The following is a 144,179-nucleotide window of genomic DNA, read 5'->3' on the forward strand; positions in this document are numbered from 1 at the left end:
GACCTGCTGATGAGGTGGCATTAGAATTCAGCTTTCGAAAACCGAATCCTGACCACATTCTCCCCTCAGCAACAGTCAGATTTTGACAGCATCGACACCTCGCTGTCATTTCAGGACAAAATCTGTAATCTCTTCCATACCAAAAGACCTGTCAAAACCCATGCCTGTCATTTCATTGGTCTGATTAAAGAGCGTTTACAGAAACCCAGCGTAAACCTGCTGCTGGCCATGGGTTTCTTCACTCTCATTAAAAAGGCTTGAAAGTTCCGGAAAATTCAAAGAATCACAGTCTGGGCCCCTGTTAACAAGCACAGGCCATGAAAACAAACCTTTTCTTTATTATCTCGGACAGTCAGCGCTCAGCACTGATGAACAGTCATTTAAAAGGTGCACAGAAATGTGTCTCCAATACAGTCTGCATTTTATGCAAAGAATCTTTCAGGAGTAATTATTTTCATCAGTGCACAGCATTCAGGACCTTTCTTCCTCTTCCTCTGTTTATTTAAATATTGTTGCTTCGTCTAGTAATACAGTAAAGGTCAGTTATCTTTGTCTCACACATACGATATGACTGAATGCCGTTTTTTTTGTCCCGACCAAACCCGTCGTCTGGGACGGTCCTTCGCTCACAGTTCAGTTTTGATCTTGTGCATGAGATCTTTCTGGTCGATCATCTCCAGCTGCCTACTCCAGCGATGGTACGCCAGCAGGGCGATGTTTTTCGCCGCCACCGAGCTCATCTCCATGGCGCTGCCCGCCCACTCTATGCCGTTGAGGTAGTAGAGATTGTCATGTAAGACGACGGGGGGAAGCCCCTGGGCGCTGCCGTAGTGCGGGTACGCCTGCCAGTCCGTCACCTGCACCGAGTAGTACGACCTGAAGAGGGTTTTCAGTTCGGGCTTCTCCAGAGGCCGCGGGGAGAAGACTTTGTAGACGCCGGCCTCTTGCGGAGGTTTTCGGCGAAAGCCGGCACTGATGTTGACCGGGCAGACGCTAGCCACGCTGTTGAAGAAGAGCCCCTGTGTGTCCGTGGTGAGGATGCTGGAAAACGGGAAGAGCTTGGGGTCTGGAAAGCCGAAATAGGAGCAGTTGAGGTAACCGTGGACGATAGAGGCGGTGGTCTGGTGGTACGAGCCGGGCATTTCCGTAAATTGGGGATCGAAGTCCTGGAAGGAGATCCCTGATCTGACATTCTGCTGAAGGGGCGTGGCCACCACCACAATGTCATAGACCTCAGACACTTGCTCATTTTGACTGGAGTATCCGAGCCTGTATTGGTGGGATTCTCCTGAAGAGTGAGTGGATGGGAATTCAAATAAAAATTGTTGTGAAAATATTAAGTTTTCAACAAAAATATATTATTAGCATTCCCACATGCGTGCCACGTTGCTTTGGACATTATCATCTGTTCTGTTCCGTTCAGGAAAATAACCAAACAAAAACTCAGTTGTAGCAGTTAGAGCAATTTTTCTGAAATGCTAGAAGGATATTTGTGTATAACTACACTTATGTCTATGTCTATGATAAGGGCACATGAATCCAATCCTATTTCTAAATAGGTAATATTGTTGATTACATGATTCGCACAGTTTATTCAATATACAGCTTTATACCGGCTTCTACTGGCTTCTACTGGCTTCTACTGGCTGCTACGTGATTAGGCAGATAGTTAAAAGTTCCTCAGAAACATGACGCAATATGTGTGACACATAACAGAATAACGAGATATCAAAATAACTTGATAAAGTACCTGCAGTCTGGAGAGATACGGCGGTGACTTGGGCAGGGATTAAGTTAGCCTTGGCTAACTTCAGCAGCCCAGAACAAACCAGTTTATTTCCCCCTTCAACCGCCCAGAGGTTAGCCTGTGCACCGGCCAATGACACGGCACCTATGACACAGCAAAAAAACAAAAAAAAAACAAAAAACAAAAAACAAACCACAAAAACAGGAAATGTAAAAACAGTAAAGTCCTCACACTTCCGATCCTCAAGGACCAGAACTATGCTGATTCTTGCTCTTTCTTTTGAAGTAGACGGTTACTTATTTTTACGTCAGGAAGGGACTTGTGCATATTTCAGCCATTCGCAGGTATGCGTTACAGTTAATGGTTCACAGGAAAAAACGCAAAGAGTTTTTGCGATCACGTAAAGCTAGAGTTCTGAAAACCCTGGTCTGTAATAAACAGTCTCAAACTCAAGTTAAGAGCCAGAGGGAAACTACAGGTCAGGAAAAAATACTAGTGCACTTGCTAAAATATTTTGTATGGGTCTATTCTGGTATATTTCGAAATGGTTTCACTCCCTAACACAAGTACAAACATTTCCGAGAGTCTGATAAGTGAGCTACCAAAGCTGTGACCCAAAAACAAGTTTATTTTTCAGTAGAATTCTTGAATGATCACGGTTCATTTTTAATACAGTCCAAGGGGCACTTTGAGGACTGCATTAACAGTGAGTAATGCTTGTTTATTACTACTTAACTCAGGCTTCTAGGCAGAAACCAGATTAAAGCCGAAGGTAGTTTTACTTAGAATTTATTCCACTGGTCTCTTCCATCTGTCAAACCTCAAGTATCACAATTATAAAAATGTGACAAAAGGTTAAGGTAGCAGACCGGTTCTAATTTTGGGGGGGATTTTTTTTTTTTGATTATCAGTAAAGGTGACGCCTTCTGGTGTCAGGCTACAGAGAGCCGAGAGCAGCCGTGCGTTGGTGCAAGACGAACAGGGACGGTGAGGACTCTTACCGACGAACGCCGGAATGCTGATATTCTGACCGTAGTTGACCCTCATGATGGGGGAGATGACCTCATCGATGAAACGCTGGGACACGCCCAGTTCCAGCAAAGACTCGGACAGAGACCGACGGGTCATGTTGAGAAACCCGGAGCCGCCCAGAGAGTTCAGCAGCTCCTCCACAGAACTAAAGGCGTAACCATGCGCCTGGTATTTATAGATCCTGAGCCCAAAGAGAGAGAGAGAGAAAGAGAGAGAAACACAGCAGATTCAGTGAAATGTATATGATAATATACATATTTTCTGAGAGAATATAACCATCGAGGGTCGAGGCTTGAAAAGAGAACGCAGTTGATTCACCTTCTGCGCAGGACCTTCAAACAAACAAAAAACTCAGGGAAAGGATTAAATGCCCTTTACGCAAAATTTGTAGTTAACTGTTCTCTCAATTTAGCTGATTAGGGAACAACACTTAATCATTTATTTCTTAAACTGTCCCTCGTTCTCTGTTTGCAGTGAGCACCTCCCTGTTTCTCACTGAACCAAAACAGGACCGATTAACCTTTGACCCTCGATTCTGAGGGAGTCACTCCCCACCTCATGAACTTCTCCATGATCTCCTCCACCCACATCTGCATGCGGATGAAGCTGATGCCGTAACGCCACCACAGACGGAACAGGTCCAGTAAGTACCAGTCTGTCTCTTCCAGAATGATCTCTTCTCCGTTAAAGACGGCCATCTTCCCCGCCACGCTCTTCCGATACTTCAAGCCTGTGACCCAAAAAAACCATTCAAGCTAAGACACGTAGTAAAGCAACTCATTCCGCACTGAACGAAGTCAAGTTAACTGATTTTGTGCAGAAACCATAGATGTACGAATTTTTGATGATTCAGTAACTGTTCAGATAATATCGTGTAGACTTTTGAGAACAGAGATTATCGTGGGGACGTCTTGTGCCGTGGTTTCTTTAAGAATTTCTGTTAAAGCGTTGTTTACATTTCAGTTCAGAAAACTGGCCTGTATGTAAGAATCAGGAACTGACAATTCTTCAGAGTAAACTGCTGACTGAGGACCTGAGAGAAACCACAGTTCCACAGACCGATTCTGAAGACATCGTCAATAATGCGCTACTGCAGATATGGTGAGCTGCATCTTTATTTGACATGTGGGTGTGTGAAAGCAGCGTATGTGCGAGTTACACGTCACATTACTGTTATAAAAAAAAAAAAGGAACAGGGCCATGGAACCATAGAACCTTGTGATTAATGATCAAAACATTTGTTGACACAATCAGCAAAAAGTCATAACCACTCACTCTGCTGTGTGTAATGGTTCTTACTCCAACACTGCATTACCACTTTCAACATTACTGTTCACTTGCTCATGGTAAACTTTGATCAACCCAGTGAGGTTTATTAAAGTAGAGTTGGATGAAGAACCTGCAGACTACAGCTCTACAGAATAGGGTTAACTGTTCCGCTGAAAGTCGGGTATTGTTAAAGCCAAAATGGATAATTCAGAACACAGTTAATTTTGAAAAGAACCAACCAAGTTGTTTCACAAAGTCTTGCATGTGTAGGTTGAGGGAGTGAATGATGGAGCCTCCAGACTCGTAGTCTTGGTTGTTGACAGTGACTGTGGCCAGTCGACCTCCCACCGTCCCCTTTTCAAACACATCGATACGCACTTCTGGTCCGAAATGTTGACGCAAGAAATAGGCTGTCGCACTCCCGCCGATTCCTGCGCCAACGACGGCTGGGAACACCACACAAGTGAGTTTACGTTTGTCTGACTGAAATGATATTTGTATTACAGCAACAATAATTCTCACCCACAGACACCGCCTAAAGAAACGCAGACATGCAATGAAACGTTGTTGTCAACGATAGAATGCAACAATAAAAGCTCGTTTTAACTGCACTTTGATGTCACTGAAATGGAACTGTTATCCGTTTGGCCTACTGGGTTTCTAAGCGCCCATTATCCTACATAATGGCCTGTTTGAAACGAAAGTGCAGTGTTACCTATTTTAGATGGTGGTGCTCCGTCAAGCTGTACAAATCCCGCATTTCCTAGCTCGGACGAGAATGGTATTAAAATAAGAAAACCGCTCAGTAACAGACGTGACAGCATCCTGAGCAACGTTAAATGAATGAACCGCACGAGCACAGAGGGCTGAGCATCAGTGAGATGAAAATTTATCGACGGCTGCCTTAGTTCGTGTTTCAGTCCCTCAGTAGATACATAATCCTACTCCTACTCGCATAGACAGCATATTTAGATGTTCTGAATTAAGTTCGTCTTGCTGTATCGTAAGAAATAACGATACACGTATTCCAGCTTGCCTGTGGTCGACCATTATCCGGCAACAAAACCACGGCGAAGGCAGACGTTGCCTCGACCAATCAGGTCATAGTAAAAAGTCCATTTCCGGGAAGTCAACGTCCACCATCAATTGAACTAAACACGTAAAATGAATTAAGTGTTTCAGTGAGATTCAAATTTCCACAACAGTGAGTTTTTCTGATGCCATTTTAATCCTCAGTCTGTAGTACCCTCGTTATTACCCGTGTACTGTTCATTGTTTGCATATTTACTTATGGTTTGGTAAAAAAAAAAACGAAAAAAACAAGCAAGTGAAATGAAATGACGTCATCGTCTTGAAGTTACTGGCTTGAAAGCGACGTTCTAAAATCATTTTCACACTTCGTTTTGGCGAACACCTCATCCTTTGTGTGATAAAAAGTAACAGCTAAAGTCTACGTACAACGACCAGTGAGAATCATGACAAGGAGAGGACAAAGGACAAGTAGGCTGCAGGATACTTCTGTTATTTACCAAATAATGTCCTCAATACTGAGGACTTCATTTTAAGTTTGGACAGACAGAGCTGATGATCAATTGATTGTATGAAGGAAAATGAATATACTACCCATTAACTGCTCTGTCGACAGAGTGACAACGCAATAACTATTAGTCCACAAAATTAGGCTATTATCATAGTGAAAACATTATGACTTTTTGAGTATAGTTCATTTGACATACGTATGGACTATAAAGAGGACCTCAGCTCATTATACAGTGGTGAGCCTAACGAGTGTGTTGTCAGAAATCTTGAGGTTTATATTCGTGTTATGAATTGGCTGAGTTATTAATAAAGTCATCATGGAGTTAAATATTTGCACAGACTTACATGGCCTAAATAGCATAATCTTTAATGACGCTGTGGTGTTTCCAGGAATTAGTTTACTACCATTTTCTCGACATTGCCTTTTGATGTTATGAACTGATTGGAGCATGTGATTGGAGCATGAATGTTTGTAACACTGGGATCCCCATTACAGTGATGTCGGTCATTGATATAGGGCTGGAGTTCTAGAATATTCCGGAAGTCCGAAATAGTCCGGAAGAGTATTCCAATACGTGCTATTAAAATGTCTGACACTTATAAAAGAAAAAAAAAACAGAACAAATATTGAGAAAATTTCACACTATTCTTTATTTGCCTTTGAGCTGACAAATGCAAAAAAAAAAAAAAAAAACCCATCACGTAGTCTTTAATATGTATGTGTGTGTATATACATATATATATATATATATATTTTTTTTTTTTTAATTTATAATTTATTTATACTATTTATTTAAATATACCAATCATCCATGTCAGATCTCATGATCTTTTCTGCTCATCTCTGTTCGTCAAAGGTCAGTTTTGTAGTGACACAGAATTCTGGGTACTCATAAATCATACAGGTCACCTGAAGCATGGATCACTTCCTCTGTCATGTGATTTCAGTGTGTGAGAGAGTGTGGGACAAGCTTAGATCACACACACACACACACCACGCACACACACAAACACACAACAGACACACACATACACGTACACACTTGTTCCCATGTGGGATGTGTGAGAAAGAAGATTAAAAACCTGAAACTCGATGATTCACTCACTCATTCACTCACTCACTCGCTCACACACACACAGATGCAAAAACGGAGAGGTTTACACACATACGCACAGACGTGTTTCATGTTTCATCCTGATTGTTTTATGACATTCTCTGATATTGTGCGAGTAATTTTCATTCTTAACATTGATTTTCCATTATTGTGGCCCCAATTTTGTGTAATGCTCACATTTGGAAACATATCACTCACAGACACACAGGCGCGAGCGAGCGCGCGCAAAGTATGTAAGCAGTTGAATTTGCATATCGGCTGTATGCATGCAGCATTTAGATTTTAACAAGCGTCATTATTTACTTACAGTTCAAACTTTTCCAAAAATACTTTTACTGCCACTCATTTTGCAGCCAACGAGAGACTTTTAAAGATATAAGTGCGTTGCGACCGAGATTAAATAATCTTTGACCCTAAACTTGCGCGCCTTCACTGGAACGTCGTCCGTCTGCCAGTTACATAGGATCAGATTTAACACATTTATCGGCACACTGTTGGCCTCTGCTAGGTTCAGGACTTCCCCGTCGCAACCCACGGAGTTTACAGAGCGGAAATGGTGCATCGAACACTTAACCAATGTTTCCTCCTGCCCTGGCGGTTGGGGTTTTCTCAGTAAAGTCGGTTGACACCGCGTCGTTTGCTTATTATGTGCAACCACCCAAAATTGGAAAAAAAATAATTAAGTTGTTTGTCGACTGACGTCTTCATTTGTTTTAACTGGCGTATATTTGCAACATTGTCTTTTGGTGATGTTGTTACGTGGTTTATTATCATGTCTCTTTTGCAATTAGGCCACGGCTTCTTTGAGACAAGGGATAGTGCGGGGACTTTCCATTACTAAATGTGTACACTGTCTGTAAAATGGAATATACGCCTATGCAAATGAGCCGTAATCGGCTCATTTAAATAGCTTGCTCTCAGGGCCCTTATGAGGCGTTGTGAAGTCGAGTAGGCGTCCAAACGTGCTGTCCATAGTCATCACAGGTACTCGAGCGGGGTGATTCAGCAAATGCGCGCGGTACTGGTACCAGAATGACTCACCAGCTGACGATGCGGACTTAAAGAAAATGAAAGAAAAACACAAGGTAGGTTAGAGATCTTCAGTCATGAGGTATGTCTGAAGTTGTAACCATTCAGTGACGTTAAGGCTGAAAATGAAATGCTATGATAAACGCATTTGTTCTTGTATTTTCTTGAGACAGCTAAACTGTTGACTGTAATTATTTACATGATCAGTTTCTTGTGAGAGTTGTTGAACGAAATTCGTTTTAAAAAGTGAATGTCTAAGGTAAATTAAATAATGTTGACTGTTTTGTTTTTATAGAATTTTAAAAGTTAACTTGTACACGCATTCGACTATATGTGAATCATCATAACAGGGAGGATTAATGTTACGGAAAATTGTTCCCACTGTTTTCCAGTCTATTTCCAGTCTGATTCCTTCGTGGTCATAATCGCACCATGTGTGTCTTACTAGCGTGGACTGCGTAACGTGGTCCTTCTGTGGGGTTTTTTTTTTAAATCTTTTTTTATTTACTTATTTATTTTTTAACAGCTAGGCTATGTAGGCTGTAAGATCACGTAATGTTATGCTGGACTTTGTACCATTTTCTTGATCAAAAGCCTTGCGCTTTGTACATCTACATTTCTTACATATCAGTAGTTTCATTATAACTGTTGTAATACCTTTAACAAGAAGTAATCACAGAAGGCAAATATTGCGTGTGTGTTTATTTTTGGGGCGGGGGGGAGGGGGGTATGTGAGAGTGATTTTAATGGCTGATATAAGCACAGCTGTGACTTTTCTAAACAACCAATACCTTCCAACGACTCATATCCACATTTTGTGTATTGGCCTCCTCATTCAAAAAAAAAAATTCTAGAGAGAGTCACTAATTTTGCTTAAACAGTACAATGTCTTTCTTTTTTATATACTTTTTTTTATCATTTAGGCAGAAACAAATTATATTAACAAAAACATGTACAAGACTGTGAAAGGATCTTATCGTACAAGATCCAGTCAGTGAGAAGAGAATACACGTGATACACGGTGACACCACCCCAGCAGACGGTATTTTCTCAGGACTGGAAAAAAAGCATTGAGTGAGATGTATGGGCTCTCACTCCGCAGCTTAGCACATCAGGAACAAGGAAATCAGAAGAGCAAGAACACATTCACACACAGAGAGAGAGAGAGAGACAGAGAGAGAGAGACAGAGAGAGAGAGACAGAGAGAGAGAGAGAGAGAGAGAGAGAGAGGTGAAAACGGTGAAAACGTAGCACGGCCTATGTAACCCAGAGATGTCGATACATTCATTTCTCGTTTAAATGTGTTGTGTTAAATACTTGCTTTTTTGTTGTTGTTGTTGTTCTCAGATAACTGGACGCGCGCCGCCCGTGTTTCGGAATCTGGACCAGCGAACAAATTGAGGTCTTGGCTTTGAGAACTGAACTCCAAGGGTGTCAGATTATAGCTCAGCCCACGGAGCTCAGTTCTTAAGCTTGGATTCTTGTTATGCTCACGCTACGTTACTGGGTACTGAATTTCTCCAGTGACACAGATGTAGGTATAGCTTTTATAGAAATGTATCTGTATATTTTTTTTTCTGCTCGTCAGTCAATGAGTGAGCAACGCCAAACCACTGGATTTTGACTCAAGTCTTTTTTTAAAAATTTGTTTGGACAGTTTGACTGCCAGGAAAAATATAGACACATTTCTAACTTGGTTCAATGTTTGTTTGTTTGTTTGTTTTTAGTTTGTTTGATTACATGATGGTCAAAAGAAATAAAATCTATTTCAGTAGTCTGTAATCAATTTATTCATACAAAATTGTTGCCTCATGGTTACACAGTGATTCATTTTCAGTTTCTTGGGTGGAAGATGCAAAATTTTTTTTACTAGTTTATGTCCTTTCTCTTACATGCGACAGTATCAAATTTATGATTGAACACCAAATTTGGCTTGTAAATTCATACGTAAGAACAGAAGTAGTTTCTTTGCAAATTATGCCACTCTCTCACAGAGTCTGCTGACGGCGCCATTACAGAAAAAGATTACATTACGGAATCTGTTTACCCTGGAGGATTTCTGCTCTAGATGCTGAAACTGGAGTCTGGCACAGATGGTTTTAAATATATGGGATACAAAATGCACTTTTTTTTCTTGCTATTTAACCGAACCATCAGTAGGAGCAGACCAATTATCTGTAATCGTTTTGAACTGTATGCACAGTCCAGCAGAGGTCTGTAGGATTTGAAAGTAACAGCAAATTATCTGTGATAACCATAACAATAAGTTCAATGTGCATAAATACATAAGGGAGAACCGTGTCATTCACTGATAGATGCATATACCTGTGGAGGAGACAGAGACTAAGTGTGCGCTAGTTATTTGTTTTTTTTTTCATGTTTTAGAGCCTCAGTGACAACATTCAGATGTTTAGGGGAAAGAATTGTCAGTACCGGTAAACTGGTGACAGATACTCTTTCTGAGAATGCAGGCGTAAGAGTAAATCAATTTGTAATTGATCTTTTTAGGTTTTTCGATACTTTAAACAAGAGGAGTTTCTTTCATATTTCTTGTCTTTATGTTTCCATTCAGTTTTTGAAAAGTGTTTTTTTTTAAGTAAAAATAATGGCATAATCTCTCTCTCTCTCTCTCTCTCTCTCTCTCTCTCTCCCTTTTAAGAATTGTTTTGCTCCTGAGAGAAAAGAGTTGAATGTTATTCCCTTTGTTGTCTGAGAGTGCTGTAAGTTTACACAGTTTTCACAACTTTAATGTGGATATAATACTTAAGACATTATTGGGTTCATTGTACTGAAAAGCAAAGGAAGATTTAAGATGAAGATTTGCACACATTTCACACACACACCCACACACCCACGCACAATGAGAGAGGGTGAGAGAGAGAGAGAGAGAGAGAGAGAGAAGATTTTTAGACAAATGTGCAGATATGGAACAATATTGAGGTTAACCCACATTCATTACCCCAAAAAGTTTTGTGTCCATGTAAAAAATATCTGTCTTGATTGATAAAGAAACTGATAAGCTTTCGCACTAAAGTTACAGAATAAATGAAGATGATTGTCTTCACAATCATCCAGTTTGCAAAGAGTTTTCTTTCACAGTAGGCCACCTCTTTTCAAAATAGTGTTGTTGTTTTTTTTCCTATGCTGACCTACCATAAACTGGATAAACAACATCACACCCTCTACTGATTTTAACCACACATTACAAGTTATACAATAAAACAGATTCAATAACAAAACATATAGTGTGTCCAACATGATTTCATTTTAACGTCTTGATGAAAATTACTAGTTTGATTAAAAAAAAAGCACTCAAAACAAATTCTATGCACAAAATCACAGTTAACACTTTGGACTAAATCACAGGTTCTCTCGGGGCTGTTTACAAAACCTGAGCGAACTGTTAGGCTCTGAATGTGTTCCATGTGAGTCATTTCCTTCATGAGATGTAGGCCTGGTAAGCGCAGCCTGAGGACCTAACCTACAGGTAAGTGAATACAAGCCTGTGTGACTGTTTTTTTGGGGGTTTTTTTTAGCTGGTGGGTATGGAAGAAGAGATAATACGGTGAGTAAATGTAGGGTGGTTCAGAGATGGAAAACTCCACAGAAAACATTAGCTGTGAAAAAAAAAACCAAAACAGTGAAGAAGGCCTGTGGTAATCGCTCCCTGACGAGCTAAAAGCATTACTCACACGCTAAAAACTGGAGCTGAAGTCTCTCTCTCTTTCACTCACTCATACACACAGACACACACACACATGCACACACACACACGCACACACACACAAACATAATCTGTAGATGCACCATACTCCCAAACACAGTTTCACAGACACTTGCACGCAAACAGAGCACATACAATTTGCATAATATACACCCACTAGCGTACGCGCGCGCACACACACACACATACACTGTTTCAGAGCGTGCTGAAGGAAGAATAAATCTATCTGTTGAGCTCATTATGTTCTCATGGCACGGGGTGGGCATTGGCTGACTGGGGGGTGTTAACGTCAGGACTTTAATATGCTGATAGTCTACGCTACAGAAATGAACAGATGGTAACTCCAAACCCAAGGGACTGCTATTGATTCTGCTTTTGACACTGGGGACTAAAACTCCAGATTAAATGAGATTCAATATCAGTCAGTGAGAAAAACTAACATAAAAACGTCCAAATGTTTCCAGTGATTTCCAGACAAGTAACGGTCTGTTATTTGAACGCTCGAGAGAGCTGCTGACTTTTTGCATGAGTGAGCAGGTGGGCTCCCCCTGGTTTCGGAGGAACCTCAGGGTATCCTGTCATCAAGCGAAAACGACGTAAAAAAACAGATGTGTCTAAGCGATGACCTCATCAGAAAAAACACTCCTCACTGATTGTGTTGCCCAATCGTGTGAAAGCAATGTTTGTTAATACACTTGAATGGAGATCCCCATACCTACTGAACTATTTTCTGCATCACCGTCTTCACCACAAACTTTAAGCCGCATAGGCTATATCTTTCCCTCACTTTACCCAAATGGGCATGTTCCTAAGAGACATGCTCACAGTGAATCCAGAACGAACTGAGATTACCCAATAATCTTTATTTGCACGAATACAGGAATGAATTTATACCACAAGCTGCGATTACATACCATGCCCCGGTGACCTATATATTACGTCACCCACTCATATGGGATCTTTAGGAGACATCGAGGATAAGTTGCTTCTGAAGCAACATTCGCAAATAACAGCCAGTAACTGGTGGTTTTAATTTAGTGAACTGTTTGAATCATTGTTACCTTATAACCTAAATTATCATAATATTCCTTATTCGCCAGGTTTTTGAAGCCTTGAGAACCATTCAAGGCTTCAAACTTTCCACGTATCACCCGAATAGCCGTTAATTCGAGACCTTTGAAGCGGGTGGACAGAGGCGAAGTGTTACTATCGGATTCCCCGCTCTCATCAGACCGTAATATCTTCCCTACTGACTTCAGCAAAATAACACGCATCATTTCGTCTGGCAGGCGGCTGGGGAGGGAACAGCATGTCGCTAGCAGAGGGCTGCGTGGAGATATCCCCACTCCTCCGACCGAGGGCACTCTGTGAGGGAGGTTTCGCGTTTATGTAAGCCACCGAAAAGGGATGAGACCCTGAGCTGGCTCGGAATCGCAACCACTTCTCACGGCGTTCATAGGTTAGCTACGTGATTCGCGCACAGTGCGATGCGGACGAAGGACCGATTAAAAAGATGAAATGCTTCTCCCGTTACCTGCCTTACCTCTTTAGACCTCCGAGCACTATCCTGTCTTCGAGCTGTCACACAGAAGGTAAGCACTTACGGTTGTGTGGTTGTTTACAAGACGGGAGAGCGACTCTCATTCTGGGGTGCTTGGGTGCAGTTGACAATTCGAATAGGAAGCCAATCGGGGGTCTGTCTGGCACACACACACACACACACACACACACACACACAAGATGAGTTCGCTGTGCCACTGGCTACCTCATACTCGTGTTTAGTTCACTTGCGGGCAGTGGGATCTTTAGGCTGGCGTTCGAGATTCCGATCGCACCGGGTGTGTGGAGGATCTGACCGGGTTCTTCCACTGTGTTGCATTATTAATGTCCCTTCATCTGGCGTTGCACTATAGAAAGACCGATCATAGTTATAGGACTACCACTGTGTTTATCTGCTGAAACACTCTGTCTGTTTGGTTGTGTTTGTTTGTGTGTATGTGTGTGTGTGTGTGTGTGTGTGTGTGAGAGAGAGAGAGAGTGTGTGCGCGTGCGTGTGTGCGTGCGCGTTTGCTCTTTAGGTTTGACAGACACTAAAATAATACCAAATAAATAAATAAATAAATAAATAAATAGGTCAGTGCTATAGCATGACAATATGATGGACATGTAGCAGCCTACTTAAGCGGAACTTGGTAAATAATTTATACTCCTTCAACTGAGTGTATAAAACGGAATCTCTCACTCATTCATAATTGTCAGTAGCCCCTAGTGTGTTTCACATCATGGGTGTACCTGCTGCAGTTCCTACGTTTTTCATGGCATTTGATGAGGTTATGAGAGTATCCTAGTATAGAACGGTTTACAGGATTTAAACACTGAAAAGAACCGTAGTCGTTTAATACTAGAAATCTATTAAAGCAGCACTGTCGCGGAAGCAATAAGAATGTTTTGCCATGGAGCGTTTTGTGTTCCGGACAGATTTTCGTATCTGACCTGAATGACCGGCCCACGACAATACCAGTCCCTTTGCCAGAAATGCGTCGTTTGTTGTTTGGCCTGCACGTGCTATGGCTTGACCAAGGTCCAAACGGTGAAGGTTTGAAAGACTGATAGACCTAAACATCCTCAGCCATGAGCAAATGTTTTTGGAGTTGTAGAGAAGAACGGGCTGGCGGCTGCACCGTAAATTTAACCGGCGCCTCTGTTAACTGTTCCGTAAGCAAGGGGGGAGGATTCAATCCACGGCCTCGTAAAATAAAGACAAGCTGGTGATTTAGCACCAGCTAGCCTAAATGAAACGCATTTAAATGAGGCGGGGGAGAAACCCTGTTGGTTTTGTGTATGTGTGTGTGTGCGTGTGTGCACGTGCGGGCGTGCGCGTGTATCCAAGTGTTCATACTGATCTACTGTGCATGTTACGTCATTAATATAGAACCAATATAACTTAGTGGAAGTGATTTTAGTAAACTTTCCTCTCTGGAAATTAGAGGCCTAATTGACTTCTGTCCTGTTTCATCATAAGTCCTTCTGCCAGATTGAGCATACCTGCATAGTTTTGGAAAATATGATGACTGCACAACACTTTCACATCTTTAAGAGAAAATAAGTTTTAGTCCAGACCATATTTATTAGGGGAACAGAGCTGTAATCACAGGATAATTTAAAAAAAAAAAAAAGATCCACTGCACAGCGGCCAACCACTGAAATCACCACAAAACTGAAATGTTATTTTTCACTGTCTTTTATGCGGCTAGTTTATTCTTTTATGAACCTCACCTTTCAGTTCTCTGAATTATGAGAGAAAGAAAGAGAGAGAGAGAGAAAGAGAGAGAGAGAGAGAGCACTAAGGAGTTAGATAGTGAGTCACACACACACACACACACACACACAGACAATAAAAAAGAAAGCATTTGAATCTCTTATTTGTTCTTATGGTCCATTACGAAGATCCAGCTCCATGAGAGGAAAGACCTCGTCATCACATGCCGATGAGGACAATGGACACAGATCCCCCTTCAGGGAGGGACGTCAATAAGACCTGACTTCCTGCCAGGACTGGAGTCTGCCTGCCAGACAGCCAGCTCCAATATCCTCTTACTTTGGCGAACATATTGGACATGTAATAGGATGTAGCACCTGCAGCTGGAAAACCTTTGTCCAGTGCTAATGCTCATTCTTGCTCTTCCGTTTGCTCATTCTGTCTCTATCCATTCCTGTCTCACTTTCTCTCTCTCTCTCTCTCTCCTTTTATCCTCTTTCCCTTTCTCCTGCTTTTGCAGAATACCAAACAAAAACAGAACAGATAACATTTACGATGGTCCTTAACATGAGGGAAAGGTCAGACTTGCACCAAAGATATAGAATAGAAGTTATTTCCACTGCTCTTCGTTAGCCTGTGTACTGGCAATGTCACAACCAGATCTTTTCTTTTTATGCCAGTCAGTCTTATGTGTTCTCACTCTCTCTCTCTCTCTCTCTCTCTCTCTCTCTCTCTCTATCTCTCTCTCTCTCTCTCTCTCTGTGTCTGCCTGTCTGTCTCTCTGTTCAGATATCTGTCACAATTTTCAGTTATTTTGCACAGAGGCTTCAAAGCTGGGTGGATATTTAATGTTAAAAACGCGTCCAATCCCAGAGGCCTTTGAGTGAATTCCGCTCCTTTCAACACGCTGTCATTTTCTTTTGTTACATCCCCTTTTCCCCTTCGCTTCCTCTGTGTCACCCCTCCGCTACTCTGCAGCTGTCTCTTGCTCCAATCAATTGACCCTTTAAAGGACTACAAATCCCTTTAATGATGGTTTGTTGGATTTCGAATGCCATTTGGGTGTCTGAGTTAGCTTGGAACACTGGGGTTTGTAGGCAGAGTGGTTTGTTTTGCTGGCAGCTCAGCTGGAACACTGAATGTCAGGGGAACATAATAGTGATAGAAAAGCATTGCCAGGAGACTGGTGTGAGGGATTGATGTCTACTGGGATTTGTCTGCAGGAGAGAGAGAGAGAGAGAGAGAGAGAGAGTGTTACTATGGAACACTGCACACAATGGCTTAGATTGAGAGCTGCAGAAAGAGCCTGACATTTTGGGTATTTTTTTTTCTATATTCATGGTGATCTTCGTGTGAAAAATCCTGTGTTTCTACGAAAAAAAAATGGATTAATTGATAGCATGCTTTAAAATGCTGACTGGTAGCCCTTTTGAAACAAATATGTGAACACACACACACACAGACACACACACAGACACACACACACACTGAGCACAAAAAGAATTAAATAAATGATGAATGAAGATTGATCTTCATTCATAAAACAAAGTGTAAAATGCAGTAGCAGACTGATGTAGAGTTGAGAGGAGGGGCTATACGGATCTTTAAATCATCTCCGTTTATTTATCATGGAGTTTACAGAGGGACGTCCACCTTGCCAGTGTGATGTCACAGTTGCTGACAGAAAGGTCACCAAAGGACAAAGCCTGGTCCAGAGAATGCACATGCAGCCGATGGATCCGACTGATTCTTAGATGCGCATGTGTATGTACATAAAGTGTATAATACTGTAATAATGCTTTTTTTTGTCGTTGTTTTTTTCTCTCGCGTGTAAATAATTGATCTTTTAACTCTGAAGTCTTAACTCAGTAGGAGTCTAATGTGGCCCTTGATTCCTGAGAGGCCGTTGTGTGCAGTTCTAAAATAAGGTGGGGGGGTTACATTTTAAGACCTTCTGGAGGGGAAAAAGGGAAAGACCAAATTCACACTTGCATATTGTTCTGCTGCGTAAGCCGCGCTGGGGGTGGCAGGTATGAGAATAAAATGGGTTGAGAGAGAGAGAGAGAGAGAGAGAGAAGAAAAATGAATCAATGCAAAGAACGTAATAAGAATTTTTAGAGCAAGATAGAGAGATGGGAAGAGAAAGAGAGTGAAGGAGTGAAGGAGATGTCAGGAGCTGAGAATGAGAAGAGAGGAAAGAAAGAAAAAGCGAAATTTCTGAATTACGAGAAGACGGAGAGAGAGAGAGGAAAAGAGAGAGAAGATAAATTATGGTATCAGACTGAGGGCATAGACAAACTGATGAGAGATTGTGAAAGTGATAGCAAAAAAAAAGAAAAGAAAAAAGAGAAAAAGAAGAGAAGACTGGGAGGAGGCAGGTAGTAGTGAGGAGGTTAAAGGGGGAAAAAAAAGTCTTCTTTGTGTGACACTTAATGCTGGTGTTACTGGTATACCACACAGAACTAATATAATCCTGGTTTTGTCTTCTCCGTCTGTTTACTTGTTAATCGGCAATCTGACAAGTTTATTCCATTTTTATTCCATCATAACACCGAACATGTCGCGTATCCTTTCTCTCTGACTGCGGTCGACTTTGCCTCGAGTTCTGAAGTTATTTTCACCCGCCGCCCTGAAGAATTCTCGAGTATAAGCAATAACAAACACATCCTCATATCCCCTGGTGAATATGAAAAATATTGACTGTGCTATGATCAGACGATGTCTGACTTGAGCTATTGTTTGACGGTGGGGTTTTTTTTTTCCTCAGACTGTTTTGCTGAGGCAGGGTAATCTCAGTGGTATACACTTTTCAGGGGTAAGAGGAGACAGACGGAGACAATTCATGTCTGGTATTAAGCATCTCTCAAACCTCAGACTTCTTTTTTTTTTTACTCTTGTTTGTTTTCCCAGTATAGTTTTGCTTTTGCACTTTTCTGCCTTGTTTTTTTTTTGGTCTTCTTAAAATGATCTGTGAGATTTGAGACTAAGACGTTTGAAATAGAGGAAGCTCCCCTTTGTCTGTTTTCACAATATATCGTGATATAAATTTCAAGGCATTCTGTGTAATCTTCATACAGTGAAGCGATTAGACTCACAAACCAAGGCTGAAGTACTTCTGTAAGATGCCTTGAATTTCTCTATGACGGCCTTTACAATAACCTGAATTCGCCACTGGGCATTCTGGCCATTGGCTTTTCATATTCACTGTCTTTAACATCCAAATCACTGGCCTGTAACATATCAGGGCTCTGCAGTTCTCAAAGCCTACCGATACACAGAAATGGGCCACATATACTGCGTTAGTAGAACATGAAATCTACGGAGTTTCTCTTTCATTTTGCTTTGTTAGTTATCAGAGAAGAGGTCAGGGAGATCGTAATGGAATTCACTCAACAGCCAAATGACTCCACAGTCGACAGAGTATCACGGTTGGTCTGTGTGTTTGCTCCGCGGGCCAGTCTCATTTCTAGCATCACATACCCGTGTGAGGCGCCTTTAAATGCCCCAAACCATTCACGTTCCCGTAATGACAAAAAGCAGGCAAATTAGCAGCGAATATCGAAACGCGTGTCACTCTCAGTTCATCGCGTTAGCTACTGTTAAAATACCAAATACAACGAGTCTCTGTTTGCTGGTGAAATCGAAATAATTTGCTATGTAAATTCATAACCATCATCATCTCGTTAGGTTCGTTACTTCGTCAGGTCGTATATTAGGCTGTTAGTAATCAAAGTTCGAGTTCGAGATCCTCTGTTTATTTGCTAACATGTTGTTTTTTTGAAATGTTGTCTCCGCACGAGTTCGCAAACGAGACTGACCCTCAGTACAGAGAGATTGTGCAGAGGAGCCGACGTGTGGTAAGAAAAAAAAAAAGTTTTAGAGGACACTATCAAAGAGAGCGATTTGCTCGCACGGTGGTCTGCAGAAGTACTGATGTCAAACGCTGCGTGTAATCGGAGAGGATTCAGTTGAAATCTAACTCTGATGCAGGGGTTTTTTACAGTCACGTGACTAATCTCTTTACCACACGCTGTAACAGAGTCCAATATCTCTGTTTACATTTGTGCCAACTCCAGGATGAATTTCTCCACTTCCTCTTTTTTTTTTCCTGAGGGTCCTTTCTCCACTGTAATGGAAAAAAACGTGTCTGAGTTTGGGAATTGCTTTTTCCCTGAGTAGGGCCCCTGATAGCCACAGAAAACCATTACTACATATTAGACCATTCAGCTTATAAGGTCACGTATCTTTGAGGTCCCAAAGGTCAAACCGTCAGGGAACAGTATCATGGGACCAGCACAGATTGACTGGACGTATGGGAACACTAAACATTCAACTAGGTTCCTTTTCCCAGGGCTTGGTCTCTACCACTGAGCTCTCAGTGTGTTGAAATGTCCATGGAGCAGACGATCGCAGTATGGCAGAGCGCTGTCGAATCGAGAAGGAGAAGTCAAGGGCCCCAGGGTTCAAACAGGGGTCCCACGACACAAGACACTCATGACGTCCAGCGTCTGTGAGGAACCCATTCACTAATTGAATGGTTGGGAACAAAGAGCTTTGTCTTCTGATGTCAGCTATTATTAGAACTCTGGACCAGAATCTAATTAGCCCTGGGTGACCAGAGTTCGGTTCAAGATCCTCCAAAATGTTCCAGTGTCCGAACAGAACGAGAAGTAGTTGAACGGTTTTTTGTTTTCCTGCTTTACTCTTTCGACAGACCTCTGTCTGAATCCGAACTCTGTTTAATGAGAAGTGTGTCAAATCAGTTCACTCGTAAGCCAAGAGCATATCTCAGCCATCCAAAAAAAAAAGAACAAAAAAAAAAAAAAACAGCGTTTCAGTACTGTTTGTACCGGAGTGTGTTTGGGTCTCAGTCCTTTTTTTATTACTTTGAAAGCTTTTGCTGTCTGCTTCATCTTTTTGGACTGAAACAAAAGCACAGTCATTCTTTGTTTTCTGAAAGAAAGCATCTGGATCAAGTTATTGCTGTGATCACTAGAGAGGACATATGGAGGAGGAGGGGCGGTAGAAAGAGAGAGAGAGAGAGAGAGAGAGAGAGGGAGAGAGAGAGAGAGAGAGAAAGGGAAGAGAGAGGGAGAGAGAGAGAGAGAGAGAGAGAGAGAGAGAAAGGGAAGAGAGAGGGAGACTTGTAAAAGAGATGATTCACAAGTAAAACATAAATATATAAATATAGACCCTTACCCATTTGCTGCCCACAGACACGGCCCTATCAAACCACGGAAAGAGCAGAGAACCGTTTGATGAGTCACCGCTGTGAGGAGCGGCGTTTGTTTTGGCCGTTTAAATGACAGATATCCAGCTCATCTGCGAAACGTTATCATGGAGAATACAGTGAGGCATACTCTCTCATGCTAACCTTTCTGGAGAATATGAGGTTCGCGATCAACGCTAACACAAGAAGATGAATATTTCTTAAAACGCGGCATCGTTGTCAGAATGCTGTATGTGTGTAATTACCCAACAGCGCCATTCTCCGCCAATGCATCTTTTTCAGAGGGTTGCATTGCGCAAATGTTAAATGTGATATTTTTGTTTAAACAATAAGAAGTAATAAAAGCACCTCAAATTCTTCTCGGAGTGGGAACGAAATATTTCCTTTCTCCAATTTAATTAAACCCACCAATCAAGGCGTGCCGCACTTCTCTCCATCTTATTCTCTCTCTCTTCTTAAAACAGCCGAGATGAGAGATTAAGATAAGAGATGAAACAGGAGATGCAGGCTGAAGGGTGGCGTCTGGTTTTCTGGGAGCACTGGCTCACTGCTTCCCTCACAGAATGACATGAGCTTTCTCTACTCAGCACCTATTTGTGGAGTTAGTGGTGCACTAATGGACAGACAGCATAAAACCTTATTGTGTCCAAAGGGAGGTATTTGTTTGGGAGTTGAAATGCCTTCTTAATGGCAGTTCGGTTCAGTTAATTCTGATGTAAATGTTGCTCTTTCTATCTCTCTCTCTTTCTCTCTTTGTCTGTCTCTGTCTGTCTGTCTGCCGGTCTGTCTGTCTGTCTGTCTCTCTCTTTGTCTCTGTCTGTCTGTCTGTCTGTCTGTGTGTCTCTCTCTCTCCCTCTCTCTCTCTCTGCATGGTATGACTCACTTTTGAACTACATTACATAAGAGGTCTTAATTTCCGGACAGGTGCGCTGAAATACAGAAATAGCCCAGAAATCAAGAGGTGATCCATTAATCATTCATAACCTTCCAACGTATGATGACACGTCGCAATCTCTTTTCCCTCCCCTCATCCACACTTTAAATCCACATTTATCGTGATTGGTACCGACAAGCTTAAAAATCCAAAACACTCCTCAGAGTTCGCCCCATAGAGCACACTGGGCTATCACTTTGTTTCCTGTGAACATTAATATCACAAACAGCATTCATAAAATAAAGAGTCAGTCACTGATTCGTTTTTGAACTTGTCTCATCTTGTTACATCCTAACTTGTAATCATCTGGATGGAAGTTCTCTTGTCTCTCTCTCTTTCTCTCTCTCTTTCATGCTTTTTTGCTCTTTTTGGATGAGATTAAGTACGGAGGATTAGCCTCGTATGGTAGAGGAGGAATCTGAGGGGTGGGAGCATTCGTAAGGATCTGGGACAGCTCTGTCCAGCGTAACACTGTGGAACATAATGGATCACCGAGCCTGTGGCTAAAATCAGGACACGTGTCAGAACCAGTACTCAGCTCGCTGTGTCCAGGGCCTCACCCTGTCATCTCACAGGATGTCTGAAAGGCCCAGGTATTAGGTTTCTGTAATACAGTAATAAGTCCAGGTTGCAGCCTGATTGGCTAAATGCTGTGTCATTCAGATAGTTTAAGCCTATTAGATGTGCTAGAAAAGGGCTTCAGAAAAAGATAGCTTTGTGTTTAGATAAGTGCCACGGTTTGAATTAGTGGAATGTTTTTTTTGTTTTTTTTTTGAGGACTTTTAAACGGGCATTAGACCCGTGCACACTCATTCACACACACACACGCGCGCACACACACACACAGTCGAGTTCATTTTGCAGTGCAGATTTCCGTGGTAACAGATATGCAGAGAGATTTAAGAGTCCTGAGCAAAGTAAGTTTGCAAGTGTCCAATGAATGAATTTATGATAAATACTGACTAGGTTTTGCTGATTTAATTATAATGGTGTGTGTATGTGTGTGTGTGTGTGTGTGTGTGTGTTTGTGTACGAGAGCACAGAATAACACTTCACTGGAAGTGTCTAATGATGAAATTGCAAACATGAGTCAGTAACAAGCCACCATACTCATATGTTCCCACCCTGTACAATCACGACAGATTCAATTCAGTTAATAAATTGCCAGGGAATAACAGAGAGAGAGAGAGAAAGCGAGAAAATGAGAGAGAGAGAGAGAGAGAGAGAGAGAGAGAGAGAAAATGAGAGAGAGAGAGAGAGAGAGGTGGAAGTCATTCGGTATAAATCTGCCACCTCCTCTTGAGTTACTGTGAACAAAGTAGCATTTGCCCCCTCTCTCTCTCTTTCTCTCTCTCTCTTTCTCCCTCTCTCTCTTTCTCTCTCTCTCTTTCTTTCTCTCTCTCTCATATTTTCTCTCTCTTTTAATGCTGGGACCTTTTTAGTACAGACTCAGATCACGCCTGTTCCTACCAGCCGTGGAGCTGCGCGAGGGGGGGGGGGGGGGCGGTAAACATCTCAGACACCTCTGGGGCTCTGAGCAGCACTAAAAACCCAATGATCGCGGTGACTCTGTGTTTCCAGACCTTCCCAAACGTGTTTTACGGCATTCTGGGCGGCACCGTTCTCCTGGGTAGAGGCTATCGATTGTTGGTCCTCCTAACAGAGTCCTTTTTTAGCAGGAGATTTATAAGTACAGGACTCTGCTGTTGTGCTGTGGTGAAGCATCATTTAACTTCGATGGATCTCGCAGGAAACATCAGGAATCGATGATGCTTGGAGCATCTTTGTACCATTAATCTTTACTTTCTTTTATTATTCATATTATTATAGAAATATTATTAAACTCTGTCATTTAGCAAATGGCAGTTTCCTATTCGTTTTAATTTTCTGTGTTGTGAAAGTCTAGTTTTTTTTTTTTTTAGACCTAAATTAATTCAGCTGCCACTGGACTGCTGTGTAATGACCACATGAAATTTTTGACACTAAACACTGATGAGGAAGTGTGCTATTGACCAGGGTTCTGATTGGCTGTTTCACTCTGTGGTCTTTTCACTGCAGTCTTGACGTGCTTCTGCATCAGAATGTGTGCCATTATAGTGTATAATCCATTCTGTTTGACTTTTATGAAACATCTTAATTCTCAAGCCCTCTTTGACTCACTTGAATGCAGACCAGTGTTACTCTATGTCTCAGGCCCCCTTTGTGCAAACACTCGTTGTATGTCAAGCGGTGTAACCTAACTCTAATGTCATGCAGCCACGGTGGAACCACATGGACTTGCCTGATTTTGTCTGTAGGTGTGCAGCAGTGAGAGTATGAGAAAAGATTGTACTGGTTATTTTTGATCTCTTGAAACAAACACTTGAGAGAAATTTTGAAACATGTCCCTTTCTTGAATGATATGCTTTTTTTTTTTTTAAAGGTTAAAGATTTACATGATTTAGCAGATACTTAGGCATACTTACATGGGCTCTGTGGCGCAATGGATAGCGCATTGGACTTCTAGCTAAATGGTGAAGCCATTCAAAGGTTGTGGGTTCGAGTCCCACCAGAGTCGTAGGTTTTGCCTACGGTAGCGCATTGGGTAATGTTGCTGCCTCACGGCAAGAAGGTTTCGGGTTCGATTCTTGGCTGTGTGCCCAATTCTTTGGGGCAGCTGTGGTCTAAAGGTTCCCAGGACCAACATCCATGGCTGTGTGCCCTTGAGCAAGGCACTTAACCCTAATGCTCCCCGGGCGCAAGGAATGCTGCCCACTGCTCCTGCGTCTGTTGTGTGTGTTCACTACTGGTGTGTTGGATGGGTTAAATGCAGAGGACAAATTCACTGCTCACTGTTCACGGTGTGTGTGTACGATCACAGAGATTTACGTTTACATTACATGCATGTACGTATTATGTATGTATGCATTTATTAATTTTCATTTCATTTTATTATTTTCTTTTTCTCTTCTTTTTTAACCTTAAAACTAACCATGAGATTTATTTACATAGACAGAAAGGGAAGTTACAGTGTAACATAGTAACACACAGTGCCATGGGCAGTTCTGCTGGGTGTCATGTGGTTTTTTTGACTCACGCCAAACTGAGGAATGAACTCTTCAGACTGTCCATGCGTCGCTTATGGACTGTGCTAACAGACAAGATAATAACGGTGAAACATCTGGATTCTGAGGGAATTCCGTGTGTAGTGTACGTAGTCAGTATCGAAGGGCTTAAATAATAAAAAAAAAAAGAATTTGGTTTTGTTCCTTCACATAGCACCACGAATCTTACACTCTTCGGGCATTGAGACTGAGTATGGAGCAATGGATGATTAACCCCTTTCGACGGAAAATATGTTCTGTAAACAGCTAACGAAAAAATCTATATAAGTATATGAGGTTTGTGGTGGGGGAACTAAGGAATTGGAGCAACGGATAAATAGTGATATTCGTTAATTGGGAGGGAAAATAGCTCCAGTGATACAAATCCAAAGCCTCGTTCATCAGTACCTTTGTGTCTGGCGTTCCTGGACACCGTATAGCACCAGTTTGTTTCATTTTGCGTGTGCACGTCGATGTAGTCTTGTTTATGTCTGTTGACGCGCGGTCCAGTGCTCTAGCGGCTGACCTGCTTTTTTTCCTGTAACGTCGTTCGTTTGCGGCATCTCATCAATTCCGGGCCATTTCTAGAGCTCAACGCTCGGTCGATACCCGCCGGTCGTCACAGCTCATCCATACTAAATGTAGGATTTACACAAGGGCGGCGGCAGCGGCTAACGCCGGCAGCAAACACAGCTGGGCCAGTGCTCTCGTTTGGGGATAAATCATCTCCACCACAGAAAGGGTGAGAATATGGGTCAGGAGAAAACAGCAGGGTGGCAGGGGAGGGGTTGGGAGGTGTGTGTGTGTGTGTGTGTGTGTGTATGTGTGTATGTGTGTTTTGTCAGGGGATTTGATGCGAACGTTTACTGACAGATGTGCATTTGCAAAAATGTGACACATAAATGTTTGAGGAGTTCTTTGATGCCTGACAGAAATGTTGGCATGCGCAGCCACGTATGGTTAAATGAACTCGCATAATCTCCACCCATTGCGCCTTTTTTATTCCTTTCTTTTTGTCCATTAGGGAAAGTCAACACTCTTGTCTCGTACCTCACAGTATACAGGAAGTGTGGGTCAATACTTTTGCTAAGTATAGCAGTACACTTTTCTCCCCCTCAGTTCCTCTCTCTGCCTGCACATTTGACCAGTCCTTCACTCTGTGTCCTGTCCAGAAGACCCTAAGATCAAGACCAGATAACACAGATCTGTCTTACGACACCACACGCTTCTCTTTACAGGTCAAACAGAGAAAGATGTGATCCAAATCCCTTCCTCCTTACGCATATATAACCGTTCTCACTCTGAACAGCCCAAAATACCACCCATTATGAATAAACACTTCTTTCCTAAATACCAGTGTAGGCACTCTGGTGCCACTGGAACCAGTCAACACAGTTCTCCTCATCATGAGCAGTGGAGTAGTATGATTGACTCCCCTGATGAATTGTTTGGTATATTGGAGTGACATGGTGTGTATTCAGGGGGTGACTGTTTGATGGTAATATGTCCCTTGGGCAGCTCCTGACAGGTATTAGAGATGTTCTAAGGCTAGAATAGTAAAGTTATCGTACTGACAGTTTATACCTCATGAAAATGGTCTGTGTTTAAGTCCTCTGTGGACGATTATTGTAGTTTAATTGGTCTGTGGACGATGATTACTGGAAGACTGTGATTACGCCTGTGGAGAGCTTGGGTATAGCGTGTGTGTGTGTGTGTATGTGTGTATTTGTGTGAGTGTGAGTGTGTGTGTGTGTGTGTGTGTGTGTATGTGTGTGTATGTGTGTGTATGTGTGTATTTGTGTGAGTGTGAGTGTGTGTGTTTTTGTGTGTGTGTGTATGTGTGTATTTGTGTGAGTGTGTGTGTGTGTGGGGGGGGGGGGGGGGTGTACCTTGGGATCTTGTTGTTCATGCCCTGAATCTTCATAAAACCCCCACCTGGAATATGAACAGTTCCCTCAGCTTTCGGTTCAACCACAGAAAGAAGTCTCAATTAGTCAACATTAGCCCAGTTAATTGCCAAGCCTCCAAGCTGATCCTGTCCATGATGCATTTCTGGCATGGTATTTATGAATACCTCAAAAAAAAAACCCCCAAAAAACAGTGGTATGTAAGCCACTAGCTCAAGTCAAACTTCCTCTTTTCCCACGATTCAGTGCTGGCATGAAAGTTCCCCTCTGGGCAGGAGTCAATGATGCTAATCATCCATGTAGCATATTAAAGAGAGAAAGTCTGTGTTTGGAACAGTTTGTGCTTTCAGATAATGGTGGATCCGTGGTTTCGATTCATTAGAGTGGCACAAACAAAATTCCATCTGATGTCGCTGCTATTGCTATCATCATTTTTTTGTTTGTTTGTTTGTTTGTTTGTTTTTGTGTCATGTTTGCTGAGAAACTGATTTGTTAAGCAGCTGTAGATGACTGATCTTGAATACTGGTCAGTGTCCACACTGTTTTTACCTAAATGCTCACATATGTTATATATTTGAAAAAAGACCCTCAGTAGAAGTTAATAAACTGGCTGGAGTGAACCTACTTTGTTGAAATAGCTCTTTAGACAATGAAAGACAGCGCTAGTTTAGAGTTTAGGTCACGTAGACATTTGGTTGAAATTTGCATGAACTGCAGGACATGAAATACGGAACGTTAGCTGAGTCAGTGTGGTCTGTCTTTTTCACTGGCTTTATCATTAGTTATGCTTGTGTCATCATAAAAATGTTTAAAGGACTGTTTTAGCTCCTGAAAGCAAACTGCTCAGGTGGAGAAGTATCCCCAGAGCCTGGTTTAGCACTGGCCAGTCAGCTAAGTTCAGACTGTTCTCCATAGCTCCCCTCAAACACATGAGAGAGAGAGAGCGAGAGAAAGAGAGAAAGAGAGAGAGACGGCACGAGAGACAGAGAGAGTTATAGAGAGAAAGAGAGAGAGCAAGAGAGAGAATCGGAGAGAGACAGACAGAGAGAAAGCTTATTATTTTGTAAATGATGCATGCAGTTTTATAGACTGAAACAGGGAACATTTTTCAGGTAACAGCCTGAAAAAAAACAACCTGGCAGCGTCCAGGCTAATTAAAATGAAAGTAAAAGAGGGGGAAAAAATGGCATAAATTTGAAAAATGAACCACAGTGACGCCTGCCATGATTAAAGTTTTACTGTGTGGATTTTCATAATGGCTCTTATTAAGATCACAGGGTTATGGTGACAGTGATTGTCTGGGTGATTGAGGAGAAGGGTTTGGTGTTGCCGTGAAAGGAATTTGACCTCATCGTGGCTCTTACAAAACCACTCCCCCGTTTCCCCGGTAATACACAAAGGGACATTTCTATGTAAGAATATCATAACCTATTTAGGAAACAATATTCATATTCTCAGGGGTACCTGGATTGTCTAGAATGGCTTCATGTTCTTTGCCTGTAACTTTATTGTTCAGAGTCTTAATAATCCAACTCAGTGACTCCTATACAATGGGAAGGTTTCCACTGGATATCTCCAAACACAAACCCATTTGGACATATGAAAACCAGTAAAGAATCACCCATCACACTGTGATCACTCCACCGCCCAGAGGGGTTTTTTTTGTCGTTGTTGTTTATGGCCTTTTTTTTTTTTTTTTTTTTACTTTCTTTTTTTTTTCTCATCACATGATATCACATGTTGTTACATACACTCCTTTATGGCAAGTGGTTTCCAGATGACAGTCAGTCCTGCCATAAATAGCCTTTGTTAGGTCACTGAAGGTCCAGGGTTTATGTAGACTGGGTCACTGAAGGTCCAGGGTTTATGTAGACTGGGTCACTGAGTGTTCAGGGTTGATGTAGACCGGATCACTGAATGCTCAGGGTTTATGTAGACTGGATCACTGAGTGTTCAGGGTTGATGTAGACTGGGTCACTGAGTGTTCAGGGTTGATGTAGACTGGGTCACTGAGTGTTCAGGGTTGATGTAGACTGGATCACTGAATGTTCAGGGTTGATGTAGACTGGGTCACTGAGTGTTCAGGGTTGGTGTAGACTGGGTCACTGAGTGTTCAGGGTTGATGTAGACCGGATCACTGAATGTTCAGGTTTTATGTAGACTTGGTCACTGAGTGTTCAGGGTTGATGTAGACTGGATCACTGAATGTTCAGGGTTGATGTAGACTGGGTCACTGAATGTTCAGGGTTGATGTAGACTGGATCACTGAGTGTTCAGGGTTGATGTAGACCAGATCACTGAGTGTTCAGGGTTTATGTAGACTGGGTCACTGAATGTTCAGGGTTGATGTAGACTGGGTCACTGAATGTTCAGGGTTGATGTAGACTGGGTCACTGAATGTTCAGGGTTGATGTAGACTGGATCACTGAGTGTTCAGGGTTGATGTAGACCAGATCACTGAGTGTTCAGGGTTTATGTAGACTGGGTCACTGAATGTTCAGGGTTGATGTAGACTGGGTCACTGAATGTTCAGGGTTGATGTAGACTGGGTCACTGAATGTTCAGGGTTGATGTAGACCAGATCACTGAATGTTCAGGGTTTATGTAGACTGGATCACTGAATGCTCAGGGTTGATGTAGACTGGGTCACTGAAGCTCCAGGGTTGATGTAGACCAGTTTGTGAGTTTTGACTCACTTTTTCTCTTGCCTTATTTCATTTTTTTTTCGTATTCGTATTTGCATGTGTTTTTATTAATCTGTTGAAATTAAAGATTAAATAATTTTCTGTGGTTTAAATAGCTTTGATGGATTCTGAAGCTAGTGATCTGACATCTTTTAAAATCTGTTTTTTGAAAGCAGATTATTTTTGTTTTGTGTTTTTGAAAACCATATCAGTTTACTATAGAAATTCACGTATCATCGCTTATCAGTGTTGATTTGGATTTTTTTTTTTATATCAGAGGTGTTTTAGTAATATGTATTGAAATTTTAGATTCAAGATTCAGAAAACTTTGTTGTCTATCACATAATGCTAGAAAATTGTCTTGGGTTAGTGGCTCACAGACAACATAAAACATACACCAATGAAAGGCTCACATAAAATCACATCAAAGCACAAACAATTCCATAAATAAGTAAATATATAAAAGACTGTGTGTAAACCTGCAGTAAAAGGTATTGACAGTCTATTTGAGCCTGTTTAAAATGGATATTGCAGTGGGAATGAAAGAGTTTTCGTAGGTTCCCTTTTTGGCCAGAGGTGCTGTGAAGTGTGTGCCTGATGGGAGTAACTGAAAGGAATGGTGACAAGGGTGGTGAAGGGTCCTTAGTGATGGAGTCTGTCTGTCTTTTCACTGCCTGACTGGAAAGGTCTGAGAGTTGGGTCTGAGTGGAGCCGGTTATTTTGGTGCACGCTCGATGATTCTTGTCGAGTTTTTTTTTTTTTCGTGCTTTTCTCTGTGAGGAAGTTGTACCAGGATGCAATGTTGAATGCGAAGACTGATTCGACGGGTGACCAGACCAGCTGCTGTCTAACATTAAAACCTTTCGGCCTCTTCAGATGAAACGTGTGCCGCTGGGACTTTTTTGCAGACCCCGTCCGCATGTTGCCTGAAGGACAGGTGGTGGTCGATCTCATTGCGCAGGCACTTAAAAATCTCGACCTGTTCCGGCCTGAGTGGTCCGGGGAGAGGGTGTGGGGCGTCAGGTTCCTGGTGCCCCCCTGCAACACACCTCTTTGGTCTCACTGATGTTCAGCTCCAGGGAGCTCTCCTGGAACCAGAGGACCATGGTGACAGGAATCGCTTGTCTGTTAGGCGGCCCACCCAGGCCATCTCGTCGGCGTATTGAAAAAGTGACAGTCCGCTGCTATTGCAGGTGATTTTATTTGTGTATATGGAGAAGAGGATGGATGACAAGACACAGCCCCCGTGGGACCCTGGGATTTAAAACGGCGCAGCTGGATTTAAAACCATTCATTCTGACATGTTGGGATCCGTCCTTTAAAAAATTTTTAATCCATAAAGCCAGCGTTGTGTTGACTTTAGGGGCGGTGCAGAAGTGTATTTGTGTTTAACGCGTTAAAAGCAGATGAAAAGTCCGTGAATAAAATCCTGACACGCGAGTTTGTAGAGTCGAGGGGCCTAGCCTCTGAATTTGGAACGTTTATTTGGAACATTGGTGTGGAGTCCTTTTAAACTGCCATTCATTTAAATTTGGTTTTTTTTTTTCTTTTTCATTGCTATTCATGAAAATATATGAGTAGCAAATTGAGTCATGAGTATTAGCAATACCTGGCATTGCAGAGGAGGTCAGTGGATATTTTCATTATGTAGAGGGTGTAATACTTTGAACTGTCCAGTAGGTGGAAGTGAATGTCAACTATTGTAGGAGTTGACATAGAGACTTGAGTGTAGGCATGAATGTGTGTGTGTGTGTGTGTGTGTGTGTGTGTGTGTGTGTGTGCTGGCACTGCATGATAAAATCTAGGGCTTTTGTTTTGTTTTGTTTTTTTATTTCCACAATTCACTATGGACCAAGCAGCCAAAACATTAGCCCACGTACCGTACGAGAAAAACAAAAGAGGGGCTCTTTAAGACTGTGAATGAACTCTCGGAGCTTTAAACCACTCACTGAGTGGAGTAAACTCACATCTCCCGTTCCACCCAAATCTGAAGGTCAGAGGTCATTTGGGCTCTGGTGGGACCAAATGACGACAAAGATCCAATGCGTGTGTCTCTTGTGTAATTATTTGCGAGGTCAGAGAAGAGCAGGAGGTTTAGGGTTGTTAAACTGGTGTGCTTCAATCCTTAAGGGACTCGTTCGCACAGTAGAATGATGAGGAATGAAGAGAGAGAGTGCATGTTTCTGTTAACAGGCGGAGATGAGGAGAGAGAGAGAGAGAGAGAGAGAGAGGCTTTGCTGACTCCTGCTGTGCGCTGCCTGCCGGATCCCTGGGTAACGCTGAACAATAAATCACCATTTAGTAGCAGGAGCTGAACTGAGGAAGGAGGTGGTGTTCCTCTCTCCCTGTCTGAGGTTTAATCCACTGAGACTGGAACAAAGTCAGCTTCAACCACATTGATAAGACTGGGTCTCATGGAGCAGGAGTAGAAGTCTACCACACCCTGGGTCATGACACGCTGCACCAGTGAACCTCACTGTTAAGATATGACCCAGTGGAACTTCACAGAGTTTTATTCAGTCTTTGAGCCCTAGGGAATTTTACCCGACTCATCGTCCTCTCACAAGTCAAGGGTCATGAGGGAGGTGTTGAATCTCAACCTCGTTTTTTAAGATTCTGTTGGATTCCATTGCATTTTATTTAAAGATTCCATTGGATTACCAGAACCTTAAAGTAGTGCTCTCTGTTATCAAACATCAGGAGATGATTCATCTCGATTAAATCAAGCATTTAGCTTCTATGCACGTTTATTTATACAGTAATGCTTGTCGCCAAGCAACAGAGTCTCTTTCCATGGGATCTTAAAGAAAGCAGTTCTGATTAACTCACAGGAGACCTCGATCAATGTAAATACAAGCCTAAATTGTCTAATTGTTTTGGATGAATTGTCTTATGAAATGTATTCATTTGCAGTAATATGGAGAGTAGAGTAGGCCTATTCAAATTTCAAACAAAAATTATTGAATGAAAAAGAGAGATGAATGAATGGTAATTAAACGGAAAACATGACATTCACTACAGGAATACGTTCAGCACGCGTTTTCCATCGAAAATCGGAGAATTTTATTAGCGTTGCCGCCGGAACGTCACGTGGGTTCCTGTCAACTAAAGTGTGGAACTGTCCGTGGTACTGAAAGAGGACGCTTTTTCATTGCGCTCAGGATGCGTTCTCGTCCTTTAGAGTTGTACATTTCGACTGAACTAAAAAGAGGAGGCAGTATGATTCTACAATTGTACGCATAGTACACGTCTACAAAACATGCGACGTGTATTAGTCGTGGTTCCATTGCTTATTTGGTAAAGCAACGCAACGTGTAGAGCTTTACAGAATTAGTCCGTAGTTTATCGACCCACTTATGTATAAGAAATGGATGGGCCTGGCAAACTTTAATTAAAGCTGAGAGATGAACTGATCATTCGATCTGTGTCTCCCAGCGAGGAATGTATTGATAGCAGGCCGCAGCTGGTGCGCGCCGGACAGGACGATTTCTCTGGATTAGCGATACTTTGAATAAACGGGTCACTCCATCATTAGAGTCACCCCATCGCTTCTAAAACGGTGGCAGCCTATCGCTCAAACTGAAGTACCCATAGCGATTTACAGAAGGTTACCCTGGTTTAATGAGAAAAACACTGAAACAGCGGAAATAAGTTCAGTCACTTGATGAGAATGCGATAAAAACATAAACGCTTGTTGGACAGAAAAGAATTTTATCCGTGGCTTCCTCTGGTTCCAGGTGTTAATCGCCAGTCTCTGTTCGGAATTCTCATAAATATTGCGTAAAAACCTTCTTCAACAAATCGCTCTACTTGTTAGCGTTTAACATTACTTTGCAGAAATTTGGGGGTGGGGGTGGGGACTGTCGTAGTCATCATCATTTCAAAGGGACTATTAGATTATCTCGGAGCAGACTGCTTTTAATCCGCTCCACTGAAGCCCTGCCTTTATCCCGTTAGCTCATTTCTCTCTCTCTCTCTCTCTCTCTCTCTCTCTCTCTCTTCCTCTCTCTGTCTCTCTGTCTCTGTCTGTCTGTCTGTCTCTCTCTCTCTCTGTGACTCTCTGTCTCTGTCTCTCTCTCTGTCTGGCTCTCTCTCTCTCCCTCCCTCTCTCTGCCTCTGCTTTGTCTTCTGTACATACGCCCAGGCCTTCTCTCTCTCTCTCTCTCTCTCTCTCACACACACACACACACACACACACACACACACATAATTTCATGTGTCATCATTCCTCTGCAATGAATCTTTCACTCCACCAAAACATTGCTTGGCTTTCTCCCCATTTGTGGTTTATGAATAATAGGTCTGTCTGAGATCAGGAAAGTTTGGTTTCTGTTCTATTTGCATACTGAGAGATTCATGATCAGATGAAAAATGTAGTCAGTCCATCTGATCTGCTCGGCTAGTGATGATAAAAATAGCATAGAATCATATTATACTCCAAAAGAATAGTTTTGTGTAAATGTATTAGATACGGGACTGTGCAGTGGAATATTCCTGTGTGCAGGAGGTAAAAAAAAAAATGAAATGAAATGATTGTTTTATGTGTTTATGTGTTTTGCTTTTGGCTGGTTTTTAACTCCCACACATACACTAGACATAACCATTTGGTTGAAGATTAGCACATTCTCATAGAGTGAGAATAACAGGTAAGGAATGAATGAGTTATTTAACTGGTGTGAAATGAGTGTGTAACACGCTTGCTGTGTGGCACTGCATACAGATTCAGGGCACCAGACCGTTCAGAGAAACTTAATATCTCTCACTCTGCATGTACTTACATTTATAATATGATTCATTTTTTCCCAGGGCACGTCACCCATCAACTGCTTACTGTACAGTACAGTTGTTGTATATTCTTACACATTTTAAAGAGTGTAATTAAACACCACATCAGCCAGTTTATAAAGGACATCTCTGATTGTCGTTCATATGTCTATGAGGTAGGCTATGCACAAATTATCCTTAAATTCGTAGGTGAAATCATGTGTTCGTGTTTACTATGGTTCACCTGCAACTAACCCATCAAAGGACAGTGCACGGAGCATGGCTTTAACTATTGCAGTCAGTCTAGACTGATCTGAGATCAGTTTAGCGAACATGGTTAGATGTAGAAGATCCAACACGTGCTCAGTCTCTCCTTGTCCAGACTGCTCCACAGCGTGGCATCTGTCCAGCTTGACTCTGTACACAATCCTATTTACTGTCAACGAAATTAGGCCATCAGGTCTAGCAAATGCCCTTGCCTATTCGGTTCTACTGTGTGCGTACATGTTTGAGATCAGTATTAACACTATGTAGAACACGCCTCGGGAGGAGAAAAAAGACTGAAAAACCAAAACACTGAAGGGCTTTGATCGTAATCTCGTTTTGCTTTGAGGTTAAAAAAAGGGCCCGCTATTTTCCTTCTCCGTTGACACACCGATGAGTCACTGTGTATAGATCAAGTCAATAGAGGAATGTGGGTCGTAACCATGGCACCGACTGAGAAAGTTACCTGGGCACGAAGATAGGAAGCAGCTGACTGAGAGCTAGAGGGTTGTGACTGGGATGGGGGGGGGGGGGCGCTGGGGGGTGAGAAGAAGTGGGAGATGGTGGACGGAATGTTCTGGAACATTCTCACTCATGACTTGGAGTGAGTCTGATACAATGGAATAGAAGTGATATGAGCATTTTTGACTCGAGATTCAGGATTCATGATTCATGATTCACTTTATTGTCTCACACTGTAGGACATTTGGTTCGGGCTTCCCCTCAAATGATTTATGTACGATATAGACGAAAGTTTGTGTTTATGTTATAATTTTTACATTCAATGTGCAGTATCTTAATGTTGAGTAGAGCTATTAACTCAGTATCACACAGGTTTGGCTTATGTGCATCTGCTTAACACGAGCAGTCAGGAGGTTTAGCCGGCTGGACCGTCCTGTTCCCAGTGGATGTCATGTCTGGGGAGACAGCTATTCAGGCCAGCTCAATAGCGGCTTACAGAACTACACTATGCTAACGTCATCGTGTGAGATATCCAAACAAGCAATTGGTGCCTGTTCTCATTATACTGTTCATACACATCCACTGGTTTAGACTCAAAGTCCTATTTTCACCTCTCCGTTAATGGAAATCATATCTGAGGTGCTGCTTTTTGTTTCTTTTCAGTTTAGCACCAGTAAAAACAGCCTGTAAAACACACATTGATGACATCTGATTGTGTACAGTGTTCCATACAGAGTCCTCTTAAAAGGCTAATAAGTCCTCTTTTTTCATGCAACATTAAATGGAAATTGTCTTCAGAATGACATGGCAGGCCCTGAGTGAAATCTCTCTGAATTCTTCATTGCCTGTTCACACACTCATTAATAAAACAATAATCAGTTGTAAAGACGCCCTGTGTTCACATTATGCAAAATGAAGAAAGAGCGGAATAAAAAATATATAAAATCAGATATAATATCCCATACAAACACAGTGGTCCAAACATGCGGTATAAAATCGAAGATAAAGTTTGGTTACAAGCTAGCGTGTTGGCATGACAACGTCAAGTTTGTAACAGTTACGATAGTCTCTCAGATTTCTCATCTGAAAGTTTCACAGAAAGAGTCACAGACATGTTGGAGATCAAATTAGAGAAGGAATGTGTAGCAGGTCTTACCAAGGGGCCAGAATGAAAACGTTCGGTTAGAGACTCATAGCTTTGCTTTAGGTTTTTTGGACTAAAGCAAAAAGCTTAGGTTTTTTGGGCATCGTCACAGTACTTTTAAGAGAATAATTTCATATTTTTTGTGCAACCAATTTTCTTCCCAGCCGAGCCATAAAATATCCTCATTCATTCAGGCCTTTTGTGTTAACGTTGAGGCCACGCCATTCTGGTGAGTCTTGGTATGAAAATGCAAATCGTCTTTACCATCCTCTCCTTTTACTCGATGTACGACACGCAAGTTCAGTAACTGGGGTTGAAGCTTTGTGCTCTGTCGACGAAAGCAAAAAAAAAAAAGAGGAAAAAGCTTTAATATTTCAGCCCAGAATGTTCATTAACCATAATCCAGTCAGGCTGGTAGAAACTACCTCATGGTAGGAAGTGGATTTTGAATGGAAAGAATTTCATTTGTCACGGAATGCTAAGCAACGAGATGGTAATCTGTAATGGTTCAACTGGTGAAAAGACAGGGGTGGGAACTCCGGTTCGCAGACACCAGTACCCTGCATTATTGAAGGATATAGTTAATGAGTTTGATTAATTCCAGACATTGCACAGCTTAGGGGCAGTGATGTGTTAAATAACTTGCTTCATACAAGGATAGTTCAAGTCATAGAGGTAGAAGTGGTGCTGTTTCATTTCATATCTCTCTCTCTCTCTCTCTCTCTCTCTCTCTCTCTCTCACTCACTGTCTAACACATCAACAAACCTCACAAACACACACACACACACTGTGTACTCTATAACTCTCTCCCTTAGTGTTGTTATTCAGTCGTTTGAAGTGGTTTAAATATAGAAGCACACCATTAACGCATGCTGTATGACTCATCCTTCTGCGTACTGCATAAACACAAATCCACTGCGCTCTTTAAACGGCCTGTGGTCAAAACACAGGTGTATCATAAAAAAAGGGGTTCAGCAATGCGCTGCCCCCGCATGTGCGCACGCAGTCGAGTGATGCTGACGCAGGTCGTCAGAGGCAAGCTGTCTGGGAGGAGTCAGTAATGCAGTGCGCGATTCTCACTGCAGCGGCGCCAGTCTCCTAGTAGCGCCGGTGAGGCGAGGCGAACGTGCTACCTTTCTAACCAATAATACGGTGATACGGGGCGACAACAGGACAGCAACGCAGCGGATAGCCTACCGGCGGACTGACAAACGTTTGAAAACTCACCGAAAATAGATTTGTGAACTGTGAGGCGCTCCGTTTCTGAACCATGAAACTCGCCGAAGCTACTCTCTGCCTTTTACATGGATGTCTGTGCTTTTTGTTACTTTAAATCTTAGATTTAATGACGCTTCGATGCTGACTTAGCCTGTCACTGACACCCCGCGGCTTTAAACATAGTCGGCCTACTCCTACACTACTCAGTATTGTTACCTGTGTTTGGGCCGTGCATTTGGCCAATCAGGAATTTAACTACTTTTGGCTTTTTCTGTCTTGTCATCGCTTGTTGCCACTGAGAGGGTAGAATCATGACGTGGAGCCCGCTTGTCGCGCGGACCGTCGGCTGAGTGGATGTGAACGGACCATGGATTCTCATTTCTCTGTTTCTGGTTTTAAAAGTAAACGTGTTCTAAATGGATGAGGAAATAGACACCCGAAAAATCAACAACAGCTTCCTTCGCGACCACAGCTATGCAACTGAAGGTATTTAAAAACTGTACTCTCACTCTGTAAGCGATTTTCGGAGGAGGATACCGGTATATTCACAGGTGTCGAAGTCGTAAATAGCGGTGATATGGGATGGGTTCCAAAAATATATGTGAGTCAGTCACTGAGTTTGGTTTGCTGACAAATTAAAGTTGTTCCCACAGGCCGCGGTTCAATGGCAATCTGGTCTCTCTAGCAACAAAATTGAGTACGAAGTTTCTGGATGTTAGTAATAAAAAAAAGAATATGTTGCTTTGGCGCGAACGCGGGATGTGTTACGCCAGTACTAAAATATTTAATCTGGTAAAGCGCAAAAGCTTATAAATAACAGCTAGTTAGAATTTTGGTATCATAAGAACACCAATCCAGATTCATACTGGTGAACCCGCATAGAACTGTCCAATGCTACGAGCTCTCCAAATGTATCGTTCAGATTGCGGGCTATTAGGTTACATCGACTTCTTGTTCAGTGTCTAGTTTATGCTGCTCTTTATGTGGGATATATTATGTCAGATACCGTCCAGATATTGATATTATTTTCTATTTCTTGGTTGGTTAATTAATCGGCTTGGAGGTTGAAACGTTTTATAGTTCAGACACCGTTTTAACTAACTGGCAGGTTAAATCGCGAGCCCTCCTAGCTCACGTGAAGGCAAGAGCTTTTCGGTGTCCTTTTCGGTAAGCCGTGTGTGCCTCTGAATGGGTGATACGGGGTGGGGGCGGAGGGGAGGGGAGGGTGGGGAGGCGGCTGAGAGGTTTGGGAGGATAGTAATGAACCACGCGTTAAAATGGATAGACTGATGTGGACTCAATCCAGCATTTAACCCAGTCCGTCCGGTCACTAATGATGCATCACGAATCCATTTGGCTCCGTCCATAATTCAGATAATAACAACGTTTTTGTCAGCCGAACAGTCAGTGGGCTATTAGAAGAGAATATAACCTTGTTTTGCTGTATAGACTGTGGCGCTGGCTAAGAGGAGAAAAGAAAAAAGATGAATTTTATAGTAGTCATTCTTTAAAAAAAAAGTGTTTTATCTTGCCTGTGAGTGATAAGCACTATATTGTCTGAATGGACGAGTAAGTGTTGACTCATACAGAGGGTTAAAGTTAGCTTTGTTTCAGTGTCTAAATAAGGGAGACAACAGTGTCTTGTCTGAAGAAAGCAAACGTTACATTCTTCATTCAGATGACTGCTCGTTAATGTAATGTGTGCTGCGAGTTAACTAGAGAACAGATAGATGCCATTAAGGACACTGAGTACTCCCTTCTCTGATGGAATTGCACTAATTATGATGTAAAATGGAACTGGTTGAGATTTTATGACTCCATCCTTCATGCTTGTAAAGCAGGTTTTATTGGCTTCCTAAGCATCAGCGAGGGCTTTTGCTGATGTTGAGTGGCACTTCTTAGCTATCCATCAGGAGCATATGTTTTACAGGAAGCTGACTGCTCAGCGAAAGAAGCAAATGCAGACTTAACAGACTTCTGTACACCTGTGTGAGAGACTGAATCAGACATTAAGCAGTTTACCATGACATGTATTCACTTCACATTTATTCATTTCATTGTGTCAAAGCAAGCACAGAAAGCACTTTTCTTATTCTAATATTTAGCCATTTGACATTGGTTGTGAGGTTGTGGGGGGCTCTTCCACTCGACCATTCCTTGGCAGAGGTCAAAAGGGGGCAAGTTAAACTCGTTTTCCGTGGCGAACGACCTCTGTTCACCCACTGACCTAAAGAAGGGCTCTGGCTTCCATAGATTAGAATCCTCTCCTCTGCCTCCTCCTCTCTCTCTCTCTCTCTCCTCCCCCCCTCCCCCCCTCCCCCTCTCTCGGTCGTCCTCGCCTCTCCCTTAAGACCCCACTCCGTTAATAATGCACATGTCTTCCATCTCTCGTTCGTCAGGGCAGGGACCCTCAGCTCCCAGTACAGCGGCACTGTCTGTTTCTGATTGCATGTCAGTTGCTCCCCTTTTAACCCCCCTCTGTGCACAGATGAGAGAGAAAGAGAGGGAGAATGAGCGAGGAAGAGAGAAAGCTTGTTTGGGGGGGGGGGTTGTCTTCAGCATATTACCACCGTGAAAAGCCGTGAAATTTATTGGGGTAAGGATTTTCTGTCTTTGTGTTCAAGATGAGTAACAACAGAAAGCTGGAAGCTTTTTTTTTTTTTTCTCTCTTCTTTTTTTTTTTGTTTACCTCTGAGTATGTGCAGGGCTTGTGTTAGATGCTTCTCTCGCCAGCAGACAAGTGATTTCTTTAGAGAATTGAACCTTCAAACAGAGTGGAATTTTTTTCCATCTCAGAGTACAGATAATGGTACCATTGGGCAGAAAGTTTTTTTTTTTTTTATGTGCTGAACTAATGATCTGCAAAACAAACAAAACAAAACCCCCCAAAAAACTTCATAAGCTAATCAAAAATCTCTATCGATTGGCTTTACTGGAGTTAGTTAACCATCTGAGACAGCCCCTCCGCTCTGATTCCACTGTGGCTTTGACAATCAGATAAATAAATGATGACTCTTGCATTTTTTAAGCAGGTTTAATGCATCTCTCTCTTTTTTTCCCTCTCACCCCCTCTCTCTGTCTCGGGCTCTCTCCCTCTCTTTCTTGTCTAATAGGCACGTCAGCATCTCTGTGCAAGACAACAACAACCGCCGAAATGTAGAACCTGAAATTAGGGCCAACGTACAAAGCAATGCGTAAAAAACTCACGATACACGGAGTGAAAGTCTCCGTATTGATTTAATGCCACTGTTTATTGTTTATTGTGTCCGATACCCATTGGCTGACGCCATAGCAACCGTTCCTTTTCTCTCACGGTCCACACAGAAAGGCTTTTGTGACCTCAGTCTTGTGGACATTCCCCAAAGGAACAGAAACCAAAGCAAGCCTGAGTGTTCTTCTAAAGGAACCAAAAGAGATTTTACCGAGGCGAACTTAAGACCGCAGGCCATCAGATCTGTGAAGTCTTTGGGGGGCTGTAGTGATCACTCTTGGAGGAGTGGATTGTTTTCGTATATATGCATTTGTTTGAGTTTTGTGAAAAATTCAGAACGAGGCGGTAAACACTCCCTGACTAATCCGATCTCAGCGTCTTAGCGGGCTCGTCTGCATCTCTCCAGACGGTAAATTCCGGTAAATTCTCTGGCAGTGGTACAGTTGCACAGACCCCTGGACTGTTGAAATATGTGATTAAAGCGAAGAGAAGCAGTAAATGACATTGCACTGTATGCACGGTGGTTTGAATGCTACGAAAGTTATAGCCAAATTTAAAACAAAAAGAAGCAGAGAGTTCTGTTATTTGAATGCTGATTTCAGTACAGGCTCATATATGGCTGTCCAAGGCAGTGAAAGAGAGTAATAAATGAGATTGCACTGTGGGAATGGGCACTTCACTTTGACTGAAAGCCTTCTAATTTATGACCAGCGAAGAGACATTGGCAAGATCTCAGCAGCAGGCAGAAAATATACTTCACACTGCACTTTACAAATAACGTACATGCACCACGAAAGTTTTCAAAGTCACGAAGGGCCAGCTTCATAAACGGAACTTTGACGAACCGGATTCAAAGCGGTTTCGCTTCGTTTCGCGTTCACACTGCTAGGGTGAGTTAAATTTGAATCGCTGCGTCAGAGCGTCTGCGCTGGAAACTTGGTTTCGGGTGTGTACACACAGTACGCCGCCTTGCCTAGCCATGGATAAACTCTTTTGTGGAGTGCGCTTAGAATCCTAAAATAGGGCTGTCTCCTTTGGGACGACACAAGTTCAAAGGAATGAGTAAGATGCGGAGATATGTGTGGGGGGGGGGGTGCTTGCTACAATGGATAAATCAAGTTCTCTGAAAGATGTTGTTAGCCAGGGATTTGACTGACCTAAAAAAATTATTACTTATTCTTTTGAAATGTCACCCTGCGTGACTTTGAAATCTGCATTTTCCCTCCATGAGGAAGAGTGTTGGAATTGTTTTAAGTTCAAAAAAAGAGGCTTAATTTGAATGCGACATGTGTTGGATTAATGGGGATTGAGAGAACATATGCTGGTATGTCTGAACTCAAGCTCTCATTGGCAAAGGGTGTTTAATTGTGGTCTGAATATTCATGTGTCTTTGGGCTGATTCATGTGTGATCTCTCACAGCTTGGAAACGAATGCTTCTGAGAGTGTGTCACGTTGACGGTTGAACCTGGAAGTCCCATCTGAATTCCGCCGTGTTTACAAGAGAGAGCGAGCATGCGTTTGCATAATTGGGAGACTAATTGGGGCTTGGTGGGTGTGTGTGTGTGTGTGTGTGTGTGTGTGTGCATGAAGTGCACTTGCATGGGCGTATCTCAAGGTGTGTGGATTTGGAGCAGGTGTGTGTGTGTGTGTGTGTGTGTATGAGACAGTGCTTGTCTTCTCCCCTGATATCAATGTCTGCATGTGTGTTCAATCATAACCCTGGATGTCTGACTTTTTTTCAGGCTAATTTGGATCATCATGTATTCCGATTGGTAGTAAATTCTGTCCAATGCTGTCTGATTGGTGGTAAATTCTGTTCATTCTGCAGTCTGCATCAGAGCTTGGATACCTAATCCTAAAAGGTTTTACTCTCTTCCAAGAAACTGCAAGTAGTGTTTGCTATTCAGTTTGTTAAGAGTCTGCCCTCCCGGGAAAAGCAGGTCCATTTCACTGAAACACCAGGAGTTGTTCTTTTTATTAGAAGACTTCCATCTGTTTTAGCCATTCTCAGTCCCTGAAACTGATGACCATTGTTCTGTATGCATAGCCAGTCCATAAGCATCGCCTGTAATGGAATCAACACAAAGCTTGTCATGTAAACAGTCGCCACTAAAGACAGGATAAGAGTGCGCGGTGAAAGGTGGGGGAGGGGGGGGGTGGGGGGTGGTAGAATGGGTGCAGGATCAACCCCCCGTATGTTTGCACAATGAAGGATTCCGGAACATTCTAATCCCCTCCATTTGTCTTTGTCCTCTCGAGCGAGCGGTGAAGGAGAGCGTTTGAGTAATCACTTTGGGGCACAGCAGCAGTGCAGCATAGCAGGAAGTAGACACTTTAATGGAGATGATGGAAGTGACCATTGTTTGTGGGGGTTTTTTTTGTTTTTTTTTTTCTTGGGACCGGTTAAGCGTAGCGGTCTCTCAGACTGCCGCTTGCGTTCAGGGCTTTACCTAGAGGCCAGAGACGATTTAGATGAAATGATAACAAAAGACGTGTTTTGGTTTCCATACGTCTGGTTTACAGGAAACAAAGCAGAATCAACCAGTTCACAGTCCCTTGACAACAAGGCACTTGCCCCTGATGAAAGGCGACGGAGTCTGAGCGATATCTACGACTTTTTGGCCACGGGCCACGGGACTTGATAGAAGGCCAGTGCCGCGATGTAAAAGAAAATTCTAAGTGCCTTCAAAATGCTGAAGGAGAAGAGAGCCCAGAGCCAGGGTGCTGACGGTGCCCCATTCTGGGGGGTTTTTGGCGCCGTAAACCGTTCAGCCCGCTGCGTAATGGGATTGGCCCTACTTCGGTTCTGTTTCTGGGAAGATTATTGTAATATTTCTTTTTTTAAAAGTCAAAGAGCCTGATGATACCGTGATTCCGGAAGTCTGCCCCTCGCGTCCCGGTCTCAGTCAGTCCAGGGCGAGCGAAATCACCTCAGTCTGTCGCCGACACGCTCCAAGCCAGTCTGTCTTTCCTCCGCTGGTGGAATCGTGCGGCCCACAGAGCCGTCTGTATCCACTGAACGAGGACACTTTAAAAAAACTTTTGACGTTTGTCCAAAAAGCATCTTTAAGTTTTCAAACTGACTGGTGTGAGGACCATGTTATAGAGCGGAGGGTAGAGGTGTCAGAGAACGGACAGGTGTGACTGTGTTACAGAGCGGAGGGTAGAGGTGTCAGAGAATGGACAGGTGTGTGTTATAGAGCTGAGGGCAGAGGTGTCAGAGAATGGACAGGTGTGACTGTGTTACAGAGCGGAGGGTAGAGGTGTCAGAGAATGGACAGGTGTGACTGTGTTACAGAGCGGAGGGTAGAGGGGTCAGAGAATGGACAGGTGTGACTGTGTTAGAGAGCGGAGGGTAGAGGTGTCAGAGAATGGACAGGTGTGATTGTGTTATAGAGCGGAAGGTAGAGGTGTCAGAGAATGGACAGGTGTGTGTTATAGAGCGGAGGGTAGAGGTGTCAGAGAATGGACAGGTGTGACTGTGTTAGAGAGCGGAGGGTAGAGGGGTCAGAGAACAGACAGGTGTGATTGTGTTATAGAGCGGAAGGTAGAGGTGTCAGAGAATGGACAGGTGTGACTGTGTTATAGAGCGGAAGGTAGAGGTGTCAGAGAATGGACAGGTGTGTGTTATAGAGCGGAGGGTAGAGGGGTCAGAGAATGGACAGGTGTGTGTTACAGAGCGGAGGGTAGAGGGGTCAGCGAATGGACAGGTGTGACTGTGTTACAGAGCGGAGGGTAGAGGTGTCAGAGAATGGACAGGTGTGATTGTGTTATAGAGCGGAAGGTAGAGGTGTCAGAGAATGGACAGGTGTGTGTTATAGAGCGGAGGGTAGAGGGGTCAGAGAATGGACAGGTGTGACTGTGTTATAGAGCGGAAGGTAGAGGTGTCAGAGAATGGACAGGTGTGTGTTATAGAGCGGAGGGTAGAGGGGTCAGAGAATGGACAGGTGTGTGTTACAGAGCGGAGGGTAGAGGGGTCAGCGAATGGACAGGTGTGACTGTGTTACAGAGCTGAGGGTAGAGGGGTCAGAGAACGGACAGGTGTGACTGTGTTACAGAGCGGAGGGTAGAGGGGTCAGAGAATGGACAGGTGTGACTGTGTTACAGAGTGGAGGGTAGAGGTGTCAGAGAATGGACAGGTGTGTGTTATAGAGCGGAGGGTAGAGGTGTCAGAGAATGGACAGGTGTGTGTTACAGAGCTGAGGGTAGAGGGGTCAGAGAATGGACAGGTGTGACTGTGTTACAGAGTGGAGGGTAGAGGTGTCAGAGAATGGACAGGTGTGTGTTACAGAGCTGAGGGTAGAGGGGTCAGAGAATGGACAGGTGTGACTGTGTTACAGAGCGGAGGGTAGAGGGGTCAGAGAACGGACAGGTGTGACTGTGTTACAGAGCGGAGGGTAGAGGGGTCAGAGAATGGACAGGTGTGACTGTGTTACAGAGTGGAGGGTAGAGGTGTCAGAGAATGGACAGGTGTGTGTTATAGAGCGGAGGGTAGAGGTGTCAGAGAATGGACAGGTGTGTGTTACAGAGCTGAGGGTAGAGGGGTCAGAGAATGGACAGGTGTGACTGTGTTACAGAGCGGAGGGTAGAGGTGTCAGAGAATGGACAGGTGTGACTGTGTTACAGAGCGGAGGGTAGAGGGGTCAGAGAATGGACAGGTGTGACTGTGTTACAGAGCGGAGGGTAGAGGGGTCAGAGAACGGACAGGTGTGACTGTGTTACAGAGCGGAGGGTAGAGGGGTCAGAGAATGGACAGGTGTGTGTTATAGAGCGGAGGGTAGAGGGGTCAGAGAATGGACAGGTGTGTGTTACAGAGCGGAGGGTAGAGGGGTCAGCGAATGGACAGGTGTGACTGTGTTACAGAGCTGAGGGTAGAGGGGTCAGAGAACGGACAGGTGTGACTGTGTTACAGAGCGGAGGGTAGAGGGGTCAGAGAATGGACAGGTGTGACTGTGTTACAGAGTGGAGGGTAGAGGGGTCAGAGAATGGACAGGTGTGACTGTGTTACAGAGTGGAGGGTAGAGGTGTCAGAGAACGGACAGGTGTGGGGAGCGTGTTAGAGAGCAGAGGGAAGTGATGTCAGAGGAACCAGGATCTTCATCACTCCACTGGCTCAAACTCAGTAGAGATGCTGCTCTTGCCCCCTCTGACCCTGCGTTAGTCTAACAGCGGCGTGGCCATGTAGTAGTGAGGGGGGGGAGAGGAGAGCGGTGGAGAGGAGTGTGTTTGTATGTGTGTGAGTGTGTGTGTGAGTATATGTATGTGTGTGTGTGTGTGTGTGTTTGTGTGTGGAGGGAGGGAAGCTTTTGGAACACCAGTGAGACCCTCTTGTGTAGGCTCATTAAATGCAGATTGCTGATGCCTCTATTTCGCTCTCTCGCTCTCTCTAACTCATTCTGTGACACACACACACACACACACACACACACACACACACACACACACCCTCCCTTCTTCCCTGCAGCATTTTAACACCAGCTCCTGGTGGCTCTAGAGTGCCCCCCCTCTCTCTCCCTCCCTCCCTCTCTCTCTCTCTCTCTCTCTCTCTCTCTCCAGAGAGCGATTCAGAGTGTGCCTCTGTTTAGGATGGGTCCATTAGGATCTTCAGATCCTCATCTGATGTCTTCACTGTAGTAATGTGCAAACAGGGCTGTGCAAAAGCTCAGACAGCACTGTTACTATTATCAAAAGACCCTGTTTTATACTATTATATAAAAACCCTGAACACATCGTAGCTTTCTGTGGTATCTGCCTACCACTGTTTTATAGTCACAATACAACGGTGACAATACAAAATCTACTTCATTGTTAAGTTGTGTTGTTGTCTGAATCAGACTGATAATTTCTGTCTGCTTTTCTCTGCAGTCAGTGTAGACATGGACAGTGGCATCTTTATGTGGAAGAGAGTTTTATCAGTGAAGGTGGATGCTGATTTGATACTGACCTTTATGGAGTGGGCCATTGGTAGCTTGTAAATAAACACACACACACACACGCGCACACACCTCTTGTTTGTGCAGCCAATGCCTACTGTTTTCTGCATCAGTATAGAGTGTGTTCTTTCCTTCACTGACGGTTTTCATAGGTAGAAAGAAGACCCGACATTGATCCAGTCAATTACAATGCAAACAGGACTTACCCCACAGAAACTGCTCGAGCTCCTCTGATCTTTAGCTTGTATTTGAAAACAACACACACCAGCACAACTGGGTGAACAATGCGTCCTAGTTTCCTGCCGAGATTAAAATAACCCACGTTCATCGGTAAAGCCCTCATGTGTCGTGTGTTTGTGGGTGTTAATGCTGAGCAGTAGTAAAGTGCATCCGCGGCCTGTCGGGCATTAGACATTTAACAGAATGGCATAGTTTTCAGTGCAGCTGGGAGAAGTATTACACTAAAGAGCCCTCTGAAGACTTCTGAGAAAATATTTCCTCTCCTCGATGTCTCTGCTATGCAGGCGCGGGACTAGCCAACTTCAGATAGGAAACTGAAAGCTGTAATCTGCTTAGAAAAAAAAACATATGTGGTACAATGTGCATTTTTTTAACCAGTTTTTTAAAGCTGCATCATTCAGTGTCATTTTTTTCGTGTGACTGATGCTGAGGAGTGGGTGACATTTTCACATGAACTCTACATTCAAGAATTATAACAGTACACCTGGACTTTTCTTCACAAATTCAAACAAAAACACAAGCAACTTCAACATCACCTACTGAACACTGATGTAAAATGTCTCAATGCACACTTGCCAGGTGAAAAAGCACTCATTTTGTGTTGTCATCCTTTTATCTTCCTTTATTTTCATTTCAGAAAAGTTTCCACCATCTTTAAGCCTAATTTAACATCACCTGAACTAAACACAGTAGGATTTTTTTTTTTTCTCGGCGCTGTTTGCAGAATAGTTTCGGCGCGTCGGATATTTCACGCCCGCTCCCCCAGAGGCCGGTGCGGAGCGTATTGCGGAGTTTTACCGGCGGTAAGCAGGGCCCGGGTGTCCAGACTCAGGCAGTGATTACAGAGTTATATTTAGCTTCTCTAATCCTCCTGTTACGTGCTCCTCATTAGGGTTCATAAAGCGACGCACATCTCCAAATTCTTCAGCCCCACCCACAGGGGAGGTGCCCGTAGAGAATGAACCGGGCCGGCCGGTATGAACAGAGCTGTATGCTTTACGGCCGGTATGAACAGAGCTGTATGCTTTACGGCCGGTATGAACAGAGCTGTATGCTTTACGGCCGGTATGAACAGAGCTGTAGGCTTTACGGCCGGTATGAACAGAGCTGTATGCTTTACGGCCGGTATGAACAGAGCTGTAGGCTTTAGGGCCGGTATGAACAGAGCTGTATGCTTTACGGCCGGTATGAACAGAGCTGTATGCTTTACGGCCGGTATGAACAGAGCTGTATGCTTTACGGCCGGTATGAACAGAGCTGTATGCTTTACGGCCGGTATGAACAGAGCTGTATGCTTTACGGCCGGTATGAACAGAGCTGTATGCTTTACGGCCGGTATGAACAGAGCTGTATGCTTTACGGCCGGTATGAACAGAGCTGTATGCTTTACGGCCGGTATGAACAGAGCTGTATGCTTTACGGCCGGTATGAACAGAGCTGTATGTTTTATGGTCTCATACACTTTATGTGCAGTTGAATAAAGAGAACACGGTGAAAATCAACCTTTGTTCTCTTTTCCGTACCTTGATACCAAACATTTAGAAGTGCAAGTGCTTTTTTTTTCTCTCATATTAATTTTTTTTTTCTGTATGTGTAATCATACAGTGTAGAGTAACTGATATTATTTGAATAAAAGAACCCATTCTCTGAAACTGCTCTTAACTATAGGGCAGCTCTGACTACCTTTTGTTTCTGGCGTGGACCAGTTTCTCCATGCAGCGGTTGTGAGAGGATGAAAATGCATTTGTAAGAGCAGCCTGTCGCAAATAGCCCTCTACCCCCCTTTCTCTCTCTCCCTCTCTCTCTCTCTCTCTCTCTCTCTCTCTCAGTGTCTAGTGTATGGGTGACTGGGTATTATGTGTGCACCAATACCAGTGCTTTCCACAGACAATCTAAAAAAGCCGACGGGGGAGCAGGTTCTGGCCCGTTAACAGCCACCAGCTGCGTTTTTAACGTCGCATCTGAGTGAAGCACGCGACAGATATATATTACAGAGTCCCACAAAACCTTCACGTGTCCTGTCTCTAGAACATACTGAAAAAATCTTGAATTCATGTTGTAATACACAGAATGAAAACATTTCTGTTTTCATTTTAGTTTGCGCGTTACTGTTTTAATCAATTTATTGGTATTGATCTAAGCCATTCTGTTGGATGTGGATTCCAAGTGCTAATGAGGAAGGTGTGGAGTTGAATGTGCAGTTAAAGAGACAGCATGTGGCGTGTTTGATGGAATATTACTCCACTTAGCCTCACTGATGACTTACTCAGCATTTCTGCCCCACTGAGTAAGTGTTGTCTGCTAATCTGAGCCACACTGCTTGGCTTACTCCATTTTATAGACACACTCACACAAGCTGTCTCTCTGTGTGTGTGTGTCACCCTCTTTCTCTCTCCCTCTCTTTCACACACACACACACACACACACACACACTCTGGTGGAATGACTCTCTCTTTCTCTGTCGTATAGAGACACACACACACACACACACACACACACACTGGTGCCTTTACACTGTCGCATTTGGCATCTGCCATGCAGGAACATGCAAGGTTACCAGGGCTCTTATCCAGCATTTGTGGTCGCGTCCCTCTCCCTGTCTGTGGTGACCAAAACGCCGGCGAGCCCCAAACCCCAGAGCTATTAGCGTTAGCATCTGATGGGCGGACAATGCCAAGACCTGGCACAGCTGGCCCCGCCCCTGCGCGGGTATTCAGTGGAATTCGTCGCGGCGTGGGACACACCTGTGCCAAAACACCTCTGTGCCCAGACCTTTTTACCCCCCCCCCCCCCTCCCCACCCCCCACCCCCTCCTCCGCAGGCGTATAGCCACAATAAAGCAGCATTAGGAAGAGGGGGTCCCAGATTGCAGTGGGTAATAGAGATGAATAAGGTGCGGTGTGGAAAGGACTGGAGACAACAGACAGACAGAGGCGGGAGCTTTGACGACTGTTAGCAAAACCACCAGAGAGAGAGATTCTTCAGCAGATACTTTTCCTCCTCTGTCTTTTCTGTCCGTCCGTCCTTCTCTCTTTTGCTTTCTGCACCTCTCTTTCACCTCTTTCTTTTCCTCGTCATCTCTCTTCCCTCCTTCCCATTTCTTTCTCTTTCTCTTCATCTGGAGGTGCGCTGTTGGACATTATCTCCCTTGACCGAGGTTAAACTTGAACTTCCGTAACTTTTTGAGAGGGAAACAGGCACACTATTGCGTCGAAGCATCCTTGCAGTGTGTGTGTGTGTGTATAAATATCTGCTGCTCTGTTTGAATGCTTTTAAATTGCAGAGAAGTTACATGGTCACTATTTAGGTACTGTATTTACTTATCACACATGTGCACAGATATTAGGGCCTTGATGTTTAAAAAAAAAAAGAAAGAAAGAGAAAAACCCTCAAAAAACAAAAAGAAAGAAGAAACTCAGTTTATCTAACCTACGTCGTAACTGGGCTTTTTCTATTGTGCACAGTCAGGCCTCTCTCTCTCTCTCTCTCTCTCTCTCTCCCCTCTCTATTTGAATTGCATTTGTGCCTTGCTCTCCTGCATTGTTATAAATTGCGGCCCAGAGAGAGATTGATCCGGCCTCTCTCTCTCTCTCTCTGGGCCTGTCCATGCTGCGGGTTATTTATGTGGCCTCTCTCTGCTCTCTGAACAACGTGCTGGAATGGGCAAGTCTCCACCACTGCAGCTGAACTGGAGCAAGGCTACAGTACCTGCCTCAGCAAAAAAAAAAAAAAAAAAAAAAAAGACCCCCCCCCCCCCCCACGCTCCCTTTTTTTTGTTTGTCCACTGCAGTCCCCAGGTCAGCACTCAAACCCAATACCCGCAGGACAAAAGAGCCTGCCTGATATGCCTGGCACTCGACAATGGACGGCCTTCGCCACAGAGAGTCAGAGGGCCAGAGGGGGAGGCTCAGTGAATAGAGGGAAACTGTGAAGGACAGTGGAATTAGGATGTATGTTTGTTTTGGGGTTTTTTTTCCCGTTTTGTTTTAAAACCCAATACTTTGGTTCTCTGTCCGTCTTGATCGTAATTTGCATTCACCACGTGTCAGTTTGCAGGGAGCAAGGGGAGAGTTGCAGTGCAGCAGTGAATTAGTGAACACAGCCACACACACACACGCACGTACACACACGCACACACACACACAGAGCAGTCTATTTTATGAAACAGTGGGAAATAGTTTGGTCCCATAACGCTGTCCTGAAGCACTGCATGCCTCGGTTGGTTGAGCAGATTGCTCTCTAAATATTTGCATTGGGTTAAATCTGGAAAAATCTTTAATGCATAAAAAGACAGTTTGTATTCAGGAAAGGAAAGGGAATGTCGTTAGGTTAGATGTATGTAGATATGTGCACATTGTTACACCAAAGTCTGTTTTTTTTGGGTTTTTTTTTACATAAATGCCAGTTTACACAGAAAAAGGAGTGTACACATGTCATGTAGAGGTTTTTGTGGTAAAATGATGTGTTGCTAAATAGGTATTTTGAGCGGTTCTCTGGTTTTGTGACCTGTATCTACTCAGGAGTAATTCATGCTAGCATAACAATAACTTTGAGTTACTGTACGTTTACATTTTCAGTCACACTTGCATTTACCGCGTAGAGACTAAAACATTGTGCTGTAACAGCGTATGCAGTTTCTGCTGAAGTAATGCACGTTACATTAAAGGTACGTCAGCGAAGTCTGTCATGTGTGAGGAAGGTTATGGGAGCCAGAAACTAGCGATGTAGCACTTTGGCTAAGTTTTTAGTGCAAGTGACATTACACACTCATGTTAAAACGTTTGAATGGAGTGACTGCACTTAACGTTGGAGAACTCCGGCAGACTGCCACAGTGAAAGTAGATCAATTTAAAAAAAAAATCTTTTAAACTGTCTTTGCCTCTGAGGATAATTATTATTTTCCAAGGTCAGCACATTTTCAAGTGGACTCAAAAACTGCACATTGCTCACATTTTGATTGAATGTGTAATTATAGCGATGTTAATTAAGAAACCATACCGACAGAAAGTCAAAATGTCTACACATATGATTTAAATTTGTAAAATCTGAAAATGGCGTTGATTTATAAAGTCAAATTTAAAAATTACAGGTTAACCATCTGTTAACCTGTTAAAATTAGGCTAAAAGTTGGTCTAGGAGACACACACCAGAAGGTTCGATTTCCATGAACCACGAAAGCAAACCGTCAAAAACGAAATATTATTTCTCTGGTAACAAAACTATATATTTATCACTGACAAAAAAAATCAATATTTGTTTCTCAAAACTGTACCCATTTTGATAATCCCCTTAGGCCTGTGTGCTTGGACAAAGAGGTGCATTTTTGGATGAAGAGAAAGTAAACTGATAAAAACCGTCTGCTGCATTTCGTTATATCTGCCAACCGGTAATCTCTCCGGATCATTAGGCGGGTCACACGCATTATTGACTAGGCCGCAGGGAGGGCCGCTGCCAAGACAAACACCAGCGACTATGCCGGATTTATTCATGAGCCGAAATATTTTACTAGTTGCTAGAAAACGTAAGACTGTCTGGCGACATAGCTTGTTCTGTAGGAATAATATGTATTGCGGTTGTTTTTCGCTCAGCGCAATGAAAAGAGTTGGGATTCAGTTGGGTGGTTGAACGATAGCTTTGAGTGGGTGTAGCTGCGCCGTTTTGTCGGTTTGTTCGCTTGGCATATTTATTGTCTGTATTAGCATTCGATGTAGCCATCTCGTGACAAATGGGCATGTTTGTGAGCGAGATGGAAATGCAGAGACACACATAAATTTACGTTACTGTGTTTGTCATGACGGTATTGTCCGTTTTATTAAATTTTATGCTGTTTGAAATAGTGTGTGACGTTTGAATTGAAGATAATATGAATGACACCAAAAATAATATTGAACATACGGCGTCTGTGCAGTAGGTGTAACCACCGATAATGTCCTCTTAATCTTTAATTTTAAGGCTCTGCAAGGTGCGCTGATAACCCGAAAAAAACCCGTAAGCAGTTCCCCAGGCTAGAGAAGTACTTCAACCTTAGGGAATTAATTTAGTCACGGTTGGCCTTTCACCGTAGAAGACACCATGTTTTTTTTCTCGATGGAACATTAACAGACATAACACCAGTTTGTGATTGCGCCCGAAGTCAACCTTGATTGGATTTATGGCGGATTGAATGTCTGCACCACAAAACATTTTTTTGTACTGCAAGGTAACTGTAAAATGAGAGGGGACTGTTTTCTCTTGAAAGGGACTCACTGTGAAACGATCAGAAACTGCCTCGTGTTGATATGCTGCGCGGTAATTATATGATAGTTATCCAGTGGCCGGGCCTTTGGTATACGTGACATGGCTAAAGAGCCGATTTGTTTATTTATAAACCCGCGAGGGATTTATTGGGTGGCTGTGGTCATTAGGGGCAGAGTGCTGGATTAGTTATACCGTCTAAGCCACTTAGAGCAGCCGGTTAACTGACCCCAACGCAGTAGGATGGTTGGAGAAACGGAGCTTTGCCCTTATTGACATGGAGACCTATTTCAGAAGATGGTTCGTGTTGACTGTTAGAGACGAATGGTCATCTGAATTCATCTTAATGCGATGACAGTCGAGTTTGAATAATATAAAATGCATTTGAGATTTACTGTCCACACAATTTTGGATTATGGTTTATGTTGTGTCGTTTCTGGCATATTTGAGGGTTATTGGAGGAAGGTGGGTGGGGGGATTTCCCTTGTGTCGTGTTGCTAAAGTTAGATGCCCAGAGTTGATGTTTACGACGCTTTTAAACGAGGACAGTCCGCGATCGACGCGATTATCCTGGAGTCAATCCTTCTGACGCACGTAATTCAGCAAACCTCACAACACGCTAATCTCTCTGCCGCGCAGGTATTAAACAGCGCAAGCTGTTGCATCTCTCTCTCTCTCTCTCTCTCTCTCTCTTTCTCTCTTTCTCTCTACCTGGAAGTCAATTTATGCAATGACGTTTGACCAGAAGTCACAGCGTTTGTGTGTGTTGCTGAATCCCTCTCAAGATGGATGCTCAGCTTGTATCACAAGTTTGAATCTCAGTTTGACATAGATGGTCTGCAGTACTTCTGAGTACTGAGAAGTTTATTGGGCTAGTGTAATCAGTCATTTATGTCCAGAGACTGAAAACTCTAGCCTACAGTAAACAAATGAATTATAGTTGTACTTGCATCTGACATAAATTTATGAAAGTAAGTCTGCTCAGCTAGCTTCCCTGTCACGCACACGTCTGCATATGGTCTTATGTTTCATATTTAAACTGTCAAAGTTTCGATTTTTTAAAAAAAACAAACATGAAAAATGGCTGAAGCAACTTTAATATATAATTATTACCCCAAAGGCTGGAGGTGTAGAGAGGTTTACAGTGAATTATTACTCTGAACCACAATGCACCAACTTTTCATTTCAGCTCATTTTGATTCTCCAACCAGAGGCAGTTTTCTGGCAGCGAGGGCCTTCTTCATTCTTCCCTTTAGAAAGTTTATTAAGAATTTTATGTGTTATGTTGGCTGGATGGTTTTATGTTTTGGTGCACTGAGAAAATGGACTGATATCTTTTTAAAAAAAGCAGGTGGTGGTGGGGGTAGGGTGGGGTTGTGATTTGTGAATGGTAAAGGAATTTGGCTACAGGAGTTTCCCCGCCTAGGGTGTGTCTTACGACACACACCCATGTACACATATGTTCATACTAGCAAAATCAGTCAAACAGTGTACCTTTCCATGGTGTGTGTGTGGGTGGTGTATGTATGAGAACATCTCAGATGTTACAAACAAAGCTTCATACTACATCTGGATAAATTCCACACCTCTCTTTATCACTCCATCACTCCACACCTCCCTCCATCACGTCACAGTGCCCTTCACCGTTTCTAGTAGATTCTCTTGACACTACACAGTGTCACACCTCACACCACTGAACTGACTAATGTGAGAATTTAGGGATGGGGGGGTGGGGGGCGGGGCGGGGGGGGGGGGGGGGTTGCCTGGGGTGCTATGAGAACTGACCTTGAGTGGTGTTATATGTGAAAAGGTATGGTATGGGGTTGGATACTTAGTTAAAGTCTGGGCACAGCTGAATGAAAGGAATCTATCAAGATTAACAAATATGAGCTAAACGCGTATGGATTTTGTCATGTAGTTTCGTAAAAACGCTTTCTGGACTGTCTTTTCATTTTCTGAATTTGCCCTTTAATCTGGGTATTGTGTGGATTGACTTTTCAACCGTAACGGTCAAAGTATTTCGAGTATCTGAGACTGATCATGCATGGTTAAACAGTTTTTGGGGTTCTGCCGAGTGGCGTGTCAGGTGAAAGCTAACAGTTTGGACTTCAGAGGTCACAGAGGTCAACATAACTGTCCATGTTCTGTTGGGTGGCAGAGTCATGGAGGGTCATTCTCCTGGACCTCGACTGGTAAAGGTCAGAGTCTTCTGGGGATGCAGGTGGATTTAAGTGAATGACTCGCTTCCTTAGGCTCTTATGTTATGTCATGTGTGAGTAAATTAATCAATAATCAATACCCACTCGATATCATCAATAAAGGAACGGCTTTACACGTGCAAGAGGAAATGTTCTAGCCTCAGAAGTCGCTTTGATTGAAGCCGTGAGTCCCTGTGAGTCTTAAAGGGATAAATTTGGGGTTCCAAAATTTAGGATGGGGAGATAACATTTTATCTTCCTGCCTTTAGAAATTTACCACTGGTTTAAAATTGAAATATACTAGCGACATCTCCATTTTTTAATATGTTTCTTTGATAGAATCCTGTCTCTCCCTCGCATGCAGCTGGAAATGAAATCTTTCTGATGCCTAATGAAATCCTCTCATACCTTTTTTTTTTTTTTTTTTTTTTTAATACTTTTGTCCTCTCTCGCCCTCCGCACCTCTGTTTCAGGCCCCTGTATCGACTGGGATCCGTGTCCTCTCCCTTCTAATTTTAGCCTTTTCATCTCCTGTGGAGATTGTGCTCATAGAGACTGAGGAGCAACCAATCTTCCACGCAAATCAGACCCTCGCACCCTGAACCTGAACACCGCACGTTCAGTATCTCACACACGCACACACACACAGACACACAGACATGTTTTAAATAAATATACGCTCCAGTGAGCAGGGCTGCCTGATGGTGTGTGTGATAAACCTGCTCCTCTTGGCTGGTCACAGTCTTCTCCTGTTATTACCTTAAGATGGATTTCTGTTACTGGGTGCGCTCCATATTCATGCAGCGCGGCGACCTCTGACCCCCGTAGCATTTGCGAGCCCGAGACCGTTTGTGATTTATGATCTCTGCCGGGTTTCTGAGGTCTCGAGGGCCGAACGGAGACGTGTCAGAGGCAATACAGGCTCGGGCCAAGCGAATGGGTCGTGATCTCACGCAGACACATACGTGAAACTGACATCTCCACACAGCATTTGATTGAGGTTTTCAGAGCTGTAGCAGATCTACGACAAAATGTACCATAAGGATAAAGAACTTTCCAGAAGAGACACAATTTTACAATGAGACACAAACTCGTTGAGTTACCAAAAATGCCCCGCTCCCCCCCCCAAACATATCTCAAAATTTCAGCTCTTCTCTGTCTTGTAAATTTCATATAATCACAATAACAAAAAAAATAAATAAGTAAATGTCAAAGATGATCTTGATCCATGGCAGTAATTGGTCTAATGGAGAATGAGGTGCGCTTGCCTGCAGTGTGTGTTTTGGAGATGGAGCAGAAAATGCGGTCGTGTCGCCTTCGTCTCTGGAGTGATTATGCCTGTTCTCAGTGATAGCAGTGTGTGTGTGTGTGTGTGTGTGTGTGTGTGTGTGTGTGTGTGTGTGTGTGTGTGAGATACACTGGGGCTTGATCAGAGAACAAAGCATCAGTGTCTCTCACTCATTGGAGTGGCTCCATTAATTAGCTTTTCCTCCTAGCCCCACATACACTAAATGTGTTAACAGTGAACGGGGGAAACCTGCTCACCCCTTTCAGATTTGGCTTTCCCAATAACACAAGCTGCTACCCTTTAGTTCACACCCACACTCTTCCCCATCATTACACACCATTTCTCTCTCTCTCTCTTTTTCCCTTTGTGTTTCTCTCTGCTTCTGTCTCTTTCTCTCTCTCTCTCTCTCTCTCCCGCCACACAGACACACACCATTTACAGTTCATTTGGAATCATGACCGAAACAATGTGTTCTCTCATCCTCTTGTTGAAAAGGATACGAATGAGCCGTCAGCAGATAATACCTTGTGAAAACGTGTAATATCGCTACAGTCAGTACCACAGATCCAGTCAAAACAGGAGCACGTTCGAGTACGCCGCTCAGTTTCAGGTCTCTAAAAATCAGGGGGGGGTTTTTTCATCATTTTCAGAAAGACCGCGTGTGATTCACTTACACCCCGGGCAGCCCCGTTACCCCCCTGAATGTTTCATTCCTTTCCTTTCTCTTTGTTTCTGGAATTTTCTCACTATGCTTCCTGCTGTTGATAAGGATGAAAAACGTTTAGAAAAAAAAAAAAAAAAAAAAGGCGGGAAAATTGGGTACTCTTGGGGCCTAATTAGGTCAGCATGTTTTCACGTCTGCGAGAACTCATTTTGAATTCTGTTTTCACAAGGAATAAGAATCTGATTTAGATGTAATTATTTCTGACCGAACGCCCCCCCCAACCTCCCTTGTGCTGTGCCCCATGATGCTTTGCACACTTTGATAGGGTTTGTTTGACACATTGTCTGATCGTCAGAGCTTTTGAACGTAGGTCTCTTGTTCCCACTGTGTGTGTGTGTGTGTGTGTGTGTGTGTGTGTGTGTGTATTACGTATTACGTACAAAGTGTTCCAGTGAGAACTCCGCTGAGAGAGCGCATCTGTGACCAAGTGGGTCAATCGTGGTCCTCTGGTCTCCTGTAGTCTCCTGCCAAGTATTTAAACTGTTTTTGTATTCATGGGGTTGGACGAGTAGTCACACAGTGTGCGTGAGAGAGAGACAGACAGACAGATAGAGAGAGAGAGAGACTGGCAGGGAGAAAGACAGGCAGAAACAAAGACAGAGAAGATGGACAGAAAGGGAGAGAGACAGATATAGAGATGGAGAGGGAGAGAGACGAACGGATTGAGAGACAGACAGAGAGATATCGGCAGGGTGACAGACTGGAGTGGGGAAAAAAAATGTGAAATGGACTTGTTGGAGAGATCATCATTATATCAGAGATGTCTGTCCACAAACCCCCAGTCACCTACTGCCTGTCGACGGCTTCATCAGACTTCCAGTGTGTTAGACAGTGGCCCGGGTTTCACGTCTACGCCCAGACTGTGAGACAGGGTCTCGAGTGCCCCGCATAAATGTCCCTTGACACTTTGAAAGGACTCCATTTAAAACAGGACACAATAGGTTCTGTTCTGTTACGGTGGGAGAACGTTTGCCAAGTGGTACCATTGTTAGCATAGCCCCATGCCAGACACTGCTCTATGCAAACAAGTCGTCCTATTTTCTGCCCCCCCCACTCCCCCCACCCTGTACAAAAACAAGAACAGCTCCAGTCACTGGATACTTCTGTTGCTAACATGAGGAAAATATCAGCTTTTACTTCCCTTATCTCCCCCGTGTAAACTGAATACTACACTGGTAATGGGGCAGAGCGCTAGCATAATGCCATTTGACAAGTACATACGCAAACAAGGTCGCGTGTCATTCGTCGTGTGCCCTGATAAGTTTACAGGCTCGTGATGCGTAATCAGATGTGTCGTCGGACCATAAAAGCTAATGCTGTGTTATTATTTGATTGATGAAGAAATAGCTTTTTACAGGCCCGGTGAGCACAAAGTGGGGAATTGTTGCCTGACATTGACTGTCTCTGCTGCCAGTTGAAAAAAAAAAAAAAGCCTGAGAACAAAGTGTGAGAAAGAACCACATCCAGTCCTTTCTAGTGCAAGGAAGGGGTCGTCATGGTAACCCTGCACTTAAATTCTCCACACAGAGGATAGCCAAGCCCGTGGAGGTGTCACGGACTGAAAAACAACAACCAAAAGCCTTATGCTCCCTCTCATTCTCTCTCTCTCTATCTCTCCCTCCCTCTTCCTTTTAGTCTCTTCTCAAGACACTCAGTCTCTCTCTCTCTCTCCTCTCTCTCTCTCTCTCTCCTCTCTGCCTCTCTCTCTCTCTCTCTCTCTCTCCTCTCTCTCTCTCTGCCTCTCTCTCTCTCTCTCTCTCTCTTTCCTCTCTCTCTCCTCTCTCCTCTCTCTCTCTCTGTCTCTCTCTCCTCTCTCTCTCTCTGTCTCTCTTATTTGTGGTGAATTGCTGGAGGAACAAAGGGATTAGTTAGGAGCCTGATTGTGTTTGTTTGCGTTGGATTTATGTAAATGACTCAGAAAAGAGTGGGGTTTTTTTTTTTAATCAAACGCTCGCTGCTTCGCGAGAATGTGTCGGGAAGACGTCTGATCAAATGCTGGAGGTGAGGTAGACCACCACACAGATACAGCTACCTGCAAAACCGAGAGGGAGAGAGGGAGAGGGAGAGGAGGAGAGGGAGAGAGGGTGGAAAGAAAGACAGCAAGAACTGCAGCTAGCACAGAGACTGTGCTTCTTCTCTTCTCCGTTAAGGATTGCATAGCAACAGTGGATCCCAAAGCCAGTCAAACCGATGCATATCCTTGAGGAAGACCAAGGAAAATGTGTCAAAGGTAGGAACCTGTAATCATGTAAAAACAGGGGTAGAAAAAAAAATTGGCTTTTATTTTTGGTAATCGCTGAGATCATCATACAGCTGCTCTCCTAAACAAGAGACAAGCTGCTTTCTTATGGACTGTGTGTGTGTGTGTGTATGTGCGTAACCATGGCAATTCTATGGTACATCCATCAATATCCAGGTCATTAGAGTTACACAAGGCTATTTTGGACTGGTCTATGCAACAGAAGTTCTAAGGGTAAGATGAGGACACGGAGGCTTGCACCCTCTGGTCGGGAACTGAACGCGTTTGAGGCGACGCTGAACTCGACATTTCTAAGAGAAAAAAAACAAAAAAACAACCTTCTCTCACAGGGGAGCGTCGACGGGTAATTAACTCGGGAGTGGCGCGTTCGCAGCGCGGTCGAGGAACCCAGGCTCTGAGTCTAGCCGTCTATTCCAATGGCGTGACGGTATTCCGTCGAAAGATTTGAAGAATAAAGCGATTTGAGGGGAAACGTAACGCCCGGGAATCTGACCAGCCCTTGCGGAGGTGTGGCAGTCATGCGGCAGGTGCTGTTTGCATTTATGTGTGTGTGTGTGTGTGTGTGTTTGCCTGCACGAGAGAAGCTCTGGGTTCCCGTGTGCACGTATATGAGGTGGAGAAGGGGTATGTGTGTGTGTGTGTGTGTGGGGGGGGGGGGGGTTGCCTTAATTAAACCATCCGGTCTGACCCACTTTTCTCTCCTTGCGGTGGCTTGGGGGATTATCCTCAGCTCCGTGCACCGTGAAACACGTCCAGAAGGAGCGTTCTTTGAAGTGTTGTGAACCTCTCTGTGAATTGAATGTCGAAGTTATTCACAATGCAAATCTATTTTATGCATTTAGAATGGTTGGCACAGGAAAATATAGCCCAAAAAAAAAATTCCCCAGCTGTCAGGGACTGGGTTACATTAAGTGACACAGAATTGCTATTTGCACCCATCACATCTTGCATAATGTCAGTTTGACCAATGAATTCCCTGCTTGACCTGTCATGTGCTCTATCCTGAATTGAAAGAATGGAGTTCCATGAACAAGGTCTAAAGGATGAAAGAATCTCGTTAGTGGATTTAACAGGGACTTTTCCTCTCATCTCTTTTGGTGCCACTTCTGATGGTTGCCTGTTTTGGTCCTCGTTACGCAGTGGATGTGAAACGGAGACCTTTTGTGTGTGTCTTATCAAATAAGGCAAATGGAACGCTATGTCAATCATTACTCTCATCTCCAGAGAAATCTTTGAGTCTTTTTATTACGTTTATGTTTTCTGTGACGTGTCGGTATGATATGAGGGAGTTTTGCAAAGGCACTGCAAACATTGCACCCTTTTACTGAAGTGCTCCACATCCTGTACACCAGCCAAACCTCAGTATAACATTAAAGTGCACTGCATCCTTTACAACAGTCAAACCTCAGTATAACATTAAAGTGCACTGCATCCTTTACAACAGTCAAACCCCAGTATAACATTAAAGTGCACTGCATCCTTTATGACAGTCAAACCTCAGTATAACACTAAAGTGCACTGCATCCTGGACACCCGTCAAACCTCAGTATAACACTAAAGTGCACTGCATCCTGGACACCAGTCACATCTTAGTGTAATCAGACAGAAGACAGCACTCTGTGCTCAGTCCGCCCCAGCCGTAGCACCAATGACATTATCTCCACTGTGAACATGTCACATGAATGACAAAAGTGTGTGTTATCACTCATCTTTAATAAAGCCAGGCGTGCATCTGTGTGTGTGTGTGTGTGTCATACAGTTGTTGCAGGTATAATAAAGCACATAAGCCATCCCACCTGTCAGTCGACATGTGAACATCCTTTTGAAAACCTACCCGCAGACTACCATCCCTGTCTCCTCCAACGCTGCACGTCAACCCCCCCGCGACCCCTGTCTTCCTTTCCCGTTATGGAAATCTCGTTTCGTCTTCTCTGGCTCTCGCATGATGGCCGGATGGAGGGATTTGCATATCAATAGTCGGTGACAGACAGCGGGAGGTTGGAGAGACAGGGCCGGTCTTGGAGGGAAGTGTCTTGGGGTTGACTTGGCTTAATCTTTCGTCATATGTTCGACCTGATGGCTCGTCTGATTAGCCCGGTGTGTCTGCTGTCACTGAGAGCGCCTCTCTGTACTCTGACGGTCTGTGTGTCGGGGGGAAGATACAGTATGGGCTTTAAACGGCCACGTGTTGCTCGAAGGCAAAGGGGAACCTGTTTTGATTCGCGTTTCATTTTCTCTCTCTTTATACCACATCTTAATCTGTTTCTCCCTCTGGTTTACCATACAAAAAAGTCATTTTTGTCTTGGTCATGTTATCAGGTGAATGGTATTGGCAGAGTGTGTTGTTAACCATTAGGACTATAGTGAAGGAGTTTGTGTTTGTGTCTGCATTCAGACTGTGTTGAGACACCGTGTTTCATTGTTCTAAACGACTGGATGTTTTTTTTTTTTGTCTCCTCAGCTGACATCATATCCACGGTGGAGTTTAACTCCACTGGGGAACTCCTCGCCACAGGGGACAAAGGAGGACGGGTGGTGGTATTTCAGAGAGAGCAAGAGGTACGTTACCATAGTAACCATACAAAACCAAGTACTCCAAACCCATGAAACTGTCTGCATGCCACGGGCGTTCAGAATGAAGATGTATTACATGCATAACATGGTCAATCACCATATTACTCAAAGCGTGTTTTACCGAGGCTGATCTGATGCTGTATGATTTATGGTGCATTTAATTATGTATTATGTTTGTTCTCCCTCAGTGAGTTCATAGTCGTTTTTAAGAGACTGTGAGGTCAAAATAAGACCAAAATTTATAGTTCCCGTGGCCATAAAACAGCTAAAGGAATCAAGTCACCTACGGTGAACATGCTCTTATGACATGATTCCGTTCTTTTACTATGATGTCATAAATTCTTAGTGTGATGTCATATGTGTGTCATAATAGTATGATGTCACTCTTTGTCAGGCTCTCGCAGTCCATCAGTATCGATGCCTTTAGCTGTGTGACTGCATAGAATTCCAGTTTGAACAGACCACTGTGTGTGATGCTCTCACACATTGGCTCCTAAGATATGTATCAAGACATTTATCTGACAACACTATGAATACACATTGTCTCTGTGCTGTGAATTTTTCAATAGTATGTAGTAACACACTCAGCATAATTTCAGTGGCAGAAAAATTTCATAGAATCCAATTTAATTTCAAAATGTAAAATAAAGAGCGTTTTAATGATTATTGGACAAATGCAAAGACCACAGAATTCTTGTCCCATTGGTTCTTCAGCTCCTCACTTTACCTCTGACAGGAGACTGGCAGTGAATACCTCAGAAAATCTTACACACACATTTTGTCTGAAATGAAGAATGAAAGGATCAACACTTTTCCAGTGTTGTGTCTGGTTTGGTAGAGGTGTGAACACCAGATCCAGTCACCCCCCCCCCCCCCCTCTCTCTCTCTCTCTCTCTCTCTCTCTCTCTCTCTCTCTCTCTCTCTTTCTCTCTCTCTCTCGCTCTCTCTGACACTGCTCTCTGTCTGTGTCTCTTTCTCTATTCTCTTTCTCTTTCTATCTCTCTTCCTCCTCTCTCTCTCTCTCTCTCTCTCTCTCTCTGCCACTGCTCTCTGTCTCTGTCTCTCTAATCTCTCTCTCTCTCTTTCTCTTTCTCTTTCTCTTTCTCTCTCTCTCTCTCTCTCTCTCTCTCTCTCTCTCTCTCTGCCTGCCACTGCTCTCTGTCTGTGTCTCTTTCTCTATTCTCTTTCTCTTTCGATCTCTCTTCCTCCTCTCTCTCTCTCTCTTTCTCTCTCTTTCTCTTTGTCCATCCACTCCCATCTTTAAAGACATTTCATGGTGTTCGTTAATCCTAACAGCAACACAGAGCCCCCCCATCTCGCACACACACACACACACACACTCACTCACACTCCCCCTTTCTCCGCTTGGTGCTCTGTAAACCCCAGCCCCCCACCGAGAGGAAATCTGTCTCCATTACAGCCCCCACCCCTCCGTTCACTTATTTGATTTGGGTTTATTGATTCAGATGGCTCCTGAGGCAGGAGCTGACCTGCTCGCTCTCTGTGCTCTCATAGCAGCAGCGAGATATTCCGGGCTATTCCGGACCACCACCTTTGTGTGGAGGGAATCGGAGTCTGTCTCACAGGAATCTGTTGGCCTTGAGGAACAAAGGGGCGAGAGATAGCATCTCCGACGCCCTTTTCACTGCTCTGTGTGGGCCTGTGTGTGTGTGTGTGTGCGTGCGTGCGTATGCAAATGCTTGTGGGCTTGCATGCAGGTGTTTGTGTGTGCGCATGCAAAATATGACATGTCGTTTTCTCTGAGAATGAGCATTAAATACGAAAACATCGAATGTGAAAAGGTCCAAGTATCCAAACGGAATGCCCCTGTTTCCATTGTTTGTGCGGAATCATTGGAATAAGCCGAGACGGGTTGGCCTGACATTTCGGATTAGGTTTCATTCAGTTCGTCACTGAGAGAGTGGGTCTCTTCTCTTCGGACTCGTCTGTGTTTATGGAACCGTTCAGACACTTTCCACTCGAGGCTAATGAAGAGTCTGAAATATGATCGCAGTGAATTCACACATTATTTTTCCTTCATATCATTTTATTTTTCATAACAGGCTATATCACATCGCACTTACGCAACAGCCATTTGTTTCAGACTTATCACTGTCATTTTCCTAAAGTGCCCACTCAGCCAAAACCCTTCTGACCTGCTTTCACATCCAATACCACTGTTCAAACCCGTATTAATGAAGGCAACCATAATCTATATAGCTGGCTGTATCATTCAGAATGGCAGTATGTAATTAACAATATCAATTAGCATTTAGGGCGTAATTGTAATGTTTATGTTTTGTTTCTGGTTTGTGATTGTAATGTCTGTGTTTTGTTTGTGGTTTGTGATTGTAACGTCTGTGTTAAGTTTCTGGTTTGTGATTGTAATGTCTGTGTTTTGTTTCTGGTTTGTGATTGTAACGTCTGTGTTTTGTTTGTGGTTTGTGATTGTAACGTCTGTGTTTTGTTTCTGGTTTGTGATTGTAATGTCTGTGTTTTGTTTGTGGTTTGTGATTGTAACGTCTGTGTTTTGTCTCTGGTTTGTGATTGTAACGTCTGTGTTTTGTTTGTGGTTTGTGATTGTAACGTCTGTGTTTTGTCTCTGGTTTGTGATTGTAACGTCTGTGTTTTGTTTCTGGTTTGTGATTGTAACGTCTGTGTTTTGTTTGTGGTTTGTGATTGTAACGTCTGTGTTTTGTTTCTGGTTTGTGATTGTAACGTCTGTGTTTTGTTTGTGGTTTGTGATTGTAACGTCTGTGTTTTGTTTGTGGTTTGTGATTGTAACGTCTGTGTTTTGTCTCTGGTTTGTGATTGTAACGGACGTGTTTTGTTTGTGGTTTGTGATTGTAATGTCTGTGTTTTGTTTGTGGTTTGTGATTGTAACGTCTGTGTTTTGTTTGTGGTTTGTGATTGTAACGTCTGTGTTTTGTTTGTGGTTTGTGATTGTAACGTCTGTGTTTTGTTTCTGGTTTGTAATTGTAATGTCTGTGTTTTGTTTGTGGTTTGTGATTGTAACGTCTGTGTTTTGTCTCTGGTTTGTGATTGTAATGTCTGTGTTTTGTTTGTGGTTTGTGATTGTAACGTATGTGTTTTGTTTGTGGTTTGTGATTGTAACGTATGTGTTTTGTTTCTGGTTTGTGATTGTAATGTCTGTGTTTTGTCTCTGGTTTGTGATTGTAACGTCTGTGTTTTGTTTGTGGTTTGTGATTGTAATGTATGTGTTTTGTCTCTGGTTTGTGATTGTAACGTCTGTGTTTTGTTTGTGATTGTAATGTCTGTGTTTTGTTTTTGGTTTGTGATTGTAACGTCTGTGTTTTGTCTCTGGTTTGTGATTGTAATGTCTGTGTTTTGTCTCTGGTTTGTAATTGTAATGTCTGTGTTTTGTTTGTGGTTTGTGATTGTAATGTCTGTGTTTTGTTTGTGGTTTGTGATTGTAACGTATGTGTTTTGTTTGTGGTTTGTGATTGTAACGTCTGTGTTTTGTCTCTGGTTTGTGATTGTAATGTCTGTGTTTTCTTTGTGGTTTGTGATTGTAATGTCTGTGTTTTGTTTGTGGTTTGTGATTGTAACGTATGTGTTTTGTTTGTGGTTTGTGATTGTAACGTCTGTGTTTTGTCTCTGGTTTGTGATTGTAATGTATGTGTTTTGTTTGTGGTTTGTGATTGTAATGTCTGTGTTTTGTTTGTGGTTTGTGATTGTAACGTATGTGTTTTGTTTGTGGTTTGTGATTGTAACGTCTGTGTTTTGTCTCTGGTTTGTGATTGTAACGTCTGTGTTTTGTCTCTGGTTTGTGATTGTAACGGACGTGTTTTGTTTCTGGTTGTGTTTTAGAGTAAGAGTCAGCCACACAGGAGAGGCGAGTATAACGTGTACAGCACTTTCCAGAGTCACGAACCGGAGTTCGACTACCTGAAGAGTCTGGAAATCGAAGAGAAGATCAACAAAATCCGTTGGCTGCCTCAACAGAATGCCGCCTATTTCCTGCTCTCCACCAATGGTAAGTCAGGACACTGTTACACGAACCAACCGATCAGATTTGTTTCATTAAACAAAAGAGTTATTCTTTGGGTGTTTGGCTGTCATTTTAACATCATTTCCCGTTCAGTATGCGCAGCCAAAAATAGATATTCCAATATATTTTAATATTCAAATTATTTCAGATCCTTTTCAGGGTTTAATAGAGCAACATGCAAACCAGCCATTCGTTGACAAATGATATTCCTCTTTTTTCTCATTCTGTCGTTGTTTGGAAGCAGGTTCTGAGTCTGTGAGAGAGCGGATTAACTATTTCTGAATCGCAGTTACGAGACTGAACATGAACACACACATCACATATCAAAGCCTCAGCTGACATTACTCTCATAAAACAAACCACCGTGCGTGGGATGCTAAGCAAAGCTAAATCACACTAAATTGGATCAATTCAATTTCAATGACATTGAAATAAAATTAGCCTCAACCTTGGTACGAAATCATGAATCCCAATTAATCTTTGAGTAGCATTTTTAAAAATCGCATCGATAGAATATTTCGTGGCGGAATAACACTTGACAGCCCTGATAGATTCCATCTCGCGTGATCCACTTTATCAGATATTTTTAGCAGCTGGAAACAATAGCTCGCCGTATCTGCTGACTAAAGCCAATCAAAATGCCCCCTGGGAATAAAAGTTCCAAGACTCAAGTTTAAAAATCCCGTATTCAACATTTCGCCTGACCGTACGCTGCGCTGCGGTCCTCGTTAACATTTCTGTTTGGATTAATTAACGCGGAGGACGTCGCCAATGGCTGTACGTGAAAGCGCAGTCCTGTCTGTGAAGACGCCGAAAAGGCCAAAGAGGAAATTTAGCAGCATCTGTTCTAATCAGGTTAATTGGAAGATATTGATCTCGTTTGATCTAACCCCCATCTATCTGTTTGTCGGTACCAGCCTCGCTCTCTCTCGCTCTCTCTCATCCCTGGCGTCTCTCCAGCGGAACGACAGATTGCTTTTTAACCCTCGGCCCTGAATCTCAGACGTGTCATCCCTCCATCGTTTGCTTTTCTTCACTCCCTCTCTCCATCCTTCCCTCCCCTGCAGATAAGACGGTGAAGCTGTGGAAAATCAGCGAGAGAGACAAGAGACCGGAAGGGTACAACCTGAAGGACGAGGATGGAAGGATCCGAGACCCGACCACCATTACGGCTCTACGGGTAAGCAGAATCCTGCGACGTGGCTCTGCTACCGGGACACGCCGCGCTGCCATTGCGGCTCTGTTATCAAAGCACTGGGAGTGATCCAACAGCAAAGCTAATCCCCAGCTTAGCCCCCCCCCCCCCCAAAAAAAGGTTGAACTCTGTTGGAACTTGGAGGGCAAGTCATCATCTGAAACAGGTCTTGGACTCCACCACCACTGTAGAGAGGATTGTTGAAGTGGAACGGTTTCATATCTTGCCAAATGCAGCTTACAGAGGGCGAGGGCGGGGGTGGTGGGGGGGGCGGGGATGGTGGGGGGGGCTCTCTTCGTCTCTTGGTCTTAGAGGAGCTTTGGTGAAATGTGCAGTGACTGGACTCTGGCTAACAGTTGATCTTCTCTATAAAACAAGTTCCAGGGGTGACCCATCTGTCAGTGTCTACCCACAGGAGAGGGGTCTCCGCCTGCATCAGGTCAAGCGGGGGTGGGGGGGGGGGGGGGTTGGGTGCGCATAATTTGACCTGCCTTTGTTTCTGTCACAGCTATATAGAGCTGAAAAATGTCAGGTGTCCACACTGTGTGTGTGTGTGTGTGCGTGAGAGTGTACGCGTGTGCATGTGAGTGTGTGCGAGTGTGTACGTATGTGTAAGTGTGTGCGAGTGTGTGTGTGTGTGTGTGTGTGTGTGTGAATCGTCTGGCCTCTCTGTCTGTATTGTGACACAGGTGTTATTGTGTCTGATATAGAGGCTGATGCTGAGTTTTCTGTGTGTCAGAGAGAATTGATTTTCCTGACAGGATGTAAACGAATTCCCTCAACCCTCCCTCTCCTTCCCCCTTTTCTCTCTCTGTCTCTCTCTCTGTGTCTCTCTTTCTCTCTCTCTCTCTCTCTCTCCCTCTCTCTCTCTCTCCCTCTCCATCTCCATCTCTCTCTCTCTATCTCTCCATCTCTATCTCTCCGTCCCCACCTCCCTCGCTCTTCATCTCTCTCTCTCCCCTTTTTTCCTTCTCTCTCCACTCCCCCTCTGCCCCCCTCTCCTTCTCTCTCTCTCTCTCTCTCTCTCTCTCTCTCTCTCTCCCCTTTTTTCCTTCTCTCCCCAACCCCCCCCCTCCCTGTCCCTCTCATCACCCCCCCCCCCCCTCTCTGCTTGAGGCAGACTTCTCATTGGCTCAAATTCTTCAGTAAATGCCATATTGATTCAGTTCAGGACTGTATGTCACACAAACTGTATCAATATTTGAATTTTTCAGTAAATCCCGTATTGATTCAGACCAGGAGTGTGCAGCAGAGACAAACTGTAGCAATATTCCCACATCGGCCAACAGCGATCGTCCGCGTCGCCTCAAATCGTTTTCCACGCAGAGCGACACAAGTGCCTAAAGTAGTGGTCGCTTCGGAAATCAACTCCAGACGCATTACGGTTTCCGCTGAAATTGCATTCCAAAAAAATTTCAGTCGGAAACCCTGCTCCTGCTGCAGGCTGGGTAATTCAGCGCAATTGGTTTTGCTTTGAGGCAGCAAGTACAGGAAAGAGGTCAAGCCAACGATTGGACTTGCGTCTGGCTGTGGCAGTTGGCCTTTGGGATGGCTATTAGAGGGCATGTGTGTTTAGGAAGTGTGTGTGTGTGTGTGTGTGTGTGTGTGTGTAGAGGCCAGTAGCAGTGGGGATCAGGGGAGAGTGTGTGTGTGTAAATGCGGTTTATAGAGAGGACAGGATGAACACGCTTGCTGAGCTGGCCGGTGTGTGTTGCTGACAGATGGTTTGTCTAGTGTCTGTGTCAGACAGTAAGTCAGCGCTGCTCAGCCAAACAGAGCCACACACACACACACACACACACACACACACACACAGGCTTCACTCAAACTCCATACACATTCACATATATACACACAAATACTGTACACAATCACATACTGTACACACACATACTCATACAGTCACAGACGAGATCCACTCATTCATTTATACACACTGTATATTCACATATACAGACATACTTACACTCACTCACACACACTCCAACACACACAATCTCCACTCTCACACCATGCACACTCAGGCATACACACACATTCACTTACATATACACTCTCACACACAATCTCCACTCACACACAGGCTCCGCTCACATGCACACACCATACACACTCATATGTATGCACACACAAACCATACACACTCACTCACACACACTCCAACACACACAATCTCCACTCACACACCATGCACACTCAGGCATACACACATTCACTTACGTATACACTCTCACACACAAGATCCACTCACACACACACAGGCTCCGCTCACATGCACACACCATACACACTCATATGTACGCACACACAAACCATACACACTCACACACACACACAATCTCATATGCAGGCTCCACTCACGCACATATATTTTTAATTCCACAATATCCTAACATCATCTTTATATCTCTTTCTCTCATGCTTTCTCTCCTCTCATGTTCTCTTTCACACAGGCACACACACACACACACACACACACACACACACACAAACTTCTGTTTTTATATGATCCCCCTCTTTTATATGTTTCTCTCTCCCTTGCTCTCCTAACCCCTCAGGATGCACAAACACACCTTCATCACAAATTCATCCTCTTTCCCTCTCTCTGTCTCTTCCAGTTCTCTCTCTATCTTCCTGTCTCTCTCCATGCTCTCTCTCTCTCTCTCTCTCTCTCTCTCTCTCTTTCTCTCCGCGTTACAGTAGACTCCTGATAATAGTCAGCAGCAGTGATGTGTTGCATTTCTGCACAGGAGTCCTCCAGCTACACCTCCTCCTCCATCTCCACCACCTTAACTAATACTGCAACCCACTGGAGACCAGCAGGAAAGAACCAAATCCAGCCCCAACTCTCTCTCTGTGTGTGTGTGTGTGTGTGAGTGTGTGAGTGTGTGTGTGTGCGCGTGTGTGTGTGTGAGAAAGTGTGTGATAGAGAAAGACAGGAGAAGGGTAGAGCATTTCTCACTCTGCACAGTCTGAAAGGAGAGAAGGAGAAAAGGAAAGGGAGAGAGGGAGGGAGAGAGAGAGAGAGAGAGAGAGTGAGAGAGAGCGGGAGGGAGAGTGAGAGAGAGGGAGGGAGAGTGAGAGAGAATGAATGAGAGTGTAAAGGAAGGGGGGTGGGTTCCTCACAGGGGGGCCAGAGGATACATCTGTTCCTGAATCAATGCCGTTAGACTTCTCAGTGTGGGGTTAGCCTCTTGCTACACGGGGCTGTTATTGCTCTCCAAACAGCAGGGATTTGCTGGACCGAATTTTTTGGTTTTTTGCCAACGGGAGCAAAAGGAGAGGGAGCTATCACTGTCAGTAAAGATGGAGGATTCAGGACATGTTTGGTCTCTTTAGGTGGAAGGTGATGGGGTTTTTTGGGCTGTTTGCCTGAGGACACAGAATATATATATATATTTGGGGGGGGGTTGGTGGTTGGGGGAGCTCTGTTTGCTGAAGGACAGTATGGTTTCTTCAGCTTTAAATAGGCGTTGTCAGAAATTGACAGTTTGTCTTTCTTATTCGAAGACACATGCATGAATGGGGCTATGTGTGTACGCATGCTCAGCTAGCTCACCCACTGACTCACTCACACACATTCCACACAGTTTTTCCACTTTTCCACTTCCTAACATTTTTATGAAAATACCTTTATGAAGGACAAATGTAAGCAGTGGTTAAAAAAATGTCATGTCCTATTATAGAAGGTAATACTACGTGATAACCCTTTTTATGACTGATATATTGTAAACTGTCAACTTTGTCATCTTTCCGGCTAATATTATATTAGCGGGATTGTCCGTATTAATAATGCATGACCTGTGAGTGCGGAACACTCATATCATCAGCTCGCAGTGTCATTGGCTGGAAAATGTCCTGCCACTCAAACTTAATTAAAGCCTGATTGGATGATAATAGCCTCAATCAGGGCGCATCAGTCTTGCGGAGTGAGGGCATACTGTCCCGTCAGACTGGCTAATTTCATTAGCGCGCGTGTAATCTGAGTCCTCCGCGACTGCAATGCCACGTCTCAGTCACTCTCAGTCAGTGAATATTCACAGTCAACCCAATCAATACAAAAAGGACAAAAGGAAATTGGACCCCAGCTGCTTTGAACTGTGTGTTCCCCTGTCACTCATACTTGTGTTATTACGATCTAATGAGATTGCAGCAACGTGCAGGAGGCGTTATATTTGAGATTTATTGTAATGTGGCATTATCTTAAATATTAGACATTCGACTGTATGAGAGAGAAATCCAGTAGAAACCCACTCCTCAGTTCTTCACTACACAGACTGGAAAAGAATCCTTATTCATGAGAGCCAACCCTCCCTCCCCTGTCTCTCTCTCTCTCGCTCACACACACACACACACACACACACACACACCCTCACTGCGTCCCCATGTGTTTGGTGGTAATGAGCTGCCCAGCTCAGCAGTCACTCCTGTCAGTTTTTTTTTTTGTTGTTGTTGTTGTTTTTTTTTGTTTTTTTTGGAGAAAGGAGTGTGACAAGACCAGTGTTTGTTGCTCTGTAGAGCCAAGCACAGCACAGCCTGCCTGTCTCACTGTTAGAGAAGAACCATAAAGCACAGCACAGCCTGCCTGTCTCACTGTTAGAGAAGAACCATGAAGCACGGGGGGGGGGGGGGCGCACATAGCTCCCTCCTCTCTCTCTCTCTCTCTCTCTCTCTCTCTCTCTCTCTCTCTCTCTCTCTCTCTGGCATGGTACAGCTCCTGCAGCGTGGCACAGGTCAGGGGGCTGTGTTCGAGATTTGTCATCGTTAAAAACAGACAGTCCTGTCACAGACCTGGGCCTCCTGTTACAGACCTTCTCTGTAGGAACTCTTTATTCACACTGACGTGTAATACAGTCATCCACCACGGTACAGGAACTGCCCTGACTCCACACAGAAAGGTGTATGTTGTGTAGTTCCTTTATGTGCGCAATTAAAGGCGATATCTCATGATATTTAGTACTAAAACATTTAATGGCATTGTAAATTAACAGTAATTTCAATCATTTCAGTAATTTTTTAATATATTTTTAAACAGCATTATGATTTGATGCATTTCAAATTTCATTTCAATCTTTTTTTTCCAGTAGAGGGGTCACATGGGTGAAACCTCTTGAAGACCGTGTTACGTTGAGAATAAGAATAATAGTTTTATTTTTTTAGTCGTCTACATTGTAGCCGTGTGCTTTTTCTTGAGAAAGCCAAAGAAAACTGAATGAAGAACAAGTACAGTTCACTGTCCGACTCAGCCCAAACAATGTGCCTGTTTTTCACAGCATTGACTTCCTGTCATTTAGAGCTGATTTAAAAGGACTTCAGCCGGCTCCTGAAGCTCTTCATGATGTAGCCCAGCATGCTCCAGTATCATTCAGATGGAGCAAGAGACAAGTGTTAGTTCTATGGCATTGAGTTTTGAGGTACTGAGTTGGTCTGTAATGCTTGGAGGTGCTGAGTTTGTAACATTTTGAGGTACTGAGTTTGTCTGTAACAATTTGATGAGTTTGTAACAATCTTTTTTTTTTAATGTTGTTTATTTTAATGTTCCATCCGAAGGTTGATCTTTATGCTGTGAAGAAATGCTATGGAAAGACTCCAACATAGCATTTACATGTTCATCCTGTTACTTGTCCCATAAGTTTACCTGACTTCATTCTCTCCTTCTCTCCTTCTCTCTCTCTCTCTCTCTCTCTCTCTCTCTCCCTCTCTCTCTCTCTCTCTCTCTCTTCCATTTGTCTTTTCTCACCCTCTCTCCCCAGGTGCCTGTCTTAAGGCCTATGGACTTGATGGTGGAGGCAACACCACGTCGCATTTTCTCCAACGCTCACACCTACCACATCAACTCCATCTCTGTCAACAGCGACTATGAGACCTACATGTCCACAGACGACCTGAGGATCAACCTGTGGAACCTGGAGATCACCAACAGGAGCTTTAGTATCCTTTCACCTCCTCGCGCCTCCCAACACCTCCTCATATTGCCTTTCACCTCCAACACCTCCTTTCACCTCCTAAGTTCTCCTCCTGACTCTGCACATGTCCTCACAACTCCTGCCATCTCCCTTTTCCTCCTCACAAGTCCTGTGACCTCCTTCACAACCCCCCTTTCATCTCCTAACACCTCTCACCTCCTCGTGCCTCCCCACTCCTCACATCTCCTTTCACTTCCTCACACCTCCTCTCACCTCCTCACAAGTCATTTCAACACTCATTTCATTGCATCTTTCGTGCAAGCAACTTAAACCCCAATATGCCACCTGTTCTGTGTGTCTGGTTCAGTTAAACACACTCAGTGATTCTGGAATAATGTCAGAATTTCCCTTCTGAGTAAACTGAGATTTTACCTGAGTGTAAATTTAGTATTGAGCACTGTGACGGTTTGATTTCCTGCCCGTTTCTTTGCCTGCTTCTCAGAAGAATCAAAGGGCTTAGTCTTACACAGGCAAGCCGCTCTTGCCCATCGTTATTGATTTCCTCTGCCCTGAAGGCCAGAAATAGGAAAATCTAGTGGACTGGAATAGCTGAGGCCCTGGGGACTGGCGCTGAACCTCTTTATTGACCGGATCCCCTGACACGGGCTCCATCAGGAGAAAGACGCTGATCTATGGGTCCTTCACTACTCCTGGTGATGAGTAATCTGTCTGTGCTGTCTGTTAAGGGACAGATCCAGGCCCCTGGTCACTAACAGTCTGCTGTTTCACAGTCTTCTGTTTCAACTCTCATGATTCTCAGTGTCTCTCATCGACAAAATAGGAAACATATACGATTCCTCCTCATTAAGCTAAATCCACCGACAAGTTACTTTTGTAATGCTTGGGTCGAAATACACTGTTTTTTTCTTTCTTTCTTATTCTTTTAATATTGCAAACCCTTCTAACAAAGCGGTTGACTTGATCTCATAACTGATAACACAGAGGCTTGAATCTTTTGGATTTTGCCTGTATGAACGTGCGAATTTGACAGGGGTCTAAGAGCTTTGATGTTTTCGTTTCTGCTGGTTGCTGTTGGCCTTTATCCTCACCCCGTTCAGACATTGTTGACATAAAACCGGCCAACATGGAGGAGCTGACGGAGGTGATCACGGCGGCCGAGTTCCACCCAAACCAGTGCAACACGTTTGTCTACAGCAGCAGTAAGGGCTCCGTCCGCCTGTGTGACATGAGGGCCTCCGCTCTGTGTGACAACCACTCCAAGTGTACGTTCGATTATTTCTCTTTTTCTCTACCCCCCCCAGTCACTCACTCTCTGTCTCTTTCTTTCAGTAGTTTAGAGTCTACTTGCTTTCTCTATATTCGTTGGGGTGTCAGGTCATTTGTATTTTAATTTATTCATTAAACTAAAGATTAAATTAAATCATACCTGCAGTAGTGTTTGAATGGTTAGGATAGATCTACACGACAAACATTACTGTAGTATGATTATGTATCGTAATTATTCTGTGTATGTACAATAACCCCCAAAATTACGGATGCTCTTAAAGAGAGGATTACATAGCATTTAAATAATTTAGCTCTGTCAGATACAGTCTAATTTCCCAAACAGCTCTCCTGCCAAAGACAATGAACAAAACCTGAACTCAAGTCTATGACGTTTCATGAGAACAAAGAGGAGAAAACATCTTTAAGGCTGTGTTTCAGATGAGGCAGACTGTCTAAGGGGCAGGAAAGTAATGTCTTGTAAGGAACGAAGGAACATTTACATGTGAGACAGAAGAATGCTAAACCCCACTCAGTTCAGTGAAGGTTTTAGATCCTCCTGCAGTGGTTTTACCCTCCGTGTTTTCAGTGTTTTTACCCTCTGTGTTTTCAGTGGTTTTACCCTCCGTGTTTTCAGTGGTTTTACCCTCTGTGTTTTCAGTGGTTTTACCCTCTGTGTTTTCGGTGGTTGCACTGAGAGTCCTAAAATGCCCTCTCCTTCGGTCGACATGCTCTCGGGCTTAGCCGTGGACGTGCTGCTAATTTTAGCGTGAACTCTGTCCTTTGTCTCCCCAGTCTTCGAAGAGCCGGAGGACCCCAATAACCGCTCCTTCTTCTCCGAAATCATCTCCTCCATTTCGGACGTCAAGTTCAGCCACAGCGGCCGATACCTGATGACCCGCGACTATCTCACCGTGAAGGTTTGGGACATGAACATGGAGAGCAAACCTCTGGAAACGTATCAGGTACTTCTCCACGCTCGACATTCCAAACCCCCACGCAGACAAATGGGAACATATTAAATACCATTACTCAACAAAACACGTCACCTGACCAGAGATAAACTACAGATTCACTAGGGGCCGCACCACATAAATCTTCTTATTTGACAGAAAACAAATCGAGGATGTAGTTAAAAAAAAAAAAAAAAAGCTCCCCTATCAAGACAAAATGAGTGTACACCAAACAGTCTGTCCCATTCAAATATATACCCAGCTGACATTAAAGGAGAGCCATGCCAAGTCTTTTTCATTCAGACTCCATCCACAATATGACAGATTCCAGACCTACCAGATGCTAGTGTCTCTGAGAGACCTGGGAACTTGCCAAGTATCATCCTTCATCCAAATATATGGTGTATAAAGACAAATACATACCCAAGAGGAACTTTTATTTATTTTTTTTACCAAGCACAATGGTGTATCCCATCAAAACAAGTTTTTCCCCTGGGAATAAACACAGACCTTCAAAACACGGCTCCCTCTTCAAACACGTGCACTGCTGAGATAAACACGGGATCCGGTTGTCTCCCACAGGACCAGAGAACAGTGAGAAACACTAAGATAGAAACACAACCTTAGTTCTGCTTAGTTTTGTTTTTTCTAAAACCAAAGGTTCTGAGTAGAGGCCATGTATGCTGAGCCTGTCTGAACTGTGTTTGTATGCTCTAGGCGTGTGCCGACTCCGCGTGAACTGAAATTAGATGAGTGAAGGAAGCAGTCGTTCGTCACTGCTATATTCTGGTGAAAAATCGATGATCCTGTTCTTTTTGAGAAAAATGAAACAGTAATGCCTAAACATGTAACTGACCTCTCAAGACGTGTCACTTTTCAACTCATGATGAACCATCTAACATGTCATGTCACTCAACCAATGATACGTTTTTTCAATTTAGTCTATTTACTCCATATGGATGAAATGTACATTCTGGAATAAGTAGATCCTAATCCTTTTGAGGTGAAATCATGAGTGCAACATGAAGACATGGTGAGACCATGGATGGATGGATGGATGGATGGATGGATGGATGGATGGACGGATGAATGGATGAATGGATGGATGGATGATCAAAGCTGCATAAATACATGTGAACATCAGCTTTGATTTTCAGGTCTCCTTTTAAAACCCTCTGAATTCTTCAGACCATTCCACAGATACACCTCTTTCGTTTTCATGAAAACATCCACCGTTGGGCATTTCTCTAGAAGTCTCAAAGAATATGATGGTGTGCTTTGCTATGAGGTAATGTTGGGTCTTTGGCCATGCCAAACTGATTGGTTTTGTTTTCTTACTTTCTGGGAACAGGTCCATGACTATTTGAGAAGTAAGCTGTGCTCTCTATATGAGAATGACTGCATCTTTGACAAGTTCGAATGCGTTTGGAATGGATCGGACAGGTCAGTCTACAAACCCTCCCGCTATGCTAATCCACGTTAGCGTATTATTTCTGCTCATCTTAGCGGACAGTCTTTTCAGTGAAAACCGTGACAGGCCGTTGTGATGTCCCATGCACATGGTTGTATATATAACCACTAAGACCATATATTGGTTGTTGAAAAAATGAATCTCACAGTACTATAGTCTGCAACAGTGATTCTTAACTCCAGTCCTGGGGGTCCACTGTCCTGCATGTCTTTGTTTTAACTCAGGACTGACACACCAGATTCCACTGATCAGTTAATCATCAAGCCCTTGATCAACTCAATTAACTGTGATAATGAAGAGTTAAAACAAAGATGTGCAGGACAATGGGCCCCCAGGATTGGAGCTGAGAATCACTGGTCTATAAGGTCCAAAACCTAAGGATTATCTAGTGTCAGAGTATTGGTTGCTCGGTTGAGTTTGAACAGCAGGGCCAGTGGTGCAATGGATAATGCATCTGACTACAGATTAGAAGATTCTAGATTCAACTCTTGGCAGGCTCAAAAACTTTCTTATGCTTATACTGTTCTGTGTGCACTGACTTCTATGATGTAGATTTCGCCACCTTCCTTATACGACTGGCACTACCTAGCACATGTTGCTGAGGGTACTTGATAGTTTTATCATTTGTGCATGTATCACAAGTTGTGTTTTTTTTTTCTTTTTTTTCCTCCACAGCGTGCTAATGACCGGCTCTTACAACAACTTCTTCCGCATGTTCGACCGTAACACCAAACGCGACGTCACCCTGGAAGCCTCCCGCGAAAACAGCAAGCCGCGGGCCATCCTCAAACCGCGCAAGGTGTGCGTGGGTGGCAAACGGCGTAAGGATGAGATCAGTGTGGACAGCTTGGACTTCAGCAAGAAGATCCTCCACACTGCCTGGCACCCCTCGGAGAACATCATCGCCGTGGCCGCGACCAACAACCTCTACATATTCCAGGACAAGGTCAACTAGCCCTGGCTGTGCTCCTAAACCCCCACCCCCCCTTCCATTTTCCACCGACTACCCAACCGGACGCAGTGTGTTTTTCACCTGGAGAGAGAGAGAGAGAGAGACACACACACACACGAGGTGGTTAGAGGTCGGATTTGCAGGCAGGTGGTTGCGTTTTGAAGGTGGATGGAACATGTTGATGCTTTTTTTCTTTTTTTTTTTTTTTTTTGGGTTTATTTCTGGCAAAAGAAAAGAAAAGAAAAAACAAAACAGCTGGACCCTCGGGCCAAACCTGATGCACTGTACATTGAGGATTGTGATTCAAACGTGGGGATGAAGCTGAGACTGCAGTTGCTGCCTGCTACTTTTCGTTTCAGTTTTTAATCTTTCTTCAGTACTCTCCCTCGCTGTAGGTTTTTTTCTCTCTTCTTTTATTTCGCTGGATATCCACGGCAATACAGAGACGATTCCGTTTCGGTCGGTTTTTACAGAACCAGAGAGAGGAATTGTTTGGAACGGATCTGACAGCAAGCGATGCCACCAGCTGGTTCTCTCTGGAATTATGATGATGATGATGATGATGATGAAGACTGAATGTGTAGCTGCCTCAGGGCTAGTTGTGGTCTTGAGGCATCCATGAAGCCCTCCTCTCCTTTCAGCTGTTAACTTTCATTAAGTTATTACTTTATTTATTTACCCCTTTAATTTCATGAGCGCGTGTACTGACTCAGACCCACGCGGAGGGCTGCTCAATGCTTAAAGATAGGACCGGTTTGAGCAAAAAAAAAAAAAAAAAATGTAGCATTGTTCCTGCTTTTGTTCTAATTTTCTAAATAAAATTTTTAAAAATGTAATAAAAATCATGAGAAACCAAAATTCTTATTTTGTAAAAATGGAAAATAATGCAAGTACAAAATGTTGGCTTAGCAATCAGTACTGAAGTGGAAGGACTGTTAAATGTGTGTAATAGACTACGTTTGCATGTTAAAAAAAAAAAATGGTGTTTTAGAAAACAGATTTACAAAAACGTACCAGTTCAAATCCAATCAGAAGTATCTTTTGCCCACTGATGGAAATGTGACGTCTTTCTTTGTCAGTCACTTTGGAAAATGTGCAGATAATTGGAGCAGGGTGTTTTTGACTGTGTACAAACACTGGGCTCAAGTTATGAATTGAAATGATATTTGAAAAAGAAAGAAAGAAAACAAAAAAAAACCCCAGACACATGGGTCCTGGGGGACATTGGTACTGCGATGCATTGTTTTGAAGTGGTGCAAAACGTTGAAGGACTAAATGCTTCTCTTTCTTTCCTTTTTGTTTTTGTTTTTTTTTAATAAAAATCCAAATGCAAGGTTGTAAAAAAAAAACCCCACAGTTTAGTGCTGCTTTTATTGTTAGGAAACATGTACAGGGACATGATAACAAGTCAAAAATCAAACCATTTTCAGAAACGTTCACATTCAAACCACATACAGTGCCCATCATCAGCAGTGACTCATCCTCATCCCCACTAAGGCCTTGGGGTCATGTCAGCAGCCTAACATGAGTTTACAAATATAAAAAGGCATCCGTTTCCAAGGCAACGACCGCGCCACGCATGCATCTACATCAACCCTCTGCCTGGAGGTCAGATGTCAAAGTTCATATCACATGTCACACACCTGAGGACAGAAACCCTAGCGCAGTCTTTTAATAAATACTGTAGAGATTGGAGAGGGGACTGCGGGGGTCGCTAATACTGTGTGAAGATGGCGTGTGAGGGGAAAGACACACACTTCCGTCCGTCCGCCCGGAGAGACTGTGAGCACCTCCCTCACTTCGTGGAGCGTCGGGTGGGTTCGGACGCGGTGGGGGGAGGCGGGGGCCCCCGTCGGTCCAGGTCCTCGATGTAAAAGGTGACGAGCTTACGTCGCTCCTCGGGAACGCAGTCCAGCACCAAGTAGCGTTTGTCGTTCTGGAGGACTCGCTCGATGTCCTTCAGGTGCTGGTCTGACTCCTGGATCAGCTTCCGTGACCTAGAGGTTTTTTCACCCATGTAACATGAGAGATGAAGGGGGGAAAAAAAGAGTCTATGTTAAGCTCATTCTGACATCAGAGAAGATGACCGAGATAAAAATGACTCCGAGAAAGATGATGCCATGCAAGATGATGTCGCTATTCTTACTCACAAGAGTTAAAAAGAGAAGACACAGTGCTGAAGTCAGTATGAGAATGTGAAACTACAGTTTCTATGCTTAGCCTAAGAGTGATGTCATAATGGATGACATCATAAGAGTTAAAAAAAAAAAAGAAGACACAGTGCTGAAGTCAGTATGAGAATGTGAAACTATAGAGTTTCTATGTTTCCCCTAGAGTGACCTCATACTGGATGACATCATAAAACTATCATGTAAAAAAGACTTAAGGAAGCCAGTAATAGTGTACTATGACATCATAAAGGGGCTTGGTCATGTGTTTACTTGTGACCATGTCATTCTGTTGTTCAGGATGAACAGGGGAAAGCTGTCTGTGTTGTGCTCTGGTCTGGCATTAGTAAGGGGAAAAGTGCCATTTGTGAATATCATCAACCACTTCTTTATGGAAAAGATTAAACCTACTCTCATCTTTCACAACGTACAAATTATGAGTCAAATATTTAAAAGTCCACATTTTTTCAGTTATCTAAAAAAAGATAAATAAAGGCAATTAAGAGGAAAAGTGAGGACAAAAAAAAAAGAAAAAAAGAAAACAAAAGGCCAAAGTATCTCGTCTCACCTGTACGTGATAAACTTGGTCTCTTTGAGAAGAGTTCTGAAGTCTGCTTTGGCTGTGATGTACTTATCCTTGATGTAGTCCTCAAACGCCCGCTGTTTCTTCTGTAAGGACACACACACACACCAACACACACAATAATGAGGGACTGACTTAAGTCTCTGATAAGGAGACTCTCGTGACTGTGAAACGCGGTGGACGAGGGAACGTACGCGGTCGCTGCTGGAGAACTTGATGCTGCGCGGGTCGTCCTTAATGAGCTTCTTCACCTCCTTCCACGTAGTGGTCAGAGTTATCTGTGAGAGAAGACACACTGCACATCAGACTGCCCCAGAGACAGGAACACAGGTTTAACACTTCTGTTCTCCACAGAAAAACACTGCCACCTTCAGGCTGGGAAGTGATCTCAGAATTCATTCATATAAATAAAAACAGGTTGACAGGTTTGGAACTAATCCACTCAATTCACTCAAGTCTTGTTTTTTTTTCAGATTTACTCATAGCCCGTTGACAAACATTTTCTTCCCTTCCGTTATCTCACGGTTTTACCGAAGCACAGAGTTTTCAGACGTGGAAAGAGCAGGCGTGACACGGGAGGAGGGGGGGGGGGAAGGTGTTGCGTAACGTCTGTCTTACCGAGGTGGTCTCGTCCAGTAGCTGTCTGAACTGTTCTTTCTTGCGTTTAGTGAGGGCCTCCACGTGCTCCTCGAAAAGCTTCTCCTTCTCGTGACGCTCCAGCAACGCCGCCGACTCCCACCGGTGGTCCTTACGCAGGGACCGCCGCGTGTCCGACCAGGTTGCGTCCGTAGACCGCACCTACACACACACGTTTATCAGTACACTGGTCCTCACGGTCATTACATTACAAATATCAAAACATAACCATGTTACACATAACCGTGGGGGAAAAACTGGTGATTTCTATTCAGTTAATATAAATATTGAATATCGTCACTGGTTCTCAAGGCCAGCTTTAGAAGAGCACATTTTTTTGCTTGGTATTAACCAGTATGAGTAAGTCTGGTGAGTCTCCTTGTCTGGAGTAGAGAAAGACTAAATCAGCTCACAGAAGGAGGACTGAAGGTGGACTGAGTCCAGTGGGAGGGGTTTGCAGTGTGGTTGTACTGGTGTGTGGTTGTATTGACCATGTCAGAGAGAAGAGCTTTAAAGTGTTGGAGGACTAAAGGGGTTTGCTGTGTGGTTGTACTGCGGTGTGTGGTTGTACTGCGGTGTGTGGTTGTACTGCGGTGTGTGGTTGTATTGACCATGTCAGAGAGAAGAGCTTTAAAGTGTTGGAGGACTAAAGGGGTTTGCTGTGTGGTTGTACTGCGGTGTGTGGTTGTACTGCGGTGTGTGGTTGTACTGACCATGTCAGAGAGAAGAGCTTTAAAGTGTTGGAGGATTAAAGGGGTTTGCTGTGTGGTTGTACTGCGGTGTGTGGTTGTACTGCGGTGTGTGGTTGTATTGACCATGTCAGAGAGAAGAGCTTTAAAGCGTTGGAGGACTAAAGGGGTTTGCTGTGTGGTTGTACTGCGGTGTGTGGTTGTATTGACCATGTCAGAGAGAAGAGCTCTAAAGCGTTGGAGGACTAAAGGGGTTTGCTGTGTGGTTGTACTGCGGTGTGTGGTTGTACTGGGGTGTGTGGTTGTATTGACCATGTCAGAGAGAAGAGCTTTAAAGTGTTGGAGGACTAAAGGGGTTTGCTGTGTGGTTGTACTGCGGTGTGTGGTTGTACTGGGGTGTGTGGTTGTATTGACCATGTCAGAGAGAAGAGCTTTAAAGTGTTGCACAGCCTCCTCGCGTTTGTGCTGTTCCCTCTCGCGGTCGATCTCTTTGGTCTGTTCGGAGCGCGCTCTCTGAACCTCCCTCTCTCTCTCGCGCAGGCTGGCCTCAATACGCGCCTGGCGTTCCAGCTCTTTCTCCTTCTCTGAGTCCACACTCTGTCCACACACAGAGAGAGAGAGAGAGAGAGAGAGAGAGAGAGAGAGAGAGAGAGACAGGCAGAGAGGTGAGACGGAGACAACACAAAAAACAGAAAAAGGGTGAGACAGGTAAAGGGCGGGTTGTTTTATAGGGTAAGGTCTGCATACATTTCCAAAAATGAGCACTTTTTTCTCTCTCTCTCTCTCTCTCTCCACACACATAATCACTATTACGAAATAGTGCAGAACAAGGAAAGCCCTAATGTTGGTTTTTTTAATATATCTGAATGATGTTCTGTAAAGCCTTCAACACGACAATGCTCTTTAAAGACTGTGCTTGGTAGAAGAAAAAAAAACCCTCCTAGAAAGAACCTATGTATGAATCAATTCTTCAGTCTTTATCTATATCTCATAATAATAACAGAGCTGTCATACAGTTAAAAAAAGTACTGTGTTACAGACTTACTACAGTTTTTTAAAAAAAAATTTAATTTAGATTTTTCAATTTCAACTGCAGAGGAAGATTATCCAAATCCTCCTTTTTATCTGACACTGAAAATTAGGCATTTATGAGCGTTTTAAATCGAAGCTTTTGTACCGAGAGCAAAAACCATTCCTGACATTTCTGTGAAACAGCTGGACCTTAAAACACCAAGACGCTCACGCCACGTCCACCTTTTCCTTACTGGGGTGTGTATGGGCTGTTGCCGTGGGAACCCACCTTGGCCTGCTTCTCTGCGTATTGTTTGTATAGCTCCTCCCTGCCGGCGGAGCTCTCCACGGCCTTGTACCGGGGATCCGTCTCCAGCCGGTCCTTCACTTTACTCCAGCGCTGCTGCACGTCCACGTGGTGGTCCGACAACAGCTCAAAGAAGTCCTGCTTCACCTGCAGCGGAAAAATCAAAATAAAAATAAAACTAAAACAGCCGCACACACAGTGGTCCGACAACAGCTCAAAGAAGTCCTGCTTCACCTGCAGCGGAAAAATCAAAAATCAAAATCAAAATAAAAATAAAACAGCCGCACACACAGTGGTCCGACAACAGCTCAAAGAAGTCCTGCTTCACCTGCAGCAGAAAAATCAAAAATCAAACTAAAACTAAGAGAGCCGCACACGCAGTGGTCCGACAACAGCTCAAAGAAGTCCTGCTTCACCTGCAGCAGAAAAATCAAAAATAAAACTAAAACTAAGAGAGCCGCACACGCAGTGGTCCGACAACAGCTCAAAGAAGTCCTGCTTCACCTGCAGCAGAAAAATCAAAAATAAAACTAAAACTAAGAGAGCCGCACACGCAGTGGTCCGACAACAGCTCAAAGAAGTCCTGCTTCACCTGCAGCAGAAAAATATAAAAATCAAAATAAAACTAAGAGAGCCGCACACGCAGTGGTCCGACAACAGCTCAAAGAAGTCCTGCTTCACCTGCAGCAGAAAAATCAAAAATAAAACTAAAACTAAAACAGCCGCACACACAGTGGTCCGACAACAGCTCAAAGAAGTCCTGCTTCACCTGCAGCGGAAAAATCAAAATAAAAATAAAACTAAGAGGGCCGCACACGCAGTGGTCCGACAACAGCTCAAAGAAGTCCTGCTTCACCTGCAGCAGAAAAATCAAAAATAAAACTAAAACTAAAACAGCCGCACACACAGTGGTCCGACAACAGCTCAAAGAAGTCCTGCTTCACCTGCAGCAGAAAAATCAAAAATAAAACTAAAACTAAGAGAGCCGCACACGCAGTGGTCCGACAACAGCTCAAAGAAGTCCTGCTTCACCTGCAGCGGAAAAATCAAAAATAAAACTAAAACTAAGAGAGCCGCACACGCAGTGGTCCGACAACAGCTCAAAGAAGTCCTGCTTCACCTGCACCGGAAAAATCAAAAATAAAACTAAAACTAAGAGAGCCGCACACGCAGTGGTCCGACAACAGCTCAAAGAAGTCCTGCTTCACCTGCAGCGGAAAAATCAAAAATCAAACTAAAACTAAGAGAGCAGCACACGCAGTGGTCCGACAACAGCTCAAAGAAGTCCTGCTTCACCTGCAGCAGAAAAATCAAAAATCAAAATCAAAATAAAACTAAGAGAGCCGCACACGCAGTGGTCCGACAACAGCTCAAAGAAGTCCTGCTTCACCTGCAGCAGAAAAATATAAAAATCAAACTAAAACTAAGAGAGCCGCACACGCAGTGGTCCGACAACAGCTCAAAGAAGTCCTGCTTCACCTGCAGCAGAAAAATCAAAAATCAAACTAAAACTAAGAGAGCCGCACACGCAGTGGTCCGACAACAGCTCAAAGAAGTCCTGCTTCACCTGCAGCAGAAAAATCAAAAATAAAACTAAAACTAAGAGAGCCGCACACGCAGTGGTCCGACAACAGCTCAAAGAAGTCCTGCTTCACCTGCAGCGGAAAAATCAAAATAAAAATAAAACTAAGAGGGCCGCACACGCAGTGGTCCGACAACAGCTCAAAGAAGTCCTGCTTCACCTGCAGCAGAAAAATCAAAAAATCAAAATAAAAATCAAAATAAAACAGCCGCACACACAGTGGGGTAACCAGGAGTGTGGAGTACCACTGCGGCACGGATTAATCCGTAACGTGTCATTTGGTTTAATTACTGAGCGCAGAGCTGGTTCAGCTCAGCGTGAAGTCACATAAGTTATGTGGACAACGCGTATCGCCCAAGCTGACGCCTAGACCAGTATTTTCAGAATCATGAATTATATATTTAAACAAGCAAAGACACCACAGACAAGAACAACAACAGCAACAAATACCATATCCATGAACAATTTAAAGCTGAATAGGGTTTGAATGTTTGTCATAAGCCTCACAAACACTTTCACAGTGACCAGATGACAGGATCCAAATGACATCCTGGAGGTGTGTCGATCATCTTTGAGTGACTCTGTGGAAAAGAGCAGGTTGGAGCAGTCTCTCACCTTCTCTCCTCTGTTCTTCGAGTCTTCTTTCTCCTTCTTTCTCAGAGCTGTCATAAACTCTGTGTAGATGGCCTCTCTGTCTTTCATCTTCTCAATGGATTTGAATCGCGCGTCTTTCGCGTGCTTAGCCGCAAACTCACTAAACGTGGTCCTGCAACAGAGAAGACATACACAAAAAAATGTTACGTACACACGAAGTTTAAATGAAATTAGAACTCAAAGGGACTATAATTTAAAATAAAACACAAAATGGGAAATCTCTAAGGATACGTTCGGTATTAGCAGAAAGCATGTTAAATTTCTTAAGACTACTTAGTTCCCCATTGTGAGACGCTCAGAGGGCGCATTTAACTAAATAAATAACGTCGAGTCAAACGTTTGGAGAGGTGGAGCGACAGAGAGAGAGAAAAACGAAAGAGACAGACAGAGTAGAACCATGCTGTGTGCGTGTGTGAGTATGTGTGTCTGCGTTTGTAAAACTTCACGAACTGACCTAGCGTTTAGCTTAGCGTCCTCGATCATCTTTCTGAACTCGTCTTTCGCCTGATTGAGTTTGTTCTTCCTCTCCTTTCGCTCCTCTTCAGCGCGCGTCTTCACGTACTGGTCAAAAACCTACACCAAACCAAAGAAACTTCAGATAACAGCGTCATGAGTGGTGGTCCACCGAGTTAACTGAAGGTCCTTTTTGTAGACGTGACCGCTAGTGTACAATGTCTCTCAAAAACATACAGCATTGACTTCAAAAAATATGTCACTGGATAATCGAAATGGTGGATTATATTTATACTTTCACTTCTCCTTGGTGTATTAAGTGGTGTTTGTCACCTGTTTCCTCTCTTTGGGGTTGAGTAACAGATAACGAGGATCAAACACGATCTTGTGTAGCTCTTTATCCCACGTGGAGAAAGCTGAGACCTGTTGGATTGGACCATTCACACAAGCGTGAGAGGAAATCTAAGGAAAGAACGCCTTTACATCTTATACAAAAACAACAGTCAGTTCAACAATAATGCGAATTTAAACACTTAAAAGTCCAGGCGTAAAATGCGTAGTTTTCCTTCTCTTGACGCTAGCATGGTTCACTCTACCTGCAGGCCCCACTGTGTTTACTGATAACCCCTAAGTCCACAGATGTGGTTCTAGAAATCATTTTATTCCTTTTTCTTTAAAAGACATTTAGCACCAACACACTGTCCCAGAGGACTTTTAACGGGAGGACCCATGGTGCAGGCTTTGGGTGAGACCAAACAGTAGGTCAGAGTGAACCACAGGCAGAGTGACTGACTGTCGCTTTCGACTGACTGAGGAAAAGGGATCCAAGATCCTCTTTCTTCAAATAAAACAATGAAGTGAAGAGAGCGTTACAGCTGGGTATTGATCTCAGCTTTTGAGGGTATGCAGTATCCAACCCTGCTGTAGTCTGCATTCAAACAGTCAAATGAAGCGGATAATGGACAAAACCACGGGCCAATTTGTTTAGTCGGCAGAGATAACTGCCCTGATTAGCTGTGTTAACATTTAAGCATTATTTTCCTTTGCAGAATCACTTTTAACATACTATCGTTGAATCCATCACTTGTGTTAAAATCTGGCTGTTTGAATTTTTGTCTGTAACTTTTGGGCTTAAATTCAAAGGGAGTCAGTTCAGAGAGTCAGAGCTAATGGTATTCCAAAAGAAACACTGACTCGTTTCTGGAGGATAATGAAGTCCTGAAACTTACATCAACCCTCAAAGCCACCAAATTCAGACTGAGATAAGAAAAATGAACGGCTCCAAACAAACAACAAACACCATAACAGGAATTATCATGAGTAAAACTCCAAATATCAGTGTAAACGTTTTATCCTGTGAAATTATGTGCAAATATTATCAGACATGCACTGAAACAAACAAACAAAAAAAAAATGTGACACCTTTTCACAGAAAAGTTACAACATTTCAGAATGAACCTCACACGAAAATACTTCCAAAATTTTATCCCAAAGGGAATATTAACAGCACAATGTAATATTGTAGCTTAAATTTTTTTTAAAAAAGTTAAGGAGGACACATTAAAAGCCAAAATCCTTTAAGTAAAAAGGTCAAAAACGATGCATTACTTTCTAGCAGTACACTTTTCTGATAGGGCTCCATACGGAGCAGGAGCACAGCACAGAGACACAGGAGAGCAGCAGAGAGAAGAGAATCGACCAATAGGAGAGAAGGAAGAGCAACAACAAACAAAAAAAAAAAAGAACAAGTGGGAATGAACTGAAGATTGTACCTTGGCGGGCTTCCACTCAGATTAATGTGTTTAACATTACAGAGCTGGTTAGAGAATTGCGTTGGATTGAAGTGTTTTACCCCTCTCTCTAGCAGCATGTGGCGGAACTGGTTCATCCGCGCCTCCAGGGGCACCACCGCCCGCTCCCTGGCCGCCCGCAGCTCGGCCTCCACGGCCGCGTCTTTCTCAACATCCTCCTCTTTCGCTTCTTCCTTCCTGAGGGAGGGGGAGAAAAAAAAATAAAAGAGGGAAAATGAGAGGGGATAACGAGAAGGTTCTGGAAGGTTTGTGAAGGGGTGAGGTTGGTCTTGAATTGCTTTTTTTTTGTTTGTTTTTTCTCTTCGTAATTTCTACAGAATACATTCACCTGAAGCTTAATTTTTCTGAAGAATTGGATTGCAGGATTTCATTTCTTTGGGGAGGAGAGGAGACAGACTATGTGCGTGTAAAACTTCTATTCAGCTGGGAGAGGGAGCTTTGTCTGATTGGCTAGCTACCTGATGGAACCTTCTGGAACAGTTTTTATAAAATCTTTGACTGGAATCGTTCATTACTGACACTCACTAAGGGAGTTTTCCCTCCTCCCTTCTGTCCTCTCCTCCTCTCTAACCAGAACTACAATCAAATTCACCAAACCAGGTTTTTGGACGTTTTCAAAGTTTCTTTTTTTTTTTCCTGCGTCTTCCAGAAGTTTCACCTCGGTTCCCTAACCTGACGGACTCTTTAAAATGAAAACAAAAAGGTCAAGCAAGGTGGTTACCTTGGAGGCCCATGTTGGCATCACCAGAGTTTAGAAGCGCTCCCTGTATTATAGTCCCCAGTGCAACAGGACCACTGTTTGGGGCAGGGAGAGGCAGGCTTGGAGAGCACTGAATGAAAACATCGACTGATTTGATTTTGGTAACCTGGACAATATGGAGTCACCACTTTTCACAAGACTGAAAAAAAACTAAAGCTAGTACAAATCAGTATGGAGCGCCCCCCTCAGGGGAAATCTATTACTGCATGTAAAGCCCATACATTAATCAAACTCCATATGAACAGTTTGCATTTAGAGAGGGGGGGGGGGGGGGGGGGGGGGTTGGGAGGAAGTTAGCAATTCAGAGGGACAGAATGTATGGTCTGTTTCTCTTTTTTCTTTTAAAAGTAGATTATGTCTTTTCTTTTCTTCTCCCACGGTCAAGGCGGACTAGGGGGCTGGCGTGCTGAGGTCAGTGACCCCGTAACTGCCGCCTGGTTGTGGGGTTCAAGGCAGAGAACTTACTTCCTCCTCTTGGCCTTCACGGGTTCGTCTTCTGTCGCTTCCTCTGTAACCGGCTCCTGTTCCTCTTTACTGACGCCTACTGTAAAATAAATCCAGCGGTTCACTGTTTTCTTGTTTACAAACACATTGTTTACAAAACACTAAATGAGTTTGAATTATTTACTTTATATTTCGGTAGCTTATCCTCTTTCTGTATGTTCATAGACTTGCTCTAGCTCCAGTGTAAATTGAATGGTTCACAGAGAGTGAGAACGCGGGAGAAGCTATGATTGGTTCACTGTGAATACAGCGGCTGAAATGATCTCACCGGGTTTTTTCGTGTCGTCCAGGCCTCTCTTGTGGGGCGGTTCCTGGATGCATTTGTCCACGTCGGCGCGTCCCACCAGCTCCTCAGGCCGGTCCCACATGGAGAGTCGCGTGGTCGGGTTATAGAAGAACACGCGGTCGTCTCCGGTCCACACCACGCACCTACAGAACCAACACACGAGGAAAATTAAACTCACCTTTCCCCCCCTCGAATCCCTGCCCAGAATAAAAAGTAAGTCCAATGAAGTACACACGTTCCCTCACAAAGTGATCAGTTAAGTCTGCGACTATTATTTTAATTACATCTTACTTCTCGTTTTGTCACAGAATACACAGATGGCACGACTGAAAAAAAAAAAAAAAAAAAGACCTTGAAAAAGGGGAGCTAATTCCACAGAACTGAACATTTCACTCTTCTGACACTCTGACAACAGGACGTAAAGACCCACAGAGAGGTCATACGTGGACAGCGCTTGCTCAGAGTCAGCTTTCCACTACAGCCATTAGTTCGTCCTGCTTCAGGCCTGGCTTCAGATGATCGTTTTTAGCCGCGGGTGGCTAGATAAGGTTCTGGAGAGTTCTTACCAGGGAGTTCCAGGAATGGGGTTGGTGGCGACCGGTTTGGCTTTCTGAGCGGCCTTCTCTTCCTCAGACATCACCTCGTCTTTGGGCTCCTCGAGCACAAACAACGAGAGAACACTGAACGACGGGGAACGTACCACAACTCAAAGATATTACAAAAAATCCCGTTACATGACTCTGAAATTTCTCTCGTCTTCTCTGAGAGCTACATATGACAATCTGGACAGGGTTGAGACAATGACTGCGTTCACACCGGTCTACACACACCCAAAAAGGGCCATTTCTTAGCTCCAGTGTGAAGGTTCCTGTGCTAGAGTAGAAGATCAGTTGTCATAGCGATGCTTCTATGTTAACGCTATGACTCCTACGGATGCTTACAGCGTTAACGGTCTTGAAAGACTCAACCATAGACTGGTCCTGTGACTGATCAAACATCTCATCCTAAATGAGAAGGCGCTGAGACTCCACTGACCGGCTGTGTTTCAGCTGCAGTGTCAGCTTTCTGGAACTCGTCCTGCACATCCATGGACTCCAGGTCTTCCGGAGACGACCTCTCTGCGGCTTTCTCCACTTCTTTTTCTGCGTTACGAAAGCAAGAACACCATGATCTCCATTCAGGACAAATCAGAACCTCAAATCAGACACTCCGTGTATGATTCTACGAGTCCGCATCTTAAGGACAGAACGTAGCACCGGAAATCATAAAACAGCTTTGTACAGCTTAGTAAACAAGATGAATATATATGTTGATAATATTAATAATTCAGACTAAACCTGATGCATTTCCATTCATCTGAGAGTCTCTATGGGATCAGACACACTCTGACCTTTCTCCTTTAGCTCCACAGGTTTCTCCCAGGTCGACTCCAGCGTGCGGTTGTTGTAGTAGTACGTTTTCCCATCCACCGTCTTGTACTCAGTCCACTCTGGGAGCGGGAGACCGCCCGCCAGGGCAGCTGGCGTGGTGGCGATGGCCAGCTGAGAATGCATCATGGGAACTAGGGGCGGGGCCACGCCCGGGAGCATGCCTGTGAGTGAACACATGTTATTCTAAAACAGGAAAAAGCACCAGAGCATGTCCAGAGAGAGGAAAACGTTATTCATGCCTGTTACACCTACAGAACGAGACGTAGTAGCTATGAACAAAAGTGTTGAAGCAGGAAAATATTAAATATTAAAAGAATTACTTTTATATAACTCTCTCTCTCTTTCAAATATATATAAATATAAGAATGTATGTATGTATGTATGTATACATACGTACAGCAGAAAAATGGATACTGAGTAACTGGAAAATAATAAAATTATGTATACAATAAGCATATATATTTATTACGTAGATTTCAAAATAGTCAAGTCAACACTGCCATCTACAGGACACCCAATGTTCGGCAACCTGCATTTACACCACGTAACTGAATCTAGAAACTGCTCAGAGAGGAACAGCTCTGTAAACGTTTAAGCATGCGTAACCGGGAGTCGGTGAAAGTGAAAGTGAAAGTGCTGTGTGTTTTACCTGGCAGGGGGATGGGCATGCCTGGCAGGGGCACTCTGAAGGGTGGCACCATGACGGGGGGGAAGGCCTGCACCGCGCCCGGAGGCTGAGCCACCGCGTGGGGCAGGCCCGGCGGCAGGCTCTGGGGGAGCAGCGGGACCGTCTGGACCGCCGTCACGGAGGCCGTCACCGTGGGAACGCTCACCACGGCGACGGGGGTCACGCCCACAGCGGCAGGAGAAGTAGACGCGACGGGCGGCAGCTCTGAGACGGCAGAGGCTGTGGAGACGAGTGAAGGTGGAGGGAGAGTCTTAGTTTCACTGTCCAAGACAAAGTCGTTAACAGAACGCCTAACAAGGCCACTAGAGTACAAAGTCGTTAACATAACGCCTAACAAGGCCACTCGAATACACATTTCTATTGGAATTGTCTCTGATACGGAGCTGAAGACAGTAGCCATTCGGTATATTTTAACATTTTAGGTAAAACTGAATCCTTCTGTCAACACAGTCACAGTAGGTTACTGGGCCACAGTATACTGACTAATCCACCATTTTCATCTCAACCGTGCTCTGTTTTTGTAATTCGTCAAACACTATTTGGAGAACTAAACAAGACCAAAACATGAACACAATACTAGAGGAAGAGTGAAGGGATAATAGTATTGCCATTACAAACACAAACGCACACACACACAGCCTACTCACTGGGCGCTGGCTGGGAAGTGACGGGCACCGTGCCAGTGCCGTGGTCTGGGCTGCCACTGTGGTTGCGGGTGGGCGATGGAGCCTCTGTGGAGACTGGGGCAGGCACAACTGCCGTGGAGCCTGCTCCGGTTGTCCCACCAGCGCCCCCTGCTGGTGGCCCTGCTTGTGCGGTTATCAGAGGAGCAAGCTCTGTCTGCTGGATGAGCTTCACCCCCTCTGGCCTGGTCCACACGGACTCACGGGTTCGTGCATTGTAATAGTAAACCTAACGAGGTGGGGTGGGGGAGAAAAGGTCATGAAATCAGAGATCTGTTCGTGTACATTGAATTGGGTAGAGTAGGATGAGGGGGCAAGAGGGAGTGAAGCATTTGAGTCAGTCCATAATGTGTTTCAATGAAAGGCATGATCCTTAAGGACATATGAAGGCTTATGCTCAAAGCTTATGCAAACACACCTGATTCAACTACACAAAGTTACCCGCAGGGGGCTCTGAATACTGGGGTCTAGTGTATTACAACAACAATAAAGTCCTATATGTGCCTGTCTGGCAATGGCGGACCATCTGTGGTTACATGCAGTTTTCCGGGGAACTGTCGAACATTAAGCTTTTCTCTGGGAGTATGAGAGAGATCAACACCCTATACCTTAATGCTTTAAAGTAGAGGTGCATCAATACCAGTTTTTTAAGACCAATATGAGTACCAAGTATTTAATTTTGGGGGGGGGGGGGGGGGTTTATTATTCGAAACATACAAATGTTTAAGCATCTTCTCTACAAAGCCAGTAGCCAGCTACAAACACTCTGGCTAACTGACAAGAAACATAGCGTATCTAGTTTGGCTGAGTTAACGTAAACATAAGGGGAAGGGTTTTTTTTTTTTCAATAACGAGAAGCATTTCCGCTCTCTCACACGCAAGTCGGTTTCTTCTCTCACTGACAACCTGAGAAGCAGTGCAGACGAGTCGTTCGCCCTCAACGCTGCTAATCACCTGACCAATTTGAAGTGAAACAGAGGGACTCTATTTGTGCATTTGTTTTTCTGAAATGCAAATGAGGACAACACTGGAAAACCCCAGTATGTTCGTTTACCATACCTTTCCCTCAGCCGTGGTGTTCTCCACCCAAATATCCTCTGTGGGTGGGGCTGTGGGGCCCCCACCAGGGGGCATTCCTGGAGGGAATATCATCCCAGGGGGAGGGGGCATGTTTCCTATGGGTGGGGGCATGAAAGGAGGCCGCTGGGTGGGAAAGCATAAGTTCAAACGAACCTGTTAACATGAGAGCTACATCAAAGACCAAATTACTACAAAGACTAAGTGTTTCACATCAGCTCGTGGATATCAATAATTAAAACAAACAAATAAACAAACAAACAAAAAAGATAACTGGGTAAGCTGATGTTGAAAAATTGCAGTGATGGGTAAAGACAAAAAACAGATGGGTACTGAAGCTAATTAGGGGGACCCCAAAAATGTCTCAGCTCTGTATGCGTTCTGCTCATTTGTACAGGCAGCAAATGTGCACCTGTCTGTGTTGAGTTTGTGTAATGCCATCACTCTTACCGCCCTGTGCAATAAAATATTGACCAAAGGGCCAATTCTATTAAACTACTGTCATTTCTGACACAGATTAATGTAGTGACTGCCGGATAACAAAACAAGGACCACCTTAAAACGGGCCACCATTCTACATTTGTATATTCAGCACCGTTATTCTTCATTCATTATCGTTTAGGCCCTTTAAATTCTCACGACATTTTTGTGCCTGTTAGGTAGCTGTCGCTGTAAATTCTGTGTCCTTTCTATTGACGTAAGACATTAAAAAAAAAAAAAAAAAACACGTGCAAACTGTAATGGCCCCGGTCCTTAACATACAGTATTAGCATACAGTACAGTATTAGGTTATTACTTTAATTAGGTCAACAAATACAAAAGCCTGAAGACCGCGAGATTCGTGAAAGCTTTGACATTATATACCTGAATGTGCGGGGGTCCGATTGGTGGAGGCAGAGCTCCGGGTGGAGGTATAGGCGGCATGTTAGGATCAAAAGGTGGACGCCCGAATGGAGGTCGAGGAGGTGGAGGAGGTCCCCTCATCATACCAAATGGTGGAGGCGGAGGTCGGAGCAGCGGTGGGGGACCCCTAGGAGGTGGGGCTGCGCCGCGGAAACGCAAGGTTTGCTGCTGCGCCATTCTGAAACATACGTAACATTCTGTCAATGCTAGCGTGATGTACACGGTTACAGCGATTAAAGATGCATGGAACGTGAACATTTTCAGCAGGGTGTATTTTTGAGAATTTTGTACTGGAGAGGACAGTTACAAAAAGAGAAATGTGCACACTTGTCGAAAACACCCGAGTTTGAACACCAGCAAGTGTTGTTTACTAGTGTCCGAATCAGGCCTACAAACAGAAAGAGCTACGGGCATTTACACGGAATGAATAAACGAAATACAAAGCCAAATTAGCAATATTATCCGGCCTTTAAACGAAAACGAAATGCGAATGATTTAAGAATACATCTACAGCAATTTCTTGCTCTTCAGCATCTACCACTTGTTTCAAAAGATTTAAGTTGTAATCCAATCATTTTTGAAGAATACGGTGTGTAACTGCATGTCAGTTTTACTTCAGTGCGTGCACTCTTGAAAAACAAATTTTCTCTCATATTTTGTAACTGTTTTAATTTAAGCCGACACAAAACTTCAAAATAGCGTCAAACTATGACAATTTAAAAAGCTAACCGAGCTAGCTTACTACATCTGGCCTGCTTGCGTGGCGTTTCTAACAATGACAAACAACATTATGACGAAAACTATCAGCCGTTACAAAGAGTGGTGTCAGCCTGAACAACTGATAAAACGGATTTCTCTCTGCATATTGATTCAAATGTGTGCACTTACTTCTTATCGTTCAATCCAGTGTCTTCACCGTCTGTATGTTCCGCCATCACACAGGAAAAATGAGACGCAAAATATGACGTCGTGCCAGGAAGCCCTCTAAATTCGTGTTTCCTCTTGTTATTGGTTGAAAAAAATGAAAACATTCAAAACATCAGCATCACGAACTACCTGATTGGTTTAGATTGACACTGTTTTTGGGAGGGGGGATTTACCATTCACGAACCTATCACAAAGCCTTATGCGAATTCTTTCAATATTGTGGCTGCTAAAACAAAAGGGAAGAAAACAGAATAAAACAAAACAAATCAAAACATACAAGGTTGGACTGTGGTAAGCGTCAACGATATTAGACTTAGATTAGGGCAAAGTAATTTGTTGTGTTTGTTATGTAGCAAAAGCTGATTATTTACCTGATACCTGAGTATACCATGAGGTAGAAGTACTTTATTGGTCACACACACCAGAGCAGTGAAATGCAGTCTCTGCATTTAACTCATCCTATATAGCAGTGAGCACACACACACACACACACACACACACTAAGAGCTAGGCGCAGTGGGCAGCTGCAGGTGCCCAGGCACCAACTCCAGGTCTTTTTGCCAGTGCCTCGGTCAAGATCACAGGAGTATTAATCCTAGCATGCATGTCTGTGATAGTGAGAGGAAACCGGAGCAAACCCAGCAAAAAAATGCAAACTCCACACAGAAGGGACCTGGCTGGGATTCCAAACTAAGGTCTTCTTGCTGTGAGGCAACGTTGCTAACCACTGAGCCACCGTGAAGCCAATAATCAAAATATGAGTTCAAATTGATGAATTAACACACCTTTATTAAACTTTTCGCATTTCTGTGTAAAACAACTCTTCGAATCAACTCAAACTTCTTAATCCCACAGATGGATTTATTTTAAAGGATAATTCAGTCTTTATCTCTGGAACATAAGTTAACTAAACGAGCATAGGTCAGCCCGCGGTCTCGCTACAGAACTCGTAGCACTCGAATCTCCTCCGTTTCCTCTGTGCTGACAGCGATCCTCTGCATGCGCGCATGGCTCTCCGGGGGTACAGGGGTGAACACGCTCTCCAAGGCACGGACATCCAAGGTAGGGATCGGGCCTAGGAGCTCAGGGGTGGCAGAAGGACCTTGGGAGTCACCGTCTCCCCTGTCCTCCCTGTCCTCCCGAAAGGAGTATTCCTGGTTCAGGGGAGAAAACATCGTCTCGTGTATCTGGAAAGGGTCTTGGTGATAACCCACGATGCTCGGTATGTGACGGGGGTAGTCTTGGTAGGCATAAACCCTGAGTGGGTAAAAGAAATTAAAAAAAAAGAAAGAAAGAAAAAAAAAAAAGAACTTGTGAAACATTGTTTGTCTCTTATCTTAAAAACAGTCCTGATCAGTAGTGACCTGCCCCTGTAATTTTTCATCATTAAATTTCTGATATCAGGTGCCAAATAAACGTCATTTTATTAAAACTGCCACATAAAATATTCCATAAACATCTCAAGAAAATACACTAGCTAATGTACAGCCCCAAATATCTCAAATCATCTTTGGCCAGGTGAACCAGTCGACATTTCTGACTCCATCATATCATTATCACTAAATGCCAGTATGAACTGCGTGTTCTGACCGCTCACCCTGCAGGGCAGAACTGTGTGGCAGGCACGAGCAGTTGGGTGGAGAAGGGGAAAGCGGTGGAGGGGAAGATGCCGGCGGAGTGGGCGGGGGCTGCGGGGGGGTACAGCTGGACAAAGCTGGTGTGAGGCAAGTGGAGGGCAGTAGTGCTGGGCACCAGACTGGTGGTGGTAGTCAGCATCTGGGGGTGATGAGTTCCGCCTCTCCTCTGTACGGTTGTGCTCACCATGTTTTCTGAAAAGGGGGGAGGGGGAGAAGCTAAGCCTGCAGGAGAGATTCAGGCGTGGCAGAGGGACTGGTATTGGGTACAGAGATGGCAAAAGTAAAAGTAGAAGTACTTTTGCTAAAAACAAAATTACTCTAGGTAGAGTTAAAATATCCCTCCTGAAAACTACTTAAGTAATAGTAAAATAGTCACTCACTTTACAAAAACGGTTTTCAGTTTAACTCTACTTAGAGTACTTTTCTTTAACAAGAGTACTTCTGCTCTTCTGCTTTTACCTTTGCCAGCTCTGATTGGGTGTGGGGCTTACCATGTGAGGACGGCACCAGGTGACACGGTGCCTGGAGTAAGACCGGGCCTGCGCTGGCCGGCCGAGGCGCGACTGATCCCACCACGTTTGTGAACTGTGAATCTGAAACATTATCGCACCCTCCGATATTAAACATAGACTACAAAAGAAGTAATTAAACTCTAATAAAGGACAGTTCCTTGAAAGTCTTAACTTCTGTGTGGTTCAGGGATTGAACCATTTATCGTGTTAACCTGCTAACATCTTCCTTAAGTCCTGATCATGCTGGTAGAAATGCTCCGTTTGAAAAAAAAATATGGTGCTTCATGTCTGTTTCTGTTTCAGTCCTTTATCTTTCATCCTAACAGTGTAACATCTGCAGATTCTCTACCTTTATAAGCTTTGCCCTGAGGTGACATACTGTAGGGCAGCTCAACCCCTTCAACCCAAATGACTTTCCTCAGGTACCCCCTTGAAATTTGAACTAAGTGAATTTAATCTGATGTTGACATTTCCAACACAATCTCACGAAACCCCCTACAGCACTGACATGAACCTCAGGTTGACCCCTGGTCGAACACCCCCTACCGAAAGGGACTGGTTGAGGACTGAGGTGATGTGTAGCCAATGAGATCTTACCACCGTGAATAACAGCAGAATCCCTGACAGTGCTGGCAGCTGAAAGAGGTACTATATATGGAGCAGACTGCTGACCTCCAACCAGTGATGGGGTTAAGAATGTTTGGGTGGAGCTGATGGGTGTTGTCATCCCAGGAGGGTAAAGCTTTCTCTTCCCAAGTCTGGGTTGATAAACCCAACCTACAGTCACAGGAAACAAACAAACAAACAAAAAAACAAACAGTTCTTATATGCTGAAGGGCCGTGAAGTGGTAACTGAGTGGGTGTGTTCTATACGCATTCACAAGATTTTAAACCAGTTTCCTTTTACCATCTCTTTTAAAGTAATTAGCTATAGATACTAGCTGTAGGTTAATACGAATAACCATATATAGACAATAAGCTTTAAAACAACAATGTTGTGTCTCATACAAAAAGGTTAGGAGTGGTTTTAGAGTGGTTAAAACTCGTAGCATGTTCACTTGTGCGGTCAGATCCTTGAGTTACAGCATTATGGAAATTAAACTGTGTGGGTTATTTCAAAGCTTGAGTGTATGAACTTGAGCAACGACTGTCAAGTGATGTCAAGTGAACCAGTCCACTGCTTACCAGGGAACTCTTGTCTATGCTTGTCTTTGAGTTTTCGCGCCTTCTCGTAGTAGGGCAGTTTCTGCTCTTCGGTAAGCTTGCTCCACTCCAGGCCCAGCTGAATGCTGATGTCTGCATTGTTAGCATCGGGGTTGGCCTTGGACAACAGTGGTCTGTGGATACGAGCCCAAACCATGAAGGCATTCATGGGTCTCTTGATGTAACCATTTTTGTCTTTGCTCTGTAGTATGTCCAGATCATCATCTGGGATATAAAAAGAGATCCAGACAGGGATGCATCAACAGACTTGTACTATTCTTTTGATCTCTCTCACAACAATTTCAAATCACTTAGCCCCACATTCATTAAACAAACTTATTTAAATAAGCAATAATTATCCATTAAACGTTCATGAACTGCTTTCACTTGTCTGCTTTACCTTCTACTGGTGACTGGGTGAGGTTCACTCCATTGGTGTTGACCTTGATAGCAGGTTCAGAGACAGATTGGTCCGTCAGGGGAAGTGGTCTATATGGTATGTCGCTTAGTTTTATGGGCTCCGTATCCACTATGGTACACGCCGGCGTAGTGTCAGGGGCAACGAGTCCATCTGATTTAGCTAAGTTAACAGTTTTGTGCTGTTGATAGGCTGGGCCCGGGTCTTTGACCGGAGATATCCCGTCAGACTTGATAGGGACTTTTGTGGCCTCGTCTCGGAGGTCTTGGTGGACGTCGACAGAACAACTCGCTCTGGAGTTCACAAATATACTGCCGATCGTAGTGACGGATAATCTTACCTCATCCAGTAATCTTTCGCGCTCTGTGTCATGGGGTGTGACTGGATCTTTTTCGAAAATTTGCTTTTTTGTGCTGCAGTACGTCTTGCCAGGTAACACCTGTTTTTGTTGCGATTTAGATGAAGAGACTTTCGGAGTTTCTTTTGTCGAAATATCGCTGCTGATTTGCCTGGTATCTTTAGATTCGTCGTACTCAGTGAATTGCTCATGTCTCTTTATTGTCATCTGAGCCCTCCTTTTCGGATGTCTGTCCATTGTTAGTGGTATTATTATCCTCTCTATAAGCGTTTGTGATCTCAAAACCTTAACTCTAGTTCTGTGTTGCGATAATAAACGGTCAATGGAATGTTTTAGATTCAAACAACCACGCGATGCTTTGTTAGCAACTGTTTTGACTACCAGTTCAGCACCGTCATAATCAACATGAAATACCCAAAACGGTATTGTTAAGGATCCGTAACAATAATGGTTTGTGAAATTTAACTATTGTTTTGGAATGCAGATGTGCAGAGCGCTAAGATAATTTTCTGGAGTGGCCAGTAGGCACTTGACCGTGGCAGGAAGATGCTGCTGCGAAAATACCTTTTCAGCCTTCAACCGGCCTAGTGAAAACAACACAGATCGGTCAGATACTTGGCGATTATATCGGAACGCGTTATGTGTTGCAGGTGAAACATCAAACTAAAAAGTGTAATTATTTTCTTAAAACACGCATTGATTCAGGAACGTGTATTTACGTGTATCAGTTGATTGCATTTACGTTAGAAAGCTATGCAACATCACTTCATTACGGAAACTGCTAGAAATACCGACTTGAATAACCAAACAAGACGAACAACTGAAGACATCGGAGGTCCAATGAGTACATAAATGACTGTGGACAATGCAGTCTAATGTGCTCCATAGCAGCAGGTTACTGTTAGATGACTGTTGATACAAGTGGCCTCGGGGAACCTCAGGTGGGATTAAGTTCGGAAATGTGCTTGTTTCTGACTACGGGGAAACTGTTTTAAACAGTGATATAACCTTGCAGGGAGGGATATGTCCACGAAAAGTTTAGAATAAGGTCGCGGGTAGGGTGCTGGAGCCTATCCTAGCGTTCATTGAGCATAAAGGCGGGCAATCAGCCTGGTCAGGTCGCCAGTCCATCGCAGGGCAGACACACAGAGAAACACGTCTACATTCATACCTAGGGGCAATTTAGTGTCTCCAATTCACTTACAGTTTTTTGCGATTGCTTACATACTTGTTGCAGAATTTGGCTCATTGTGTCAAAACTCTATACACATGCCTAATAAGACACAACACTTGGAGATAAGCATCTCACTTCAAAATGTCAAAATGAAACTCTGCAGTCAAAACCTAACAGTCCTTTTTAAAAAGGGCATTTTTGCGACAAAATGATACACATTTGATGCACCATTTGAAGTCCTCTTTGAAAGCAGCAACAACACACTGATGTACTTTATACAAAACACTGCTGTCTCTAGTACTTTGTATACCTTTTTAATTTTCTCATACAGGCCTCTCTGAAAGATTGTTCCAGTAGAGTACATCTACTTATAGTTCAGCCTTCACATTTCACACAAAAATAGAAAGCCTTCAAAAAAATATATATATAGTTTTATATATATTTTTTGCCATTGCAGGTTTTTACAAAAACAAAAACAAGAAAAGGTAGAATTACAGTAATCAACGTAGTACTGTTACTGTGAACTCACAGAAACTAAAGTAATTTCAGCAAAATTACAGTGCAGTGGTAAACAAAAAATGGTATTGTAAGGGATGGGATGGATGGTTTATGGATCCCGCCTTCTGTTAGGGTCTGGCCACATCACCTCATCCACATCACAAGCACTGTCGTCCCTGGCCAGGCAACGGGGAAAATATCACCTTGCGTGCAGTATCCAACCCTGGATTGATCCCACCTCAGTGTTTCCGCATGCCTCTTCCATTGCTTGCAGAAGAGGCAGGCGGGCATGTGGTTGACAGTCATGCACTTTCCAACGCCAAGCCGAAAAGAATTCCTCAATCGCACTGAGAAATGGGAGGTAAGGGGGCAAGTATTAAACTGTGAAATTGTGGTCGGTGAACCAGTCCCAGACCAGAGTAGCATAGTGGAAACTAACGTTATCCCAGATGACAACAAACCTGGGCTGCTCTGGTCCGTCCTGTACAGCTGCGTTATGTAGTGCATTCAGATATGTGATTATGTGCAGCACTGTAGGGATCCAGGGTGGCATGGTGATGGAGAACTCCTTGCAGACTAATGGTGGCACACAAGGTGATGTTTCCCCTGCGCTGCCCAGGGACATTCACAACAGCTCTTTGTCCTATAAGATTCCAGCCCGACTCAGGTTGGGCTGGGCTCTCTGCCTAGCCTCCCTCATCGTCAGGCCATGATTTATGACATGGTCCACCAAAGTGGCCTGAATGTCATCAGAAATGTGTCTGTGTCTATTGCCTGATCCCCTTCTTTGCTCTTGTCCTCATCTTCCTCCTTCTCCTCCTCCTCCTCTCTCTCCACCTCTTCCTCTTGCTCTCGCTGCCTCCATGTTTGCAAAGCTCTCACAAAAGAGGTGAGTTTACCTGAGATCTATTTGTAGTGCTAAGGCTCAGACTGATTGGGGTTCAATTACTGTGTGAGTGTTTTCATGTGTGTGTTTGGGTGTTGCTAATTTCAGGTATGTTTTGCATTTCTAATAGAAGTGTTTCCCCAATGATCACAAGCGGTTTCATTCCTGAACAATGTGTCTAACGCAAGAAACAGCGCGTAGTATTTTGCAAGCAGTGTGTTGCAGAATTGCAAACAAAGTGCAAAGCAGAAAATGTGTTTGTAGTTTTGGTGCCTTTGTTTAAGACATGGTTACAAAAGTGAAGGTTTTGGTGCTCTTGTCTAGGCATTCACTTCCAGTGTGTAAGCGATCGGCAAAAGCAAACTCCACACAGAAAGGAATCAGCCTGGGATCGACCTACCTGGCCGGAAAATGAACCTCAGGAGTTTCTTGCTATGAGGCGACAGCACTACCCACTGCGCCCCCATTTTTATCCCTTTATTTTTGAAGTCACATGCATTTTCATCACCCACATTGCATCCTTAAGGCACCCTTTCCTTAAAACACCCATGGCACCATTGAGGCTGCTTTCCTTAAACGATAAATGGCAATTTTGTGTTGTGAACAACGAGCGATGAATGAAAATGATGAAACGTGGCTCTGTCTTCATCATATCACAGCTGTTTTAATCAAATCGGCCTTAAATTAATCAATTAATTTAATTAATTAATCAATTAATTAATAAATTAATTAAAGATTACTAAACATTCGAAGGAAGATTTGAAGGAACAATGGAGAGTGAGGAACTTTTGCTCTGTTTTGGTTGCTACATTTTTTAAATTTCACACTAACTGAACAAACGATTAGGGTCTGTTCAGGGGTCTGCTATCTTTAAGAAGGGCCAACAGCGCATGTACTCTCTTAGGAAACTAACCTTTTTTAACGTTGATGACAAAATTCTCACTCTATTTTATAAATCTGTTATTGAGAGAATCCTTTGTTATTGTATTGTATGCTGGTGTGGACATTACAAAGTTACTCATGAGAACAAATTGGGGAAAACTGTTAAGACCTGTGGGAAGATCACAGGGATGCAGCAGGCTGACCTGTGGCATCTGTACCTGACCAGGCTGACTGAGAAGACAGACCAGGTCTGCATGGATACATTCCATCCACTTCCAGTGGAGGTATAGATATCCCTATATCGGAACCAACTGGGCAAAAAAATTCATTCATTCCCATGGCAATAACTCAGTGAAACAAGATGTGGTAGCCATGTGGAGTCTGAGGCAGTACATAGACTAGAGGATGCATTTTATGCACTTTAAATGTCTGCCTTGACTGTGATGGTGTTTATGATGGATGATATAGATGATTTGGATCATTGTCGTTTCTGTTGATCCGACGTGTTTTTAATGTGTCTGTATGTTTTGTGCTGTACCACAATATTGCCCTTTTGGAGGACATTAAAGTTTAAGTCTAAGTCATCTTCTCACGCTGACGTCTTAGTAAAATTCAAAATGCACTGTGCGGTTTTTAATGAATTATTAAACAGTAAGATAGCAATGAGTAGTAGTGTATGTAAGTGCTCACTATACTTAAACAAGTCTTTAAGACATTTCATTCATTTATAGAGCCTTTAGTCTTAAGCAAAGTTCATTCTGGACTGGTATAAATGAAATATGAATATAAAACAGGGGCACCCAAAGACCAAGGTCTTCTAGTTATAGTCAGCAAATAAGTACAGAGAGAAATGTCTTCTTCAATTACCAGATTAAAGACTTTTACTGGGTACGATTACACATTATCTGAGCTCTGTCCACTGTCTTGTTTTACCACTGTTTCAACCTATTGCTTTATCATGATGAGAAGTAATCAGTTTAACTTGAAATGTAGGCTTGTTTCTGCCCTGATTTCATAGAAGTAGCTGATATCCATCTAGTGAACACATCATCTTCAGGGCAGGGCACAGAAAACAGGTACAATGCCCAGTTTCCACATGCTTTTTGGCTTTGTAAAATTCAGACAAAATATACAATAAATTCTTCGTATTTCAGCGCAGTTGTTCCTATTTTTCTTAAAGATGAATATTGCATTTTTTCACATCCATTTGTTGTTACTTCATTCTAAATGTTATTAGAAATAATGCGATGAATGTAGATAAATTCACTCTCATTAAGTGCAGTGTTTAATATGGAATCACAGCGAACGAGTATTATTTCAAATTAGGAAGAATAATTTAAGTGTAGTGAAGGGTAAATTATTAAACTCTCTCTACTTAAAGCTGGTATGGCAGCAAAACTATTTTAAGCCCAGTAAGACGAGAGAGAGAGAGAGAGAGAGAGAGAAATAATCTGCACATTTCCCTGAAAAATCTATGGGTTTGAATCCAGACTTCAGAGCACTAAAACCTTACTTTCGGGGTAAAGTCCCAAATGACTCCTTTCTCTCTTGGCAGAAACACTTCAACTCATCCTCTGAGGGAATCGACAGGTGATTGAAGTCCAGTCACGCACTGGCACGTACAGTACGGGCTGCCTTTCCTTTCACATCCAAACAGCAACGCTGGGGTTTGAATTCTCAGTCTCTCTCTCTCTCTCTCTCTCTCTCTAGAGAGCCAGACTTGGCTTTTTTTTTTTTTTTTTCCCTTTACCCCGGCTGCTTCAGTGCGGACTGAAACGTTCAAATGATTCTCTACTAGGTTCCCAAGGGCAAAGACACACTACTGGAGTCATTCGTTTCTTTTGACCAAAACCGTACAGTGGGACAGTGTTGTTTTTTTCGACTGCTTAAGTTGGGAATGTGACAGACATTTCTTCTGTCTCTCTGAGAATTGGGCTGTTTGATTCCCCAGTATAGATTAACTGTGATTACACTGCACTGTGTTTATATGAAATCTTGTGCATCTATTTGCTGACTATATGGCCCTGCCATGGTCTTTGGGTGTCCCAGACGGATTAATATAATATGCTATTTATATAACATACTGGTTTTCAGGTCAGTAAACATACGTAAGAGAGGTTTATTAATCAGTGCTAACTGGGTTTGGGTTAATTCTGAATTAAAATGATAAATGATTGTGAATTTCCAAAGAGGCTCTTAATTTGAAATTATGATTTCAGCTGACAGTAGGTATAATTGTAATTCAATCGGAATTACAGAAGAGTTTACTAAACACAGATACTAAAGACACAAAATGTATTGAATAATTTACTGTAAAACAAAGTGGTTAAATCCAGTATCTTTGAATCAGTTTAGTCATCTCTTTGAACTGTTACTCGACGGATTATTATTAAGTGCGCGGCTTCGAGTTACAAAACTTAGTATTTAGGTTAAGTCTACGGTTTCCTTTTAATGAAATGTTGTCTGCAATCATTAGAACTAATCTGAATTGAAGGTCACACAATCTTCACCCAAACGTTCCCGATGACTTGACCGTATCATCCACACTGTGTGTAATCTGCAGTCTCCATAAAGCCGAATGACACTGAATTCCATGGAATTCCGAGTCACGTTCCTGTAACTGCTGTTCATTTACAATTCTTAGTGGCAATACAAACACACAATACAAATTCCTCACTTGAAGCCATGACCTGAGCCACACCCTGTGTAGTGATTTTAGATGTGTCCTTGCTCCAATGAATTTCTCCACCTGAAACTATCAAGTCTGGGAAAAAAAACAATATGAAGACCAACAACAAAAACACATTACTGGTTCAAATGACCACAAACACAAGGCTGTTTAATGATCTGTTTAATGTCAAACATAAAATACTGATGGATAGAATCAAAACAATATTAATGGAGAAGAAACTATATTTTATGAAAAAAAAAATCAGTCATTCCTGTCTTTCTTTACAGTTGCATAAACTAACTTCTTTTCTTTCTTTCGTTCTTTCTTTCTTTCCAGGAACGCACCCATCCCTATAACATAATGTATATATGAACAGATTCTTACAGTTTGTAATCAGGTTATGTATTAAAATAGTAAACTAACCCCTATTGAATAATTCTCCAGAGTAACAAAATAAAGATTTTGGTCATTCTGAACGTTCATATCATGGCGCGCTAACATGGGTCTCCTCTCTCCCGTTTGCTTCTGTACACAGCAGCATGTGGGAAATAAATGAAAATGACAAAGCGACACTTTCATTTTAGGTTCGTTTCGTTAAAATGCCTTCGTTCGTTCTTTTTTTTTCTGAGAAGGCCGTCGGACTCTGGTCTTGTCAGCCACGCCGCAAACGCAACACTGAATAAAATCGTACGCGCGAAAAAACCCCCCCCCAAAACGTCTGGAAGTAAACATTTCACCACTTCATGCATGGTTCTGCCGTCTGTCACAGCTAAATCAGTTTTTAAGGAGGCGTTGTAAACACCAACTCCACCGTACTAAATGGTGTTGTCCGATGCCTTTCCGTCAGAGATTAAAGTCTGTCTTTTAGCTGTTTAAGTCACGTCCACGCGTTAGATCAGCGTTAGATAGCGCTCAGTTTTTTTTTCACATCACATTCTACCAACTATACGTCCTCAACTGTCCCGTATTCCTTAAAAAAAAAAAAAGGAACTGTACTTGTTTCGTGTGTAACCTCCTTATAGTGAACCAAAAACCAAGGTCAGAGAGTGTCGTTTTAGAGAGAATACACAAACATGAGCTGCTTTTGTGTGTGTGTGTGTGTGTGTTTTTGTAAATGCAACACTTCATTCCAAAAAAAAAAAAAAAAAAAGACCTAGAAAGGCAACCAGTTCTGCCAGGCACTCTTTCACAGGCCAGGGCAGACAGTGCTTGGACAGCACTGACACTCTACCTAAGGATGACGATCATTATCATTTTGATAGAAATGCCAATCATATGGCTTATAGATAACGCCAAAGAAAATTCTGAAGAGGATTTGCGAGGGAAACATCATTCATTCTATTGAGACGTTTTTTCCCTCGTTCGAGGGAAACATCATTCATTCTATTGAGAGTGTAATAATAATATCCCTTTGAGGACAGCTGTGTAGCACACTGGTTACTGTAACTTCACAAAAAAAAAAAAAAAAAGAAAAAAACCCCAAAAATAACAAAATCAAAAACAGAAATGTAAATTAAGGACCTGTGGTAGATCTTTGTCCTTTGAGCTTATTCTCCCAGCGTGTACCTTTCTAGAAGCCTGTAACGACGCAATAATTTATCTCCTGCACACACCAGCAAACTATTTACAGTGTCTTCTTCTTGCAGTCTTTCCCTTCACAGCAACAAAGTGTTGAGATTATGAGGTAATTTCTGGATTGAGAGACAGATTATAAACCGAGAGACGAGAAAGTAGAAAAGAATGCGGACAAAGGGACGCACGCCATCCGGTGTCCCCGTCCCGTAACACGTCAGCAAACATGCCAAACCACAGAGGACAAAAAAAAAACCCTTTTAAGTCGATAACGTTTATGTTTTAGACCCCTTACGAAACCTGTCCTGCCCTGCCCTGCCCGCCCACCCTGTGAAAAAGGAACAAACATGTCATGATTTGATTTTTTTTTCCCCCCTCTCTCTCTCTCTCTCTTATCTGTAACATATAATGAGAAATGACTGGAAGGTTGTGACATGGGCGAGTTGGTCAGTTCGTCTGTGTTTTGTAGGCAGCTCCTTCCGAAACGGGAAGGTGTTGTGTGTGTTTGGACCAGTCCCACGGATCCCCGGCCGTACACCCCTTCATTTTCCGAAGTTGCCGAAATTTGCGAAGGCATCTTGTTTTGGCGGCAACATGGCAGGGTTACTGCTCTGGCCCATGATGACTGGCATGCCAAGCCCTGTGGGAAGCCCCATGCCAGCGGGCGCCACGTTCACGCCCATTAGTCCCTGATTGACAGGCATTCCGCCGATCCCCATCGAGCCCATTCCCATGGTGCCTGTTGCCATGGCGGCGGGCATGCCCACACCCATGCCGCCCCCGCCGCTGCCCGTCATCATGGGGTTGAGAGGTGGTCTGGCATGCACTGGCACCGGCTGAGCGCTCAGGTTCATGCCAGCAAAGTTCTGTGTGACCATGTTCAATGGTGGCTGGACACCTGAAAACGAATCGATACACAAACAAACACATGAATTACATCGTTAATCAATCTTTAGAAGGTCTGTTTAAAACCAAAATTTCAAAAGTGGAAAAGCTTAGCTTAAAAAGGTTAGTGTTTTTGTCTAAGACAACAAACAATGTCTATTAGTAGAAGTGTTAGTAACAAGTGTTTAATAAATAATAATAATAATATCAACAACAAAAAACATATTATTATTGTTATTATTATTATTATGGTTGATGTTATAGTTGTCATCATCATCATCAACATTATTATTGTTATTATTCATTATATTTGAATCTTTTTTTTATGAAGCAGAGCCAGTGGGTGTTGTGGGCCTGACTACCTTGCTGTATCATGGTGTTTAAGGTGGGTTGAGAGGGTTTGGGTGGATTCATGCCTGCAGACAGGAAATCCAGGCTGATGTTAACACTGGGGTCCGACCACGTGGGGGGCAAATTCATCTTCCCCCCAGGCTTCTGCACTCCCATCTGCTGCGGCAGGAGTGGCCCCCCTAAACTGTGCATGGGTCCCCCTAAAGTCTGGGTTATGCAAAGAGAAAAACCACCAGTCAGGACCAATCACGCTTATCTATTCGACTCCATTCTATTCTGTTCTGTTCTATTCTATTCTATTCTGTTCTGTCCTGTTCTTTTGTATTCTATTCTATTCCGCTCTTCTCCATTCTACTCCTGTTCTGTCATGTGAGGGATAGAATGGAGAGGGCAGATCACGAGGGAGGGCTGGAATGAACATTTCTTTTATTTGGATACTGCTTTAGTTTGAGCTCCAAATGAAGGAAAGAGCAGGCGAAGATGTTTTAAAGTTCTCTGACAGAACCTTAGAACATCTTTACCGTCATTCACAAAAATCTACACGCTTAAAACACCTTCTCACTCAGCGGTGACACTTTTAAGGATGCAGGTTCATGGTAGCAGCAGTGTTCTGGGCTCCATTTGAACTGACAGGTGAAATGTCGTTTCTGTGTTACAGAACCTCAGGGTCAAGCGTAAGTCTTCTCCTTGAACAGGACTCAGCGGATTCAGCGTTCAGCGTTACCTGAGATCTCGACATTGGCATTCCCGTGTTTGGTGTGGAGCCCAGGTTAAAGGTCAAACTTTGGGAGGCGCTGAGGCTGCTGTGGTTGGGGGTCATCAGGTCAAAGAGGTCGGCGGAGGGCGGGGGAGCGGACGTCTTGGCCGTCGGCGGGGCAGCGGGGGCCTGCACATCGCCGAGGAGATCTGGTACGGCCTGCGGTTGGGACGTGGAGGACGGCGGACTGGCAGAAAACGCGTTCCAGTCGCCGAACTCACCGTTACCGCTCGACGCTGTGCCTGACGAGGGAGAGAGAGGGAGAGAGAGTTGACCAAACACACTTATCAATGCATACACACAAACACACATGCACTGGCCATCATATCCCCTGAGGATAGAGCCAAGGTAGGTTAGACAGGAGTGTGGTTGTCACGGTTTCAGGCTGCCTGTGTGCAGCTGGAGCACAGTGACCTGTGAGCATCTTCTCCTGTGTCGTTCAGAGCTGAGACGAGGCATGGCTGACGGGACCTGACAGGTGTCTGTCCCCATCAGCTTCAGCAGGTAGCAGCTCCGTCTGTCCCTTATCAATATTTCAGCTGCCTCACACACACTCACACGCACGTACACGCACACGCGCACACACACACACACACACACGCACACGCACACGCACGTACACGCACACGCGCGCACACGCGCACACACACACACGGACGTACACGCACACGCGCGCACACACACACACACGCATCCGCACGCACACACACACACACACACACACACACACACGGACGTGCGCACGGCCATACACGCTCACAGGATCTAGTGTGGGGCAGGATTTCAAAGCACGTGCTTAGAAAAAACTCAAAGTTGCACTCAGTGGCCAAGTCCAGATCTAACTACTAAGAGCAGTCACAGACTCCCCACAGACACAAGTGCCAGCAAACAAATGTCTGGGGTTGGAACCGGAGCCAGGACACACTGTCCAGGTATGGATGGGAGAGGATGGGAAGAAGTCAGTTCAGATGCAACGGCACACAGAGTGAGAGAAATCCCACACTGTTCCAAACACCCTGTCTGACAGTACTACTCAAAAAACCAGACGTGTACCACCACAGAGTAAACAGTGAGAGAGTGAGAGTCACTGAAACAGGCTTCAGATCTTATTCTTCTCTCATGAGATCTGCGCTGAAGTCAGATCGGGCGTAGATTTGGATGAATGCACGCACACACACGCACACACACACACACACACACACACACTTACCAGTGGCTGAGGGCAGACTGGCAGAAGCAGCAGGGGAAGAGAAATCGGCGAAACCTCCGATGAGATCTGAGTTTCCACCTGACAGAGGAAGGAAAAAGCACAGATACAAACTGTAGTGATCCTGAAAACCCCGTTTCATGACTAACTGAGAAACTGTTGGTGTCAGATCCTAGAGATACACACACACACACACACACACAGACAGAGTGATGATGTGGGATAACACACAGCTGGTGGTTAGAAGAGTAGATGAGACAGGACAGTAGCATCTGTGCACATTTACCATTCCAATCCACACACCCTTCTCACACACACACACACACACACACACACACACAATGACCTCTACAAGCCTCTCTAAGAGTTTGCTATCTACTGCTCAAACTCTCTCACATGGTCCTCCTTTCAAGTATGTCTGTCAATACAGAGTCCATAAAAACTCTTTTCTCTAGGCAGTGGACAGAGACAGAGAGAGGAAATAACAGGAAAGACACGTGTTGTACTGGTGAAACGGCTGGACGGCTGAAAACACATATTCAGGTTTAGTGACGGCTGTCAGTGCAGGTCTCTCAGTTTGTCCAGTAGAGACTAGTGCTTGTGACAGAGTGCACTCTGGGAATTCTCACCTGTGGGTGCAGTTTGACTCGACCCCGAATCCACCATGAACAGGTCGGCCAGCCCCCCGCTTGACGACTGGCTGACGGATTTCTGAGAGACGGAAACGCAGACAGAGAGGAGGAGAAAGGGAGTGAGCGAGCGCGACAGTCGTCTATTCTGTGAGTCGTCACATTTCAATCCTGCCACAAGGGGGCAGTATAAGCTCAGCTGAGAGACAGACGAGAGACTTTCTGCCACAGACGATTTCTATCACTTCCGACTGAGATTTCACTTCATCCTTTTCTATGCGGGAAAAAAGGCTTAATGAATGAATAAATGAACAGGGGCAGGTGACAGACACCTGGGAAAACGTAGCGTCTTCCATCTCGCCAGAGCGAGCGTAAAAACCCGGAGCGTTACCTTTGTGTTGTCTGCGTCTGGGCTGCTGTTGTCGCCCGTGTAGTGTGCCGCCGCGCCCAGGTCCACCGTTTTGGAGGGGACGGCGCCGCGTTTGCGCGCGCTGGCCGTCGTCGTGGTCGCCGTCTCCGTGGATGCCGGTGTGACCGGGGCGCTTTTCGTAGAAACCGTTTCCTCTTCGTCCTTGAATTCCGACTTTGCGGGCTGGCCGTTCCGCGAAACTCTGTCCTCTTCATTATCGCTGGAACAGAGAGGCACTTACTGTATGAGCAGAAGATGGAGAAAGATCTTACACTAACTTTAGAGGTAAAGGCTGAAACACTGCAGAGTTACATCCCAAGCAAACCTTCATATGCAGCGGAACAAATTTAACCCTAAATATGAGAGGGGTTTAGTTGGTGCCCATTTAAATGCAAAAGTTATGACAAACTAATTTAAAGAAATGAATGAACTGTCAATATTTCTACTTCTTCCCTTTTACCTGAACAATGATGTACTGACTGAATGGAAAAAAAACAAATGAAAGAAAAAGTGATATTTTAGCAGTGTTTACAAACACTCCTTGTTATATTAATTCAAAGGCTTCATATATATTTTGTACACACACACTGTTTACTGTTGTGGGGTTTTAGAGACTCAATACTGTTTGTTAGTGTGGAGTTTTAGAGAGAGAGAGTAGTGTTTGTTGGTGTGGGGTTTTAGAGAGAGAGAGGGTGAGAGTCGTGTTTGTTGGTGTGGGGTTTTAGAGAGAGAGAGAGAGAGAGAAAGAGAGAGTCATGTTTGTTGGTGTGGGGTTTTAGAGAGAGAGAGAGGGTGAGAGTCGTGTTTGTTGGTGTGGGGTTTTAGAGAGAGAGAGAGAGAGAGAGTCGTGTTTGTTGGTGTGGGGTTTTAGAGAGAGAGAGAGAGAGAGAGAGAGAGAAAGAGAGAGTCATGTTTGTTGGTGTGGGGTTTTAGAGAGAGAGAGAGGGTGAGAGTCGTGTTTGTTGGTGTGGTGTTTTAGAGAGAGAGAGAGGGTGAGAGTCGTGTTTGTTGGTGTGGGGTTTTAGAGAGAGAGAGAGAGAGAGAGAAAGAGAGAGTCATTTTTGTTAGTGTGGAGTTTTAGAGAGAGAGAGTAGTGTTTGTTGGTGTGGGGTTTTAGAGAGAGAGAGAGAGAGAGAGAGTCATGTTTGTTGGTGTGGTGTTTTATAGAGAGAGAGAGTCATGTTTGTTGGTGTGGGGCTTTACAGAGAGAGAGAGAGAGAGAGAGAGTCATGTTTGTTGGTGTGGTGTTTTAGAGAGAGAGGGTGAGAGTCGTGTTTGTTGGTGTGGGGTTTTAGAGAGAGAGAAGGTGAGAGTCGTGTTTGTTGGTGTGGTGTTTTAGAGAGAGAGAGAGTCGTGTTTGTTGGTGTGGGGTTTTAGAGAGAGAGAATACTGTTTGTTGGTGTGGGGTTTTAGAGAGAGAGAGAGAGAAAGAGAGAGTCATGTTTGTTGGTGTGGGGTTTTAGAGAGAGAGAGAGAGAGAAAGAGAGAGTCGTGTTTGTTGGTGTGGGGTTTTAGAGAGAGAGAGAGAGAGAAAGAGAGAGTCATGTTTGTTGGTGTGGTGTTTTAGAGAGAGAGAGAGTCGTGTTTGTTGGTGTGGTGTTTTAGAGAGAGAGAAGGTGAGAGTCGTGTTTGTTGGTGTGGTGTTTTAGAGAGAGAGAGAGAGAAAGAGAGAGTCATGTTTGTTGGTGTGGGGTTTTAGAGAGAGAGAGGGTGAGAGTCGTGTTTGTTGGTGTGGGGTTTTAGAGAGAGAGAGAGAGAGAGAGAAAGAGAGAGTCATGTTTGTTGGTGTGGGGTTTTAGAGAGAGAGAGAGGGTGAGAGTCGTGTTTGTTGGTGTGGGGCTTTAAAGAGAGAGAATAGTGTTTGTTGGTGTGGTGTTTTAAAGAGAGAGAGTAGTGTTTGTTTGTGTGGGGTTTTAGAGAGAGAGAGGGTGAGAGTCGTGTTTGTTGGTGTGGGGCTTTAAAGAGAGAGAATAGTGTTTGTTGGTGTGGTGTTTTAAAGAGAGAGAGTAGTGTTTGTTTGTGTGGGGTTTTAGAGAGAGAGAGGGTGAGAGTCGTGTTTGTTGGTGTGGTGTTTTAAAGAGAGAGAATAGTGTTTGTTGGTGTGGTGTTTTAAAGAGAGAGAATACTGTTTGTTGGTGTGGTGTTTTAGAGAGAGAGAGAGAGTCGTGTTTGTTGGTGTGGTGTTTTAGAGAGAGAGAGAGTCGTGTTTGTTGGTGTGGGGTTTTAGAGAGAGAGAGAGGGTGAGAGTTGTGTTTGTTGGTGTGGGGCTTTAGAGAGAGAGAGAAAGGGTGAGAGTCGTGTTTGTTGGTGTGGGGCTTTAGAGAGAGAGAGAAAGGGTGAGAGTCGTGTTTGTTGGTGAGGGGGTTCAGAGACAGAGTGGTGTTTACTGGTGTGGGGTTTTAGAGAAGATGAGCAGTCCAGTGCTCTCAGCAGGGTGGGTGTGGAAACCTCAGGTGCCGTGTCAAACAGACACTGCTGAAGAAAAGAGCGTTAAAAGGGGCCAGGATGTGAGACATCGAGGAAACACGGTGGTTCTACCTGATTCGGTCGGGCGAGTCGTCTCTGTCTTTCTTGCGGAACTTGTTGATGGTGTCGTCGATGGTGCTGCCGATCTTGTCGCTGATCTCGCCCAGTTTCTCGCTGAAGGGGAACACACCTTTACTCTTATCCCAGTCATCATCCCACTTGCCTTTCGACTCAGAGTCAAAGCGTTCCCCCGCTGCAGAGACCACACACACACACACACACACACACACACACAGACCAAACACACAGACACACACACAGACCAAACAGACACACAGACCAAACACACAGACACACAGACCAAACACACAGACACACACACACACAGACACAGACCAAACACACACAGACACACACACACGTCTGTAAATACCCCAAGTCAAGGAGCAGGAACTGGTGCTATCACCTGAAAACATGTTACCTTGGTTAAAAACAAAAAACAAAATACTTTGGTATGTGGAATAATTACACAAATAAAACATTCACATTGTTCAAATGGTAAAAAAAAAAAAATTCAAACTCTGCCTGAAATTCAGCTGAAATTAATGGATTAAACCCCTTCTCACGGGTATCTGACTGTGGACTCAGTATTTCTATTAAATATCACAGTTATCATGAAATCGTATCTGAACTGATACTCCGTGTATTATTTTGATATTTCATGACTAAAATATTTCCAGCCCTAGCAAATCGTTAATTGACGATAGCTGTGATTTGACAAGTTAATGAAGGAGTCAGATCAAAAAGGGCAGAAACTAAAAAACATCAAACAGGAGGAAGAGCAAACTCCAGTTCGTCATCCTGTTGATTAGCGTAACACTCCCACTAATGATTTGACAAGGGACGTGGCAACTCTTCAACTTCACTAAAAACAGAACTTCACAAAAAAAAAAAAAAAAACTGAGAGAAATACATATTCTGTTACAGAGAGAAGGGGTTGTGAATTCTTTTTAATAATAACATGGTTATATATATCAAACAGATGTATATATCAGACAAGATTAAAAAAAAAGAAGAAGAAGAGGGCGTGATTGCCTTGAAATGAAAACAGCTCTCTAATCAAAAAGTTCAGACATATTGAGGAGGCGGCCCGGTGGGAATTGAGAGATTCTAAGAGGCATATTCCGGAATGCGCCGGAAGTCTCTGCGGATTCTGAGAAAACTCCCTGAGGAAAACCGGGCGGTAATGGGCCGTGCGCAGAGGAACGCATTCCGTAATAACTAAACGCTTCAGCGGATGAGTTAGGAGTGATACTCTGGGATTCGTTCCAGTATAAAACTGTCCTGCTGTCACTTACAGTTACTCTGTCTGAAACCTCCCATGCTGTCGGAGGAGACGCCGATGTATTTGTCCTTGTTCTTCTTCGCTTTTTTCCTCTCTTCCCGCAACCGGTCGTCATCCTGGACAAACTCCACCATCTCTTTGACCTTCTGTCGCACGTTAATGCCCTGGTCTTTCCCGTTCTCGTCTGGAGAAAAAAGAACGTTACATGTGACAAGTTCCACTTCAGTCCTGTTATTCTCGCCTTCTCGTGCGTGAGACCGTCTGTTATTGTCTGTAGAGTCATGAATAGCAGCAGAGAACTGGATACTGCACAATGAACAGAGAATAAGTCTGGTTTTAAAGCTTGTTTTCATTACTGCATGCCCAAGATATGCAAAAAGGGCAGTAAAACAAGCATTCATTTGAACAAACAAAACAGACTCTCTGTTTCTGTAATATTAATACATATGTACAGGCTCCACCATGTATGTATGCATTTACTCTGTTTGCTTTCTTTGAACGCATGTCATGTACACGGTACCCTCTTAATAAAAATTCATCATGTGAGCGAATATTTCCGCCTGATCGTGTTCTGACCAGCGGAAAGGAAATTCCTTGAGTTGGGATTGAGACTCTAATTAATCCTCTTGGGTACTGCGAGAGAAAATCATCTGGCCAGAGAGTGGATAAGAAGAGGCGGGACTTGAAAGGCAGACTGTGTGATTGACAGGCTGATTCTGTACAGTCTGAGATATTCCACTGTGGTATCTATCTGTCCCAGTCAACGTTTTAAGATGCCGCTCACCTACAAAATGGTAGTTTTCCAGCGAGCGCAGGTCGTAGATGTGTTCCCGGGCGCTGGTGACAACCCGCTCAGAGCCGTTCCTGATGAGGTACGCTAACAGTAGTAAGGCCTAATCAAAAGTAAACCAAAGGGATCCCATTACTCCAATTTGATCCTTTTTTTTCCTCTTTAAAGAATGCATTTTTAGTTTTTCATTAATGTATTTTTAGTTATTAATCCATCTTTAGAGTTCAACAGGCTCTAAGCATGGCAAATATGATTAGTGTGTTGTTATGCTAGGCTGATAATGGTTAACATAAACAGTGTGTTGCTATGTTAAGCTAATAATGGCAAATATGAATTGTGTGTTATTGTGCTAAGCTAATGACAGTGAATATAAACTGTGTGTTGTTATGCTAACCTAATAATGGCGAGTATGAATTTTATGTTCTTATGCTAAGCTAATAACCGTGAATATGAAACTGTGCGTGGATAAGTTCAGCTAGCGACACGCGTAGCCGCTTGCTTAACAGTCAAAGGCAGCGTTGACAAGGTGAAAATTAACAGTCCTGTTACAGGGATTCCAGAGCACCGGCAGCGTCATGTAGAACATTTCCCTGCAAAACGCTGACTGCAACAAAGAGGAAATGATTAACAGAAGGGCTGCGACCGCGGAACTCCATACTTTGTAAACTCGTCTCCAGTTTTTTTTGTTGTCTTTAAGCATTCTGGTCCACAGCATACCCATCACCTCAGGAAACTGTTCGTACATAAACGTGGATCTGTGGGGGAAATATTTAAATAAATAAATAAATAAGAGGACGGTCTGAGTCAACCAGCTGTTTTATGTTAAATTATCAGAGTTCAAATCATACCCCATAACTAAATAAAGGTGAAGAATGAAGCTAGTTACAAAGGGAAGGGATCCAACCATTTCTTTCACATACTCTCTTAAAAAAAAAAAAAAAAGTTGTAATATATGTACCAGTTGTTTAGCTCTCTCTCTCTCTCGCTCTCTCTGTCCAGATACTGTTTCAGACTAATTACTTTAATTATGATTTAATTAAATTAGTTGCAATAAACCTTACAGTTGTGTCAGACTGATGGGGACCAACCATTCCAAAATGAATTAAACAATGGTAAACACTTGGAGCAAGGCATCAGCTTATAAAATCGATGTCTGACTGACATTTCCTAAGATGATTTGTGCGTGTGGAATGTGTTGCACTAAAACTTGAGGTGGGGTTTTCAGTTGAGGCCAACGGAGATCAGGATACTGCACAAAACAAGACCGGCTTCGCGGTCAAACCTTGGAAACGGCACTCACTTGGCAATTTCGCCCATCAGCTGACCCGAGGGGCCCCAAGGGTCATCGTTGGTGGCTTCTCGCACCTTGGACTCGATCTCGGAGTAGTTCATCACCACGTTGGTGCTGAGAGAGAGAGAGAGAGGGAGAGAGAAAACCACAAATAAGGTCCAGAGCGTCATAATTTCACCAAAACAACAACAAAAAAAACCCCATACACAGTCACATCGTTTAAGCCAAAGACTGAACCCATGAATCTCTCATCGACTAGGAGTGACTGATGGGTGCCTTGAGACAGATGTGCGAGGTCTTCTCTCTCTCAAGAAGGTCATTCTCGAAGAATTCTTTTGCGTTTTCGGGGCTGGGTAGCGTGGATGTTCTGCCAAGGCTAAACCGTCACCGGGCTCAGCCCAGACCGTAAATCCCAGGAGGAGTCGTTCTGGTTCTGCTTAGTGAGGAATCTCCACACCAATCACGGGTCATCACTCAACCATTTACCGACTGGGGTCATGTTCCTTCCCATCACCCAAAACGTCAATCAAGTGTAAAATGGCAGGAAACGAGATGAGATTGAGACTATGAAGATTGCGGTGGCGGCGGTTATAGTTGTTGAAAGGAGCCCTTTTGGCTTAATAAAACCAGATTGTGTGGAGAACAGTGATTTACAGACATCCATATGTACTCTGATACTGAAGCATTCAAACACCTACACAAACATCCTAGTTCCTTGAAACTACTTTTGGTTTTGCTTTGTTTGTTTTTTTTTTTTCCAAAAAAGAAAGAAAGGGGGAAAGACGAGGAAAAAGAAGACTGCAGGAGAAAGATTTCCCTCAGCTCTCCGTTCTCTAAGGCTGTAATAACAGGTGACAGACTCAATATGCTGAGATGAGCTCTGAGAAACCAGTCAGGTCCAAGTCAGCGCGACCTTGGTTACACTTCTACTGTTCCAGATGGAGAGGGCAAGAGGAGGGTCAGGAGGAAGAGCGATCTGATTGGATGGATGGGTGATATGGACGGAATAGGTGGGTTAATAAGAGTTATGCAGTGAATAGATGGTTACACTTTGACACTCAGTATTTTTAGCAGGCAAAATCAGCTTATCTCTGAACACAGACACATAGGAGAGTCCTTAAACTTAAAAAGAAAAACAAAAAACTTGCGTCTTTTCAGTTTTACCAGTTAAATAAACTAAAAGTTTAACTGAACTGTAATCATCTGCCAGACCAGAAAGGTATTGCTCAGTGGTATGTAAACTCTTAGAGTGTTCTCATGAGACCATACTGGAGAAGTATTAACACTCTCAGAATTAAGTTAACACTGGCCAGTGTGCTGTGTTTGTGAAGTCCAGTGAAAAAAGCTGTGTAAAAGCCCACAGAACCAACAGAATCAGCAGCACCGTCTGACAGTCAGTGTGGCTCACAACTTCTGCTACAATCATGCAAAAAAAAAAAGAAAGAAAGAAAGAAAAAAAAGAGGCAGAGAATGCAATGTTCAACTGAAACACAACAAAAGCCTGGTCACTGCACCACTGCAATAGACACAAAGAAAGAGAGAGAGAGAGAGAGAGAGAGAGAGAGAGAGAGATGCTGCCATGTTTTACGATGGCTGGCACTTGTGGAACGCAGTTTTCAGATTCCAGTTGCACAATGATATGTAGACCACAGTACAAAGCACATGTCTGCGCCAGGGCTGTAAACACATCAGGACGGGGGGGGGGGGGGGGGGGGGGGGGGGGGGTGGGGGGGGGGGGGGGTGGGGGGGGGCGCGCACCCCAGTCAGTGCTGAGAACTTTCAGCAGACTCAACCCCATGTCTTCGCTAATTGTCCGTCTGATTAGAACCGTGGGCCAAAAGCAGGCAGATGTTTCACTGAAAGGCTCAGATTGACTCCTTAAAAACGAGACCACCACCACACTGCGCACACAACCGTTTTCACACCACCCAGACCAAGAAACCAAGCAGGAACCAAGAACTCCAGCTCTGCGTCGCAGCTGCAAGCAATTACTGCTGATCATTGCTAAAGTAATTTAGACAGAAAACGAAAATCCCTCCTCCTCTTTCACAATTGCAACGAGGCAAACAGGCCTGGGGAGAGCAAAACCGAAACTTCTGGAAGTGATCAGAGTTTGGTTGATGGTGTGTAAGAGCCAGAGGAATGCTGTGAGTTCGGGAAAAGGAGCTGGTCCCTTAGGAGAATGAAACAGCAGGTGGTCTCAGAGCACGGACGGGAACTGATCTAGAATCAGCGTGTCCTTTAGTTCGCAACAGTTCAAGCATGCAACAACGGGAGGGAACCTGTCCAGGATGTACAGCTGTAGCTACCATGTTCCTGAAATCAAGTGTCTCAATGCACTTTCCAGTATGCAGCAACACAGCAGTCCAAAACAGTGCCTCCTGATGAGAGTACCTGACGTTTCCATTACTAACATAGAGTGAAACCAATCATTACAGTTCAGATGTCCCTTGATGACATCAACCCTTCTTAAACAGTGGATGGGCTTCCAAACAAGTACTGAAGTGTCTTGATGATTTTGAACTTTTCCTGAGGATCAAGGTTATTTCAGTTTTCTACTTTAGCCCCTGGTCTATTTTCCATTATACCTCTTCATTTCGAGTCCAGTCTAGCTCCAGTTCAGTCTAAGGGTCCCTGGATAATTTTTGGAGACACTTCAGTTTAGGTGATTAGCTTGTCTTTAGTTTTAGAACTGCTTTCAGACCATCAGTGTTAGTGTCAAAAGGATCAACGCGCCCCAAAACCCTTCGGCGACTCCTGTGCCTGCGATGTGTTTTTGGCTGTATCGTGAAACATCTCAATAATGCGTTAATCAGTGGAAGTCTATAAACACTGTATGTTATAATACAGGGCATGGGCCTTCCTTTACATGGCAAAAAAAAATAAAATAAAATAAAAGACGCAGAACGCATATCCCCATAAATCCTGAAATCAAACACATTTTAAAACCGACGTCTGAAAATGAACAGAGACGCCAAGTCGGCTGGAAATAACTTTATAACACCCAGCCGCGCCCTTCAAAACACTGCTTCGTAAATCTGCTTTGTTGGCCACATGTGAAAAAACATGCAAATTTGAAAGTTTGGCGGAACACCTCCCCTCAGAGCGAACTGAAAGCCCATGGTAATGGTATGTCGCCGCTGAGAACACAGCTGAAGCACTTTAAAGCCAAAAATATGAATGAAACTGGGAAGGGCTTCACGTATGCGCCAACCACTCAAAATACGGCAAAATGTCACCAGAGAGACACTGAAACCAATCACATTCAGATATGCAAGGTACTGGGCTCATTACTGGACATTGAATGCAGTTTTTGCAAATGACTTGCAAACCTCATTAAGCAAAAAAAGTTTGTTAAAAAAAGAAAAAAAAGAAAAAAAAGAAAAAAAGAAAAACTGTCCCAAACTTTTTGGGGCATAACCAAGCAAACGTTAGCAATGTAAACTAGTGCATTTCAGACACGCTGGACTTACTGTGAGCACAAACAAACAAACAAACAAACAAACACTGACTCTGCTACCACAGGCCTGCAGGGTGACATTGGCTGGTAAAATTAGCATAACAGTTGTTGTTGTTTTTTTTTTACAGTAGCATACGGGGCGGAGAGCTGACAGAGCTGAGTGCTCGGAGAGGGAGCAGCATAGCAAAGCAAACCCAAGATTACAAGAGAAATCTCAGCCCCATGAATAATGAATGGCCCTGGATTATGAAAGGGATCGGCCAGAACAGCAGCCATACCAACGTGAATACATTACTCCCCTTCTCTCTCTCTCACACACACACACACACACACTGTCTCTCTCATGCAAACACACATACACTCTCTCTCTCCCTCACACACACACATACACCCTCTCTCTCACACACACACACACACAAAAGTGCACAGTGCCTGAACATATTCCGATGGAATATTCAATGTGCAGGAGAGACAAAAGAAGCAGAGAAGCCTTGGCTTCCCACAAAGCAAAAGGGGCACAGACACACACACACACACACACACACACACACACACACAGACACAGACACACGCCGGGCGTCTTACCACCCTCTGTATCCAAGATGTCTTTGTTCCACAGGCCTCCTGCGCTACACTCTCCTCTACTCCCCTTTTTCTCTCTTTCTCCTCTCTCTTTTTCTCTTTTTCTTTCCTTGGCTGCGGATGGGCCTACTTAAGCATTCAGTGTGTGGAAGAGGAGGCCTGCGAAAGACTTCGGCGCTTCACATGAAAGCTCTCGTCGTGGTTTCGGTTTCTCCGCCGCGCCATCAGAGAGCGGAGAGACTACCTGTCGAGTGTTTTGAAGGAGCGGAAAAGTCCACGCGAGGCTTTCAGATGGAGATGAGGAAGGGGACGGTGAGGAGGAAGGCAAGGAGAGAGGGGACGATCGGTGTAAGGGAGAGAGGGGGAAATGAAAGCCTTCGCTAACACTGATGGAAAGACAAAGGCACGGACAAGGTGAAGTTTGCCGAGGAGAAAAGAAAAGAAACCATAAAAAAAAAAAAAAAAAAGAGAAAGAATTCCCAAAGGGATTCCGGATGCTGGAGACGGACGTCTTTTTTCCGAAGGCACGGCTGATGTGGATTTTACAGAGGGAGCATACTTTGAGTAAGCTCTGCTGAGATCTGTCCTATCTAAGACACACACACACACACACACACACCAGTGCCTCACAACCAGAGAGATCGTTAACGGGAGGAGAGCACGCCAGCTCGATTGATTAGTAGACTCGTGCCATCCTTAAAGCCAGGTCCATGTGCTCTGATTACATAGTGCCTTAAACAAATAAACAAACACAAAGTAAGATGAGAAGAAATCTGTACTTGGAGCAGAGATTAAGAAACCTCAGTGCCCGGTACAGGAGAGTGGATTATGAACAAACACAGCTATACACTACAAAAACCAGGGAAGACTGCAGACAAGGATACCTATGCGGTGGAGTCAGTTAGAAAACAGCGCTATTCCTCAAAACATGTTACGTTATCTGACAATACTATGACACTCATAATGTTGGGGGGGGGGGTCACTATGTCTGCCCACGCACACTTTGGAAGAGGCATGTGTAGGTCTCACTCACCATGTCTTATAGTAAATGACACGAGTATCCCGTGTGAAAACTGTCTCTTTCGAACGGGTCAGGTAAATTAACTGACAGAAACAAGGCAACACTAAAGACAAACGGGAAAGTCTAAAAAAAGACAAAATAGAGGGTAAATCTCCCACCCTCACACAATGCCACCATTCAAATGAGATTACATTCTTACTAAATCATACAGGAGCTGATAGCCTGTCATTGTGCCGTCACATAACTGTGTTTATGTCCTAATAAACAGACTCGAATCCTGCTGTGCCATCAGAAGTCTACAGTATGCCAGGCCTACAAAACCACCTCCCCATCTCACTCGGTCACTCACGCGAGCTGCTAATACACGGCCACACGTCAGTTTTCTCAATGAAAACACATTGGATAAAGTGGTAAATATAGGAGCGCGAGTGATAACGCTAGCGTTGAATAAGTCATTTTTGCCTTGTGCGGCCGAGTCAACCGCGCTGGACGCCGTAAAAAGCCGCCAGGTGCCAGAAAAGAAACCCACAGGTTTAATGTCAAAGCCGTCACAACTTCTGCCCCTTCAGACGCCGCAAGATCAAACGGTGAAGATTCTGGTCCGTTGTGTTCGTCAGGTTTGGTGGAAACTGAACGCATTTCATTCGATTTTTTTTACCCTGAGGCCCTGCTCAAGCAAATTCCACCATAACAGACAAACTTTCTGACTGAGATTTGTCAGCCAAACTGAAAGGCGATCATCCTTTTTGTAATACGAGCCCGTTTTGACAACTGCCTCCGTTTATCTGAAACAACAACGCTCCCCAAAAACAGGACTAGCTTAACCCACTTACACAATAATTCATCGCTAAATTCATCTACTATATTCCACAAATGGTCCCTTCACGGGCATTGTCTAGAGGCCTAAGCATATTACCCATAAATGGCATTAGTAAACAAGTACCTCAGCTAGTGATGAGTCACTCGCAGCAATATATATATAAAAAAAAAAAAAATCCGTTTTGGGACCTTCTATAAACAGAGCGTTGTGTTAATAAGTATTGAGCCGATTATGACAATGAGGACTGATCCAGGGCCACATGCGATCTGTCCTCTGAGTTGGCAGTGCCAGCATGAGTCAGCCGTATCGGTGACCGTGCCGATTCAGCTCAGTTCATGCATACCTAACAGGTGTCTGCCACGGGCGTGTTCATCACGCCACACTCCGCTGCACCGTCTGATCGGCAAACTCTGTTGCAACCGCCCGGGAAAAACGCGGGGCTGTGAACCGTCTATCGACAACGCTCAGTTCGGTTTCTGATTGTTGTTGTTTTTTGTTTTTTTTTTTACTGTCAGGCTAAACTGCAACATGAAAAGACACAGCCTTTTTTTTTCTTAAACTCTCAGTCCTTTAAAATGACACCGCTGGTCAAGACACATTTTGGTTGTAATTCGCTGAAAGTTTTGTGTTATACTTTGTATGGAATTTGCATTTAAAGGAGCTTTCCTTATTTTCATCCGAAACACCGCAACCTGGAACTAATCCGCTGTTTCAGCTTTAAGCAAAATGGCTGAAAAAATTGAGTTTCTGTTCTTTTTTGTTTTGTTTTGTTTGAATTTTTTAAAGAGTTCTTTTACAGCAACAGGCTGAAAACAAAATGAAAACTGTATGCCAAAACGTATGCCGACTGAAACATGTCATATGTGAAGGGACAAAGAGAAGGAGAACTCGGGAAGTGTGCTGCTGTATCTCTGCCTCTCAGAGACACACCACGAACCTTAAACCCAAGTTTCAACAAAAACGACATTGTAGCTCAATAGGCCAAGGAGCACAGAGAACCGATATCAGGGGATCTTTCAGGGACAGACACACGGACAGAAAGACAAAGCTTGTTTCCTTTTCTCTCCGTTAACAGATAACCTTTTGTTTAAGGGCCATGTATGTTTGTTAATTTAGTCTAGTGTTTGACATTTTATCACTGATTTCATCCATTATGTTCACAGCACGACACATGCCACTCTCTTCCTAGCCTTTGAGATGAGACAGGCGGCAGGAAGCATAATGTAATCAAAAATGATTCTGATCCAGAACATTGGAATTATTTACTGAAATTACAGAACACACAGCTGCCTATCAGCTCTTGGAGAATGACCTGTTTGGACCAAGATCTGATTCGGACCCGAGTCCGACCACGGCGCTGAGACCGCCCTGGACAATCCGGCCGACCGACTTCCTACAACTGAACCTGCTACCATTAACGTTCTCATTAGAGCTATACAATATGGAGAAAAAAAACGCTATCACAATATCACAAGACCTGTACCTCAGCATCTCAATAATGTAATGTGACACCAACTGGGAGGAAAAGAAGCCCAGGTTTTCTACTGTTCGGGGTTTTCATACCGTTGTGCAGAGAATCTTATTAAATATAGAAATTACTGAACAAGAGTTTTATAAAGCCACTTTACTCTGAAGGACCACTCAGAGGCAGCCTAGTGAACTGAGAGGCAATAGACAGGTTTCTAGGCCATAGGTTTCTCCTCTGTAATGTCTGACCTCCTCTTCAGGTATTGTGGTGCTTGAGTTGGGAGGGAATGGAATCGTGTTGTATGTTACCTCGAGTTGACTATCCTGTCTAGTCTCTTGAATGATTCCTCCTCTCTCCCTCTATCTCTCACACACACACTCACAAACACACACTGCGCTTAGGTTAGAATCACTGAATCCAGTTCATCAAAATATGACTTAGTGCCAGTTGTTGCCAATTATTGCATAATACCTGCAGTTTTTAAAAGGAACAGGGCACAGAGAACTGAAAGAACCCTGCTGTGGTATTCTAACTAGTAATTGGTTCACTGTGTTTCTGCTTCTTCCACACCCTCACTGTTCCTTATTCTCTTTGTGTTTGGCCCAATAATTTTACTTATTTATTCGTTTTTATTTTTACCTCAGCTACTGCGCTAGAACCAGTCCAGGGCTTATAATGAAGTTACGCTTTGATCGGCTGCCTCCCGACGTTAAAGAGAGAGACATCATTTTAGCGTGTCATCCCATTTGTTCTGAAGGGGTTTAGAATAAAACAATGGCAGTAGTTATACAGTCATTATTGAAATGATAATATCTGGAATGAGCAGAATGTTGGCTGTGTTTAAAATTTAGCCAGCTCTGATCCAGGCGTCAGCAGCAGCGTTAAACCCAAACACCCTAACTTGCCTGGAGAACATCGAAACATTGAATTGTGTCTCTCACCTTCGAAGGCTCAACAGCATTAAGACAGAAGCTCAACTTACAGTCGTGAATTTACTGCTCAGGACAGAGATGGACTTTGACGTAGGCATTGACGCCTGCCCCCTTCCCCAGTTTCTGAGGCTGAGAATCTGAGGCTCCTCTTGGATTCCACCATCTCCATGGGTCGCACATTGGGACCACAACCAAATCGGAATTTCCTCAAATGAAAAGTCACGTTTTTCACTCGTCGTACGCTCGCAGACCCCGTTGCCGAAGCCTTCGTGCACGTCTATACGGGCTAGTGCGGCTCACTGTTTCATTACGTCCTCTAGCTGCAAAACTACTCAACAGACTTCAGCGCGTTCAAAGCGCGGCTGCAAGGTCTGGTTTCTCAGTCACACCAGAAGCTGGAAAACCATCAGTCCCACACCTCGCCACCTTGACTGGCTTTCTGTGAAATCCAAGTTTGTGCTCAACATTCTCATTCTCACCTTCATATCCTGGTTCCCTCCAACCTCTCTGACTTGCTTTGCAATTACAATTCACCCACAACCCCCCTTTTTTTTCCTTTAATGGATCAAACTGAAGTCCATGGGTGACCATACATACATGGTCACCCCATGGACCATGTACTGTGAGGTAACCAGGAATCAACCCCCCCCAAATACTAATACTAGTAAACGCGCGCACTCACACACACATGCACACACACACTCACTTTATCTTATGTATTGCCTATCTGTGCACTAAGCTGTTATTTTTAGATTACGACTAATTACATCAAGAATGGGATTGAAAGAGTTTGTAAAAAACAAACAAACCAAAAAAATTCTTAGACAACAGTGTCACAAATGCTGTTCTTTCTAGGCAATAGGTAAGTCACATGGGATTTATATAAATATATATTTTTTAAAAAAAGGTGTTCAGCGTTGCAATTCAAAGAGCCACTCTAGCCAGGCCAAATTCTAACTTGGACGTTGTCAAATTAAGTGCAACCCACTAAATAGAAGGAGAAACTATTTCTCACTTGGTAAACAGATGGGCTGTGACTGAAAACATGAAGAAACATTAGAAAAAGCCATATAACTTGTAATCTGTTGAGACAAACAGACTTGCTTGCTATTATAGTTTATACGGCTTGTACACTTATTGAACTAACGAAAGAAAAAAAAACTGGTTCGGTTGGTTTCATCTGAAAGCAAACAGGTTTATCTTTATTATGAAAGCAAAGCAGCTCTGTTTGCCGAGATATCGTGATAACGCAGTGAATGGGAGTAGGAGGTGCGCATTCTTGTAACGTGTATAACGGTAACTGGTGTAACTTTATAATAAATCTAACAGGGTAAGAAAGACCGGGGTGTGCTGGCAATCCCTTGCTCAATGTGACAGCACAGTGAACGTTAGCCGAGATACACGGGGCCTGGATAACCGGCTAATCAGGGTGAATCATATTTAGAGAACTGTGTTTCGTAATTAATGCCAGCATTAAGCTACTGATGTCGGCCGTGTGTTGCTGCTTAGTTAGAAGTGAAACAGTCATTTTGTCAGTGTTTATTAATCATTGAGCAAGTGGCCATTTCAAGGGACCATTACTAATCAACAGAAGCTAGCAAGCTAACTAGCACAATTCAGTTAGCAGCAATGCTAATCTTGGGAATTTGGGGGAATTTGATTGGCGTGTGGCATGGAACTGGTAGGGTTATGGGTCAAGACGAATAAAACGTAAGTGAAAACATGGGTCATGTATGCTTAAGTAGAACTACAGACAAAGTAGCTGCTAGCCTTGATGAACTGTCTATGCTAGCTGGCTAATTTGTCAGCTGAGAACATGGCGTGACGTCACGAACAAGCTACGTAGTTCTGCCTTGTCTGCATGACTCCAACTGTGGGCCTTTGCTATAAGAGACAAACAGTTCAAAAACAAAAGCTGCAAGCATACTCACGCTTTATCCACCAGCTCCCTGACCTTCCACATATTCAGCATCTTAGCGCTCTGTCAGGGGCTTTCGATCTCAACAACGCTTAGTCCAATCCGTCAAAACCTACAGATGGACTTGGATGTCTGATAGCGACCACTGAATCCCCTACCCCTTTTCGTCTCTCCAATGCTGATAGAAGCTGTAGTGGGGCAGGGCGAGTTACTACGGAGACGTACTGCATACGTCACGAGCGCGCGTGGAGAAGCGTCCAGTGCGTTGGAGACCCATCCTCGGTGAGGTCTAGTAGGAAATGTAGTTTTTGTAGAATACTGACCGAGGGACACTGCAAAAAAATACAAAATGATGATGGAGCATGGCGTCTCACGATATGACATTGCCTAAAGTACATCATTAAATGACGATAAATTTTTATATTTTAGTGAAGTATCATTTTAAACTTCCTCTGCCTCATCTTCGAGAGAAAGATATATGATGTGAAACATTCAGCATAACTGAAAAATTAGATAGATTCAGTTTTATCTAATGTGTATGTATGCATATATGTATGCATTAGGCGATTTGGGGGGGGATGTATCGCCCTTGTTAGCAAAATGACCAAAATGCATCCCCCTTGTTAACCTGCCATCCTCCCTCTTAACTTAAAATGACCCTGCTTGTAGTGTATCGTGAGAAACATGAGAAAACCCTGCCTGAATAAACTCAGTCCGCTGCATAACATTTAAAGGTGCATTTACTCATTATATTAATGCACAGTTACAAAAAGACAGCTGTGGTTGGGAGAGAGGGAAGATAACTAGATAAAATGTAGAATGAGATAAATTAGATAAACTAGATAAATTGTAGAATTAGAGATGCCACAGTCAAGGCATCCTGCAGCAACGTCCTTTGGGAGATGTACGTGTGTGTGTATGCGAATTGGTTGGTGGTGTGGGAGCAGGGGTTGCTCCCATTGGGCCATCCCCCCTGTTAAAAAGATCAAATCACCTTCTGTATGTATGTATGTATATGTGTGTGTGTGTGTGTGTGTCTATATATATATATATGTGTGTGTGTGTGTGTGTAAATGTGTGTGTGTATATATATATATGTATGTATGTATGTATGTATGTATGTATGTACGTACATATGTGTATACACAGATGTGTCCTTTTATTGGCACTGGAAGTTCTTTTAGTAATAATATGGTGAGCTGGAAACACACAAAAAAGTACATATTCAGTCACTGACCATTACTGATATGTGACCATATTATATTGTTAGTGAGCTATATAAACTATAGTTCACTGTTTGACAATTTCACTTACATTATTTATTAGTGATACGTAAACCTGCTGTGAGTTGTATGTAGCCTGGAGTAAACAGTTGACAGTAATAGGCTGAAGAGTTCAGGCCAAAGGTTTTATAGGTCATTGTGAAATGTTAATGGCTATTTCTGGTACACCATCAACAGGAGGGAAAAAAACTACAATCAAAGGCCACATCAGAGACTTAAGACAACAGTTTGATCCCTTCTACAACAAATATGCAGTGGCAGAGATAGAAAGCAAGCATTCTTCAAATTTCATGTTTCCTCTGCACTTAAAAACCCTGATTTCCCATCATGCTTATCTTCTTGACAGACAGCATCTGTCATCACAGGGCGTGGTCACTGTCCCCTGATGTCAACTCCAATTTAGGATCCATTTCTCAGCAACCATTGTCAAGCAGCCTGACACAGAACGATGACTGTAGCGGATGCAGGAATTTAAGAACTAAAATCTGACAGAAACAGAACCTTGCAGCTCTTACATATGCCTATGATTAATTAATAAAACGATGATGTCAACGTGACTCAAAAAAAAAAAAAAAAAAAAAAAAATCAAATCTTATTGGGTAAGGACAAAAAAAAAAAAAAGACATAAGACAGCACTTAGCGGTCTGAAGTTCAGAATACCCGGGGGACAATCCTCGTCAACAAACAATCCGGCCCGACAGCCGTCGGCAGCAAATAACCCAACGCCGCCCGACGGCACCTGTCAGAGACCGAAGCCATTTGATTGGTGCGACTCGGAGGAGTGACATAGATTGACAGCCGAAGCTAATTACTCGCCGGCTGATTAAGTATTTAGGAGTGCTGAAGCGGTTGAGGTAGGGGGAAGGGGGTGGGGTTAAGTAGTAAACAATGTTGCCGGGATGCACTTAAGTCAAGATTTCCTGTCAGTTAGAGTAGGGAGCCATGTCAGCGCAATCGGGCACAAGACAGACACGCCTCCTCCTGTCATCCTTTTCTGACATCTCTCCTTCCATCCGCGAGCCTTGACCTCTCCACAGGACCTCCTTTCACGCAGACCTCCTTTCACGCAGACCTCCTTCCACAGCGAGGTCAGCTGTGTATTTTGCTAATTGGACGTGAAGATACAAAGCTTATTGCTTTGAATCAATTCAAGTCATTATTTATAGACATGCTCCTGATTTTAGTGTCTCAGCATCTTGCCGTGATGTAGATCAGTCAGTAGATTTGCGCCCTAATCTCTTGTTTGTACAGGTCGGTCGTCTAATGGTTCCCTCTGTCTCCCCCAAACCCTGTGTCACCACACTAACAGAGAGAAATAGATTCTCAGCTAACACACATACAATCTAAAAGGCACCAGTAATCTGTTAGGGAAATGGTAACCTGTTGTCCGAGGGCCAGTGACTGTGTTGCTTCTCGCTTGTCTTGCTTGAGTTTTCAGTAAACCTCATATTCACAAATTAAAAAAATATGTATATTAAAGAGGGATAAACAGGCAAATACACGTTCATTTTATCTAAGAGATTGTCTGGGATAATATGGGTGTCATAGATTGTTTAAATTCATATTATAACATATTAGTTGTTCATCATCACCATGTTTTCACTGTTCAAGGTTCTTATCAGTGGTAGCACCATCCGCTGACTTGCGTGGCTGAATATGAGTCATCACACTAGCTCTCCTCCAACATATTGGTTGTGGCAAAGGATAGATTTCGTCAGTATCTGTAAAAACAGAGAGCTGGACATTTCATTTGGATTTGTATCTCTCTCTTTGGATTGAGTGTTTCATTAACATCTCTTAGAGGGGGTTATCAAGCTCTCCACCCCAAACGGAAGAGCAGTCCCTCTCCATCTAACACTACGCTCCTGTGTTACTTTAGAAACTGGTCTGGCAAAAGTCCACTAACCTCTGTGGTCCATTTCAAAGAATTAGGGGAACCTGGAGCATTTTTGTTTAATCCAATAGAGGGCACTGTGACTCTTCTATCGGCACACTTCTTATTGATCCATAAAACTAAACTAAATAAAAATCACGCAGATAAAACTAAAGTTAATATCATATTTGTCAGAAATAATCAAACTCAGATAATACATGTGGTGATAATGTTTTAATTCCAGTTTAATAAAGACTCATTGAGGTATGCCATTGCCATTGAGGTATTATAAACATAATTCCAAAATCATGATATTCATTCATCCATTCATTTATTCATTCATTCATTCATTCATTCTTTATGCCGCTTATCCTAATTAGGATCGCAGAGGGTGTTGGAGCCTGTCCCAGTGCTCATTGGACGAAAGGCGGGGAAACACCCTGGACAGGTCACCAGTCCATCACAGAAATCAATGATTAGATTAATGGAAAAAAAACACATGGCATTTCAAATTTGTAAATAATTTGTGATGCAGTAACATTTTAAAGTGTACTCCAAACATCAGGACATCAGAACAATAACTTGCATATCTCTCACACACAGTTTGCTTTGTTTCATGAATTACTGTGTGACAGTGAAGGCTCAGATGAGTTTAAATGTCATGTTAAAACATATTACCATAGAGGCAGAGTATTTTTACTGATAAGATAGAAAACAGGGCTGTGTTCATATCTGTGTGTGTCTGAGTGTGTTTTTGTGATAGGTGCCACAGCTAGATGTAATCTGCTCTTACGAACAATTTGATAATAAGATTTATTTTTTAAGTACATACTGTGCACCCTTGGAACACTTTTGAAAACATGGGAAAACACAATTCTAAGTTTATCTGAGATTTCCTGGTTGTCAGCTCTTGTGAAGTTATTGATAGTTCCTTGTCGTTGGCTTTGTTTTTGTCTTGTAAAAAAAAAAAAAAGTAGGAAAGTAAGGAAGAAAAAAGACATGCTTTAAAAAGAGAAAGTGACCTGCCATCAAGGCAAGGGTCATCAGATGATGTATAACATGTGGGTGTATGACATGTATATCGCTTGGGAAAAGGACCCGAGTTCTGCTTGTGGTCTGAGAGGATGCCAAAAATAACATCCTCAAAATAAAACAGAGGAAAAAAAAAAAGAAAAGAAAAGAAAAGAAAAAGAGAGAGAGAGAGAGAGCAAGAGAGAGAGGGAGAGAGAGAGAGAGAGAAAGTGTGTGTGAGAGAGAGAAAGAGAGAGAGAGAGAGAGAGAGAGAGAGAGAGAGAAACAAAGTAAAATCATTGCCAATTGAGCGATTATGAACCTGAGAACCAAGTCATGGGCATTCAGCTGAACTTGGACAAGGAGCAAAAAGAAGACAGAGAAACAAAGAACACTGTACTTCTCTTGAGATGTCACAAAAAAAAAAAAACAAAAAAAAAAAACGAGAAAAAACCCCACACAGTTTCAAAGTATTTCAGTTAATTGTATCCATATGACACAAACACACACAGGCGCGCACACACACACACACACACACACACATACAAAGAATAGAGGGAAATTTGGTCTCTTTTATTTAGGCCGGGTTTTTTTTTTGTAACTGTAAAGAGGGAGAGAGAGAGAGAGAGAAAAAAAAAAGCTGGAACGAGTCAGTGAGTATGGATGACAATCTGACCACGTCTGCCATGGGAAACTCAGCTGAGCAAATAAATCCACTCCATCGGTGCTCATAGAACTTGACGAACGACCTCGCCACCATGAAATTTCACCCCCCCCCCCCCCCCCCCCCAACCTCCCCAAATACCCCCCCACCACGACCAACGGACCCATTCCTCTCTGCAGTTTTTTGCGTGAATCAACAGATGAGTGTGCACTTTCACGTGAGATAAAATATTACATCGCGTTTGTGCGAATTAACGCACAGGGTCTCGGCGAGTGATCCATTCGGACCAGACTCAGTCGAATCTGCGGATGTGCGTGGGAGGGGCCAGGGCTCCTCGGGGCAAACTGCCCATTGGATCATTGTCTTATCTGCGGGCAACTCTCCAGCTTCTCACCTCTGAGCTGGGAGCAATTGACTCCCATGTTTCCTTTATAGATCATTTGAGTCGAGTTCCAATCTTTCAAATCCCCTAAACCTCTAAACTGTTTGTCTGAAACAGCCCACTGTACTCTGACCACAACACAAGAACCCTTTCTCACACCTCCCATATTGTTAGGAATGTGTGTGTGTGTGTGTGTGTGTGTGTGTGTGTGTGTGTGTGTGTGTATGTATGTACGTGCGTGCGTGTGTGTGTGTGTGTGTGTGTGTGTTTTAGGGGGGACACATGTGGTTGAAACTGTCATTGTCTATGTGGTAATGCAGATTGGGAGGAAAATGCATAAGGGAACATACTGGAGTACAATACAGGAGAAAACATCTGCCATCTTTTCTTTTCTTTTTTCCTTTTTCCTTTTTTTTTTTTGTAAGACAATAGGCAATGCCACAAGAAACACTGGCATGGTCGCTGAAGACCCTCGGGGGCTCCCGAGGAGAAAAGGAAAAAAACAACAACAACAGAAATGTCTTACCGCGGTGTCTGTTTAAAATTTCCACCCATCACGGGTAGACAAAGAGCAAAGCTCCTCTTTATTGACTTCGGCGTCGTTTACCGAGACGCATCCATTTTTATTTCGGGCACAAACAAGAAGAAGAAGAAGAAGGAGAAGAAGAAGGGGGAAATGAATTCCAGAGCAGTTACCAAAATAAACTGGGCGAATAAATGTAGAAAAGAGCTGTGTTTCTACTCGCAAATGCTCATCCGAGGTGCACTGGGACTTAACCCCATGAGACAGAGAGCGGAGGCTCCTTTGCGTTTTACGCATTTGGATTGCTCCTCTTATCCTGGCTTTATAAGAAGAGAGGAGAAGGGGTTGGGAGGGTGTGAGAGAGAGAGAGAGAGAGAGAGAGAGAGAAACTATTACTTGTCTATGAAGCAGTTGAAATGATCGCGGGTCTGAGCCCAGCATCCCGAAATTTCCGATTTTCGCCAGGCTGACATTGGTAGGTCGTCGTGACGGAAGTCCACATTAATGGGAAGGCCCACATCGCACTGTGGGAGCGGGGATCTGGCAACCTCGGGATTAAGAGGAGTACTTCACAGGAAAACACAGAAAGGAAGCATGGGAGCTTTGAAGGCGTCAGGAGAAAAAAAACAGCAGCGTAAGAGGCAGTAGAGCAGTGGAACCAAAGTTGTGTTGTTCCTGGAATCTCTTAAGAAGCTTGTTAACCGAGGAAGAGTACAGTCCCTGGCTCTGACTGAAAAGATACAGTGCCCCACCAGCCAGGGCTGAATTTGATTTCACATTTCTGGTCTTCCAGAAAGGTTTGGAAAAGACCTCGGTTCCAGTTCTGCCTCATTTTTATTAATGATGGACGTGATTTGTTATGCGCTTTTATGAAAGTGCTTATGTTTTTTGGGGTTTTTTTTAAGTCCAGAAAGCCAGAGTTCCTGATGAACTGGACAACAAATTCGAATTTTTAAGACCCTTTGCTGGAACCGAAAATTGCTTTTTGCTCCTGCACAGCAAGGGATTCGAGAGCTAAGACAAAGCAACTGAGGATCAACCAAATTAATAAAATATATAAATATAGGATAAAAAGAAAACAAAAACATGTGCATTTAAAAAAAAAAAAGGTGTAAAGGCCTCTTGTAGCTAAAGCGCTGTTTCGCTGCACAGAGGTGCGTTCAACATCTGTGATTTATGGTTTGAGTGTTAGCTGTGTCACACGTGCCAATTATGGTTGGAAATCACTGGGATCTGAACTGGCCTTGTTCCTTAGGCTGGGGAGTGAGCCAGATACCTTCTCTTTTTCTTTCCATTAAGACCTGGTCACTTACATGCCTTACGTTGTTGCCATTGGAGACGAGGCATTCACGGTCTCCTCAGGGTGCATTTCATATTTCACGATAACGCTAAGCAGCCTCTGGTGTGGGAACAATGAGTGATGGGCTTTGGTTTTTTCCAATACCAGCCAACAAGTAGGCCTATCAGTTAGTTTTATGAAGAAAGATCCCGTACCACAACACAAACTAATAGTCCATTGTTATTGCAAGTTATTAAAATATGGGCAGCTAAATTAGTCAATCCAAGAGTACGAGAGCAATCTCTAGCTCCGCTAGCTCTATGGGAAAACCGTTCTCCAAGATCAACATCGGTCATCCATCCAGAACGTGAGGGTGACTTCTGAGCCACAGGATGGAAAGGAAAACTGTTTAGACCTACTGTGTGGCTACGGAAATTTTATCCACCAGTCACTCGCTTTAAAGTCGAACGCCCCACCGACGGAGACGCGAACGCGATTGACCAAAAGAAATATACCCTGCAGAGCTCATCCTAAACAATCTCAGCGAAAGTCATACGAAAACCCTCGGGGAAGCAACCACAGTCAAAAACCCGAGCTGAGTTTTGTGGAAGCAAAAAAAAACAAAAAAACGTTCCATCGCCCGTAAAAAGTTCAATTTCACATAAAAATTCCACGTAAAAACTTCAACTGCTTCCTCCATAGTGTAACTCTCCTCCACCTCCTTCATTTTAGTCTCCTAAAAAAAAAAAAAAAAACACCAGAGGAACTTCCTCCTCTGCTGTCTTTTTGGCCTCGTCCACAACCCGTGATCTCCAGACATGCTGGCGTTCGAAAAAAGCATCTGCTGTTTTGCAGCCTGATGCAATTAACAATTTATTTGGGTAAAAAGACAAGAGCGGGCGAGAGCTTGAGAAACATCTGGAGTCATTAACTGTTAATGCACGAAACGAAGTGCCGGGAACGCGTCTGAGTCTCAAGGACAGGAGCATGCGACGCATCATAAAGGTGACTTGACGTGTCAATCAAACGAAGAGTCGAACCCAAAACGAGAGCGCCGTTTTTTTCCGCCGCTTTCATTTGATGTTTTTACGGTTCTAATTAGGATCGGTTCATACTTATGCATCGACATCTCAGGGTAGGATGGAAAACAACTGCTGGAGAAAGGGACGGGAGTGGGGCGGGGGGTGTAGCTGATGGTGGTGAAGGAACACAGGAAAGAAACATTAAACTCTCTAGGGTGTTTTCATTGGAGTGAAAGTGAGAATGTAGCCTTAGCTTTAAACCCTCTTCCCTTCTATGTGAACTGCCTTCACTTTAATGATCAGACCTTTTTGAATGCTGTGGAGTATGATACCGCTGACTCTGACCTCTAAATACACTCGACACAAAATATATATCTGTAAAATAACACATGCCCACGAACATGACAAATTCAAACTGCGGCAGAGAGGTCAATGAGAAATATCTACATTAATATCCTACCCATGACCTGCTGAAGCATAGCTCAGCGACAAGACAAAGAACACTTGAATGTACTGGAATTCCACTGAAATTGCTTTGGGAAATGAATGTATGTGAAACAAAACGACATGTCTTTTGTAAGAGCTCGATATCAGATTCATTGCGGTTTGCAGGGACATGGGAATGGAAAACATTAACACTATCATTGGCTGTTCTACTGCTGTTGGAAATGAATGGCAGAGAGAGAACACAGTGTTTAATGAGAGTCAGGCAAAGAGAACACCAGTCCCTCTGTCATCCCAGTGTGAAAAACTGAAGCCGCTTCCAGTCCAGTCTTTGTTGGGACGAGGACGTTTTTTTGGAATTTCAAGAGACTACCCAATGATTCATGGAGCACTTCAACTTCGTGCAGAAAACTTTTTTTTTTTGTATTTTTTTTAATATTTCAGTCTCGCTCATTAAAAAACCTATCCGGATGAAGTCTGCGAGCTCTGCCAGTCAATGGGTAGCAATGTTATGTTGTCACAGTGTGACAGAGTTTGGAGTCCAGCAACCTGGGCCACAATGGGCTGATGCCCAGGCCAATGACATTTGAGCACACTCCCTGTGAATCAGAGCAAGACCACAGAAGTGATCTCAAATGACAAAACTGCGACCCAGTGTTGGGAGAACGGTTGTGGTAAAACTGAAAATTCAAACCAATCACCTACATAATGAATGTCGGTAACCTCTCCATAAAACCAGTGAGGAATTTGAACCCATGCCATCGTGCGTATGCCGGCTAAATTACGGTGGGTTGCTTTTAACTGTGACAATACTGACAACATGGCACGGTCTCTCGTCCTGTTGTTTTTACAAAAAAAATCTTTGATTGGCTGTCACAAGAGTTATTCCCATCAGGAGAGCGATACTTAAACTTGTCTTGGATAAAATGATAAAGCAGCCAGTTTAACGAAGGGGTGAGTTTGATTTGCTAAATTTGCTTTATTGCTATTTGAAGACTTCCGTACGCTCTTCTACAGTAACTACTACCTGAATCAGAGGTAAGACACCCCTGGAGCGGGCCTGGTGTTAAGTGCTTTGTTCAGGGGTGTGTCGGCAGTGCGCCGTCATGCTTGGGATTCGAACTTGCAGCCCACTGGCTAGGAGACCGATTCACTAGTGACTAGACTAATAAAATACATTGCGTACTTTGACCTGTGATATTTCAAAATAGGCAAGAGCTATGATCAATATAGTGGCCAACTGCACAGTCTGAAACAGAGTTAGACACAAGCGCCACATTGTAGGAATAATCTTCTTTTGTTGTCTGTTTGTTTGTTTGTTTAGGTTGTACAGTATTCATTTTAAAGAACTGTTTAAAAGGCCTAGGCTAGCTTCATCTCTATTTTTTTGGTTTTCGTTTTTGGTTTGTTTGTTGTTGTTTCTCACCACTGTTGTGAAATTTCATTCCTGTTTCAAAGTTCCCATCAGACCCTGCTGGAGCCGGTCACACATCCTCTCATAATGTTCACAAATCTCATTTTATCGTTGCTCTGACACCTTATTCACGCGTGTATTTTTTAACAGACCTTCCCTCCGTTATACGGCGGGAACTGTTTCACCAGTACGCACGGGGACAGTTTGACGAGAATTTCACGATCCAAAATGAGCAGGCGCCAACAAAAGCTATCAGTCAACAAAGCACTCATATTAACTCACTGCCTCCCCCTGCTTCACCAATGACATTTTCCAGTTGTGGAACGGATCAATTACAGCATAAATATTGACACTTGAACATTTGTTAGACGCAGGGCTAATTCAAAAGCAACGGCAGGAAACTTTAAACTTGTTTTAAAGACTCGAAGGGGTGAAATCATTGGAAAACTATTCCTTCGTGTCCTTTACATATGCTTGTGTGTTATTCCCCCGGTCGGCATACGCAGTTTTTCCTTTCTGTGCTAGGTTTACCTCAAAGGTTGTTCCCTAGCCTGAGGAAAGATGGGGAGAGGGAGAGAGAGAAATTCGGCTCCGAGCTGGGAAAGCGTGCTTTCTTGAATTAACGGAGCAGTGTTAAAGAGACTCTCTCATCACCTAAAAGGAGTGTTGAAAGTGTGGTTTACATACACAGCAAACTCTCAACAAGTTGACGTGACCCCGGCGACTCAGTCTGCAAAAACAAATATTATTGCTTCACGAGCCAAGAGAGGGGAAGAACTTGAGTCGTCTGGGAAAAGGTGTTAATTGTTTTCTGGCTGTCGTCGCAAAAAAGAGAGAGAGCCATTGCGATCAATTACCGTCATCGTTTGCATTCCGTAGAGTGAAATCAAAAGGGAGTCAATGCTGTGTTTGCTTGTGGAATTGATAGGGTTGTCACAGTGTAGTTGTGTTAAAATCAGCAACTAAAGGACTGAGCTTTGAAGAGCGTCCCGCGCTTCGGTCGTTAAACCTGTGGTGAAAGAAAAACAAATGGGTAGTGATTGGGGGGGCCCCCCATTATATTTGAAAAGTTAAAGTATGAAAGAAATTAAATGAAATCATTTGCAAAACTACGTGAGAGCTATGAAATGCTTCGGTTGAACTGCACAGCAAACTTTGATGCCTGCTGGGAAAAATAAAAAGAGAGAGATTTCTTAACTTTCTTATCCGCATTATTTCTCCTTCAAAAATATTGAGGGAGACTTTGAGACGTGAGAAAGCGAGAGAGGGAAAGAGAGGAAGAGAAAAAGAGAGAGGGAGAGAGGGACTGAACGCAAGAGAGAGAGAGAGATAGAGATAGAGAGAGGGAGAGAGTCTTTGTGAGGTTCTCACTAAGTCCACAGAAAGAGTGAATTCAAAACAGTAAAGCAGTACGTTTAAACGGGCCACTGAAAAACTCGACTGCTGAGCCCAGCCAACTGTAGCATAAATTACAGAAGCGAATGAGAAGTATCGAGTGAAACTCAATAACCCCAGGAGACAGCGTGCTGTTTATGGAGCGAACATTTAGTCAGGGTTTACTGACATTTCTCCCCCAACCCCCCCCCCCAAAAAAACCCCTCAGCATCACTCTGAACCAGGCTGGCTTGGCATTCCCCCCTGGGATGCCCGGCTTTCCAGAATCAGGATGGGGTCAGGGTGCTTGCGGCAAAAAATCCGTCAGACAATAGGAAAGAGGAAAATCGGATATATGTCTTCTGAGGCCAGATTGTGAAACCGCATTTTGGATTATCCACCTGCCCAGGGAGTAATCTTCGGATAAGGAACTCTCTCTCTCTCTCTTTCTCTACACAGAGTTAGAGAGCGAGAGAGAGGCTGTGTTTGTGTGTGTGTGTGTGTGTGTGTGTATTTGTGTGTGTGACAGAGAGAGACAGAGAGAGAGAGAGAGAGAGAGAGATAGAAAGAGAGGGAGAGAGAGAGACTCAGTGTGTGTGTATGTGTGTATGTGTGTGTGTGTGTATGTACTTCCAGCCCTCCATTTGACAACAATTATGGCTTCAGCCATTCCAGACATGCAACCACAAGTCCCCCATTCTCTCATATACACATAAAACACATTAAAGGGTACAGAGTTAATACGCCTGATCGGCTCTGGGCTTCAGGGCTGCTGTGCATAGCATGGTACAGAGAGGTTCGATTTAAGGGTGATCCTTTTCCCAAGTCAACAAAATACACTCCAGACAAAGGACTAAAACTGTCAATGTCAGCAGAAACACTTAGGAAACACTCTGAGCTGACTGAAAGCTACCTCTTTGATTCATCTGACCACCAGAAAACTGTTATTATTATTATTATTATTATTATTATTATTATTATTATTATTATTATGTTCATGACTCTTTCCTTGGCTGGGTTGTTGTTCTTCTGGATCTTGGAGTTCTGACCAGTCCTCTAGGAGACTCAGCATCTTGCAAAGGATGTAAGCACTGTGGCTTTGACAAGGACTTCTGCTTTGTGTGCTATTATTATTATTATTATTATTATTATTATTATTGTGGTTGTTGTTGTGGTTGGTGTTAAAGTGTTCTAATCGACTGTAATGAAATTCACCATATAAGTTTACAGCTAAAGTTTAATTTGGTCTTTGAATCCGAAGGAACCCTGTCAGCAGACTTCAAATGTACTGACAGCAACACATTTTTTTTACTGTCCCTTTTACTGTCAGTTAAGCAAGGATTCCTCAACCGCGCTGTGCGATACAATTAAAATACATATTTTATTACCACCGCAGTCTAAGCTCATGTTTACCCACATACATAAACAAGCGTCTCACTCAACTCCAAGCTCATCTGCGTCTCATGCCATTTGGCGCTGCCTGTCTGTAGGCGTGCGCCCCCGTGTATTTTCTGCCGCACGCTGTTATCGGGGGGGGGGGGGGGGGGGGGGGGGGGGTGGTGGTGATAAGCATGACCGTCTTTTGGGAGGGCATCCATCCCAGAACGCCATCAACAGCAGTTATCTCCAGTCACAAGTGGGAAAACCATTACGGATTAATGCCGTCCTAGAAAAAAGGCCGCGCCCGCTTTTACGCGCACGTCCAGGCGCGTAAACGGTCCTGGGGGGGGAGGAGTTCTCAGAAGCACATTGGCTCCGCTGACAGACAAAGACAGACAGGTTAAGGTTCGCCCACGTTTTCAGCCTCTGAGTTTGTCTTGTCAAAACGATAGTATCATCTCATCTCCAAAATCATGTTAAAAACAAAACAAAACAAAAAAAAGACATCTAAAGAAACTTCCAGAACAGAACAGTGTTTGGACCACACTCTAACTGATTGTTTCTGCATGACCAGTTGTTGTTGTTGGCCTCATTTGACAAATTTTGTCTGTTATGTCATGAGAAACCAGGGTGTAACTCCAGTTCTAATGATGCAGGTCGAGGTTTGAGTGGAAACTCAGTTAACCACAGTGAGAAAAGTCTTTCTGCTGTACCGTATCTCTATCGGCCATTCAGGTAACGACAGTTTATGGGGAGCGGGCGTTATTGCAGTGAATCGTACCAGTAAAGATGAAAGTTCATTTCTGAGGAAAGACAAAACGCGCCGCCGTCGCCAGTCTGGACCCCCCCCCCCCCCCCCCCCCCCCCCCCCATCTGTAGTGACAGAACATAGCTATAAGCAGAGCATGAGTACATAGATATAGTTCTTTTTGTTCCTTCTAAGCCACTGTATATCAGAACATGTTCTATTTTTCCCCCCCGCACGTCAACAAGGAATATAGGATTGGTACTGAGGATATAGTCCATAGTGGATATTCAGGTAATATCAGGTCGTAGTTCCTCTCTGTATGCGAAAGGTCAACAGACACCTAATTAACACCGAGTTAACATTTAATCAGAGTAATTAGTAGTAATTGGCAGGTGATCATCAGCAAGAACAAGGGACTAAGGCTATGATCTGTTCTAGAAGATTCCTTAGATATGTCTTCTAAAGTAGAGGACTTGATACACTGACACACGTTGTTTTGTTTTTTTTGTCTTCGATTACTGACAGTATAATATGCTTTGCAGCTGATCACTCTATCTTACTTTTCTGTTACTTCAGCTTAAAATGATTTTAAAAATTGGAAATAAAGCTCAAACCAGCAAACGGTAAACCAGCAAACGGATCATAAGATCGGAAACGTTCATAAAAAATGACATCGTACTTTGGAAAGTAATCGTTTATTGTTTATTTGGTGCATCCGGACATTCTTCACCCCTGGATATGATCATTTTACTCACTAACAAACATTACCTGATTTGGTATAATCCGCTAGTCTCTCTGTATAACAGGAACGAACTTTTGGTTCAGCACTTTATCCAGAGGAACTATAATTTGGATTTTTTTTCATGCTGCTCCCTGTGTCGCATTTGCTTGGAGGTGGGGAACTCCAAAAGGACAAATTTGATGACATGTCGTTCAGAGGTCTCTTGATGGTGATTTGAGAGACTTACCGTTTTAACAGCTGCAGGTCAAGGGAATTATTTATGTATTATCAGGAGTTGAAGCATATCGAGGCGTTTCGTTCGGGCCGTCTCCAATCCTAATCCGCTAAACCTGGGTCAGGGGATCTGCCGGGATAATCGCCAAAAAGACTGACGTAAATTTTATTAGCGCGATGTGAGAGGTCTCGTTCTGTACGCATACACAACACACAAACACACACATACACACACACACACAAGAGAAGAAGTGTGTGTCATATGCATTAATTCTGCTCGGTTGTCCTTCAGACGATGGAATCGCTTCCCTCACGGTTTACGCGAAGGGCTAAAGCCTCGACTTTTGAAGATCTCCCAGGTCTGAACTATATAACGAGCAGCATAACAACTCAGTGAGTTTAGATTCTTGCGCGGTCTTGGACAGAACAAAGGAACACAGAAGGAGGTGAAAAAGTGCTCACCGCTCCCCGTCTCCAGCTCAGGAAACACACTCTCACATACATATTTCACAGTTCCTCCTTTTCATAACGGATATTTGATCGTGCCCTCTGCTGTCGTTCAGATGACCCTGAGGCCGGACTCCTGAGTGACTCACCCAGGTATCAGCCAAGCGGTTGTGGGATAGAAATGACAAAGACCACCACCACAGGACCTCACCTCACGACACCATGCCACACGCCACATGTTCTGTAAAAAAAAAAAACACATACAGACTCCATCGGGCTTGACACACAGGGCAGGAAACACGGGGTTGGCCCCATTCACCTTAGCCAAAGGTCTTAGACAGGAAGAGACTTATGAAATTATGGGTAATTATATGTTCTGAACGAAGTATAGAAGTAGAAGAAAAAAAAAAGATGCTATATCGACCCGGGGGAGATAAAAAACCTTTGCACTCTCTGTTTAAATATTAAAAAAAAAAAACAACAACAACAAAAAAACATTGGATGCAGCATTGTAGTGTCATGGTCAGCCTTTTTTTCAATTGGTCTTCCTGAGCAAAATGTAATATGTGGTCACAAAAGAAATACAAACAAAGACATCCAATGTTTAATGTACAAAGCACTCAGCACGTTTCTCACTGAAGCTGAGTATACAGAGAGTATGATGCTTCAGCAGAGAACAACCCGGAAGTTTCACACTGGGAGGGGTTTGAGTCTGTGCATCTTTTGTGTCTGCAATGTGTCTGAATGATTTCTGACTGATATTTTAGCAATGCATCATTGATAGAAACCTTACCGGAGAAGCATTCCCTCAACTTTTGTGGAGCAGAGGCAGAGAGAAGAACTCTCTCTCTCTCTCTCTCTCTCTCTCTCTCTCTCTCTCTTACTCTTTCTAGGGGACACCAGATGTCACCTCAGGAGGTCACTCAGGATCACTCAAGGCATCCTGGGACCTGCCACCAAAGCCATTTTGACTGGCCTCTCTGACAGGGAGCTGCATCACCCTCCACCCAACCCCCCCCCCTCCGGCCGCCCCCCTGCATGCCTGCCGGCCTGCCCCTGCCCCTCTCCTTAAGGGTGGGGGATTTGACAGATGAGCTTGGACAGTGTGAAGATCCGCACCTGTCCACAGAGAGAATGTGCATTACTGTAAGAACTGTCCATCACAAACACAGACAGCATCACAGAGTGACATGAAACATATGTCTGAGAGCCCTGGAGAGAAGACCTCTGTGTGTGTGTGTGTGTGTGTGTGTGTTTACTCACATGCACATGTACCATAAATTTATTGCTGTTTTGCCTACTTATCTTTGTACAGCTTACTTTAGAATAGAGATCTGCCTTGTGAAACAGGTAGAGCTGAATCAGGGCCCTTTGACTGGAAAACCAAATTTAGCAAGATCAAGTGTATTTAGAGGCCAGGCGGTACTGACTTTGGAAGGAGGAGAGAACACTGTATGCCATAATTTTTTCGACTGGCAATGTTCCGCACACCACTTCCTGTCTTCCATGGGAGTGAGGAGAAAGAGATACTCGCACCCTGCTCCAACTCGATGACCTCATAAGATTACACCAAGTCACAGAGCATGGAAAATATGACTACACATCCTGGGAATACCATGGTGCGTTTGTGTGTGTGTGTGTTTGTGTGTGTGTGTGTGTGTGTGTGTGTGTGTGTGTGTGTGTGTGTGTGTGTGTGCATGTGTATGTGTGTGTGAACAAGTCAGGTCTGCATGTGTTTATGCCTGTATTTACCTATGAAGACCTATGTCCTGCAGGCATGTCACATGTTGTAAATAAATATAAAGACAATTAATAAACTGTGGTTTGCGTGTAGAGGGTATTCACGCTGAAATTGTATGTATTTACCTTCATGTCCAAGGTTTCATCATATGCCAGGGTGAAAATATTAGGAAAGGCCCGTATTCAATTTGTTAGTGACAGATCGTGGAATAATTGTTAGAAGAATCAGAGAAATAACTGAAGCACTCATCTTCCATACTTCAATTGTCTTGATATTAGTAGAATCAAGATAGAAGACACCCATGGTGCTTATAGTGGTCTGTATATAATCGTAATATTTTCAATTCATACGTGAAATTTTGACCCAACGTGAAAGTCTTTAAAATGTTTTGAGTTCGGTTGATGTTGAGACCGTATTCGCGTGCGCCGGTTCAGCAGAGCTGATTGGTCACAGCCTCTGATAGAATGCGTGAGAATCAGTCGCCAAGTCGGGGAATGCATGTGCAGGCGTTGCAGTGATTCAAGGCTCATGAGAGTTTAAAAAAGTCAGATTTCAAGGTACTAAGTCAAGGATCAGGGTCAGGAATATGTAAGTTTGGCTGGTCGCCATAGTTTTGTGTAAGCCACACTCCTAATATTATGCTACGTCAATGACCACAAATGAGAGCCAAGAACGTGATATGTATTTGGGCAACACAGCACAGCCGGTTAAAGTCAGGAAACTGGTATTCAGCTCCCAGAAATTCAGATTATGTAATACGAATGTAAATAGACCCATTCCAACAAACTAACGTTGATCCTGGGACAGTTCGCACTTTTCTTTCGTGGATCAGAATTAGAGCCTATTTGAATGCAGGCAGGCTGGTAGCCTATATGTTGGTACATGACATTGTTGGTTACTTAAGTACAAATTCTCTCGTGAGCTTTAATTTCTTTTTGTTTTGTCCCCTCCTGAAAGATCCTTCATAAACAGTGCAACTTTTCACAATGATTTCTGTTTTACGCATGGACTAGATGGCGCCATAATACCAGGGAACAAAAAGCACCCACCGAGGCGTACCCTGTTCTCTTTCTCTCCCTCTTTAAGGTTTTAAGGTCGGTTTGTCTGAGCTCTGCGTTTCGCTGACTTTCGGGAGCGCCCTGAAATCCCTGGAATTTCGCCAGCTTCTCTCATGACACGGCTCTTGGCGCACAAACGCGGCTGCAAACTGTGACAATTTAACAAGTGCAAAAAAAAAGTTACTGTGATGACAGAAATTCTTCGTAACCCGTCAGTTTTCAGAAAGTGTTAAATGTAACCGAAGGTTTATCGGTAAGCCAATACATACTAATATAGCTCTGGATAGACAGATGTTGTATATTTTTGTCACGTACACCTTATTAATTCAGGTGTTGGAGAAAAAAACAGCATGTGTGCTGACATTCAAAACGGGCCTTTAAAACTGGGTATTTTGTTTGGAGAACGTCTCTCTCTTTCTCTCTCTCTCTCTCTCTCTCACACACAC

At 43.6% G+C, this 144,179-nt stretch overlaps 4 protein-coding genes and 1 non-coding gene across 6 annotated transcripts; 2 read left to right on the forward strand and 3 right to left on the reverse strand.

Annotated features, from left to right (window-relative positions):
* Window positions 1–626: 626 nt before the first annotated feature.
* On the reverse strand, window positions 627–4,872 carry pcyox1l (prenylcysteine oxidase 1 like). The gene is made up of 6 exons (XM_030793870.1): window positions 4,764–4,872; window positions 4,288–4,494; window positions 3,335–3,509; window positions 2,749–2,960; window positions 1,751–1,891; window positions 627–1,288 (listed from the first exon to the last, which is right to left on the reverse strand). Exons 1-6 carry the CDS (start codon window positions 4,870–4,872, stop codon window positions 627–629), a joined length of 1,506 nt encoding a protein of 501 aa, XP_030649730.1.
* An 8,096-nt stretch (window positions 4,873–12,968) lies between these two features.
* Window positions 12,969–76,844, forward strand: ppp2r2bb (protein phosphatase 2, regulatory subunit B, beta b). Of its 2 annotated transcripts, none has more exons than XM_030793545.1 (9): window positions 12,969–13,047; window positions 60,956–61,053; window positions 64,900–65,065; window positions 66,148–66,260; window positions 72,029–72,206; window positions 73,300–73,464; window positions 74,261–74,430; window positions 75,770–75,861; window positions 76,565–76,844. In XM_030793545.1, the coding sequence occupies exons 1-9, from the start codon at window positions 12,969–12,971 to the stop codon at window positions 76,842–76,844; spliced, it is 1,341 nt and encodes a 446-aa protein (XP_030649405.1). The 2 variants fall into 2 exon arrangements, with proteins under 2 accessions (XP_030649405.1, XP_030649406.1); XM_030793546.1 differs by lacking the exon at window positions 12,969–13,047 and adding an exon at window positions 36,780–36,891.
* Window positions 23,347–23,435, forward strand: trnar-ucu (transfer RNA arginine (anticodon UCU)). The gene is given in 2 exon segments: window positions 23,347–23,383; window positions 23,400–23,435. It is a non-coding gene; the product is annotated as a tRNA-Arg (tRNA).
* Window positions 76,845–78,198: 1,354 nt separating the features above from the next.
* On the reverse strand, window positions 78,199–94,001 carry tcerg1b (transcription elongation regulator 1b (CA150)). Its single transcript, XM_030793781.1, has 20 exons — window positions 93,955–94,001; window positions 93,019–93,244; window positions 92,146–92,289; window positions 91,051–91,315; window positions 90,365–90,622; window positions 89,676–89,876; window positions 89,321–89,427; window positions 88,852–88,940; window positions 88,268–88,428; window positions 87,961–88,036; window positions 86,777–86,912; window positions 85,258–85,347; window positions 84,926–85,044; window positions 84,433–84,583; window positions 82,218–82,382; window positions 81,332–81,514; window positions 80,211–80,390; window positions 79,787–79,870; window positions 79,578–79,678; window positions 78,199–78,838 (listed from the first exon to the last, which is right to left on the reverse strand). Exons 1-20 carry the CDS (start codon window positions 93,999–94,001, stop codon window positions 78,637–78,639), a joined length of 2,985 nt encoding a protein of 994 aa, XP_030649641.1. The 3' UTR covers window positions 78,199–78,636.
* Window positions 94,002–105,963: 11,962 nt separating this feature from the next.
* LOC115829403 (clathrin interactor 1-like) lies at window positions 105,964–126,273 on the reverse strand. Its single transcript, XM_030793502.1, has 12 exons — window positions 126,149–126,273; window positions 115,944–116,048; window positions 115,302–115,398; window positions 114,638–114,746; window positions 113,867–114,037; window positions 112,581–112,761; window positions 110,025–110,262; window positions 109,634–109,715; window positions 109,008–109,085; window positions 107,765–108,039; window positions 107,052–107,247; window positions 105,964–106,702 (listed from the first exon to the last, which is right to left on the reverse strand). The coding sequence occupies exons 1-12, from the start codon at window positions 126,187–126,189 to the stop codon at window positions 106,347–106,349; spliced, it is 1,929 nt and encodes a 642-aa protein (XP_030649362.1). The 5' UTR covers window positions 126,190–126,273; the 3' UTR covers window positions 105,964–106,346.
* Window positions 126,274–144,179: the final 17,906 nt, after the last annotated feature.

The sequence above is a fragment of the Chanos chanos genome, chromosome 16 (genome assembly GCF_902362185.1).
Source record: "Chanos chanos chromosome 16, fChaCha1.1, whole genome shotgun sequence".
Lineage (NCBI taxonomy): Eukaryota > Metazoa > Chordata > Actinopteri > Gonorynchiformes > Chanidae > Chanos > Chanos chanos.

Bases quoted from the DNA above. Each gene is read 5' to 3' on its own strand.
- pcyox1l (XM_030793870.1), bottom strand. From the start codon at position 4,872: ATGCTGTCACGTCTGTTACTGAGCGGTTTTCTTATTTTAATACCATTC. The intron at 4,495-4,763 runs GTAACACTGCAC...TGGTGTTCCCAG, and splicing joins AGCACCACCATCTAAAATAG to CCGTCGTTGGCGCAGGAATC. The intron at 1,892-2,748 runs GTAAGAGTCCTC...GCTGTGTCATAG, and splicing joins CAGCATTCCGGCGTTCGTCG to GTGCCGTGTCATTGGCCGGT.
- ppp2r2bb (XM_030793545.1), top strand. From the start codon at position 12,969: ATGAAATGCTTCTCCCGTTACCTGCCTTACCTCTTTAGACCTCCGAGC. The intron at 73,465-74,260 runs GTACGTTCGATT...TTGTCTCCCCAG, and splicing joins GTGTGACAACCACTCCAAGT to TCTTCGAAGAGCCGGAGGAC. The intron at 75,862-76,564 runs GTCAGTCTACAA...TTTCCTCCACAG, and splicing joins GTTTGGAATGGATCGGACAG to CGTGCTAATGACCGGCTCTT.
- tcerg1b (XM_030793781.1), bottom strand. From the start codon at position 94,001: ATGGCGGAACATACAGACGGTGAAGACACTGGATTGAACGATAAGAA. The intron at 90,623-91,050 runs GTGAGTAGGCTG...TCGTCTCCACAG, and splicing joins CACTTCCCAGCCAGCGCCCA to CCTCTGCCGTCTCAGAGCTG. The intron at 88,429-88,851 runs GTAAGAACTCTC...TTGGTTCTGTAG, and splicing joins CCCATTCCTGGAACTCCCTG to GTGCGTGGTGTGGACCGGAG.
- LOC115829403 (XM_030793502.1), bottom strand. From the start codon at position 126,189: ATGCTGAATATGTGGAAGGTCAGGGAGCTGGTGGATAAAGC. The intron at 114,747-115,301 runs GTATGGAGTTCC...ACTTTTGATTAG, and splicing joins ACTGGAGACGAGTTTACAAA to GCCTTACTACTGTTAGCGTA. The intron at 109,716-110,024 runs GTAACGCTCCGG...TCCGTCTCTCAG, and splicing joins CAGACGCAGACAACACAAAG to AAATCCGTCAGCCAGTCGTC.